Below are 115,371 nucleotides of genomic sequence, written 5' to 3'. Positions count from 1 at the left end.
ATATTGAATTTTGATTTTAAATGATTTGGAATTTTCTAGATCCATCGATTAGTTTCGAACAAAATTAACCTACATATTTAAAATTACTTTTCTCTTGCTACAATTTAAGGCATGTTAGCGGAAATTAAATTAACAAATAAAGCACGTACTATTATGGCAAAAAGTGAACTGACACTTTGAGGATCCCTCCAATATTACCCCAAGCGATATGAAAGAGAAGTACATTATGGAGGCTTTGCCCAAGCACGGTAGACTCTCTACAAGGGGATAAGGCATCTAGTGGGGCATTCTGTACCCATTGGGAATCGACCCTAAGTCCTTACTATAAGGTCACCTATGCAAGAACCAACCACATTAACCTATGGGGGCTAACAAATAAACATATACCAGAGGATACACTAATTTAACATGATTCACAATTCTTTAAAAGTGTTAGTTCACGATCTATGTACATACATATAGTCCATTATCTTTCTTCTCTTTAATAAAATATCAATGGTGAAAAAATCTTTTACAACAACAAGCAAGTGCCTATTTTGATTTTATGTGTTCTTGTATTCTTTTTGAGCCTCTTGTCCTATTTATAAGCTTCTCCACGAAATGCCTTGTTGTCACAAAGTTGTTGACATGTCAAAGTCAGAAATCAAAGTCACAATTGATTTCAATCAATAAAGGTTGATCAAATAATTCATATCCAATGCACTATAATTGTTATAAACATAAATATGAGATTACATACCATAATTGTTGTTATCATATTTATGTTGTTATAAACATAAATATGAGATTATAATTGTTATAAACATAAATTCCTATTCAAACATACCAATGACAATAATTAATCTCTGTTCGCTTAACAAAGGCAAGGAGATGACAAAAAAGGTGATAGGAAGGGAGTAGTACCCTCTAAATGTAGGATTGCTGTTGCTACAAGAAGGGTGAATAAGTGTGCATGAATTTTGAATTTATTTTCGATTTTTATTGCCTACTATCATTAGTACGGAACCCAAATAGATAAAATAATAAACATAAGTAAAAAAAAAAGACAAATCAATTTATATGGTTCAAAATTATTGATTCCTACTCCAATTACTTCTACTAATACTATTATCTTTTCTCTTCCGAACTAAAGAAATCTCTTGAAGTTTTTTGTTCTTTACAACAGATACAAGAGAACAAAAATGCAAACTAATATATTCAAATGACAATAATATAATAAATTAAATTACTAAAATAAATTATTTTTAGTGACGGTAGATCTTTATGAATTGCTTACAAAGGTCTTGGAATACAATAACACTCTCTCTAAAATCGAACAATTCAATATCTTTTGACTAGGTTATGATACATTGTTCGTCTCGCCCTGGCTCTGGATTGGACCTGAACATATTCGTTTCGCCTAGATTTGAATTTGTTCATCCACCGACTAATTTATCAGTTAATTGAATATAAACTTAATGCGATTGGATCATCTACTCACTGTATATTCTACTAACTGGATTATCAGTCTACTACTTGACTAACATTAGTTGACTGCTATACTTTCAAATCGAACCAAATCACAACTTCATGATTTTGAGTTCATCAATCTACTACTCTACTCCACCAATCGGTACTAAAAGATTCCCATATCTTTGGGACATCCTCGTCTATTTAATACATGTTAACCTCATCTATGAATTGTCTGATCATCCTTGATTGACTTAAATTTTTCATCAACTAAGTATTCGATTAATCTTGATCCACTTATCAAATGTCATATTTCAACTAATCTTAAGACCATGAGATTTATGACCATGAAATTAAAAATCATGCATTCTACTAACTATGCTAGACAAATTGTATCTCAAACAACACATATCTTTTTCAAACACAATATAATTCAATCATATTGCTCAAACATCAAAATTCTAAACCATGATTAACCTTGATCACGGTCAATTGCACCAACATGATTACCACTTGATGAAACTATAAAAAAAAAAAGATGGCATGGTCAAGGCCTATCAACTCCTTGATCTGAAACGTCTTCTCTGTGAATTATCCCATAGGTGTTATGCGTGTGTCATTCATTCTCCAATATAAGGTTTTGATTCCATATTCTTGGGTTGTCGTGTCGAGCTGAAAGTGAGTGTTTACACCACAGGAGGAAGAGTTTTCCAGGGCACCCATTTCTACCTAAGGTAAGCAATCTGAATGGTTTAATGTGTAGACTTTTAAGCAACAACAATTAGATAAATGCTGTTTACTTTATTTGATTGGTAATGTTTTTTTTTAACATAATTAAGAGAAGAAGGTGTACACATCTACTTGCTCTAGGTGCATTCCCTCTATTCATCTCTATCCCATCATTTGCAACATGCAACAACAGGTGTACAGTTATTCTAATCAAAACGTGTGAACTATAATTGAGTGCAGAATCCACATTTAATCAAAGGTTATGAGCCAATTGAAGGACAAATTATTTAAATAGCAGATGGTCTTTGTCACAAAAGACGATTCAAGACAATGGACTGAAATCAATGTTCCACAATGTTAATCAGCCATTGACAAATTGGGTGAGCATAAACAAATCAAAAAGAATTTATGATTCACTGAAGATGAAATAATATGCATGTTGAGGTGGTCTTACCCTCATTTGCTGAAAAATAATATTTGAAAGGTCTAGTATCGAAATAAATGCAAACGAATACCAAACTCAATGTTGTAGATGATGCGCGTTATGCTTGTCTAAGCCTTGAGCACCAAGGACAAGCCAACTTTAGAACTTTTCTCAATGGCCTTACTGTCAACTTCACCTGAGATTGTCAAGAAAGATTTGGGCTTCCACTCATGTTGGATAAGTGCACTAGCCATGCCATAGTTATTGAAGCGTGCTTTGACTGTGGTCATTGGGTCCAGAGCATGCTGTGTTCCGAAGGTGAGAGTGTTCTCATTGCTCGAGAAGTTATGCGTCAGCTCTCCACCCACTGCTGTGTTGGTTAAAGGTTTGATTATGTGATAATAAGAAGCACTCAAGCTATCACCCTTGTTATTCCTGTGGGCAAATGAAATCAAAGATTATCACAGATTTGCTAGACATTAGGTGAAAGCCCAGTTAAGAAGCTAACTACTTACAGATTTAAGGCAGCAATAAGATCCTGATTGGTGATGCTCAAACCAGCATTGCACTTGGTGAAATTCCCAGTCGCGGTATCAAATGCCACATCAGAACCAAGTGCAAAAGTTTTGGAGCCGATCACACCAGAAAGGTTGACCACAGGATTGGCTGTCAATCCTATACTTGCATTAACTCCGGCATAGTCATGCAGGTATTGAACCTCAAACTGCATAGCATTCAGTTAAAAATGAAATATTGAGCGATATATATGAACCAACTAAACCAATAAAAGATGCTGACCTTGCCCGACCTCTGGTCAGGGAGAACAAAGCTGAAAATTGTCTTCAATCCTGGGGTTGCAATTTCATCAACTGTAATTGTGGTTGTAACCTAGATAGACAACTGACTTGTCAGCGAAAGGATTACATTTCCACAAAAACAACCTCCTCTACCTACTAATGGTGTGTAGTTGCCTTGAGAATCCGTTTCAGCCAACATGATAGAGATTAAAGATACAGGTTTTCACGCAAGGACAACCATGTTATTTATAGTTCAATTATGAACTGTGTATCAACTATTATTCAAACATTTACTAGCAAATCAATAAGGTGGCAAGTGAAGTTGATGGGACTGCATGTGCTTAATTATTAATTAATATATAACATTGGTTAGTAATTACTAAAAATAATGAGTAATGAAAGAAATTTGTGGGACTGGCACATTAAATACTTCTACCATCCCTGATACAATATAACTAAAGTATCTTAAATTTAAATTTAGTAAGTACAGGTCCCTAGTTAAACTACACGATGCTGTGATTCAAACAAATTAAGGTCGTTAAACTGGACTGATTTACAGTGCAACAAACAAAACTTGTTAAGAGTCTAATCCTATGTTCTTGTACAACAACATTATATAAAATAGAAAACCAGATGACTCCAATTATCTCCTGGGCCCTTTTAGAGTCTTCAATTATAAATACAACTCCAGATTGTATGCGCTTTAAAATAGGCATCCAAACATAGCTAACCATATTTCTTTATATAATTAAATTTACGATACTCTTATTCCATCTATTAGAGAACCCACATATTGATTGATGGTATTGATTTTAAGACCAAAGGTTAGAGAATAAGAAATTGTTGGACATTCAAAAGAAAATAAAGTTTTGTTTGTCATGGATAAAGGCAATAAAATAGCTTTTTATCTTCACAGTTGTCTTAAGCACACCTTTCATGCATGCACAGCCAGTAACACGTTCAATGCATTATATAACAGTTGAGAAAAGAAGACTTACATTGGAATTTGAGTTTGTTTTCACATCAAAAATAATATTCTTGTTCTTTATCTGAGAATGAATCTCCCCCAAAAGTAAATCATTCTTTCTTGTACCTGAAGCCGTAATAGCCTGTGGAAGGAAAAAAGACCGAACTGGAAATTAACATTCCTACAGATAGTAATGGCCAGGTAAACAGTAATCAAGCAACCATATAATAAGAAAACTGCAACTTCCTTTCCTGTTCTTAGGTTAGCATCTTTCTTATCTAACATTTCAATAGTTCTGTGTTTCCATAGGGAGAGAGAAGCATCTTATTTCTTAGCTGCATGTAGTATTGTCTTTCATATTATGAAATCCTCTGGGAACAGAAAATGTTCATATAATTATGGGGTATTTGATTGATAGCGATTACTATTGTATTTGTTATAAATTTCATAAATATTGCAATATTTGATTATAAAGATAAATTTTAAAATTAATTTCTATAAAATTGGAATTCCCATTTCACAAAAAATAGCTATTCCTTATTATTTCAGTTCATACAGAATATCTATTCCTTATTTGATTACTCGAATAATTCTAATTCTTTATCTATTTCATCTCTCAAAGAATATATATATTCTAATTATATCTAATCTTCCAAAAGTAAATATTATAAAGAAATAGATCAATTAGGCGAATCTGGTCGGTCCTTACTTGATAGACCAATCAGGTATCAGGTTATGAACTGTGAGGGAGAGGCCAGGCAAGCTGGCCACACAAGATGAGTGACATGGGTTGGCCACATTGAATAGTGTGAGAACCATACATAGGATGAAAATATTCCATAAATTATGGAACATAATTGCATATCTAGTTTCCATAAAAATTTATTTACTTTTTAAAGATAAGTTTGTTTAGAAAAGGGGGAGTCTTGATACAGCGGCAAAATTATTGTCATGTGACCTAGAGATCACGGGTTTAAGTCTCAGAAACAACATCTTACAAAGCAGGGTAAGACTGTGTACAATAGACCTTTTCCCTGAACCCCGCATTGGCGGGAGCATTATGCACCAGGTTGCCTTTTAGATAAGTTTGTTTAGAAAAGTTAGTTTTTAGGGGTTTTATTCGAAAAGTCTATTATTGAAGAATAAGTCATGTTATCAATTCATAAAAAGGATTAGGATCTTATGTATTAGCCAAGTTTTTAATTAATATAATTTTCAATTTCCAACATGGTATCATAGCCAAAAGTTGGTGATTCAGTCTTGCTACTAGTTATCCTTTGATTCACCATCATCCTCAACACCGCCCTCATCCATGAATCATTCACGCTTCCATAGCTTCCTTCTGTCCTTATTCTTTCCTTACAAATAAGAACTAAATTCTTTCTTTTTTTATTTCATTTGTATTTTATATTTTATTCTTAATTTATCCTTTCTTTATCTTTGTGTACTCTTAATCTTATTTTTCCTTTACCATAGCTCTATTTCATTTTTGTCTATATCATTCTCTTGTCTTATTTGTCCTCTTTCTTTTTATCATCACCTCTTAACCCTAAAATATATATATATATATATATATATATATATATGTATCCTTTTCGATTAGCATGTGAAAACAAAAACAAAAAATAATAATAAAAAAGATTAAAAAAACACAAAAGTCTCAAATTTCATCTCCATCTTCGACCGGAGAAATATCCCCGACAACACAAATCCCTTACCAAAGAACTTAGCAATATCTTTTCTACCCATCAAGTTTAGAAATGATAACTATTTTCTTTGGGAAACGCACTTCCTCTCAGTGCCTTCATATCCATAATAACTTCTTTTAATCCTTTATTCTCTCATTTATATTCCTTTATCTTCTTGATCTCGGTCCTAGGACTGTTTATTTTTATTATTGTTCTTTTTTCTTTATTAACTCATTTTTTTTGTTTTGATTTTCCTATTATTGACATTTATCTTTATATTCTTTCTCTCCCACTACTTTCATCTTTTAAAATCTCTTTTCATCTCGCCTAATTCTTTGTCCTTTTTCCTCTTCTTTTATTCTAATTTTTTTTCCTTGTGACGCCTTCAATTAAAATCCTAAATCAATAATCTCATAATTCATTTTTTTCTCTTCTCCTCTCCTAATCATCATACATCATTTCCTCCACCACATTCTCTGCACACATCTATTGTCGTCTCCACCTTTCTTTAGCCTTCGTCATTAGCAATTTATCTCACTCGGCCTTCATTGCTGATTTTTCTCATATTCCTTTTACAAACCTTGATAGCTGGATTTTCCCTTTTTGCTCAACCTTCATTCCTGATTTTTTTTCCTTTTATTAGCTTGCATAGTTGTATTCCTTTTACTAGCTTTCGTGGATTTTTTCCTTCTCCTTGACCTTTATTGCCAATTTTTTCTTTTACTACCCTCATAGCCAGATTCCTTTTGCTAGGCTTTCTTCATTGTTTGGATTCCTTTTATTGACCTTCATAGATTAATTTTTCTCTTTTGTTGGCTAAGTTATTAATATAAATAATTAAAACTAATTCAAATTATTTAAAATTAGTTACAGTAATTATAATTAGTATTAAATAAATTTAAATCAGATTCCATAAGTAACATAATTAACTAAAATTAATGAAACTGAGGAAAATTGCCTTTAACAGAATTTGATTAATTTAAATTTATTTTAATCAAGTTAAAATTTATCCAAACAAAATTATATTTGTAATCAGCACTACTCGTGTTTAATCAGGTGTAAGAGGTGTTTTTAGGTTTGGTAATTATCTTTTGCTGTTTTATTAAGTAAACATTGTTATTTTTTCTATATTCTTTTATTTTATTTTTTATGTTTTTTAAACTTTTTTAAGATCCCAATCCAACCAGTCTGATACGGCCAATGCCTAGGTTTTTGAAATTTCTAATACCAATATTGATACTGCCAACAATGCTAGATGGTGAGAAATCAATTGATTTTGAACACCACCACAACATCACTGATTCCTTTCGATTCTGACCATTATCACTGATTCCCTTCAATTCTTGGTTTGAGCTTGTTGATTCATATCAAAATCTCACAAATCTTTCAGCATCCCAATGGTAATTAAATTAGCTAAGTTTGACAATTGTGGTTTTAAAAATGGTTCCAGCCTGTAGGCTAAGTGACTAGGCGCATGTCTGCTTGCTATAGTTAGGACAAATGCACATGGATCAGATCATGTTAACACTGTTGACCCCTTACCTTAGATGAGACATGTCAACCATTCACTGGGTTAGTTGGTAATTTTACCCACATCAAGATCACACCCTCTAAAATAATATTATTTAGCAGCAGCTTTATGAGGCTTTGTCACCATTAAAAGGAATTAAAGATATCATATTGCACTCATATCACATTGAAACACAAGTTTGATGAAACTAGGGAAAAGGTACTACCTATAAACCTCCATTGGGTCTACCTAGGCACCAATCATCTACAGTTTCAATCCAATTTGACACTAAAGTTTTCTCCAAAAAAAAAAACAATAGTTAAGACATTGCAGCAGTTGTGAACTATAGATGACCACAAGTTTAATTATCCAAAATTTATGAATAATAGATCTGAAATATACACATTTTTTCATAATAAGTTGAGCAGATTACATACAAATTTGGCTCTAAGAAGTGAATGGATTTGAAGTATGGATACAAACATTTGGTTGGATGAATAAAAAAAGAATCTTCTTGTCACAACTATGGGATCTTTGTCATAGATGCTTAATAACAACAATAACAACCAAGTCTTATCCCACTAGATGGGGTCGGCTATAAAAATCCTTCTACACCATTAGGCTCTATCCCCTACTATATCATCATCTATACTTAAATAAATTTTATCTTGTTTTATTGTTACTAATCAAGTTTTTTAATTTTCCTCTTCCTCGTTTGATGTGCGTATTTGTCATAATTTCACATCGCCTAACTGGAGCATTTATTAATCGTCTAAGTACATAGTCGTACCATCTTAAACATGTCTCTCAGAGTTTTCCATCAATAGATCAATAGATGCAACTTCAACTTCTCTAATGCTCTCATTTTTTATTCTATCCATCCTCGTATGTCCACACATCCATCTTAACATCTTCATCTCTGCAACTCTCATCTTCTGCTCATGTGTTCAAGTCATAGCCCAACATTTAGCATACATATAACATAGCAGGTCTAACCGCCGTTTTGTAGAACTTCCCTTTAAGTTTTAGAAGTACTTTACGATCATATAAAACACCCGACGCTCTCCTCCATTTCAACCATCCTGCTTGTATTCTATATAAGACATCTTTCTCAATCCCTTCATCGTCTTACAAAATTGATCCTAAATATTTAAAGCTTAAAGCTCTCAGTTTCAGACAACTCATCTCCTATCCTAACAATTATCATAGATGCTTATCACTTATATTTATCTTTCCATCTTTACAGAGGATGATCACTTGTTGTGAGACATCATTATCGATTTGGTTGATTTTCTTTTTCCTTTACACCCAGATTGTGATTTATCATCCAGATTTTCTAGCAGAAAAGAAGAATCAAACAGTTGTCCACCCTCATGCTCTTCATCCTACCTATACACTATGAAATTTCAAACCAAGCTTATGTTTTTGCAATATATTATTGCATATACAGTAATCATCAGAATCCGCTAGGGCTTCACAATGGAAGATGCCATTATAAACCATCAACCTTGATTCTATAATGAACTTGCTGAGATTGTTACTCTTATTTAGAAATATTTCTATCATTTTCCTGCGTAATGTCCATCCTATTTTACTGACTAACAATTGACGCTATAGTCTTGAAAAAATTCCTTCAATTGGAAACTATGTGCTTCACCAGGAGTATGAAGCAACCGTGATAAAGGTGCAATAATTAAGGACCCAACGGAGCATGGCTCACTTGTGATTTAAACTATGTTCCAATCGCATTTCATTTTTGCAATCACACCATCTAACTTTTAAAAAACAAAAAACACAACTGTTATATTATACAAAGAAATATCAGTAAGAAGTACCAATTATTTATAGCACATCCTCCAAAGGAGTAATGATCATGCCACACATCTCAAAGAAATAAATTCCCATTGGCATGCCACTTCCACTGAGTTCAAAATCACATCAACAACCCAAAGCGCATCAAACTTGAATCCTCAATGCAACAAAAATATGTAAAACCTTCATTATTCTTTTTCATATTTGACTAAACTGGAAAGCAAGGTGACCAAGCTATCGTTTCTTGAAATACTAACGAACAAAAAATTGAATCATAATACAAGATCTATTAAGCGAAAATTGAATCATAATACGATACATTCACAATAGTCCGAAATGCTTAGTATAGAATCTTCCATAAACCATGTGAATAAATACAAGATCTGAATGATCTCGACATTGACAGTGACATAACATATCCAAACAGTGAATTAACCTTTCCGTGCTTCAATCAAAAAAGAAAAACAAAACTCTGTAGAAAAATGGGGGGAAAAAGCGGGGGAAAATTAAATTAATAGTCACTCACGACTCCATTAGAGGTACAAGTGGTGACGGTAAACTTTTGGTCGGTCTGGTAGTCCTTGTAGAGAAGGTCTGCAAGTAGACCAAGGATTTTCATTTAAATTGGAAATAAAAGAACAATTCACAAAAGCAAATTATTGAGGAAAAGGTACCTCGGGCCTTCTTGCCGATCTCCAAGTAGAGACCTGGACCCATCCTTCCTCGATCAAGAACAAATGGGAGTTGTCTGGCTACAGCGGAGACGAAGAGGGAGGAGTAGAAACCACGGGGAGAGGAAGAAGACCAGACGGCGGCGGGTGGAGAGGAGACTGCAGGGCAAATAAGGGTGGAGAAAAAGCCTCCGCTACCTGTTATTTATCTTTAAATAATCTTTTTTTTTGGATCAGGTGTTTGGTGTCATGGGGTGGACAGCGGATGGATTATTTGTGGGTTACATCCACCGTCCAATTCACGCCATCCAGTTATTTGACCACTTGTCATGTTTTCTGTCCGTCAGATTAGAAGACAGAATTAGTTACTTGCATGATTTTAGTTACTTTGCATTTTTTTTATTTAGCTTATATTTTTGCATCAAAATGTATCTTTATTTAATCAAATTAGATATTTTCATTTAATTTAATCATGTGCCTTCATTTAATTTAGCTAGATGTCATGATTAATTTATATGGCGCTAGAGGATGAATTATGAATAAAACAATAAAAAATAAATTCAAATTCTCGGTAATTAACACACATAAATAATAAATGCTTTTAGATGATGTAAAAATAATAAAATGGATCCATTTGTGAGTTTAGAGAATAACATCTACTAAATTATAATCATTGATAAAAAAAAATCAAATAATTTCCACCTTTTAAAAAATTCAACCAATGGTAAAAAAACATCCATGGTTCCAACATTCCACTCAAATAAAATCATTGGATTGACAATTCAAACCACTTGTTCACGGATCCAACTCAATCCCAAACCAACTGATTCCATTTCTGACCCATTTAACCGAGTCAACGAGTAACCGACTCATTGACCCGATTATGAATTCAGATTGGATCTGATTCAAACCTAGCCCGTAGTGGGATCTACTTATAATGTGTTATTACTCTTGTTTCATAATTATCCTTAGATGTGTTATTACTCTTGTTCCATCATTACTTACCCCATTCATTTACACCCATTTGAAGCACTTTTGAACGACAATCACCATCAAATTGTGCTACAACATATTTAATGCATCAAAAATTTCAACATTTTTTAACTTGAACTTTCTATCATACTACCTTGAAATTTTCATAAATTTTTTCTGATATAGAACATTAAAATGCACTTTTCCCTCAAATTTTATATTTAAAAAAAAATATGCAGGGAATCTGCGCAAGGATTTTCAAGAGAAAAAAAAAAACACTTATAAAACAAAGCACAGGGGATCAGCCCGAGGAATATTTACAATGCAGCAAAATGAGATCAGTAACAACACCGTTAAGCAATGCCTAATGTCAGTCTAGACAGAGATTTGTCATTCGAGACATAATGGATCATGAAACCTAACGAAGGGAAAAAAAACTACATATTAGTTAGGTTTAGCCACATGAGATCTGTGTCACACAACTGCACATGATAAGACAAAACCAGATACAGAAGCAAAGTTTCATCAACATAGCTCCGTCTCGAACTTGAGACAAATTCCCATACTAAAAAGCTCCATGTACAGTAGCTTGGCACCGTAGGGCACGTTGATTCGGACAATGTTCTCTCCGGATTGGCAAAAATTGCAATATGGACCACGGATCTTCTTGCCTCCTGGCACAGGACGCAAGATAACATTGGCAGCGCGGTGGCATTTCTGGCAGATGTGCATCTGAGAGAAGTCACTGAGCATAAACAACCGCTCGTGAAGGTTGGCAGCTGCCCCATGGGCAAGCAAACAATCGCGCTCCATCTCTCCAAACTTTACTCCACCAAACCTCTTGCGGTCTGCTACAGGTTGCCTTGTCAGTGGGTGAACTGGTCCAGTATTCCTGAACTTTACCTTATCTTCAGCCATATGGATTAAACGCTGATAGAAAGTAGGACCCATGAAGATCATAGAGCGCATCATTTCACCAGTCCGACCATTTAGAACCCTTTCGGAACCCCATCTAGAGAAGCCAGACCTGAAATTTATCAGGATGCAAAATAAAAGTTGCTTAGAATGAGGAATTTCTTTGCCATGAATAGAACAAACAATTTTATCGTTGGCAAGCAAAACTTTTAACTATATATACAATCATCCTCACCCTTAATATATGGTTGGAACCATAACTAATTCCTGGGCATATTTAGATAAAAAAAAAAAAACTGTATTTCTTCTCACATCAACAGAGACATGATGAGATGAAAGATATCAAACCCATGATGGAAAGTTCAACTACTGAAAGTTCTATAAAATTTTATGAACAATATAGTACTCAGAAAGAGCAACAAACTATTAATGTTTTGCCACAATACATTGTAGAGAACAAAAATAAAATATACCATACATCTATATAGTAGATCAACTGTTGCAAGCCAAACTCAGGTGTTTGCTTCTTTCCAACCAAAGTCATAATAAAGAACTAGAATCGTGTTAATGCACTTTCACATTAGCCTAAAATAAAATAATAATTTAGATTATGTAGTCATTTGATTCCAAAATGATCTCAGAAGTCAGAAAAGTCATCTATTGGTGCTAGATTGAACACATTGTAACAATCACTCCTGTGGAATCCAATGTCACCTAAAGGAATACACTCAAGCAGTCATAAAACTAACATAAACCCAATCAATCAACCTAATCGAATTAAGATGACGAATGGACTTGCGCTTCAAGTAAATATTTAAGGATAGTTTCTTTGAATCTAAAGGGTCAAATAAGTCAAATCTACAACACCTAGTATTTCATATCATCAAAAAGTGACTAATTTTTTACTCATCAAACTAAACCAATTTTAACCTAATTTTATTCAGTATTATTTACCAAATACATGTTATGCGCAAGTCAAGATACTGAATTTAAAAGGCACAAGGTTCAATAAAAGACAACTAAGATGGTCTCCACATGTTGACTGTCAACAGGCTTCAGCTGAGATACATTAAATGAATCCCCAAAAGATATTCTTCGAGAACAGTCTTAAACTTGGTAAATAGACGGAGCAAGATCCTTAAGTTCTTGAATGTGTTACCAACCTGTGCAACTGATCTGCAATGTCATCAACTGAAGCAGTCGAGAATGGCGTAGCATATCTTGTAGAATCTCTACATGCAATTCCTTTTCCCAATGCAGCTTCAAGAAGCTGACCAGGAGTCTGCCGAGTTGGAAAAGCATGAGGGTTTATGACAATGTCTGGAACTATGCCTTCACATGTGAAAGGAAAATTCTCTTGTGTTTCCAGGAAACCAACAACACCTTTCTGACCATGCATGCTAGAAAATTTGTCCCCTAAACAAGGTGATCGAACCTGCATACAAGAGAAAGCTAAATAAAGATCTTAAAGACAAGCAATCAAGTCCCTAAACAGGAAAACCAAATGGGAAAAGTATCAATCAAACAGAAAAAGTCTAAGAGAGACTAAAGTTGGATATCATTAACTGTAAATAACTATAACTTGCCACAAAGCTGATATATGTTGGATGAAAAAAAATGGAGGCAGCCTTGTCTTAAAACTAAAAATGTTAAGTTCCATCTCATCAAGATTTTGTGGAGTTTTCTATTGACTGCCCACTATTCAAATCCATAATTAACGTGTGGTTTGTGAACTATCTCAGAAGGTTTCATTCATAATCTACACAATGATCATATAAATATATGAATGTCTCTTTCTACATCAAATTTTCAACTTGACAACATAATATCCAACTAATTATTTACGATAGTTGAACCACATTTCTAGAATCTCAGAGAAAGCAATTGTTTGAGAAACACACAAAAAGAATTTGATAGTACCATATTTTAGATTTTTATCTAGCACTTGAAGGTAAGATTCTCAAGGGGTGAGGACATAAAATATTTAATGATAAACTCAGATGACTCTAGATAAGACAGTATTAGCAAAATAAAGAAAACAACAATCTATTCCCAAGTGAATAAACATAAAGATAAAACAATACTATCTATAAATTGCTATTCATATTAAGAGATATTTTCATGAGATAGATCGTTCAATTTCCATGTAACTCTTTGGAAGGCCTTGCAATTTTATGGTTGATGTTAAAAACAGAAACATGCGAAGAGGAACTCAATAACAAACCTGTCTCAAAGTAACAACTGCAAAGTTCTTTCCTTCATCATTTGCAGAAAGCACTACTTTTTGGACCATCCCTTTTTCAGTGTGTTTTAGTTTGATACTATGGTCTTCTCCTGACTCTGCCACCTTACCAATCACAATGTCACCACTTTGTAGGCTCGCACCAACATAGGGAAAACCATCATCGTCTAGACTATCAACGCGCCCTTTTTTACTATCAATTTTACCAAAATCTACTTTTTCCTTCAGCTTTAGACGTTTAGAAAGAACCTTATTTTCAACCTCAGCTTTGTAACTCCTGAAGTGTTCAGTACGGAACATTCCACGGTCGAGAGAAGACTTATTCATGACCAATGAATCCTCTTGATTGAACCCTTGGTGAACATTGACTGCCACAATAGCATTTTGACCATTGTAATATTCCGGTCTAGCAATGGTATCTTTTCTGCCATCAGAAGAACTAGTGCTAAAAAGGCACTCAGATACTACTGTTCTAAAAAGAGGTTTCTGAGGATAATACAGTTGGTGAGAAAGAGTGTCAACTCTAATACTTGGATTTACTGTGGAGAAGCCAATTGCCTGATGAGAGTGCTTCTCAGCCTGATACAAAACTCTTCTTGCAAAGTTGTGGTTAGCAAAAGGAGTAATACTGCAACTTAAACCTAATAAGAAGGATGGATCAAGCTCACAATGGGAGTACTTCACAGAACTCCCTTCATTAGCTGCAAAAAGATACTTGATTCCCCATGCAGTTTGGCAATCTTCCTCTTCCTCGACGCCAATGAGTTCTATGATTTCCTGCTCCATGAGATATGAAAACAAGCAGGCTCCTCCTTTCAGCTCCCTAATTTTCTTTAAGTTTTTTACAATCAAAAGAGGTCTTAGAATTCTCCCAGCATCAGTAAATATACGGACTTCCTTTTGGTGTTTGTCTATTTTTATTTCAACCTGTGTAAAAGGAAGCATATCATGGGCAACATCCAAAAAAAATTGAATGATCAAGTAAAGGAATCATATCTGCAAAAACAAGATAAAACACAAGAAAAATAAGCTAAATTAGTAGATTTTCTTGGCATGTAAAATGGGATGATTTCATTGAAAAAATATAACATGGTTATAGGTACAGTGCAATCCTAGCACTAGCCATTTGAAAAAGATAAACTACATAATGCACTAGCATGATTTAGGAAGAAATAAAAACATTGTACATGCAGGATTAACAACAGAGCCAAAGTGTTGGTTTACTATATATTACCTGAAAAATTAACCAAATTAAATTACAAATTAAGAAAATGATTTATATAAGGCTGCCATCAAATAATTATAACAAATTTTATGGTGTTTTTTGCATGTTTTCCACCTTTCACTGTAGTAACTTCCTTAGAAAATTAATACCTCCAATTTTTTTCTCACAAATTAATACCTCCAATTTGAAAATTAAATTAATGCTTAAACAAATTGATAAGTTAAATTTATGTATTTCATTTCTTTCAAAATGTTTGCTTTATTCATTTTTCTCTTTTGGCTTCCCTTTAATCAATTTGTGGGACTAAGTCTTGGTTGTTTTCTAAAGGAATCGAATCGACAAAAGGTTCTTCTAAAATCCCATCAACAAGGGGTTTATCTAAGTTGTTATTCGGAACTTTTCTAAAATGACATCTAAGGCATTTCCTAGGGTCGAATCATAAAGAGGTCTTTTTCAGGACAACTCTTTTATTTTAACTAAATTTTCATTGGTTATAAGTGAATTAAAGTCTTAGATGTTGTCTATAAATTTAGTTAAGATTTTTGTGTTCCAAATTTATTAAGTAATCATATCTTAAAATATGGTGGAACATATTTTTCCACCAATTTTCACATTTTTTGCAAACCAATATGTGATGGATTCTGCTGGTATCATCTAATGGTAACACTTTGCTAAAATTCCATCATGGCTCCTATGAGCTTATTGTTGGAAAATTGTTCTCATTCAAAGAGTCAAGTTATGTTAGTCAAAATTATTTCCAATGCCATCTAATCAATCTAGAAATACAATTGGATCTAATTGTCTGTCAAAAATAAGGTTATCATGTTTCATAATAATTTGATTTTTCTCTAGATATGAGATATATGTTATTTCTAGATTTAGAAATGCATGAAGAATTTCCACTAAATTATTAAAAACGATCAAGTTTAGTTTGATGAATCTAAGCTCATCTTCCAGAGGGTAGTGAAGTTTATCTCTTATTTTTCATATATCCAATGGTAGTTATAGTATTTCCTAACACAATGTTGATCCTAAGGGATTGGTGATGACACTTATAAAGTAAATCGATGTGACAAATTAACAATAAAAGTATCACGTGATAAATGATGATCATAAAAATGTAGTTATGCTTATGTGATAAATGATTATGATAAAAATTAGCGCGCGCATAAAGTAGTTATGCTAATTATGGTATATTTTCTATGGCTGACAATCAAATTAAATAAGAAACTAGTGATACGGTGGGAATTTTAGATTTTTTTTAATGAACGATGGTATTTGAAAATTATGAGAAAAAATAATTTAAAATGCCAACTAAATAAACAAATGATAATTACTCGTCACACTTATTAAGTCTGGCATTTATTATCTATAATATATGTTGTTGATTATACATAATGTGCATCTTTATTATATTTACAACAATTCATTATCAAATATATGAAACTATTTTTTATTTTTCTAACGAATTAGGCTTCACTAATCTAGTATGACTAATATTTAAGTTTTTCTTTACCATTTGGCCCTGATCCCTATGTTGATTGTAATAATCATGGTTAAATTGTACCAACATAAATGATCAATGAGGCTATAAAAGGACAGTCCAGTGCACGAAACTCCTACCAATGCGGGGTCCCAAAGAAAAGTCGAACCACATTGGATTTATTATACGTAGTCTTACCCTGCATTGCCAGAGGTTGTTTCCGCGATTCGAATTCGTGACCACAAGGTCACACGACAACAATTTGTGCCAAAGCTCCCCTATTAAATATTGAGACTATCACTAGAAATAAATAGTGCCCCAATTAACACAAGGATTTGTTATCTTGTCGAGCAGGAACTACTTCACTACATAGCATATGTAATGAAAAACAATTCAATTACCTCAATTTTGGAACACATAACTCTCCTTACAAACCATCATGCGATAGAAACATATTGCCTCCTAAATATTTCACTCAAAATATACAAAATAACAACTGACCTGGGGATCGATTAGTTTGCCACGACGCATACATCTGAGTCTATCAGCAAATGAGCTCATGTCCAAACAAACTCCAGCCCAGTCACCATTCAGAAATACTTTACCCATTTTTCTCATTGATTCTAGAGATACTTCATCCAGTTTTTTCATTCCACATTCCATTAAGTTATCAACACTAGGTTGCAATACTTTAGAGCTAACAACAGCTGTGACAGCTAAATTTTTGACAAGCCCACAGTTCTCCCCATCTGGTGTTGATAAAAAACACAATTTCCCCCAGTACGATGGATTTCTGCAAGTAGCATGTGAAAGAATTATGCATAAGATAATTTCAAATCAAAGAAAAAGAACTAAATACCCAGAATAGAGATGAAGTTCGTAGCATCATGGCTAGATAGGAAATTAAATAGACAGCATAGATATTGCTCTGTAACTTATGTGAGCATCTTACCCACCCACCCCCCAACCCCAAAAAACACTAATGAATGATATTGAAATAAGTGATGCACATAAGTAATTATCTGGAAACTGCTAAGAATATAAGTGTATACATTGTTTCTTTCATAAAAACTTTGAGCTTTTGGGATTAGCAATGAGACTATCAAAATTAACAGTGAAAAATGCACATGCATCTAGAATAAGTTTCACCATTTTCTCCAGGAAATTATATTGCTACAATCCATACAAATGCAAATGACGAGGTATTTTCACACAACAAAATTGCAACACTGAAAAAATATTGGTATGTAATTATGCAGTATAATGTGTGTGTGCGCACAAGTATCCAATAAACTGTTAGCACAGGCTTTTGTCTTTATCATCAAACAGAAGGGACATGACAAACACCGTTCTAGCAAATCTAAGCAACAATTCATAACTACAGGTTGAACAAAATCGTCTAAAGCTAATTGGAAGAAATGAATCACCGACCACTTCACATCCAAATATCTGATAATTTGTTTAGTAATCATGATAAAAATTAGTGCTTCTTAGCAGAAAGGTCCTGTAGTTTAAAATGTATTTCCCGCTACAAAGAATAAACTATGGTCAGTTTTGCCTTCAAAGGTTCAAAATCCATTGCCTGTACCTGAACATTGGGAAAAAATCAAAATATTTATATTTCATATCAGCTAATTTCCTTTTCTTAAAGGTAAAGTCATAGTGTAATGTGAACTGCATCGAACATGTGAATACGAAGACAAACTTTCCTTGTAACCTAACTTGCAAAGAAATAATAAACAGACTGAGAGCATATTATTATATTTTTAAAAACTGTATATGTTTGTCTTGCAATGAACCATAGAAACAAACTAGTAAAAGGAAATAACAATTGTTTGGCCATGTAATCTTGCATTTTGATTCCTATAGTTTATAAAACATCAACAACTAAGCCTTTATCCCGTTAAGTGAGGTCAACTATATGATCCTCCTACGCCATTGGACATGATCCCCTATTATATCTTCTTTGATTCCTGTAATTTATACAAGAAAAAAATGAACAAGAATAAAGGACTTACGGATATCTAGCATCACCAGCCTTCCCAGCATATAAAACCTGCTGACGTGTTTTTCTCATGTCAGAAATCATTTGAAGAGGATTGGTTCTTCTAAGGGTTGCCACTATGCCAGCTGACCTCTCAGACTTTTTGTATGGATGAGTCCATGCACCAGTTGAAAAAGCCCGATTAAGACCATTAGTAATTATAGATGCATCCCAGTAGCGCTCAATTAGTTGCAAACTATTATCTCCATTTAGATCTCTCTGCATAGTTTTAACCATTCGCCTCTCAGCATGTCTAACATGTGTCCTTAACTCCCTAGCCAGAAGTTCACCAGCTAAGTGCAACCTCTTGTTCCTAAAATCATCTTTGTTGTCACATTTTCTCTTACCAACAGAAGATAGTAAGAGACATTTAACCATATATCCTAAGAAAAGAGCTTTGGACCTATGCCCAGAAATATTTGGAAAGAGATATTTAGAAAGATATTGATCGAAGGATTCAGTAGGAGGGTACTTTGCATTCTTAACCAGTGTATCTATGTGCTGGCGAGCCTTATCTATGCTACGGAAACCCTCAAATTGTTCTTCAGCATCCTTAATAGTTGCTAATATTATGTCAGTCATACCGGCCTCACATCCTTCAAGATCAATCATTTCAAAAACATCTTTATCTGACAATGCACCAAGAGCAAAAAACATAACCCAAATTGGCATTGTGGCAAAGAAGAAGTAGAAGCTAATAAGTCTGCCTCCATTGAACCCTTCAACTTTGGGAGCTTCAACAAGTTTTACATATATTCTTTTTGCTTTGACTTCTGACAAATAAGAAACTGTTGGAGCTGGTTTATCTACCACCCAGAGTCTTGATAAACATCTTTGTTCTTGTGCAATGAAAGTCTGCAAAAAGAAACATAAGTTAAAGAAATGTCAAGTTATCTCAAGGAAGCAGCGAAATGTAGCAATTTACATTTTACAAAATGCATGTAGTTGAATCAACCTAAACATTCAGATGTCACCTATAAAACTAGTCAAGCTTGGGAAATAAGTCTGGGTGCAGATTGATTAGTCAAACTTGTAAGATCGTGTAGATTCTTAAATTTAGCAGAAAATTTATGAAGAAATTTGAAGTAAAGGATCATACAAATTTAGCTGCCTAATCCTCCAAAGCATGTAAGCCTACTAACACAATTAAACCGCCCAGTTACTGGGCTCTTGAGTTGTGGCGCCTGACACGAATTGTACATATGATATGACATAGTCTCAATGTACAAAGTCAGCATGGGCAAAACATCATTGTTTAACTAGTGCTGACCAGTACAAGTATTGTGTGCAGTACAGGCCCCAAAATGTTAGATATGGGAAAGTGACTGGAAACAGCTAATAGCCATCTCTTTTGAATAACCTTCCTCCTCTTTCAGTTCCATTCAAACCCACCTATTCTCTGTTAAGCTCCTTGAATCCCCAACTCTCTTAGACCTTGTTGGTTGGACCTTGATACTTGTTTCAACTTTTGTTATAATTAAAAAAGGAAATAATTCCTAAAAATAAAATTGGCATCTATTTGAGTGAAATGAGATGTTCAAATATGAAACAATGAACAAATCGACCATAAAAAGTAATAAACAAAAAAAAAACCTAGATCTCATCTTCATTTGTACAAAAGGTGAAATGAGAGCAACAAACTTCAATATAAATGAAACTAGTATTATATGATATCATTTTATTGTTGATATATGTTAATTGCCCAAATACTTAGATTATATATATAATGTAAACTATGTAACATTATCGAATATTAAATAAACAAATTACTCCGGTTTATGTTTTAATATTAACTAAATATTGGGTAGATTTTTAGAATTCAAAAAACAAACTATTTGGTTATTAAAATTTATATTATTAATTGACCAAATAATCCATCACAATTTTCATCTCCATGAATACTAGTGCAATTTTGAAACCAAAAAAGTCTATTTCAAATTGTAGAAAAAGAGAAAATCATTTTCACTTCTCATGTTTTATAATTCAAAATAAAATTGGAAAATACATTAACAGACCAAACACATTAAGCACTTATATTAATATTTTTGACTTTGATAATTAATAATTTTGAACAATTATCATAGTCATACTTAATCTAATGCAAACCTTGGTAGAAAATATTTAGCAAAACAAGAGACATTTGAATTGGGGTTCAGTCATAACATTTCAAGCACTATAATGAAGCTAGAGTTAATAATAGTCAAATGTCAAGTTGAGATGGACTACACTGGCTTCCATTCTATGTTCCATAGTATGGATAGCATTTGATGAAGAGATACCAAGAACTATTCGAAAAAGAATAAATACAGCAATAGTTTCTTTTCACCGACAATAAATGATTAAGGTTATTTCCTGTACCACATCAGAAGAAAACAGTAAGTGATATCAAAATTAGAATATAAGAAATAAAATAGCATGAATAATAACTAGTAACAATTTTTAAATATTACCTTCTCCATCCCTTTAATCAAAAAGTAACCACCAGAATCAAAGATGCAATCACTTTTGCCAAGAGTCTTCAGCCAGCAAAGGTTTGAATTGACCATCACAGGTAACCTTCCTATGGTGATTTCCCTTTTTGTGTCATCCAATACATTTTTCTGAATATATAGGTCCTTGCCAGACTTGGCTTTGTCATTTTTCTCTTGCACATACGTCTAAAAAAATGCAATTGAAAATCCTAATTATTTTTGAAATTGGGAAAAGCAATGCGAACAATATTGAGATTTTCAATTGAGAAAAAATCTTTATAAATCTACAGAAAATAAATTAAAATAGTAGTGTTTATGCAAATAACGAAAAGTTACCAAGACTAAGTGCACATTATAAGACGTAAACCACAAAATTTTGCAGCACACCATGTTATCCAAAAGTTATCATTTTCTGGCAAGATAGAAATAATTTTCCAAATTATTTGGATGATTTGGATGATTGATGAAATTTAGCTAATACCATATAGTTCTATGCTGTCCGGCACAGACTAAACATCCCATAACACTCACTGAAAAACATGCAAAACTCTCCAAGACGAACAAAAATGAAGCAAATTTTTCGTGGTGTCGTGGACATCTCATTCCGCCCTCCTCGACCCAAGCGATAGACGTCCATGATGACTTATGCAATGTGACTTCAATGAGACTAGGGCATCTGCAATGCAACAACAGTTGTCTACACAAGATGATGTCTTCCGAGTCACAAGACAATAGCTTCAGCAATGACAACTGTCCACGAACACCACAGGGCTTCAAGTTGGTATGCAACTTCTCTACCACAGCTTCCTCCTCTCCTCTGCCTAAGATTAGCACTCAGCGTAGCCACCAGCACAGCTGGCATATATTGTTCTGACTGAGGACCGAACCCTAGCTTAGAACAGTCAAACCTTGGCTAATATATCAACTTGAAAAAAGCCACATTGCAGCATACCATTTGGTAAACAGATATTGAGGAAAGGCAGCATATGTAAGTACTGCTTCATGGATCTATAACTAATTATTTCCTGTTCTAAAAGTAAATCATGCAGTGTGAGATAACCATTGGCTTAAATCACCTAATGATGAACTGACACAGGATGGTGAATAGGTGTTTGTGCATGCATCATGATGTTGGTATCGGACCAAGATTTGGAACCTTACATGTCATCTACCTCACCTTTCATAGTAACATGAAAAATAAATCTAACATACATTACAATAGCTGACAGTTCAATGTGAAAGAAAAATGTCTCAGTAAGTCAGTGGCACATCAAATTTTCATAAAGAAACTATTAGTTCAAAATTAACACATTGATACATTGATAAAGCACAAAAATCTCATAGCTACACAATAGATAGATTAAATGGGATTCATCAAACTACATAGTTTTTTTTACTGTATGAAGAACAAAAGAGTTACAGTAGCCTGCTGAAAGGAGAAATGTCATTAGTATGGGACCCTGAAGCATAAGGGAAGCATAAAAAATGTGATGGCGCATTATTAAATCATTAGTTTCTTACAAGTTATAATGTAGTATTTATTGGTTCTTATCTTCTTTAGAGTAAATTAAGTAAGATAATTTGAACTATCAATCAATGTTCTAGTCAAAATATCAGAATCGAATATGAAGGAAAGGATGTGATATAAGACATCCCAGCTTACAATAACAAGCTAAACAAAATCTCGATAAGAACTATTTGGTAGACTGTGAAGACTTCCGGTTGTGAAGAAGCTTGACAGTCAACAAAAATCCAAGACCAACCAACAATAAAAGCAAACAGACACACCTGAACTCTGACTTCAACTTTTAGCTGAGAAGAATATGTCATGCTCTGGAGGCGAGCATGTTTAGGCAGTAATTTCAGTGAGGTCTCCTGCACATCGTTACTTTCAGGCCAAAACTCAGGCCTCTCAAACCTGACTTTCCCGAAACTGATAGCAGCATGTCTCCATCCTTCAGATCCTTTCTTGGATGGGTCATAGCCTGGTTCAACGACAACTTCTCCGATAGTGTCAAACAGATCTTGGAGGCCATGTTCGATAAAATCGTTGTAAGAATTGATCTGATGGCTAACAAGACCCCACTCTTTGAAGAAGGCCCTTGAGGCGTCTTTGCAGAATTTTTCCAAGGTCCTCGTCCACAAATCACTCTCCTTTTCCATTTCCTGCGACGGTAAAAGTAAATGAGCTAGAATGATGTATCAAGCAGCAGATAGATAAAAAGGGTAGTAATGCGGCAATTTACTTGTCTCACGGGAGACGGCAATGCCTTAAAGAACGACGCCGGAGAAGCAGAAATCTCGAAAAGGGTAGCAGGAGGAACCCAGAACCCTAGTTAGCGTGAGGGAAGCTATGCACGAAGTACCGAGGGTTTTTTGATGGCCCGAGGTTCAGATATCAAAACTGTGGTAGATTACGCTCAGATTGATCAACAAGGATTGTAAGCGGCAATCCATCAGAAGATGAAGAAATCGAGAATGCGGATGGTCGGCTTTGAGATGCGAGGTTAGGTTGTCAACAGTCACAAAATAGTTTCTCTCTCTTCTTCGGGGGTGCCGAGCAAGCAGCTCGCCGCCGGGAAGAAACCCTCAGAGTTAGGAATTGCCATCTCGGTGCGCGATGCAGAGATCGGAGAATAGCGAATCAGAGACGAATGAGAAAGGATCTCTAACCCTAAACTACCAAGAAAACGAAATCGATTTGACGCGCTGGGGGAAAACAAAAAGGGGCAGAAGGCTCGCGAGAAGCATGAGGGGTTTTTAAGTACAGAGGGGTTTAGGCAGGCTGAGGCTAAACTGGCCTGTTTTTTTTTTTATTAAGTCAGATATTTAATTTTTGAATTAATTAATTGTACTAATTTTTTTTCACAAATTTAAAAATATAAACATTTTATTATAAAGTTAAAATTCAAATCAAAATATTTGAGATCTCTTAAAGCATAATTGTCACTGTACTATTTTAATAATAAAATATAAAATTCATCATTTTAACGGTTCCATATAATATAAAATATGTCACTCCAACATCTCTATACAAAGTAGAATCCGTGATTCTAGTGGCCTTATACGGTCAGTCCCACGATCATATATGATGAGGTAAATCGATAAATTACAATTGATCATAATGGAATAGGACATTATCTCGATTTTATCGAAATTCGGTCCTTATCTATTTCAATAATTATATTTCATCATAACTAATTCAATTACATCCCAGAAGTAATTGTCACTGTACTATTACGTTGTAGATGGATGCTTGAACCGGTCAGAGTTCACCAAAGATGATCGGAGAAGCCAATAGAGTCAAAGTTAATTATGCTCAAATTTATTTATTAAACAATTTATAGAGTTTTATTTTTTCAACATTTTGGTACTCGTGAATTTTTATTAACTATCAACTGTTGTTACTGCTAACTAGTTCAAGTTTTAATTCCCACCAGATTAGTTGACAGCAATAACTATCTTCTTAAATGCACACGCGACTTAAAACTGTTCATCAATACATTTGACACATGACTCGTAAGATTTGAGGTAGAAGTATTCTAAGAATGCCATAATCTCCAGCTCAGTGTGATCAACAGGGGATGAACTCTACAGATCCTTTTCATGCTAATTAGTCTCTTCATGAAGCTCCAGTCTATTCCTGCATTTAAATGCTACATTAATTCTCTGATACCTTATCGCGGTGCGACGGTTAAATCTTTTAATGGCATGCCTAAAGAGCACAAGAGGTAGGAGATGCATTTAACTGGAACTGGTGGCAAGATTGATGGCTCTGTAGCTGTGAAAGCAAAGAACCAGCATTGAAGACAATTGAAGAAGGGGAGTTAATGGTGGCTCGTACTTATGAACATGGCCTTCCTTCTTCAATGCCAACCTCTTTACTTGAGGATCATCAGAGTCATTGCAACGCTCCTATAATGTTATATTTATTTAAAAATTTAGGATTAATCGATTTGAAGAGTTAAATTTCTAACAGCTTATTATGGGATTTCACTTGCCAGGCTTTCCATCAAAACTTCAATTTCTATGAACTCACCTCTAGGTATTGGGACTTCACTTGTCAAGAGCTCTCACATTCAAGACTAAACTCGTGAGACCTCAACTCGAGACTTTACTTAAAAAATGATAATCTCAGTAGCCATATCTCTGGGGTGGTCGGCCCGGTCCCACGGAAGTTTCCCACCGACCACGAAAGTAAATCGGGAAGCGCATACGGCGGCCAATTCAGATGCCCAGCATCCTTTGATTGCGTTCCCCATTTTGAGGAAAATTCCTGCAAATACGTCGTAGCTGGGAATCGAACCGCGAGTCTCTGAGTTACAATCCGGATGTCCTACCGTTGCACCATTGCCCCCGGGGACAACTCGAGACTTTACTTGCCCTTGCTCTTGTGAGACCACTAGACCATGATGATGAAGTGACCAATAGTTGTTGGAAATGCTAAACGAAATCAGAGGCCACTTTCTGAAGGCTAGTGGTGTTGCCTTGCCCCTTATTTCTTGGCTCAATAATCCAACTACAGTGTGTCCGAATTCAAACTAAGGTTTCCAGGAACTCAAGCTTTGTCCATTCGCCTAGCTTTATCTATATGAGTTTGATTAAAAATAAAACAAAAAGTCTAAAGATTAGGAAAATAAAATATTAAAAATAGCTATTAATTATAATCTTACTATTTGCATAATTTGGTGCAAGATATAAATATCTACGTCTCTGATGTAATATGAGTCAGATCTTGAGATCTTTTCTAATCTTGTAAAATAGTCAGCTGAATGACTTAATCGGCTTAACTCAACCTAGTCGACTTCCCTTATTGACTCAGTTGACTATGAATTTTGGAAATTTATTTTACTCAAATATATAAAATGCATGAACACACTTATTATACCATAATACATGATAGAAAAATATTTTTTTTATAAAAGTAAATGTTCTGATCAATATATCGTGGAGGATTAAATCATCAATCCACAAACTACTGACGTGCACACTCCTCAAATATATCTATCGAAAAAAATGAAGAGATTTGAAAAATACTCAAAAGAGAGTTAAAATGACATTGGAAGTGGATCCCGACAAATTACTCTGACACTCAAATTAAGATTTTGCGTGAGGAAGAACTTTAATGATTTAGAAAAATTAGGATTGAAGTGTAAATACGTGTACCCATAGGTATGAACAACTTTTTCTAGAATTGATCTCTGAAATATTAACACACATTTAGAAATATTATGAGATACCCATTCTAATTTGTTTAAAAAATTATGAATTATTCATTTAAAATAAATATTTTAAGATATTTTTTTTATTATTCAGATGAAACAGTCTTAGAATTTCTTAATATTAAAGATGAATCAATTTTATAACTTTATTCTGTATGACATGTAGAGTAATGTATTTCCATCACATCACTAAATTTTATGATTCAATATAACACAAAGGTAGAAACTTTGAAAACATTGGTATCATGAGGTCCAACTTTGCAATACTTTAAACAAAAACTATTTTCTAAGTTTTCAAAAAACATTTTGAAAATAATTTTGGATTTAAATTTTCAATCAGGGTTTTGAACTATATGCACGTGAATTGTGCACAAGTTTTTTTAAAACCGTTCCCTACGATTTATCGTTTACATAATTCATTTGCGTGAGATGTAATCGATGTAAAACGCTACTTATATTTAATAAACCAAACTTTGATAACTCCTATCAATTGATGTTATGTTTAATAAACTAGATCGATTGATCGTATATTTCAGTATATGTTATACTATACATCTAAATTTTTTTATCAGATTTTAAAAATTTAAAGATTGTACTAGGTTTATTTATTATTTTATTAATTTAGATCATATCTTTTTCTATTATTATAATTAATTATAATTTTTTAATTTATATTGGACCGCAGCGAATTCAACTACATGAATAATTAACGAATTAATAAATATTTATATTCATTTAACTTTTTTAATTGAATATTTCTGAAATTGCACAACGACGATATGCAGCGGTAAGTCGGACTGCGGTTTGCCTCCTCCTCAGACGTAACCTAATCTTTCTACCGTTTCCCGGCGCTCGCATGCCCTTTCTCCTATTTCTCTCAGGCCGCTGTCTCCCGTCCCTCTGCCTTGAGTTCGGCAAGTACTTTGAGGTAAGTTGACGTATTATGCGAATTGCCACTGTTGGTTTGTTCGAAGAGTATCAAAGTTTGGTTTTTGTGATTCTTTGGAAATACACGAAAACTTTGATCCAACACTTTCTGAGTTTCTGAAGAGATTTATGTGGATGTTTTTTTTATAATGATTTTCCCGTTATTTTGTTGTTGAGTTGAAACTGTATACTTACCGATTTCTTGCTTTCCCCGAATCGGGAAAAACAAGATAGATGATTGCCGATGGAACCCTAAAAATGTTTCATCTGGCAGGACAGATGCCTTTTACGCACTTGTCACGACGCTCCTTCTAATATGCTGGGAAAATTCCTATTGTCTAACTCTGTACCCATGTTCGTTATATAATCTTTGCTCTTTCTCCTCTGTTTCCGTGAGCCATTTTTGAGGAAGTAAGGGATTTTATCTCACATTGCCTTTGTCTTTCTGTTTTGTAGCTTATTGGTTGTTTTCCTTGCGTTTCTTGATCCTTACTGAGCCGATTTTATCCATGCGTGAAATGAGCCATTTATACTTGTGTAAGTTGGTTTCTTAATGCGATGAGCAAATTTTTCTCGTTTTGGTCATAATGCAGTGTGCGAAAACAAGAAATTTTTGTTCATTTGGTAAACATTTATATTCTACTTAGCAAGGGCGACCTACTATGTTTATTTATGTACTTTTGAATTTCCATGTTCAGGTTTCCTCCCCAGAGCTTCTGATTGATATTGATCTACAATAGAGTTTGTGATCACACTTAGTTTTGCACCCATAGAATAACATCACAATGTTTTCAAGGAGATTAAAATTTAGAATACACAAACAGGGTTCTTTAGGACAAGAATATTGGTACTTGTTCAGGTTAATAAGAAGGGATTTCTCCCATTGTTGTAATGACAGATGTAACATTTATACCTATCCACTACTGAGAGATTCTCTTGTTAGACGGTTTAGCTCAGTTTCACTTCCTGACAAAACTTCACTTTCCTCATGGAGAAGAGAGGTCAGAATAAGCAATAAGCTTAGTCCTAGCTTGTCATATACGTGCTGTAGATTTTACAGTTCTGAAGGTGATGGAAATGATGCCAGTGGGGGCAAACATGTACCTGTTAAAAGTGCCACTAGCTTTGATAAGGAAAAAGCGAGCAAGGAAGAGTCTATTTCTGATTCAAGTCGCTGTGTTGAACATGCTTGGCTTGGGGAACAGGACCAGCTTGATTGGCTTAGTTGTGAGAAAATGTCAATTGATAGTCAAATCAAAGAATCCCGTTTTCTAACTAAGCGACAGCAATTCAAGAATGAATTCGTGAGGAGGGTTGTTCCATGGGAAAATATCAAGGTGTCATGGGATAAGTTCCCATATCATATTCGGTAAGGTTTTTTGAGATTCTTTTAGGTGATATCTTTTGAGCTTTAACATATTTTATTTTATCCTACTAGGGAGCACACAAAAAATTTGTTGGTTGAATGTGCTGCTTCTCATCTGAGACACAAAAATTTTGCATCGTCTTATGGTGCTCGGCTGATTTCTTCAACTGGAAGGATACTGTTACAGGGTTTTCCAGGTTTTTTGATTTAGTAAAATAACAATCCATGCACAATTTTGCCCTTTTCTCCATCAACAACAATTTATGAATGCAGAATGATTGAAGTCTGGTTAATGCTTCCAGGAACGGAGCTCCTGAGAGAAAGAATGGTAAGAGCTCTGGCACGGGATTTGCAGGTTCCACTACTGGTGCTCGACAGCAATGTTCTCACTCCATATGTAAGAGCTGCATATATTATATATTTTCACACCATTCGACCAAGGTTTTGATGATTTATGAGAGATCCAACAACTTTTGTTTCTCATTCAGGGCTTTGGTCAAGAATTTGCTTCTGAAAGGGAAACAGATAATTGTCATGTGGAATCAGGAGAAGAATGTACATCTGAGTCTGATGCTGAAGATGAAAATGCAGAAAGCAATGATGAATGGACTAGTAGTATTGAAAACGGATCAAGTGAAAGTGATAGCGATGATATACAAGCTTCTGTTGAGGCTCTCGAGAAGCTTGAGCCATGTAGCCTTGAGGAATTCGCAAAGGTAAGTGAACCACAAAAGATTGCATGCTGTCATGCAGGATTGCTGATCCTCTGAAAAACAGAAGCTTATTTTTTTTCCTTTCTCTCTAATGAATGTTTGGATGGTAACATTTTGTAGCATTCATTTTATACTAGACTATGTAATCGCAAAATAAAAACCTTCCCAGAAGTAGAGGAAGGTTTCTGTTGTGTTTGCTGCAATATTCTTTGATAACAAATCAGTTGATGCTTTAGTAAAATGCATCTATTATCAAATTAGATGAAAAGCAACACAATTTAAAAACTGTATACTTCCTGTATAATAGAAACATTGGCTTACCAACTTATTGACCTAAACTGTGATGGTCATATCCCTAGACTGCATCATTGATTTTCAACAATGTCATATTCAAGCATCCTTTTTCCCTCCTTTATGTTGTTCTTTTCCTTGCTAAGCTTTGTGTAAGTTAATGTTTTGACTCCAACTCTATGATTCATTGAACCAAGTGGATTAAGTAAAATGGTGGGGCATACAACTACATATTGAAACACTTAAAATTCGTATAAAAATTTGATCCTTTGCTTAAATGACTGTTACTGCTGTCACTTTCCAACAATTTTTTGTTGGTGCTATAATCCATCTTCTCATTTGTGATTTTCCAACTTAGTACTTGATAAGATAAAGATAGACACAAAGTTTCTAAAGGGATTGTCAGGATTTGGTGGACTGAAGTATGAGATTTATATAATTCTTTATCTATCATTCATAGATATTTCACATGTTTTACTTCCTAAGGAATATATATGTGACTTTAGTTTCTAATTTACGAACTATCTGGCTTTACTTGATCATGGAGTACATAGTTCTAGGTGGTATCATCAAATTTTTGAGTTTAGATCTTTATCCTTTTTATTAACTGCAGAGAGTTGCTGGAGAAGTTGAGAGTGCCTCTACGTCAAAAGATTCAGATGCTGCTACACCACCTGAGAAATCAAAAAGGCCGCTTAGGAAAGGCAATAATCCTATCTTTGGCTATGTTTATTACTTCAAACCTTTTTGAAGTTTTTTAATTAGATCTCTAGCTTCATCTTTTTGTGATTTTCTTTACTGTAGTGTCCATTCTTCATATCTTATGAGTTCTGAGGCTCTAAATTTTCCTCTACAAAAGTTGTCTAATTATGTCATTTCTTGATATACTCTTCCACTTAAGAATGATGCAATAAGCAGTCATGGCTAATGTATGTCATGCTCTAGTCCTAAAACATAAAACACAAACAATAAAAAAAAATCCTCAATGGTAAAGGAAAAAACAGACTATTGCAGATAAAGACATGTGAAGGGACTTCTATTACTAAATTACCCACAAAGGAATATATTTAATAAGATATTGCAAGGTAGAAACATCATAGTTCATGTATCAATAAGAAAGATGAATTGGACAATGATCTATTGTACCGATAGTCGATTCTTGTGCTGGACAACATAATTTTGCTGCAATACAAACATAGATGATTTTATAATTGATGCCTTGTTAAACATAGAAACAAATGGATAACTGAGACAACAATGCCAATAGTAGTGATATGAGGGGTATAGAACATTAGAAGAAATCAATCAATTAGGTAATAGACTCCATCAGACTCATGATTGCGACTAATCATTAATATCAATCACAAATCTTAAAAATGCACATTTATTACTATAAAGCATGATTTTTTGATAGTATCGTAGAGTGCTGATGGATACTAAGGGAAATTAGTGACAAAAAGTGGATGAAGCCAAGTATTTTGAATTGGCCTACAAATAAAACAAGATGTTGGAGCAGGGTTAGAGGAACTTGTAGTGACATGGATTTTGTTGTAGATTGCCATCCAAAATTTTCACAATGACTGATGGTTGATGTGACCACAATGAACCATGTCCATGTCCATTTCCTTGATGCCATCCAATACTGTGAACAACTTTAGAAGTATACATGGAAGTTACATGTATACATGAAGGTTACATAAGACCATATTGCAAATGTGGCTGAATGGCATTGTGGGAATATGCAAAACCACATAAAAAATTTAAAATCTAAAACTCTTCATTTGGGTGTTTCAGATTTTTGAGAATTGTAGAGATAGGATGATTAAATGGAAAATTTATTCCACTTACCCCGAAGAGTAGCCAAATATTTTGAAAATTAGCTTACCATTCTGTATAAGTTAAAAAACTTAATGTTTCTCATCACTACAAGATAATTTTGCTCTTGGTATCACATCTATCCTGGAGCCTTCCATATCCTCTTAGGAATAGAGAGAAACATCACGGTAGCAATGTAGATATTCTACTTTATGAAAAACCATGTAAAGTTTGTACTTCATTGTGACTAAGTAGCATCGTTCTAGTTTGGAGCTAGAATTGTGAAATGACTTTCCTTTCCATGACAGGCAACATGAATCTCAGGCGTCCTTGCTTATAGGAGATAATTGGGACTATTAAGTTTGGCGTTGCTTTAGATGACGCCATTATATCCAACAATATCAAAAGAGAATGCAACAAAGATAAGGAGGTGAGAAGAAGGATTAATAACCTAAGGTTTAGTCAACATAAAGATTAAGAAGTAAGCTTACGATGAATATAAAAGAATAGTGTATGGATTAGGAATAAGAAACTTGCATGTCCAAACCTTATAAATATGAGGGGAAAATGGTTAGATAAAAAGTGAGAGGCAAATTGAATAAACACAATAAATACATACAAAATGAGTGTATCTTCTCAAATGCTCTAGAAGTGTTGAGGGGGAGGGGGCTAGAGATTGTGGGAGGATTAGGTAACTAGTACCTAGATTGAATGACATAAGAACTTGGACGAAATTGATAAAACGAAGGGCATAATCATCTCATGAAGAAAAAACACACCTCTATGTTCTCACATAGAGTATATCAAAGAAGAAATCTTATTAATCAAAACTTAAATACAGCGGGGGTTGGGCCTTTTTAAAGGTTCTAACCTAATCAAAATTGGAAATATGAATAAAAATTGGGTAAGCAATACCCACTTAATCAAACTCAACAACTTAGAAAATAGATTAAACGATATTCCTATCAAATTAAAATATATCAAACTTTTACCAAAATTGACTACAATTTAAAATTTAAAAGGAAAAACAATTCCTAGTCTGCATCAATCTTGGTCTTGTAGTTTACAAGGAACAATCTCATCCTTGTTGCCTGGGCTTTTATTTGTCTTCTGAATTCAATTCCAAAATCAAATGTCAGATTAAAGAAATAACAAACTATTATCCTATTGACTTTTGCCAATTATGACTAAATAGATATCTGTTTTATAATTGTTTTGTTCTGGCTGCTATTTGTTATCTTCCTTTATATCTACCTAACTCAGGTAACTTGAGATCTTGATTTCTAGATGCATTTCGCTAGAATTTAGTACATTGTATCTGGACTATTTACTAAACCAGGATTTATTGATAGCTTTTATTATTCTGTTAAGAATATTGGTATCTTATCCAATTTATTTAATGGGGCTTTGGGAGTAATAGATTTTTGTGCATAACTAGTCCATTTTGCTATTTTCTATTTCAGGAGATCGTGTGAAGTATGTCGGTGCTTCAGTTCAAGTTGATAGCAGGTGCTTATTATGTTTCTTAGCCTTTTTCCGTAGTACTGAAATATGTGTAAAATGCGTCTTTTCTAGTCTTAAATAGATTGTTTGAAATAATTTGGTTGTTCTTGGTTTTCATTGGATTATGCATGGACATCAATTAACTTGACATCATGGTATAAACTACTGTGCCATGCTAGTCGGTGCATGCAAAATTTTCCATCCCGCCTACCGACCAACACTATCATAACCTCGCTAGGTTGTGGAGGAAGCCATGACCTCGTAGCGCTGTGAAGGATGCCATGAGGTCGTGACATCCTTCGTTTTTAATTATTTTTATTTTTTATTTACGACATTTAATTTAAATTCTTTTCTTCTTTTTTCCTTCTTGATCTAGTCTTTTTCCTTCTTCATCGGATTTTTCCCCTTCTTCATTCGGCCATGAGGGAACATAGAAGAAAATATCTCTTTACCTCTTTAACGTGGTTATTTTTTCTCTCTTTCATCTGTCCACGAGATAAACAGGGGAAAAAATTTCTCTTAAAAGATAGTTAATTTTTTCCCTTCCATCTGTCCACGAGGTAAAAAGAGAAAAATAAACCTCTTTAAGATAGTGAGAACAAATTATTAGAAAAAATAAAAAAATTAAATATAATATAATTTTAACCTTATAAAATATACTACTATGAATTAAATTATTGTATATGTAAATTTGGTTTAATTTTAAATTAATCAAAATAAATTCAAATTAAATCCAGTTTAAACCTACTTGATCCTGCCATATTTATTTGGTGAACTTTAGCTAACTCTAAATTGACTTTTAGCATCAAACATTTCAAGAAATAATATTAAAACTTGAACACATCGTTTAACCTCCAAAGTATAGTTTAATAGTAAGCATCTATAACAATCAAATATTAGTAAAAATATTTTTTAATTAATATATTTATATTTAAAAAAGTACTGAAACTGTATCAGCACGGCATAATATGATACTGAAATCGTATCATTTCGGTCATAATTTGAAACTTTGATATTGCTTGGAATTTTAAACTTTGTATGACATTTTGTAATATGGGGATTTTTGACGCAATGGTAAAGTTGTTGTGTGACTTGGTAGTCACGACTTGCGGAAATAACTTTTTTCAATATAGGATAAGGCTGCGTATGATAAACCCTTTCTTGGGACCCCGCATTGGCAAGAGCTTTGTGCACTGAGCTTGACATTTTGTAATATGCTTTCTTATGTTGGTTTTGATAATCTTCAAACTTTAATTAACCTTACCTTTATCTAAGGAAACCAATTTTATATTAGCCGCTCATCGGATATCTGGAAAACATCTTGGTAACTTAGATGGAGAGGATATTAATGACAAAAAATTGTTTCTACTGGAGCCTGCACTGCTACTCCTGTATTGAGTTTGATTAAAACACACATTCTTTTAGAGGATATCAACTGGCATATTGTTTTAAGTTGGCCAAAGAAACTAAATCTGTTTGATGTAGGAATTTGTACAATTAGAAATTTGCTGGTTGAGATTATGAGTGAACAAATAATTGGATGGTTTCTTTTTTTTTAGCTTTGTTGATTTTATTTTTCATTTTGCTCTTGTGGTTTGTAACACTGGAATATAACTCTAAGTTTGACATGGTTTGAACCAAATACCAGTAGCATTTAATGTTAAATTCTGCAATGCGTATTGAAAATTCATATATGCATCCATAAATAGGGCAAAATTACTAGGTTTATGAATGGTTTTAATAGCCCTTTTTATTTTCCCCCCTTTATATTTGGTCCCTATGTTCATTGGCACCTTTTCCCTCAATTTACTTGTAATTGCTGTTTACACAATTTTTATTTATTAACATTTCACATTGTTTAGATAATTGTTTTTGTGCCGTTATGGTAGAGTTTTTTATAGTTGACATTTGGATGTAAGATTTTTGATTCTTTTTTTTTGACCATTGTGATCTTGTGAAAGAATGCCAGTCTGACTACTGCATTCATTGCTTAAAACGTGGACAAAGATGATGGCAATGGGAATGCCAAGAGTAACAATATATGTTGTTTGAGGTGCTAATTCATTTTCTTCTCCCATTTGATGCGATAATTATCACAATTGTCTTTGTCTCTATTAGTAATTGAATGTAGAAGATGTTACATGCATCTTTAACATCTTCATGCAAAAACCGTGGAGATGAAGTTTATTTATTTCCAGGAACAGGTAAAATCCCTTCCTTTGGTGCTGCATCAATACCAAGGGGTCTCAGCAAATTGCCTTATAGAATGTAAATAACATTCCTACGTGTTAAAAATAAAGAAGGGAAAGTGGTTCTATTTTTAGATAGAATGGTATTTAATTGTCTACATGTTTGCAATGAAATCACTTCTTCATAATTGTCTTTTGTTGACTGCCTTGTTTGCTCCTGCAAATTGAGTATGAAAATTTCAAATGCTTTTATATGGATAGAATATGTTTAATGCTAGAATATGTCTTTCTTTGGAGATATCGAAAGAACTAGTTATATGGATAGGTCCTATAACTAAATATATTCAAATTCGTATTTTCCAGCTGCAAACTCAGATCATTTAACCTCTTTTGTTTCCTAAATCATGTTTTCTTCCAACCTTCTAAATATTCATCCCACCTCAACGAGCTACATCTTTCTAAGATTCTAATCCTAGAAAAATGTTACTGGGGAATGTACCAACTTCTGATGGCTCAACAAATGCCTTTAGTTTTCTTAGTGGTGGGTCAGTGGGTATGTCTTTCCCATATAGCCTAGGTTAACTACTGGACTTAGTCTAGGTGAACCTTGTAATAGTCATATTTATACAACTATGCAACTCATGTTGCCTCCTTGTATTTTTTCCATGAATTGTTCATGGCAGAATGCTAAATATCTTTCTTTTTATCTATTATCCTCGTCCTCAATTAAACCATCAATTCTTCTTGGTCATTCCTTATTCTTATGCTGCCAAATAGTTTCCATAATTTATCATAAATTCATTGTTTAAAAATAGGATTTGAAATGAAGAGTGGACCATTAAAATGCAGTAGCACTTTTGAAGTCGTATATGATCATTATATGCCCCATAGGCTAAGAAATATCAAGGGAAAAATCTACAAGTCACTTTTATATTTCTCTATTCTTCATGGTTTTGAGTATTGAGCTATAAGTCAGTTCTATATCACTCTATTCTTCATGGTTTAGAGTATTGAACTGTTAGGAAATAACTCATACAAAAATTTAATATATCAAAGATGAGACTGCTAAGATGAACATGTATGGTTAGAAAAATAATAAATAAAAAATAGTATCTCAAAGCAAATTATGTACAGCTTGATATTACTACTACGAGTGATATTACCTTACATAGAGATGAAAGGAGGGATCAGATCCATGTTGCTGACCTCGGAATAGACACGACTTGATGATGATCATAATAGTGAGAAATTAGTTTTTTGGAAGTCTTTGATGCTTGAATTGACAATTCCCTCTCTTGTATCCGTGTCATCATGACACAAGGAAAAGTAGAAAATATTAATTTGACAAACCAAACTTGTTAATGAGCAAAGAAAGAATCTGAGGATTGGAGGGGAAGAAACGAGGAAGTAGAAAAGCAGAGGAGGAAGAAAAGAGGAACAGGTGAATGAGAAGCCTTGCTAGTCACCTTTGTTGCTGAGACTTACAAGCTACCTCTGTAGCATCTCAGTGGAAGAAGGGATAAGAGAAGTAGTGCACCTGGTTGTAGATGTTGCTGAGTCATGTAGGAGGATTTGGATAGCCAGAGGCATGGTTGGCTAGAATGTGTTAGGATCTGGTTAGTTGTTCACAGTGGTTGGGAGGGCTGGAACATTGCAGGACGATTTGGATCACAGTTCAAAAAAGGCGAGGGAGTTTGGAATCAAGCCCTCTTTGGAGAAGTAGATGAGCTAATGATAAATTAGAAGAGTTTTGGATTTCCAGCATTTAAGAATGTGTCTACCTGTGTCCTAAATTTGGACTCTTTTCAGCAGAACCACCTCTTCATTCTCACTTTGAGAAAATCACTTGTCTGAAGATTCATACCGTGTTGGATACACCTACCTAAGTTTGAGTGGTGTAGTTGGTAACTGATATTTTTAGCTTATAAGCGCCCAACTCAATCATGGCATGTTTCTTTTTCTTCCTGATTCTAAACATTGCATTAACAATATCTCATAGACAACCAAGACGAATTAGGAAAATACTGTTCACTATACATGATACCATCTCATATCGACTGATAGGTTTGTTTGTTTAACACTACATATAGTATGTCTTGAATCAATTGGCGATGTTTCACTGGATTTTGTGGTAACTGCACCACTTTTTGATGCTTATGAGGTTCTTATATATATAGGCTCCTTTGGAATGGACTCCACATCGACTGGAGATTCCCTAAAAGACATACTTATAGACATAGGATTCTTGTCTTTGGAATGGACTCCACATTGACTGGAGATTCCCTAAAAAACAATGGATAGTAGCTTTTGGCTGTAAAGTCTCAAAATTTTTTCTTCTGTTTTTAAAAGTTACCAAGGCGGTACCTAAGTATGGATGAAGAAAAGGTTGGGAACTGCCTTAACGCTCTGGCAAGTAATATATTGTTAAGAATCTTACAAGCATGATTCTTAACAGTATTTAGATCAATACAGCTGAACCATTAATTGGAACTTATGGATTGTTTGTTTGTTATGTTTTACCTTTTTTTTTTTGTTGATTTCTATCACTATTATTATTATTATTATTATTATTTTTGTAACAGTTAACAGTTTGTACCTACAAAAAATTCTGATTTTAAGTTGCAGGGTATTAATTGCTGTCTTAGGCCCAGTGTTAATACTTGACTTCTTTGTGAGCTAAGGCACAAATACTTCAACTGAAAGTCCTCTCTTGCCTTTAACAATGTATTAGGTAAGTGCCTTATCTAGGCAGCTTTTCAAAGCCCTGCTATCCCACAGTGCTTAAATTTTAAAATACCAATCTGATGTCCATCTCAATGACTTGTACCAACTGTTTTAATCATTCTGGCTCGTAGTGTGATGTCTTGTTGTTTTTGACATGTTAAAAGTGATTGCTAGATTCTATAGTCAAATTATTGAATCAATTAAAGAGTTGAGGGTGTGACTGGATTAAATGGAATTGACACGGTATTTACTTCTCTAGAAATTGGGGGAAATAAAATCAAAGTAAAAAAGCTTCTTATTTTCTTTCTAGAGGGAAAAATGCTGAAAGAAAGGAAAGGAAATTTGGACTAGTTTTCCACTGGAAGTTTTCTTCTGAAAAGTGGGTGAAAATAAATGGAACAACTTAACGGCCATCTTTCTTACTGTAAATATGCAGGTCTTCTGTTTCCACATCTAGAGCTTGCCCTTGATCTCACCATCAACCACATAGCGTAGAGTTACTGTGCTGCAGTTTCTCTGATGCTGCATAGTTCAGAATGATATGGTAGAGCTCATTCTTTGTTGCACTACTCACATGACCCTACATATCTAGCCACAACTTACAAAGCTTTTGTGAGGGAGCTCACCACAGTGGTATTTATGCTAATGTTGCATAGTTTGCCACAACTTAGCAAGGGTTGCAACAATCAAAGAGCTTGAGATGCAATGGAGAATTGACATGGTGTGGGAGGAAGGATTTAAAGTTGAAAATGATTGATTAGGTAGGATATCAAGGTATTCTAGCAAACTTATTTTCAAAGGTCTAAAATTTTGTAATGGACCCATCAGTGCAACCAAGATTCACTACTTTGAGAGATGGCTGTTGGTTGGACCACCTTTCCAGGCAATAGATCTTGTAAATGCAGTACGCTGCCCTACTACACAGTATAGGTCATTTGTCTTTTTTATTTGGCATCTTTTGTTATTTCTATTTTTGGGTACAAGTGATATGGTAAGGTACTGCAAACACAATTTTTTTATATACATATTCTTTTATCTTTCTAATACGACATGGGATAAGAAGATATCAAAGTTGAAAATAATAACCAAGAGTATACTTGGTGAGTCAAAGGGATGTGCATGACTAAGTAAAGAATCTTGGTGATGGAATGAGAAAGTACAAGAGAAAGTGAAGGAAAAATGAAGAGCCTATAAGATATTATATACTTGTAAGAACAAGAAAAACTTAAAAAAATATACAATAGTCAAGAAAGAGGGCAAAAAAGCAGTGAACGAAGCTAAGAATGAAATTTTTAAACATTTATATCGAAAATTGGATACAAAAAAGGGAAAAGAGACATTTATAGAATATCTAAAGTGAGAGAGAGGAAAATAAGAGATCTTATTCAAATAAGATGTATTAAAGATGAATGTAATAGAGTACATGATAAGGAAATAAAAGAGCGATGGAAGTAAATGAAGGTTTAGGTGACCAACTTAACTTAGGTAATTTAAGTAGGTCAAATGAGTATAAAAGTATAATTTTTTATCGTAGAATTTAAACTTCAGAAGTAGAACAAGCTTTAAATATGATGCAAAATGGAAAAACAGTTGAACTAGATGATGTTTAAATAGAGATATGGAAGTGCCTAGAGAAACAAGGTATTGAATAACTTACAAAGTTATTCAACTTGATATTAAAACTAAAAAAATGTTAGATCAGTGGAGAGTAAGTACTATAGTTCTCTTATATAAGAATAAATGATATGTACAAAATTGTGCAAACTACAGGGGTATTAAAATAATAAGTTATACTATGAAACTTTAAGAAAGAGTAATAGAAAAAAGATTAAGAAAGGTGATTACGCTAACCGAAAATCAATTTGGATTTATGTCTGGAAGATCGACAATAGAAGCTATACATCTTCTTAAACAACTAATTGAAAAGTATTGGTAATAAAAGCAAGATTTACATATGGTATTCGTTGATCTAGAAGAAGTTTATGATAGAATCTCAAGGGAATTATATTGAGAATTCTAAAAAAGGGTGGTATTAGCATATCAAATATTGAACTAATTAAAGATATGTATGAGAATGTAATGACAAGAGTGAAGACATCATGCAGATTAATCGAAATATTTCTCATAAAGATAGTGTTACATCAAGGATCAACTCTAATTCCTTATCTTTATGCACTAATCATGGATGAATTTACTAGACACATGTACCGTAGTGCATGTTATTTGCAGATGATATTGTTTTTGTGGATGAGACACATGACGGAGTAAATGTTAAATTCAAATCTTGGCAGAAAACGCTAGAAGTGAAAGATTTTAGGCTTAGTAGAGTAAAGACAATATATGAAATTTAAGCTTAATACTATTAGACGTAATGAGACAATTGTTAAGATAGGAGATAACGATTTGTTTGTAACTGAGAGTTTTAAATATTTAAGATAATTTTTTGTAAAAGGATAGAGGGATTGAAAGAGACGACTTACATAGAATACAAGTGGGACGATTGAAATGAAAGAGAACGTCACGTGTTTTTTTGTGATTGTAAAGTACTTTTAAGACTTAAAGAAAAGTTTTACAAAATGATGGTTAGACGTGCTATGTTATATGGAGTTGAATGTTGGGCTGTGACTCGAGCACATGAACAAAAGATGAAAGTTGCAGAAATGAGGGTGTTAAAGTGGATGTGTGGATATACAAGGATGAACAAGATAAGAAATGAAAATATTAAAAAGAAAATTGGAGTTACACCTATTGATGCGGGGTCCGGGGAGAAAATTCAAGGAGGATTTAAAATGGTATGAACATGTACGGTATATAACCAATAGGTGCTTCAGTTAGGCGATGTGAAACTATGACAAATGCGCACATTAAACGAGGTAGAGGAAGACAAAAAAAACTTGGTTAACAATAATAAAACAAAGTAAAATTTATTTAAATATAAATGATGATGTAGTAGGGGATAGAGCCCAATGACGTACAAAGATCCATATAGCCGACCCTACCTTGTAGGATAAGCCTTGTTGTTGTTGTTGTTATATTCCTTTTATTTTTCTATCGTTCAAAGTAAGTAAACAACACCAGAAATTGCTTTGTCATTCCTCCATTCCCTTGCAGGTTATTTTGTATCCTCATGCAAATTGTAAACCTAAAGATTTATACTATGACAGACTGTTGTTGAACTCCTTTTCTTAAAGTTTTCATCTTTAGAAGATCTTGCTTGATCTGAGATTCCTCATTTTGGTTTCTGAACATGTGCATTTACTTGGACCTTTTTCTCTTTGGTTTGTACATTGTGATTCATGCTGTTTGTTTGTTCATTGGGTGATTATTAGACAAGCTATATTAATATACATTTGTGATTTTAATTTTTATCTTAAGAATTTGACATGTATGTTAATATGAACAATGGGGTAAATCAATGCATAATTGCCAATGCAGATGGAGTAGCAATTATTAGCAAATGAATTTAGTATGAATTTGCTGTAGTTTACTAAAAATTTGAGTTGATATAATTTTTTGTAGTGCTTTTCTTTTTAAGAGGCTATGTTATTCATCCAGCAAAATTGGATAAATGGTTTTCTTTATTTAAAAGCAGCATCTTGACATTCAAGTAGTAAATGTCTATTAGGATTGATTTTTTGGTTTATTCTCAACAATTTTGTATCCTTCAATTTGATTTTAGGTTTTTTGATATTTGACTTTTGACATTTCATTTTTTTTTTTGTACATTAGGATTTTAGTTTAGGTCCCCAAGATTTCATCTTTAACTACTTTTTTTTGCAGGTCTATATCCACTGGAAATCGTGGAGAAGTGTATATGATCATTGACAACCAGGTGGCTGTTATTTTTGACAATGCTGATGGCAAAGTGGAGGAACTAAATGTTTGTGCTGCTAAGGAACAAGATGGAAAACCATCTGTTTATTGGTTCGACAGTATGTTTTATTCCACTTCAACATAAAATCTGCTTAGTGATGATTATCAATTGTTCTTGCATTGTGTATAAACTTGCATTTGTTTGATATACTTTCAAATTTTTCATCCAAATTGGACCAAAATACTTAAATGATTTCAGAGATAAAGATATCCAGATTCCACTTTATATTCCCATTTTCCTAACTGAAAATGTGACCTTATATGGCTGTGAAGACCAAGGTTGTCAGGATTAGCTTCCTTCCTAATGGCAGAAATAAGTCTATAGGTTGGAATGTAGGATTTAAGATCCATAGGTTTGGAATGTAAAGTTCTACAAATTAATTTTAATACCTTATGATTATATTTTCAATTTATATTAATATATGTATTAACTTTCAATGTAAAGTATTACTATGGACATTTTGAACTACATTACAATATCATGAAGCATAGATATCATGAAGTGTTAATTAAATTATTCATTTAATACTTAAAGTGTTACATTTGTACATAGCAAGTAACAACTTCTATAAAATGAACAAAAATGATAATTAGGAGTTAAAAGGAATCTCAATAATTGAAAACTTTCTCAAATGATGACACTAAAAAATTATTTTCTACAATAAATAACAATCTTTAAAATGGTTAATTGAATGTAAATAGACAAGGTTGTTGAAGCTTGAGATTCTAGTAGGAATTGTAAGCTGGTATAGGATGGATTGTAGGTTTTTGCGAACCTAACCTGATATAGATCCTACTTAGATCTGGATCGTTTAGGCCGTGTTTGGTTGTTGGATTATAATATCCTAAATCTTACAACCATGGTCAAAACTGAAAATTTCTTATACCTTATCCCAACTAGTTGTGACTTTATTGTTATTTTCTACTTAACTATTCATTTGTGTGTAGCAATTGTAGACTATTTGACGTTATAGTTATTCAAAATTACTACTGATCTTCCCTTGCGTTTGCAATCTCCCTAACGGTCGATCCCATTGTTGCACTCGGCCCTATTGGTCGATACCCTCCTGATCAGTCGGCCCTTACGGATGCCCTTTAGGTTGATCCCATTGTTATACTTGGCCCTCGACTCTTCTGTTCGCTGTCCGTACGAGTGATAAATATTAAAGTGGTAGGAATAGGATTTGAGGAGAGAGATGAGAGTGAAAGATCTATTTTATATGCTGTGCAGTCAAAGATACGTGATGCGTGACACATGCGAGTATGAAACAAAAGGAAACAACAGTCGCTACTTGTTCTCCCACTGTGGAGGGGCAGGCTACACCTTATGATCCGAGAGGGTCGGTAAGTGCGTGACGATGACTACCGCTTCCTTTTAGGCGTGCACATCCAATTTCAGCCGTATCTTTCTATTTATCCCATATTGATCCCCAAATTTGGACCACAAAATGCACATATGGCATTTTTAAACCCAAAAACACAAACAAATGCACAAATTGGTAGCCATCAAAGACTCAATCCTAACCCTTATTCTAACAACACTTTCAACTGATAACACACAAAAAGAAACACATCAATACCTCCTAGATGTAAAGGGGTTCTTGAACCCTTCTAAGCAATTAGAAGAGTGTGGAATTTGACTTCCTGGATCTGGGATTTTTTGTGGAATCGAGCAGAGAGAACCCTAGGCAGGCAGCAAGACACGCTAGGTGGAGTAGTCGCTCTCTCCCAGTTGACATGTCTCGTCCTTGACCCTATTCTCAGATTAGGCATTACTATTTTTGCTGTTGCATTTGAATCTTGTCAATTATTGACCACAAACTCGATCTTGCTCTTAAAGCACTGCTCTTCTTCATTCATATGATGTTTTCTTGAACTTAGTTCTTTTTGCTTTTGCCCTAAGGAACTTATGAATGTCAATTTAAGAGTGTGATTTTCCTTGTGAACAAAAGAAATTCAAGTGTACTCCAAAGATATGGGCAATGACTCTGTAACCATTTAGCAGTTTGTGTCACTTTATATTCTCTCAAAATCCTTGTAGTTTTGACTTCTATTCTCATGTATGTTCTCATCCTCCATTAAGCTTCACGTTTTAAAGTAACGGTACTATACCAATTCATGCGAAATCTTTGGACTGGTTGTATTACCAACACATGCTAGGCTCTGCACTGGTTACCCCAAGCTGACAGAGGCGCACTGCTCCCACCCATATAGTTCAACCTCACAAGGTGCAATAACCTGCAATAGTTAAAATAGTTTGAGCCTGATTAGTTACACTCAAATGAAATAATGCACAATGAACAATTAAAAAACTTGTTGGGATGCCCATTTTTGAGTGTTGATGCCCTGTATGGGAGATGTATAAAATTATAAATATTGGTCTGACAGTGAACCTGTCATGGTTGGATTGGTATACTGCCACTTGTGGATGCACCATGCTAAAGTTTAACACCACCTGGCCCTGTATCTGCCAATATAAACTGTCCTCTTCAGTCAAACCTCACAACTCATTGCCCTCTAAAACAGAATTGATTAGTTTGAGGCTAATTAAAGAGTTAAATTACGATCAAATGAAATAAGGACCAATAGAGCAGTTAGTTCAAACAATGTGTTTAAGTAGATTCTTATGTTTTCTTTACATATTAATTATTGTTAAGATGGGGAAATTATTGGCATTATCCCTTAGGTAGTCTCCTCTACCATATGAAGTAGTTTGATTGTGATTTTAAATTTACATGCACATTACTACTAGGTTCCTACACTTTGCACAGTAAGGTATGTTCGTTGCAAAGAAATGCAACGGATAGGGAAAGGAAAATAGAGGTAAAATTTATAAGAAAATAATTGTGAAATATGAAGAGAGGTAAAAAAAAATATAAGAAAAGAATTGAAAAATATATTTTGTCTAACTCTTCCCTTATGCTCTACTACTCCGAGGTGTGGATTGAAGAAGGAAAGGAATTCAAGCTTGAAAAAGATTTTTAGGGAAAAGGAAAGGAAAAGAAGGGATAGAAGAAGGAAAGGAGAGGGAAAGAAAGAAAGGGAAAAAATAATACAAATTGACGGAACCTTATGGCCTCTAGGGAGGCTTGTGGCCTTGTAGTTTCTTGTGAGTCCACTAGTGGCTCCATGGTTGCAAGGAAGGCCTCGCATCCTTGAAGCTGTAAGGGAAGCCCGCAGTCGCCTGCGACTCCTCGGCCACTCGTGACACTTGTGGTCTCATGGATGCAAGCGAGGCCTTGCGGCTACGTGACTGTGAGAACGACCTCTCGTAGCTACGCGGTCGGACTCACAACCGAGAGCTCTCTCTCGACACCACGAGTTGCCTCCAACACGCGGGGGAGATTTAAGACTAATAGAAGACAATGTTATTCTATTTGATTCAGGTGGATGGAAAAATACTAAAAAAATGATCCACGGACAGATTTATTAATTGGTCTGTCCATTATTTTACAATAGGTAAATAAGAGGAAAGGATATGTTAATTTGCCCGTAGAAGAAAGGATATGATGGATATGAAATCCATCCTTTCTTTCGTAGGCACCACCAAGTAAATAGGGGTTTGAGGGAAAGGAGAGAAGCTTAAATTTAAACAATTAAAAATAAAAAAACATAATCCAAAATAGTTTTATGAAATAATTTTGAATGTCGTAAGGTGAGATTTTAGATTAATTTCATGTGAAAATGAGTTTTCTCCTCCAAATTCAACAAAATCAATATTGTGGAAAAGTGAAAAATTAGGAATGGTTCCTCAATAATGGAGGGGAAATGTTGTTGGGAAATCTTTCTCTGTCCAAGTAAGTTTCCTTACCTTGTAGGAAACACGTCTTAATATTTTCTTGAAAATGGTTTAAAGATATTGAAAAGGCTAAACTTGTTATACCAACTTTAGGACCATGTTGGGATTGACTTAGTTAATGGATCTACGAATTGACCTTTGAAGCTTAGAATCAGCCCTTTTTCTTGACAAAATAATAATCATTTGTATATGTTTAGTCTCTCATGGATACTATGTTTGAATATTTGATAATTTGATTATCACCAAATAATTTTATTGGCTCAGTTGGAGTATGTCTCAACTCAGTCATTAATCTCTTGAAGCAGATTAAGCTTGCATGGAGCAAGAGCCATTAACTCAATGTTTGAAATACTAAACTGTGCTGCTAGAAATGGACGCTATTTATCTTTTTGACTTAGGACCGACATTGACACTGTGACCACGAGGTTGTTGTGACCTTGTGAAGTCGCCGTGAAGTCGTGGATGGTGTTGCGACTTGCGGCTGCCTCCGCGGAGTTGTAGCAGTTGCAATTTTTTTGAGTTAAAATTTTTTATTTTTGAAATATATATTTTTTAAATTATAAATAAATTGATAATTATATATAATAGTTATAATTATTAATAATAATAGTTAAATATTTTTAAAAATTAATAAAATATTTTATAAAATAAAATATTTTTAAATATATTGAAAATTGAATGTAAATTTAAAATAATCTTTTTTTAATATAATTCTTAAATATTTCAAATAAAGTTTAAAAAATTTACAAATACATTCAAAAAATAATTTAAGACCTTTAAATAATTTTATAATTATCTTTAAATCTTTCAAATGATTTTATAATTTTAGATTTAATTTTGAATTTTTAGAATTACTTATTTTTTAAAATAATTTTTATAAAAATTTAATAGGCATTATGAAAAAATATTGAAATATGAACTTAACACCTCAATATATAATATCAATAGTGAGCATATTTAATAATCAAATATTAATAAAATTAATATATTGCATATCTTAAAAATTTTTAAAAATATTGAAACTGTATGGGCATGGTACGATACGGTATAGAAATCGTATCGTTCTGGTCCTGGATTGAAACTCTAATATGGATCGAAATTTTAGACCATGCATTAACCTATATTCTAATGCCTTTGTAATTGACTTGGACACTAATTTTGCCTCGTGGCTTTTCCTGGATTATTCACGTAGATAACCTATCCATTGGAGAATCTGTCCAGTCATGATCTGTATACCATATAGTCTATATTCTGGAATGGCCACAATCTTGATATATAAGAGCTTTCAACCAATCACTTTTCATATATCATAGGATTCTCAAATCTACCTCCTAGGGATCATGACACGAAGTTGTAAAAGTTTACTAATCACACATAGAGAATTCAATGTCATGTTTGATGTGACAATGAGATACTTTAACTCCCAACTAGCCTTTGGTAGTTCAATGTGTTAAATATTAACTTTCCCTTGTTTTGGTATCAATCTAATATTAGAATCCTTCTAAGCATCAAGTGGCTTAGCTCCCTGTATACTGACTTCCTTAAGCATGTCAAATACATGTCTGCTGTGAGATTAATATCTCTCCTTCAGTGAGCAACTAGTGTGTACAAAAAGTTTTGAAGTGCTGATGAGGCTGTGCTTTTAGCTTTATGATTCTTGTACGGTGACAGAATAATAATGATATTATCCACAAACAATAAAGATGATAGGTTATCTAGAAAGAGAAGTATGGTAAAATATCAAGTGACCTGAAACTCTCATGGTCCAGATTGATGAACTGTGAAGCTGAATTCACTAAACATTATGCTAGGCAATTACTTCCTCCCATTTCCTCCCATAAAGAGACTTTTCAGTTTTGACATATGACTATCCATTGATCAATATATCTAGGACCAGGATGTTGCCACATGTATACCTTTCTTGTAAGACTCCATAAAGGAAATCATTCTAGATATTTAGTTGGTGAGGTGGCCATCAGAATATGGCTGCCAAAGTGAGGAAGAATCACACTGAAGCAATCTTAGGCACATGAAAAAAAATACAATTCAATTAACTCCATAAATTTGAGCATATCCTTTATCAATTGGGCTTCAGTCGATACACAATTCCATCAAGGGAGGTTTTCTCAAAGAATACCCACTTACATTCAATTGTGAATTTGTTAGTGGGAATAAGAACCAACTCCCAAGCGTCATCAGAATGCAACATGTCATCTGAACGCTGTCTCGAATTAGAAAGATCTTTTGTGAAAGTCGTAGGGTTGGATTGTGAATCAAAAGTAGAAAGGAAGGAAGAAAAATTAATTGACAAAGAAAGCCGAGGTATATTGAGAAAGACGATGTGGAGTAGCAAGGTTTAATATATCATTCAATGGTGGAGTTTTAGCATGCGGACATAATCATTCAGCATGCTTGGGTACACTACATGGTGTGCCAAGATCCATTTATGAATTTTAATCCTGAGTTAATCCTTTTATCTTAACTTGTATACCACCAAGGTGATCCACCAAAGCTTATTTAAGTGCTATTCAGATATCAAGAGTCCTGAGTTAGAGAATAAGATTGCTGAGACAAACTAATTTGGAAATTTTTTGTTTAACAAGTTGCATATCAGGGCTGCCAAAGAATTGCCATGTAACACGTGGCACTTCCAAATACATTTTGCATTATGCAGTTTGCTCCTTGGGTTGCATGCCATTAATACTTAATGCACCTTAGTATCAACCAAGTAAAGCACCACTTTTTTCTATTCCTTTTCAGTTCAGGATCTTGTGTGTGACCTTGATGCTCAGGCAGAAGACTGGTACATAGCTATGGAGTCACTTTGTGAGGTGTGTTATTGTTGGTTAAAACATTTTAGTTAATCTGTCCTCATTGTGTCTGTTCACAGCACATGCATGTCTTTTTGGCTGTTGTGGTTCATTTTGATTAATTGGATTTAATTTATAGCTCATGGTACCATTGTGGCCACTATATGCTCAATAAATTATTTTACCAGCTATTAACATTTTGTGATTGCCCATATTTGTTTGCAGATTTTGCCATCTCTACAACCAATTATTGTTTACTTTCCAGACTGTTCCCAGTGGTTGTCACAAGCAGTTCGTAAGTCTAACCGAAAAGAGTTTATCAAGAAGGTGGAAGAAATGCTTCAAGTAATCCCAGGTCCTGTTGTTTTCATCTGTGGTCAAAACATAATGGAATCTGGGGCTAAGGAGATGGAAAAGCTGGTATATTCACTGAGTTGTGTTCATTAAGATAGCATTTTCTTCTGCAATTTATTATAATGATCATGTCTTTGGTTATTGTGAATATTGATATGCTTAGTAACTTCTGCAGACAATGTTGCTTCCTGGTCTTGGTCGCATTGCTCAGCTGGTAATTGTTCAACTTTTACTTGCTTACATTGTTTATGTTTGAAGTTAAAACTTTCTTATTCAAGTAGGGACATTGTCAAAGTCTTAACTTTTATTAGGCAGGTTTGGCAATTATTTACGTTAATTACCCCAATCTTGCTGAGTTTGTTAGTCACTCATAAAGCTTGACGATTCTTGTTGCCCATGTCATCACAGAATGTATTACAATGCAGATATTTTATAATTAGCAGAACTGCGAAAGTAGCTCTTGAAATAATTTGTTAGAATTGCAGACATTCCAAAAGTGGAGCCATAAGATTTTTTTTTTTTTTAGAGAATCCCGCATCAGTTAGGTTAAAGAGTTAAGGACAAATGCAATAATATATTAGTTTTTGATTTCCAACAATCAAGTTCTTCGTCAAATTATTGTAGTTTTATACACTAAAGATGTAATGCTACTTAGGCTTTCAAGTCTCGTGCAGTTTAGGTTGGCATTTGTGAAACTTTGGTTTCATTGACCAACTGAAATTAGTACTACACTGGAATGGCCTTCTTGTACTGTCACCCATAGCAACATGGTACTGGCAGAGCTGAGATGATAAGGTGTGGTTTCATACAATTTGGTGCTTGACAAAATTATGAGTTTGAAGAGGAGAAGAGGGAGAAAGCATATTTGAGAGGAATCCGAGGAATGTGGTCAAAGTCGGAAAGCAGCAAGTGTTCATTGTCAGAGGGAAAGACCTTTATCTAGATAGGGTAGAAGTAGCTCCATTGCCAGGAGGGTTAGTAGGTACAAGTATTGATGAATTTGGCAGGGAGCAGGGATGTTCGATATAATATTATATATATTTTTATAAGTATTATATAACTGCTTTGTTGTCTTGAAAGAAAAAAGATAGGTGGATAGTCATCAATTCCATGGTTAAATGGTAAATATGCCTCAACCAATTAGTATACATAATATGTTATTTAATTGCATACATGCTATAGTACCCTTATGCAAGGATTAAAATCTCGTGCCGTATCGCCCGATACGCACGAAAAAATTCGTTCCGCCGCGGCACCGGCACCGGCATAGCGCCGACACATGAATTCCGGCCGGGAAACGCCTCTGGAGGCGTCGCGCGGCCTCGGCGATGCCTCCGTGGGCCTGGCGATGCTCCGCGCGGGCGCACCGATCGCGTGGCGCGCGACTTTTTTTTTTTTTTCATTTTTTTGGTTTTTAAAACTTTAGGTTTTAATTAAGTTTTAATAATTAACTCCTAGCTATAGTTCAGAGTTATAATTCGAGATAATTTAAATAGGCTTTATTAAAACCTATAAATTATCAAAAAAATTTTATTTTTTATTTTTAAATATTTAGATTAAATTTTTTATTTTAATTAATATATTTTATATTTTAAAAATACTGAAACTATACCGGCACGGTACGATACGGTACTGAAACTGTATCGTTTCGGTCTGGGACCGAAACTCCGGCACGGCTCGATATTTTAAACCTTGCCCTTATGTTTGTCTACTTGGAAGAAAGGTGGAGGGGAAGAGGAGAGGAAGGAAGGGGCACTAAAATATGTTTATTTGGAAGGAAAAAATATGAAGGAATTAGTATGAGTTTTTGACTCCTTTGTATCCTTGGATAGGAAAGGAAAGAAAGAAAGGACAAAAGCTCACTTGCCCATGTTTGATTGTTGCGGTGTTTTTATCTCGATACACAGTATCAAAGCAGTATCGTTCTAATCAAAGTTCAAAACTCTGATATGGCTCGAGGTTTTGAAGCTTAATATGTTTGTTCTTTGTGCAAGAATCAATATTTTTTGGTGATTGTTGTCTCAGGCCATTATCCTTTGTACTGATACATTATTGTTAAAATTTCCAAATGTATTTTGAAAATCAATATTTTAGAAGTAACTGAAAGAACATAGAATCTCTATATTAATAGTTATTTTATATAACAAATTTAGACATTGTAAGAAGTTCAAAATTAAATTTAATTGTATATACAACCTTAAAAATGCGGAAATAATTTAAAAATACTCAATGTCTTAACATGAATAAATCAGAAGTATGTGACAGGGTTAATTACTAGTGTTGATTACAGAGTATCGGTATATATGAATCCATAAATACTGTATTGAATGGGTGGTTTTTTGTAATGAGAAATAAAATATAATTCGAAGAATGCATTGAAGCAATTGTGCAAATATTGATTTTCATTTTCTTTTGTATCACCTTATGATGGTCTTAGTAGTTTGCATTGATTTGGTGTCAATGATATTAGCAATTGTTTTGAAATAAATTTAATGAGAATGGTACTATGAAGATTTAGGAAAATGCAAATAAGGAAAATATTTATGATCTATTTTTTAATTTGTTTATCATGTTGCCTTTCTCTTTTAATGCCTTTTGTATTTAAATTACTTTTTAGCTGACTCCAATATCTCTAATCCTTCTTGGCTGTTGGTGGTTCAGGTTCATATTTATTTGTTGCATTGTGATACCTATAATGGTTTTGATTTTGCTATCTGTGATCTAATATGATTCCTACAATTGGCAACATGGAGACAATTGCGACTATGCTATAGCTATTCTTTTAGTTGAATATTTGCTCAATTAAAGGATGTCTCATGCACTTGTTAAATACAATTTGTTTGGTTATTCCTAACAATTGTGATGGACTATTCTTCTTGCAGCCCCTTCCATTGAAGCAGGTAGCTGAGAGATTGGGAGTCAGCAAATCATTAAATGAAAAAGACATATACAAACTATTTACTAATACTCTCTACATCCATCCACCTGAGGTTTGTAGCTTTTTGTTATGCTTATGCCGTGTCTTTTATTTAACAGAATAATACACTATCCATGCTAGTGTTTCTAAGTAAATAGTTAGCTGACGAGATATGTAGTGTATATTTAAAATAGTTAAAGTCCAGCTAATTATGTTTTACATGAAAATTCATACCTATAATTGTATGATTGTTGTTAATTATTCTGATTGCCTGTAAGAATTTTGATACAAGATAGAGGATGATCTGTGCTAATGCAATACAAGCCAATGCAATTTTATGTGATTAAAATAATAGCAAACCCATGTTAATTTTAATAGTATGGTAGCTGCATTTATCTCATCTCTCCATTTTTTATGATGGGGAATTTCCTTATTTGGGCAATGATTGAAAATTGAAAGGGATGCTAGTTGTGTGTACATTTGCCTTCAATTTAGAGACATCTGATGGGATGCCACACTGGTGATAAAATTGACATCATGGCTATATGTATAAGCACACTTTCAACCATTTGTCTTGCAGAAATATGATTCAGTTCTTGTGCTTGCAGGAAGACGAACAACTTAGAATATTTAACAAACATATTGAAGAGGACCGGAGAATTATTATATCAAGGAACAATCTTATTGAACTGCATAAGGTTATATTTACTTTTAGTTTTTCTGATTAATTCGATATATCCTAAATTTGTCACTGGTCACTTGTCATTGTAATGTCATGATTGTTGTTGAAGCTTTTTATTCTATAGGTTCTAGGAGAGCATGAATTGTCATGCATGGATCTTTTGCATGTAAAGACTGATGGTGTGTTCTTAACAAAGCAGAGTAAGACTGAACATATCTAGGAAATGTGTTTTGCTATCATCCTTATAATTGATTTATTTATGATTTAATAAGATTAGTGTGTCTTTTGATGCCTTTAAACAATGCAAGAACAACCAAACTATTATTATTAGTACTTTTTTTGTCTCTACAAATAATACTCCTGCTATTCATCATTCCTATCTACTTGATCATCGATGTAAGTAAGTTTATATTTATGTTATAACTAAAAACCTTTTATGGATATGAATTTTGATCACAATTTGTATGTGTGTTGAACAGGGTTATTTCCCTAATCAGTATTCCCTTGATGCTCATACTCTTCATCTACTCCCTCTATATTGTGTCAAATACTGATATTTGAACGTTGACACTATGAACACTTAGGCCTTTGTTGATCGTGTTTAAAAATTTTTAGAATGGAATTATTAATGGACTTTAGCCATTGTCCATGTGTATATGTATTCCCGCATCCTCGTTAAACACTTATACTTAAGTCTGAGTAAAATAGGCTCCCTCTATCTATATATGATATGTCATTTATCATTTTTATATACATCCTTCTTAGTTGTATGTTTACAACTAGGCCTCATTTATGGTTTTAAAAAATTTCATATCATTTTGTTTGGCATGGACAAAATTTATCATTTCACATGCTGATTGAAATTGATAGCTAGTTGGCACGAAAGATTGGTGATACAAGTTGAGATGATGGTGGTACTTGGTACTACTTGCTTGGTACCAATTGAGATAAGAATTTTGGCTTTGAACGGGACACAAGGGAGTTTGCTTGTGCTGTTGAACCTATATGTTGGGCCAATGGGAATTGCAAGCATGAAGGAAAGGTGGGAGTTGTGTGGAAGATGGTGTGCTGTTGAGGAAGGAGACTAGTACTAGCATCGCAGGGCTTGGAGTGGAGCTGATGTACCATATTAAGGGGAAAGCAACACCATGTAAGAGAAATATGGTTGGCTATTGAGGTTTAGAAATTAGGTTTTGGCAATAAGTTATACTAAAAAAACTTGTATTAGTTATCAAGGTTATATAACTTATGAACTTTGTTCATTAAATATATTAACAACACCAACCAAGCTTTTATCCTCCTAAATGGGTTGACTATATGAATCCTTCTACGCCATAAGAGTTCATTAAATATATTAACAACACCAACCAAGCTTTTATCCTACTAAATGTGTTGACTATATGAATCCTTCTACGCCATTGGATTCAATCCTCTATTAGATCCTCGTTTATATTTAAATAAATTTTATCCTGATTTATTGTCACTAACCAAGTCTTATTTGACTTTCTTCTTCCTCAAATAACATATGTATTTGTCACAATCTCACATTGTCTAACTAATGCATTCATTGGTCACCTAAATACATGTCCATACCATCGCAAATATGTCTCTTAGAGTTTTCCCTTAATAGGTGCAATCTCGATTTTCTCTTTAATATTCTCATTTCTTACCTTGTTCATCCTCGAATGTCCACACATCCACTTTTATATCCTCATCTCTATGACTTTCATTTTCTAGACACTCTTTCATTTCAACCATTCTGTTTATATCCTATATAAAACATATCTATCAACCCTTATATCCTTTTGCAAAAATGATACTAGATATTTAAAGCTTTTGGTTATAAATAACTCGTGATCTCCTATCTTAACAATTGTTTTGCTGTTATTACTAAACTTAAATTCTATATATTATGTCTTTGCTAAACTTAAAACCTTCCAATATTTCCTACCAAGATTTGAGTTTAACAATTACTCCATGTTTCTCATTAAACAAATTAGCATAACATATTATATATTTATATGGATTAAACAATTTAATAATCCTTCCCCGGGACCCCACATTGATGGGAGCTTTGTGTACCGGACTATCCTTTTAAATAATTTAATAATATTCTTTTGTCTCAATCAATTTAGATGATACAAAATTATCGCTTACCAAGTAATTAATAGTTAAGTATATATATATATATATATATATATATATATATATATATATTATAAATTGGCAACACATAGTTGTGGTGCCTATTATATTTTGTATGTTTTGCTTCTAATAAATTTTATACCAATTGACTATCTGAATACTATAATTTTATTTTTAGTAATGGACAAGCTAAGTTAAAGGAGATTAAGGAATTAAAATAGTAAAACACTTCAAAATTTGTCTTAGCCTGCTTCAATGCGTATCGAAGGCAACCGAGTGTCACCATGGTGGGATATTGACTATATCATTCCACTAATATTGCAACATATAATGATACTTTAAGCCTTCCAGCATAAAATATATCATTCTTATTTTTTATGTACTCCTTTTGTTATTTCATGCAACAAGCTTATTTTATTATTTTTTCTTTTTTGTATATATTTTCACTTTATTTAATTTTTTCACCAGTTCTGGTATTGCTTAATCTCATTGATCCAATCTGATTAATATCTTAGTTTTTGGAATGTCCAACATTGATACCGATATCAATTTTGATAACCATGATGATAAATTTGGGTGACTCTAAGGTAGGCTACTTTTCCAACTAACCTTTGGTACCTTTATGAGTCAGGTAATAAATCATCCATACTGGAATCGATGTGGCATTAGGATGCATGAGACTTTCGACTAACTTAGTGCTGGCATCTTTGCATTCTCAAGCATATGAGTCACATATTTCTGTTATATGATAGGAATTATCTTTTCTTCAATGAAACCTCTATGTTTAGGAAGTTCATTAAGAAAACTCATGTCAGTCTAGAATAACCATTAATAAAGGTTATAAAATAGTTAAAAATCAAGTTTTGAGTAGACACGACTTTGGATCCCACATATTAGATCTGCACCAAAGAAAAGCATGCAGAAACATGTTTGTGACATTGTTAGGGAATGAAGCCCAAATATGTTTTCTAATTAACTACACTTGGGATATTGAATATTTGATAAACTAGGAACCATCTTGTATGACCTAGACAACTATGTATGTGAAGTGGAGATGATTCAGTCACAAGTGAAGATGAAGGTGAGGGCACAAACATCTAGTAGAACCTTGATTCTTGCCTTATGGCGATCACCTTTCTGGTCATCAAATCCTGAATGGAAACATAATTCTCTGTAAAAGATCAATGGTATGGTGAGTTTACCCGCTGAAATTAGATTCTAAGGAAAACACAATATATAAAATACAAAGGAAAGTGATAAAGATAGAGTGGAAACCCACCCAATGCTCTGACCAAGGAGCATTGCTATAGAGATGAACACTTTAGACTTCTAATTAGTGAGAGATGTGGGCATCAGGCCACCTGTTGTTATTTGAAAGTTATTTCTCATTGATTTTGCATTTGGCAGAGTAGATCTTCTATAAATGCATCCCTATATAGTTGTGTTTTGTTTTTCTTCTGTCTAATTGCCCCTGATTATTTGCAGACAAGTACCTTGCTGCTCAGAAATAATATATATTTCTGAGATCAATATCAGTCATATTGGCTACACCAATGCGATTCAATGGGATCCTGCATTTTATTAGGCCATGATGACTGGAATCTCTCTCTCTCTCTCTAAAATAAAAACAGTAAAATGAACACTATATAAAGTAGCTGAGGCATATGCTTTTGACTTTTTTCTCACTGAAAACATGTAATACTTTTATGCTGTATATTCCATCATTGATACTTTTTGACATTATGTATGTTGTACTTGAATTGGGTCAAGATATTAACAACGTATTATCTTCATATTGATTGACCTAAGTTCCTTCTTAATAGGTATTTTTCTGATTTTTTCTCCACTCAGTTTTTATTTTTGAATATTCTTAGAAGCTGAGAAAGTCATTGGTTGGGCTAAGAGTCACTATCTATCCTCATCTCTTCTACCCACTGTAAAAGGTGATAGGTTGATGATACCTTCTGAAAGGTAACCCCTAATGCATATGTTTATGATTCTCATTTAATTTTTCTTCAGCTTTTTTTTTATATTTTATATCTGACTTATTTCTCCTTGAGATGTAGTTTGGACATTGCAATTGCAAGATTAAAGGACGAGGAGTCAATTTTCAAAAAAAACTCTCAGAGTCTGGTGGTATACATGCTACTATCCATTCATTTTATTTCTCTGTACTTTAACCAGAACAAATAGTTTTTATTGTATTTATTTGTTCATATTGTGCATGACTTGCTTTTCACTACAAATATATTGGTTGCAGACAATTACCAAAGATGAATTTGAGAAAAATTTTGTGTCAGCATTAATTCCCCCAGATGAAATAGGCGTGAGGTTCGATGATGTTGGTGCTCTTGAAGATGTGAAGAGGACGTTGACTGAACTTGTGTCGCTGCCTATGCGGAGACCTGAACTTTTTTCTCGTGGCAATCTCTTACGGGTTATGTCCTTTCATTGACAAAATTATGTTTCTTTGTTTTCTGTACTCTGTATATCTATTTCTCCTATTTTGCATAAAGCAAGCGTGTCTTGCCTCTTTTTGCCTTGCAATCAAGTCACTATTCTTATTTATCTTTTGTTTTTGTTAAATGGTCATCTTTGAGTGTCTTACTTATGACCAATTTATAATGGTAAACTTTCAGCCTTGCAAGGGAGTCCTTCTCTTTGGCCCTCCTGGAACGGGTAAAACTCTTCTTGCAAAAGCACTGGCAACAGAGGCTGGGGCAAATTTTATCAACATAACGAGTTCATCACTTACATCAAAGGTTTTTTCTTTTTCTTTCTGTTGAGTTTCATTCATTCCAGTATTGTTTGGTTTATAAGCTATGGACCAGGTAATCCATATTTCATGAGACATGCTGATCAGTAATCATTAACTTAATTCTGCCATCAAATGTCTACTAAAGTTCTTCACAATCATGCACAGAGTATTTTTTGTTAACCTGAAAAGGAAAAGAGAAATTGTGGCACGAGTTTGGAATGTGACCCTTTAATTTTTCTATGGTTTTTGTTTTTCAGATTGCTCATATTTTATTCATTTGGATCAGAAGTCGTTTAGGCATGAGGTTCAGAAGTATTTCTTTAGTGACTTTACATTTGTATTTTTCTATTTTTTATAAATTTTTTATGGAAATTTAAATTTATTTGAGTTGATTCTTCCAAATTTTGCATTCCAATATTGATTCAAAGGTTGTGCTCGATGTCCTTCATGGTGAGATAACATGGCATCTAATTAACTGCTGATTTGCTTTTATTGTGTCTTCTATCTCTAATTTTCTTGGTTTTTTGCCTTCATTTTGTCTCAGCGTTGAGTAATTAACTTGAGACATTGATACCTAGGTCAATTGTGTTATTATGCTTCTTGATGAATCTTTATTTATCATCTTTTGTTTCTGTTATGGATCATTTTCCTCTTTTTTCAAGCTAAGCATTATGTTGTGTTGTCATGCCTACATTATCAAAATATTCTAATTTTTTTAAATTAATTTTTTGTTTTGTTTTTTGTTTTTCTCACCTTTGGATGAACATTGTCAAAAATTTTGTTGACCCTAGCTTTCCATGCTTTTCAATATGGATTTCAAAATATTAACCATTCTAGATTTTGAGGGGAAGCAACTGATGTAGTTGCAAGTTATTATCAAGTAGGGATGAGATCAACCAATTGTAATATGTGAATAGCTCTGCTCCCTAATTCTGAAATGATATCTATTTAATATTATGTGAAATAGTTGGGAAGTTAAATTCTAAAAGTTAGGGGTTTATATGATCTATGAAATCATGTTTTCATTGGGACATGAAATGGGTTTTTACATTGGATTATGGGAGTTGACGGTGCTTGAGACAGGTTTCTTATGCCTCAACTGGTGATCTCTTCGGACTTGATGTAGTGCAAGGACAAAGCTGTGTGCTAAACTCAACAATATCACGTGGTTAATCAATGATCTCACAGGAGACTTGAAAATCTTAAAATGAAATACTGTTGTTTCAATGACGAAAACAATGAAGGGAGACCTCTTTTAGAAGCACAATAATTTAGTCTCGTAGGATTGCTTGTAACAATAACTAAGTCTGATGAAAATAGAGATATAAATTGTTTTATTAGTAGAGATAAATTACATTTAGAAACTGCTAAAGTTTTATCTAATTTTTTGGGGCCAATTTATTTTAAGAGAATCTATTTGATTGCATCATTCTTCTCCACCAAAAAGAATTTGAGTTGAAGTATTATTGTCTTCGAGGAATTTACTTCATCATCTTCTTGTTTGGCACGAACTGTAGTGTGTCAACTATGCGTTTCATGTCTAAAAATGATAAAGTGTTGACGATGAGAATCTTGTTATTGAGATTGAAGAAGCACAATATAACTGAAACATGATTAATCATACGGAAAGAGAAATATGCCGCCTCAATGGATATGCCCCTATATTGACCTCCAATTCCCCTTAATATTGTCATCTGCTTCAATTGAAACAATTGCGAATTCAGTTAGACTCAGGGATTAAAATCTCGAGCCGTATCGCGTGATATCGATGAAAAATCTCGTTCCGTCAACGGATCGGCACTAGTACAGGAATTCCGACTGGGAGACGCCACCGGAGGCATCGCCCGGCCTCGGCGATGCCTCCGGAGGTGTTGCGCGGCCTCGCTGACGCCATCGGAGGCACCGCCTGGGCCCGATGACGCCACTTGAGGCGCCACCCGGGCCCGGAGACGCCACCGGAGGCGTCGTGTGGGCCCGGCGACGCCACCGGAGGTGTCGTGTGGGCCCGGCGGTGCCTGCGTGCGCGCCCCAGTCGCGCGAGTCAACAGTGGTCGCGATTTTTCGATTTTTATTTCAGTTTTAAAACTTAGGGAGATATAATCAATTCCTAACTATAGTTGAAGATAATTTAAATAGGTTTTATTAAAACCCATAAAATTATCTTATTATTTTTTAAAAAATATTATATTTTTATTTTAAATATTTAGATTAAATTTTTTATTTTAATTAATATATTTTATATTTTAAAAATACCGAAACTATATCGGCACGGTACGATACGGTACCGAAACTGTATCGTTCAGGTCCGGGACCGAAACCTCGGCACGGCTCGATAATTTAAACCTTGGTTAGATCATATAAAGATTTAGTCATAACATGGCCATCAAAAGAGTAATTACATTTGGGCACTTCAAATACAATAAATTGGTCAAAATGGAGAGAGAATTCAGGTGATACAGTAATAAACTGTGATTCTAGTGCCCTAAAATATATAAAGGGGAGAAACTATTGAGAAAGAGAATGGGTATAAGTTTGACATATATTGAGAGTGGAGAAAATGACAAAAGAAAATTAGTCCTGATGTCTATGAGAGAGAAGATAATAAATATTGTGTATCTGAATATTGCATATAAAGAAGCGTGAGGATGGAATATGAAGTATTGCGAATGGAAATGAGAGTAGCCTTCAACATCTATCTTCCACAGAAAACTATTATAACTGATCATTTACCTTCTCAGATTGCCTTGTATTATACCTTCAACGATTGCTTTCCTCTATTATGTTGTTTTATATGATTCTTTTCTTCCTGTTAAAAAAACAGCTACATATTGTGTTCAGATTACGCGCAGGTTACAACTTTTTGTCATTTTATTGACTGGACAAGCAAAACTTCAGCACTATCCTTCTGTTTTTGTTCTTAGTTATTGTAATTGCAGTTGAGTTCCTTATTCTGATAGTTTCTTTTTGTTTTCCTTTTAATGCAGTGGTTTGGTGACGCTGAGAAGCTTACTAAGGCTCTTTTCTCTTTTGCCAGCCGGCTAGCACCTGTGATCATATTCATTGATGAGGTAGGCACTGTTGGTAGGTACTTATTTTCTGTATGTTGTATTTACTATCTTTTCTATAAGTTTGAACTCAACGGTATCAGTTCCCTGGCCTGGCATGCTTGTTCTACTTGGAAATTCTTGACTTTTCTATAATAGGTTGATAGTCTACTTGGAGCTCGAGGTGGCACTTTTGAACATGAAGCAACGAGAAGAATCAGAAATGAGTTTATGGCAGCTTGGGATGGACTAAAGACTAAGGACAGCCAGAGGATCCTTGTCCTTGCTGCTACAAATCGTCCGTTTGATTTGGATGATGCAGTAATACGCCGCTTGCCAAGAAGGTAATGAGAGAGAAGCCTCAACATATTTCATTATCTTGTTTGTTTTTAGTTTTTTTTCTTCTTTCATGTCAGTAATTCATTAATGGAGGATTTGCTTGCAGGATTTATGTTGGTCTTCCTGATGCAGATAATAGGACAAAAATACTTAAGGTGCTTCTTGCTCGAGAGAATCTGGAACCTGACTTCAGATTTGATAAACTTGCCAATGCGACTGATGGGTATTCAGGAAGCGATTTGAAGGTATACTTGCAATCTTTGAAATTATTTCATCATTGCCAAACCACAACTTCATTTCTGACATCTTAAAATGCAGAATCTGTGTATAGCAGCTGCTTATAGGCCAGTTGAAGAACTTTTGGAAGCAGAAAGGGTGGTATGAATCTCCTCTTTCTTTTCTGCCCCCTCATGTATCTTTTAGCCCTTCTTGCTTCAGTCTGATTTCATGTCAAAATGGCAGTCATTTTCTTTTTCAAGGGCACGTATTGCCCCTTTCGAACTATTTGCAGTATTTTTTTCCCCTTTGATTATTCTGTTATCCATCCAAAATTTAAGAATTTCTGTCCTTTGGTTCCTTCACACTAACTTTACTGTGATCAGAGAGGTCAAAGTGTTGTGATGCCTTCTTTAAGACTGCTGCAGTTGGATGATTTTATCAAAGCAAAATCTAAGGTACTAAAACTACCATAAGTCGCTACATTTGATGCTATTTTTCATCTACTTGGAATTTCCATCACTGAACTTGTTTCGCGGATTAGGTTGGTGCCTCTATCGCTTACGATGCTACCAGTATGAATGAACTAAGGCAATGGAATGATCAATATGGAGAAGGTGGGAGCCGAGCAAGATCGCCTTTTGGATTTGGGAACACTAGTGGACGATGAAAAAAAAAAGGCTTCTAACCTCTTACACCAAAATTTTGGTTGTATAATTATCCTTAGTCTGTTGATATAACCAGCCATCCCAGTAGATTAAAGCATCCCCTATTCAACCATCCATTCTTCCATCGGTAAGATTATCGTAATGCTGGGGCAGTAGCACATCTGTAACAGTATATATTTCTTATTTAGATGGAGCTCCTTTTCTCCAACAGGCAGCAAGAAAGGATCATGTATATAGTAAAGGCTACTCTTTTAACTTTCCATTTGAAAAGGCTACAAGGAATTTAAATTCCAAGAGTCAAGTTAAAAATAAGAGGATCACTACTTCATAGCGTTGTCGGTGCGCCGCACTTGGGTGCGGTGTGACTTGGGTTTGTTTGGCCTAATTTCTTCTGTGGTAGATGGTATGGCTCTTTTTAGCATGGTTTGGAAACTAAGTTTACCTCGTCTGACTGATGCCTAGGCACATGAGCACTGCGATCGTGCTGTCTGGGTTTGCAGGTTTAAAAAATAATATGAACTTAAATCAAATTTAGCTTCTTAGTCAAGCCACGCCACGCCACGCCAAATGAAGAAACAGACAGAGCTCATTTCATTGCTGTACACAACTATTATTTTTCAACACGCCATGCCACGCCAAATGTATAGGACTGCAACAACATTCATTCATACCAAATGTAGGACAAGTGTGTTTAAGTTTCTACGATTCACCGAGACTTGTTCTTCTTCTTCTTCAGCTTACTCGCCTGCCATTCTTTGCGGTCTGCTTCAATCTTTGCACGGACGCTGGCATGGAAACCAGGATATGGCTCGTACCCCACAAGATTAAGTGCCTAGATGAAAACTAAACAATTATTAACTAGTTCAACAAGTTGGATAAGGTAATTATATTAATTACCTCGAGCAGGACGAAGAATGGAGCCATCAAGAAGGCCTGAGAAAGGTTATCGAGAAGAGCCGGTGCTCGCTTCTGTCATTATCCAAATAATAAGTATATATAGCATGAGAACGAATGATATATATGCATGGCTAATAATCAAATCTATTACTTCAGTGGCTGGAATCTACCTCAAATACTCCATGGCCTATAAATTGGAAAGTCCAGCAAAATAACTGAGCTGCCAAAACAATCTGTGCAAAATGCATACTTAAAAATGATTCAGGATTTTGTTTAGGGCTTTGGTCGAGAGAGAGAGAGAGTGATAGAGATCAATTTCATTGATGGAGAGTGATAGAAAGTACGTACGTATATATCGAATTATATATAACAAACTTAAAAAAGTTACCTTCCAGGCGAGGGAAAATCCAAGGCGAAGAGCGAGGGCATGGCTGCCGATCCAGCAGAGGAAGCAGAGGAGGGCGGCGAGGGAGCCGACCTTCCTGTCCATGAGAAGGTAGAAGAGGGCGTAGACAAGGGCGAAGACGAAGGCAAAATTAAGCGGAAGAGTCGTCTGGCCATGGGCGAAATGGAAGGGAAGGTGGAACAAGGGCGGGGTGAATTGGAAGAGAAGGAGCGAGGTGTAGAAGATGGGCCAGACGAAGAGCATGTGGATAAGGACGTTGATGGGGTCGCTGTGGTAGGCGCCATAGAAGGCGAAGTGGCGCTCGAGATCAAACAGACCTTGCTTCTTCGCCATTGCGCCTGCTGCTATTCCGCGCGCTTCCGGTAGATCGATCGATTGAAGGGGGTAGGTGGAATAATAATTCTGATAAGTAAGACAATCAGGCAGGCAGGAAGGAAGGAACGACGTAGCAGCTTAACAACTTTGACAAGGAACCTGGAAGAAGGCGAAGAAGAAGAGGAGCAGCAGCGTCGTGCGTAACGCGTACGCGCCGGCTTTTAATTTCTATTCCGATTCCAGAGGCTTATTTATTTGTTTATTTTTACGCAGAGTTAGACTTCTAGAATATCGAGATAGACTTTGTCACAGCATGTGCAATTAATGTGCGGGTGTTATTACAAAGGTATTTAAAATTATTATAAAATTTTAAAAAATTAAAAATTATTTTTATTTAATATAAAGTAAATAAAGATGAATGGATAGATAATGAAATCCATAACTAATAAAGATTAATATTAAAATGAACGTCAATGTACATTAATAAAAAAATATTAATATAATGGATATGTGATATGTGAATCATATGCTTTTTTTGAAAAGATAACATATATTATATTAATGTTTAAATCAATATGAATATCCTTAGAATTATAATAAAATATAACTATCTCAATATATATAGACTCTTATGTTTTGTTTGGGAGGAGGTGAGGAAAGGATAAGAGAAGGGTAAATAAGGATAAAGGAACTTTGAATCTTGTTTGAAAAGAGTGAGGGAAGAGGAGGGAAGGGTAAGTTTTAATTTTCCTTACTCATGTAAACAGAGATTTTCTTACACTCCAATTTGGGGTGTAAAGAAAGGGAAGATAACTCTAAATATTATGTATTCTAATTTTATCCCTATTTTAAAATATTAATTTTTAAATAATTTATTTAATCTAAAATTTTTAAATTTCTTTAATTGAGCACGATCTTTTTATTCTTTTCTTACATAAATAAATTTTTATAGAAATATATGTAAAAATACTAATTTATCTTTTATCGTACCATAGTATACAAATTTTATATTTCGTATGCTTATTGTATATTTACTCATCAATTTAATGATATATATTTTTTTACATGTAGATTTATTTTAGTAAATAAGGAGTATTTTTATAATTTTATATATTTAACCTTTATTCCTTTTTCATTTCCTCTTAAACAAAGATAATACATGTTATATTAATGAACCTTCCCTTCCTCCTAAATAAGAAGAACATAAATACTTCTCTTCCCCTTTTTTTCCTCTCTTTCCTCTCTCTTTCCCTTCCGTTAATGAATCTTTTCTCATCTCATCCAAACATAGCATTAATAAAATATTAATTTATCTTTGTGTCAAGAGGCTCTTAAATGCTTACATGACTTCATCATGCTAAGAAGTCTTTTCACTTTCAGGCCTTCCTTAGCTAGAGGTCGTTTGCTTTCGAGACTTCATGTACTTGCCGCTTTCAAGACTTCATGTAATCTCCCCTGAGCTACTAGGACTTCATCTTTGCTAAGCAACTTGATCTTGGACTTGTTCTTTCCACATGGCAAGTATATGATCTAATATGAGATCAATAATTATCTTCTTAAATTTTTCTCAAACACCAAAATCACATGGAAGCCACGCGCTTAGAGGATGATTGCACAACAGACTGGGCATTTGTTCTTGAGTTATGCGTCTCAAGACAATTCAAGTCAATTCATTGATGAACCTGTATTTTAAGGGAAATCGTTCACACATAAGCGACTTCAATTGGACGACAAAGCAAATTTTGCTTAATAAAATTTCACTGCCACAGTTCTTCCATTGGAATTCCTCGTTCAAGAGCCACCTCTCGTAATTGTCTCATCTTCATCACTGCAGTAACTGTCGCCCTTGCATTGTTCAGCGCATTTTTGCTTCCCAGTTGCTTTCCCAGAGCATTCTCTACGCCGGCCATCTCCAGCACGATTCTAACCGCTCCGCCGGCGATAACACCAGTTCCAGGCGAAGCAGGTCGCAGCATCACTTTTGCTGCTCCATAATCTCCATCCGATCTACAGCAGTGAACAATTAGAACAACAAATCAGATGCTAATTCTAAGCACAACTAAACACAATGAGCGAAAGACACGGCATAAGAACAATTAGAGATTTGACATCACAGACAGGTTTCTAACAAACATGTTCAGCTTATTTAACTTTCTCATCCAACGATAGCATACTTGCATGTTTCATGTTTTGTGTCGAACCTCTTGTTCTTGATCGAGTTGGTCATTGGCTTTGGGTTCAATATGTAAAACTGTAAGTTGAGTCTGATTTTTCTCAGATCTGATGAAGCCCGCCAAGCAACAATGTGATTGTAAGAAACAAACAAACAAACATATATGAATTAACTATAACAATCAACTTTGAATGGCCTGCATCTCATCTTTGCTGCACGAATATATGCGACGATAGCACGAGAGGATGAAGTAAAGCTGAAGTAATTATAATACTTACTTTTATTCACAGTAGATTACTGGAACTCAATAAAATCAGTAGCAAAGTATCCACTATCCTAAATCATCTCCTATTTCATCATCAGAATACTGTACTCGAGAACTTAATCATAGATTTTCCAAGGATTCATGGGTGAAAACTGATAAAAAAAATATAAGTATATTAGCTTTAGGTTTCTTTCCATGAATTATCATCTATCTATCATTTCAGAGCACTCAATTGTCATCCAAACTTTTTCATGCTTTGATACTATAACCGTAATATCAATGTGATGTTTGAACTTGAAAAATCTTTACCTAGAGATTGATATACTAGACCATGTTCATCCTAATTCAATCGATATTACTCTACATAGCCATAAAATATGTTAAGCAGCTTTAACTCACGAAAAATATTTGAATATCTCTATCATTTAACCGACAAACAATAGCATACTCGGTCTAACAGAAAATAACTCTAGAGTACAATGACAGGAAATGTTATAACGAAATGTATGCTTGAAAAAGCCTGCAAGAGGACTCCTTTCATATAATTTATATAAGCTAAGCTCTGTGAGAAAAATCCTGTTATTGCCGCAAACAACAGCAAAAAGGGTATCATATATAAGGAGAGTAATTAGAAACCTCTTTCCACAGTGCACAGTATCTCAAACCTCCAGAAGGAAGGCATAACAAAAAATACAACTAGCACCTTAGATGTGATTCCATGTCAAAGATTATGTTATAAATTGTAAAAAAAAAATGTCAGATATATGTCATTTTAATCTGACTTTTTCGGGATCACATCTGGTGTCATTCTGTGCACTCTCTTCGTTGATAGGTGATTTTCATCCAGATATTTGGGAGGAAACGTCATCCTAAAATTTCTTTGGCAGTGATTTGATCATATGACTGATATCACATGATCGCTTTGAACAGTCAAAACCTAAAATTTCTTTATTTACTTGTGTGATTCTAGCCAAATTACTGATAGATAATCTAAAACGAATTGTGCTACTGCATATGAATCATAAAAGAATCAAACAATTCAACACAGGATCTTGTCATCAATACATATAGCAATTTGCGAAAAGAATACAGAACGGAAGCAAAATAAACTTCAATCCGAACCTAAATCGAGGTTCAAAGCCATGATCTTGAAGTCGCATAATCAACTTGATGATCAAGAAGCAAGCAAACAGAACAACGAGCTTGATCAAGATACCATAGCATGAAATTACTATTTCCAACCAACAAGTATATGATTTGACTGTAATTACCTGTGGGGAAACGTCAAATACTTGGTCATTGGCACCGTCACGATGTTCCTCCGGGCGTTCACAGCGGACTTAAATATGGCGTCCACCACTTCTGTGGCCTTCCCTACCCCGACGCCAACTTGCCCTTTCTTGTCTCCGACCACTACGATGGCTCTAAAGGAGAGCTTTTTACCTCCCTTGACGACCTTGGTGACCCTTCTCACCTGGACGACCCGCTCCTCGAAGCCATCATTGGGCTTCTCCCGTTTTTTGCGGCCGAGAAGCCCGCTAGCCTTCTTGACCTTAGTGTCCATAACATAGATGTCATTCCCGAGCACGGATTCGCCGCTGTAGGCGGGACCGTAGATCTCCTCGTAGGCGGCGGCGATGGCCTCCTCGGACTCCGGGGGAAGCTCGTCGAAGGCAGGAGGAGGGACGTAGCCCTCAGGCGGGGCGGGGGGTTCGAATGTGATTTCCGCGTTCGGGTCGACGTTGTCGAAGAAGGAAGTGTCTATATCATCTCTGGGCGCGGCGGCTAATTTGAGGACGGTATGGAAGCGGATGGAGGAGGAGGAGGAGGAGGAGGAGCAGAAAAGTGGAGTATTGAAGAGATGAGAACGGCGGGAGGGAGGGTGGAGGGAGAGAGAGGAGAGAGCGGCGGAGATGGCTGCTGCAGCGGAAGCCATTGCAGGGAGAAGGCACAGGGAGGGAAGTATCTCCTTATCCTTCTTAGCGCCCCTCACAACACGTGCACGGCAAACTGTCACATGCCTAACCTTGGTATTAAATTAAAATACCTATATTCCACCCAAAACGCACGCCAACCGGAGGCCCGAGTTGATCCAGCGACCCGCCACGCGACGCCTTCATCCTTCGCCCCGTCTCCTTCACGGTATGCTCATCTATCTCTTCTCCCCCTTAATTTTGTTCTTCTGGGTGTTTTCCTCGCGGAAATGTTGGATTTTGGTCAACAGCGCTGTAATTTTATACGGTTTGTTTGTGAATTTTGCCTTTTGATTTTGATTATTCTGCCCTAAAGTTGTCTTTATGCAAAATTTTGAAGCTTTTTTTCGGGATGTAGTTTGAATTCCCCTAGTGTAATTCCCGTTGAGTTTCAAAGTCGATTGGGGATTGGGTTGCAGGAGCACTCATAAGGATTCCGAGCAAGAAGATGGGGGATCATGTGGTGTTGCACGTTGATCGGCTGAAGACGCCGCAGACAATTAATACGATGAGTGGAAGAGAGGCTTCTGCGGAGTCTAGCAAGGAGGAAGGTGAGGAAGAGGAGCCTCTGATTCAGATGGTGGACTGCCGTATATGCCAGGAGGAGGACTATGTGAAGAACTTGGAGGTCCCTTGCGCCTGCCGTGGCAGTCTGAAGGTCTCTCTTCTTTTTGCCCCTTTTCTTTGGCTGCATGAAGGTCGTCTATACCATTCTGACAAGCTTGACATGTTTTTTTTTTTTGGTCTTTTGTGATGTGAATTGGTACATTTATGGGTTGACATGGAAATTATATGCTGCCGCTGACTTTTGAAACCAATGATGTGCACTTGAATTTCAATGCCTGTTGTACTCTTCCATCTACGTTAGTCAAAATTCATGATATTGTAAAACAATTTTATTGGGTCAGACAATTCACTTCAGCAATAGGTTCCTACTTTTTTTTGTAGATTATTTAGTTTCTTCAGGTGTTAATTTCAGCACTCTTCTTGGTTATTCTAATTCTTCCTAGAATAAGCCATGATATCCGGGCATGATATGTTAATATTTCTTTGGTATCTATTGTAGGTTTTTTTTTCTCTTTTAAGTCAAGAATTTCTGTTCATTTTGTACCATAATAGGAATGCATGTGTTGATTAGTGTATCGACTGTAAAGTTTTAAAGTTATGTGCTGCTTGCTGATTTTTTAAACCAAGGATAAGCAGATGAGTTTCATAGATCTGTTGCACTCTTATATCTCTGTTAGTTAAGATTCTTGAAATAGTTACAGAATCTGATCAGCTGAATCATTTCACTCTTGTAAGAATTCTCTATTTATTTGGACTATATGGTTTATTTAGTTGACTATTTCAGCACTCGGTTGGATCGATTGTAAACTTTTGTAGAATAGGTATAACATCTTGGGATAACATGTAAGTTTCATGGTTTAAATAATTGTGGGCTCATATATTTTTTCTTATATATTTCTCCTCAATTTCCTTTTTTTTCCATACACAATAGCCATTTGTATTAATTAATATGTGGAATCAAAGTTTCTTAATTTCTATTCATTCTATATCATAATGGGGATGCTTATTGATTAGTGTATGAACTGTAAAGTTTTAATGTTATATGTTGCTTGCTGATTTTTGAACCCAAGGATATGCAGATAGGTTTCGCAGATCTGTTGCACTCTTATAGCTCTGTTAGTTGAGATTCTTGATATAGTTACAGAATCTTATCAGATGAACCATTTCACTCTGCGGGGTTGATTGTAAACTTTTGTAGAATAGGGTCTTGGCATAACATGTTACTTTCATGGTTTAAATAATTATAGGCTTATATGTCTTTTTCTTATACATTTGTCCTCAATTTCCCTTTTTTCATACACAATAGCCATTTGTATTAATTAATATTTGGAATGCAAAGTTTCTTAAATTAGCGAGCACACAATTATCATGAGAACCAGTAAGAAGGTAGAAGTAGATGATTGTTTGAAGATGGATGTAGATTTCTTCAGCATGATATGGTAAAATAAACACCAATATGAAATGCCTTCTGCCAATCTACTTCCAGGGTGATGCAATTGACTTGCGTTTAATTTACTTGGTCCACTTTAGTCTCTATGTACTGTCACTTCTGGAAATTGATTTGTCACCTCATGCATATTTGCCCTACAATCATACAATGTGACTCAAGAAAGTATGCATATTTAAATATGAACAGTATCCATTTTTAACATTTGTTTACTAAAACTTCTGTATCTCATGAATTTTTGAGTGAATTTTTTTTTGGTCTTTTGATCTTTTTTGACAATTAAACTTCCACTAGTGACTTGATTAGCTGTCATTAATTCTCTTACCAACATGTTAATGTTTAGTAATATAGCATGAATTAGCTTTCTTTCTGTAGTCATAGTGTTCCTTCAGCTCTCTGTTTGCATAATCAGAGGCAATTTGTGATGTGTTGCAGTTTGCTCATAGGGCATGTGTGCAGCGATGGTGCAATGAGAAGGGTGATATAATCTGTGAAATCTGCCATGAGGTGAGTTATTGTCTTGGCTGTGTATGGACATTCTTAAATTTGTGTTTATACTTTTTTTCTAATTAAGATATTCCTTCCTTCAAAAGAACAGATAGTTCCATTTTCTTTTTAAACAAGATTGTCTATTCGTTCAAAACACTAAAGAGATTTGATCTCCATAACCTAAATTTCCAAGCTTCATCATGTGTGCATTTCATAAGGGGAAAAGCTAGATGTCTGAGTAAGTTTGTAATACAATTTTACAAGCAATTTAAGCTGTTCATTGACATGCAAGTGTTGGAGAGAAAAAGTGGATACAAATTTTAGAACTCATGATTGATGATTATGCAGACTATATATTCATGTTATTTCTTGATGTGATACAAGCAGAGAGCTGGTTTTGGCGAACTTGAAAGTAAGTAAAATAATCTGGATTTAGCAGAATGCTATGCAGTTACCTTCAGTTTGTATTATTTGTTGGTATTCTAATTATCTTTTTCATTATTACTTCAATAGATAAGGTTACCTCTTGTCTTTTCTTAGTTCATTTAAAATCTATCTTTTTAATTCATGGTCTATGTCAACTATTTCTGTTAGTACTTAATAGCTTTATCTTGTCTAGTTCCATTATTCTTGGATATGGCTTATATCTTGAGTTTCTTATGGTAACTCCTAAACCTATCTGATTTTTACAATGTGCTTTCATATGTTTCACGCTCTTATGTAACTTCTTATCCATTTAACTTCCATGTACTCATGTGTTACAATACAAGAAGCAGTATTTTGCATCAAATTAGTATGCTAATCGTATAGCTTCAAATGTGATCACAGCAATACAAACCTGGGTATACTTGTCCACCACAAGTGCAACCTGATGAGTCCACAATTGATATCAAGTATGTTATGTTCACAAATTGTACTATCAGAGACACAGGACTTTAAGAATTCTGTTAATTTTACTTCGCCAGTAATCCTATTTGCTTAAGCTTACTTTCGTTTGCAGTGGGGGCTGGTTAATTACAGGTTCTGCTTTGGATTTGCATGACCATCAAGTGTTAGCAATGGCAGCGGCACACCATCGCCTTATTGAAGCAGAATATGATGGATACGTTTCAAATGACAGTGGCGGTGTTTTTTGCCGTTCTGTTGCTTTAATCGTAAGTCCCTGCTCTTCTTAGGTTTCACAAATGAATATTTGTATACTAGATGCCTTTTACATATACATCTTTGTTGAACACCATGAATTCCTTGCAACATATGTATATATGTCTAGTTAATGGTTTTAGTTTTGGCTAAACCATGACAGTAATAAAGCAATAAGAAAAGCTGTGGTATCCTTATAGTTAACTTATTAAGGAGGAAGGCAACCTGTCCTCCATGTCTAATCTCAAACATTAGAATTGGTTTGATGTGGGAGTTATCAATGCGTCTTCTCAATTTTTCAATCATCTGACAGTGGACCTTCATTCACCTGACTCTCCAATCTATCCATCGTACTCCATCTAGTGTCATCGTTGCTTTATGAAAATATGTAGTATACATAATAATGGTCTTTTTAATAGGTATATTAGTTATTTAGAAATACGTATGCTTTTATGTCAATAAGAATAGTATTTTGCAAATTGTCCATTAACTATCCTTTAATTACACTTTCTTTGTTTAGTTGAATTGTGGGCAACCCCAATTTTGTCATTGTTATTGTTGTACAATTTTAGGCTTTTAACTACCCTCTTTTCTTATTACTAGTGAAGTGTTGTTAAACTATTGTCTACCCTTTTATAGATAATTAGTGCAGGAATATTACATTGTTTTTCCTTTTTGAGAAATTGACTGAATTTTTTTTACTTCTGTTGGACTTTGCTAGTTAGACAGAAATTACAGGCATGCCGTAATACTTGTCATACTGTGACCATATTTACTCTTTTTTTTTTTCTTGTAGCATTAGTTCATACATTCCCCTAGTGAGTTATTTAAAATTTCACATTATCTTTGTGCTCAACACTAGTGAATGTACATAAGTGCTGCAGAAATGTTTTATCATCTGTTAATTTTGACACTTGGTGAAATGCCCCCACATAAATCACCCTCTTGGACTATTGTTGGTTTGTACAAAATTATTTCTTTGACATCGACATACTTGTATTTGTGAAATGATCAAATTTAGTCATCGGCCTAAATGGTATAAATGTATACTAAGCAGTTTCACTAAAAATTCTGTAGTTGATGGCCCTTTTGTTGTTGAGGCATGCAATGATCATCACTAGCACAGATGGTAATGAAGATGAAAGTGATGTTGAAGATGCTTCCACATACTTATCAGTGAGTGGTTTGTTGTATAGCTTTCCATTTTTATTTCTTTTCTCTCTACCTTGTTCTAAGTCTCGAAAGCATTTCAGCTTTTTCTGTTACGGGCCGTTGGATTTCTTTTACCATGCTACATTATGGCTTGGGTCATAACCATCTTACAACGTCGAAGGGAAAGACAGGTGAGCCCTGTTGCAGGCATAACTGAAATGTACTGGATGCAAGATTCGATTTTCTTCTCAATTCACTTGTTTAATATTTTACAAGTTGAAGTACTCCAAAGGCCACCCCTAGGAATTAAACCATCCATTTAGTTGGGATATAATCAATGTAGCTGACCCCAAATAGTTATAACAAACATGATTTTATAATGAAATATATCATAACAATAGGGTTCCTGCTTATCTTTTTTTTTTTTTTTTTTTAAAGTTTATTTTACGAAGCAGAGTTTACTACGCCAAATGAGTTAAGGTTTAAGTAAACTATGTAAAGAGTTCATCCGCGATGATATTCTTCACCGAGACATGGAAATCATGTGATGTCTGAAATGCTTATTCCTGTTGCTTTCATTGTCATCTATATTTATATTGACAGACATGCTATGGCTTTGAATTGAAAACACTCAGGAAGCAGCAGCTGCCTTAGAAGGAACTGGAGTGGCATTCATACTACAGTCTGACCACCCACAGAGTGGTTCACCCTTCGCACTAGCTCCAGATTCACCAGCCACTCCCCAACAAGAGCCGTAACCATAGCCTTTATTCGCAAAAACCCGTTCATTGAACTCGTGTTGGTTTGCAGATGAATTCTTCTTGTTCACTGGTGACAATCGGGCGCGATGGCTATAACTACAACAGCAATGACAAGCTAACTGGAAATGGTTCTGTTTTTTATTTCATGCTTGTGTAGTAGATCTCACTTGCAATTAATGTTCCTTCTCATTTGATGCACCTGGCCCTTCACAAGAACGCAACATGTCATCCCCTGCATTAACTGGCTTCAAATCGACCTGAAAAATTAGCCAGTTTGTCGATATCACTAGTGTGCCTTTACATATCGATCGACACATTTGAATTCTGAGGGGCTAAAAACCAAACACTTGGCAGTGAAATTTGTCTCAGGCATTTGCTTCGTGCTCATTCCCACAAATTATCTAGGTGATCTGGGGCTCAACTGGTATACTTAGTAAGGATGTTTAGTCGGATATTTCAACTGGTATACTTGACAGTTTCTGATCTTGTAATGTGGGATAGTAGTAACTTTATGCTTCTATTAACATATCCCTAGGTCGGTTGGCACTTCTGAGGCTAAGTGATAGGTGCAAGGAGATGTGTTTTTATCGATATGTCGTTATGGGTTTATTATTGTCTATCATCCAATCAATCTTGATACTTCACCACGGTCAAACGTATAATCCTCCTTGACATGTTTAGATTTTTATTATTGTCAAATGTTCAATTAATCTTAACTCACTTGAATTTTATGACTCAAGTGTTCAGTTATTCATAATTCAAGTTATACAAGCATGTATTAATTGGTTACCTTGCAATAATCTGATCCAAGCTATACAAGAGTATGACCAGCTGCTTTCCTCAGTCCCTTTTGATCCATTGACCTCCTCACCGCCTCCACACATTTCCACTTGCCTGTCGAGGCATACACATTTGAGAGCAAGACATAGTCCCCGCTTGAATCCTCATGCAGCTCAATCATCTTCTTCCTTGCATATTCTGCAAGCTCGACGTCACCATGAACTCGGCAAGCTCCAAGAAGACTCCTCCACACTATCCCACTCCCCTCGACCTTCATCGACTCAACAATCTCGAATGCTTCTGCCAAAAAACCAGCACGTCCGAGCATGTCTGCCACACATCCAAAGTGTTTGACGTTGGGTTCGATTCTGTACTCATTCCTCATCAGAGAGAAGTATCTCCGGCCATCCTCCACCATCCCGCCGTGACTGCACGCAGACAATACAGCAACGAATGTGACATCATTGGGCAACACTTCAGTCGCCCGCATCTGCTCAAACAGAGTAATTGACTGCGCTATCCGGCCATGGAAAGCTAGGCCGCCGATGACCGAGTTCCATGTCCAAACGTCCCTCTCTGTCATTCTTTCAAACATCTCTAGTGCTTTGTCTATGCGCCCGCATTTTGCATACATGCCTATCAATGCATTGTTCAGAAGCAAGCTGAGGCCATCCCTTGAGCTTGAGGATTCCAGAATGGAATGGTGTATCCTCTGTCCCAGGTCCAGCGAGCCGGAGTGGGAACACGACGACAGCAAGCTCACAATCGTTGCTTCATCCGGCCGCCATCCTTCCGCTCGCATCTCTTCATAGACCTCCATTGCATGCCCATGGAGTCCACGTTGCACGTACCCTGCAATCATCGTGTTCCAAGACACCACGTCCCGATCAGTAGCCGCGTCGAACATCTCTCTGGCTCTGTCCATCTCCCCTCGCGCCGAATATGCAGCGATCATTATGTTCCAGGAGACCACGTCCCTGCAAGGCGACTCGTCGAACAGCTGGCGGGCGACGGTGAGATCGCCTCTGGCGGCGTGGCCCCGTATGACGGCGGTTCGAGCGACGACGTCTCTTCGGGCAGGGCCGTCGAAGAGAGCCATTGCCACGGTCAAATCCCCGCAAGACGCGTGAAAATTAATGAGAGAATTCCTTACGAATGCGTCAGAATCAAAGCCGAGCTTCGCGCAGACGGCGTGGAGCTGGGCTCCTGCTGCCGCCGCAGACGACTTGGAGGAAGCCTTGAGCAAGAAGAGGAAGGTGTAGACATCAGGACTGACGTTCGCGCGAAGCATCCAGGAATAGAGGGAGAAGGCGCGCATGGGGTGGCAGCTGCGGGCGAAGCCTCGAAGCATGGTATTCCACATGAACAGGTCTGGCACAGCTATTTGAGCGAACACCTTGTTGGCGTAATCCATATTGATGTCTCGGCCCTCGGAGGAGGAGACGACGGAGAGCAGGAGATCCCTGAGCGGCTTCCGTTGGGAGTTGAAGCCTTGGACGACCATGCGGCCATGGAGACGCTCGAGATGTCGCAGGCTCCGGCGCAGAGGCCTCCGGATCGGATCATCGTCCTCCATCAATCGTTTTCGAACGCAAATCGAGGCCCTTCACGGCAGGCTTGGACCCCGACCTAATTTTACATCGACCAGTGTCAATTTTGATCGCGCAGAGGCCTCGCGGATCATCGTCCTCCATCAACGTTTTGGCTGGGAAAGCGCACTGCCGATGTGTTTCCGGCCAAATCGAGGCCCTTCACGGCAGGTTGGACCCCGATAATTTTGTCGCGCATGGAGTTATAGAGAATATCACCATTCTTTTTAAAATTAATATATTTTTGACGTCACCTTACGAACAAATAAAGAAAAGCCGCTTTTGTGTTTCGCATATACCGCGATGATGGTGGTGGCAACCGACGACGACTTCACCTTTTCTATCAATTCTTTCCCCCAATTCCTCTTCTCTTCTTCCTTCCATCTGCCTCTCCTTTCTTCCTCTTCGGCATGGAATCCTCGCGTTTTGCTTCCGGCGTTTCGATTCCCCTCCGATAGCCGTATTCTCTGCGCTCGCGGGGGAGGAGGTGGCGATGGGGCAGAGCTGCGGCTTCTGGTCATCCATCGCTAGTGGGTTTCGGGGAACTTGTGGAACGACGGAAGCCGCCGCCAGCGCATCTCCCAACGCGATCCAGCACAAGAACAGTGTGTTCTATGACGCAGGTGCTTTCTTCTCTCTCTCTGCTGAATTTCCAAGTCTAGATGGGGGTTTATTTGATTGACTGATTCCCAAGTCACCATGGTTTTGACATGAAAAGATTGAGCTCTGTAGCTATGTTTAGGTTATAGATCGGGTTCTATTTCATTCTTGATTTGTACTTTTCTTGAGCTATTCGGTTCGCTCTTCATCATTCCGATGCATAGTCAATTAAAGGGGATGAACGTTTGAAGAATATATTGGAGTCAAAAGACAGCTACGGAAGTTGAATTATATTCACTCCCCATCGCTTTTGTTAGATAATTCTTACTTAAGATTTAAGAAGCAGTAAAGGAAGGTTTAGCTGTTTTTACTCCCCATCCTTGGCACCCCAAATTTTACTTCTAAAAAAAACTTCTTTTCTACAAGCAATATGATATCCACAATCACTAAAGGAACCCCCAAGGTATTTCTTGCCAATGGAATTCTCCAATAGTTAGAAATTTATAGTGATCATTATATTATATAGTCATCACTATGTTGAAATTTAAAAAAAAAAAACAACCACCTTAAAATCCCAAGTTACCGTGTATTTGATATTATTGGGCCAACTAGACTCAACAGTAAGTTGTTGGCCCTTTATTTAGCCAAACCCAACAATCTCCTCTCGATGAGATATTGATCTATCATTCCATCTGGTACACAAAGATAATCCTATGTGCGACCATTCCATTGTACTCCAAGATAATCCACCATTGTATACACCTAAGTCATTTGGTCTTCATCTCTGACTTCATATCAATCAACCATATGTATAGCTGATCAGGTCATGATGCTATATGACCATGGAGGGAGAAACCCATCTATTTGTCATGTGCAGTTGTGTGTGATGCTACTGGGAGAAACCCATTTGAGGTAGTTGCTTTTAAGTTTTTACTCATCTTCTTTGTCATCCTTACGACACTTTTCAAGTGGTTTTCCTTCTCTACTTTCTTCTATGGGCCACATGCTATTATATGTGTTGCTTTAGGGAGAAGCCACTTTGAGAGATTTATGGGATCTCTTTTCTCCTCCTCTCTCCATTTACTATCTAGTTTAAGATTAAGGATTACTTTGCTTTTCCTGTGTGAACCTTTTAGTATCATAAAATAAGCAAACATATATAGTATCTATCCTCCAGCATGAAGAAAAGTGTTGGTGGTATTAGGTTAATATAGTTATTAGTGTAGTAAATTTAGCCTTACATTTACTGTTTTATATTTATAGTTATCCATTTAATAGCTCTATATATCATAATATCAAGGCAATTTCCTTAACTTCTACGGTAAGGAAGAGTCAAACTTAATTTGACCATATGAAAGATTGTGTCTAGATAGTTGAATTTTGCAATTAGTCAAGCTTTGAATGTGTTAGTTGAGGGAGGGATCAGGGAATATTTAACTGTAAGCACCCACTTGCAACAGATTATAGACTTGCCACAACTCAAACAAAAGAGTTACTAGTTTCTAGATATCCTTGGAACACAATACTGCCATCTGATCTATCATTGTGGAATTGGAATTCTTCTCTCTAAGAAATGACTCCAAACAAGCTTATAATAACTTAATATCATTATCATGTACAAGGTTGTATTATTCTTTTTAATTTTCTTTGATGATTTTGAGAGAGCTGAGGTATCTCTATCTTTGTTTCTTTGATTGTGATGTGAAGTGTGACCATCTAGACAGAGATTAAATGTTTCAAATTTGTTCTTGTGTGCAGCAACTGAAAAAAGATATTTAAATGGTAGCAACCGTGAACTTGCTGCTTCTCATGAGTCTGCTTTCTCGATGGAAAAAAATCAAGATACAACGTCTCAGGACAAAACATCTCATCAATTGCTTCAATTTACTTTCCAGGAGCTGAAATCTGCTACTGGTAATTTTCGACCTGATAGTATCCTTGGGGAGGGTGGATTTGGATATGTTTTCAAAGGATGGATAGAGGAGAATGGCACAACTCCTGCAAAACCAGGCACAGGTCTAACTGTTGCTGTCAAGAGTCTGAAGCCTGATGCACTCCAGGGTCACAGAGAGTGGGTTGTGAGTACTTTCTTTCCCAAAGATCTACAATAAACTAGAAAACTCTCACTGACTGAAATACATGGATGCATTGCAGGCTGAGATTAACTTCCTTGGACAATTACATCATTCTAACCTTGTAAAGCTGATAGGATATTGCATTGAAGATGATCAAAGATTACTTGTATATGAATTCATGTCTCGAGGAAGTCTTGAAAACCATCTTTTCCGGAGTGAGTAGAACTGTTGAAGTTTATCAGCTTAACTTGCTGAATTCCTTATAATATCATGTCCATTATAGTAATTTTATTAGCCTTTTTCTCTTGCCTTTTTTCTTTGTTTAGGGGGTGCACCTAAGTGTTGAAGAACACATGCACCTAAAAGTGTTGCACCTTGTACAATGATGCAGGTTATCGTATTGGTGAATAGGTGACATGGACTCGGGAATAATGTCTCATGAATCCATAACAAATTGAAGATAGAAAATTATAAAAGTCTATATCAATAAGACGGATGATAAAAGTTAAACTTAATGCTTAATAAAGTAAGAACCTAAGGTATATAAGTGATGTGTGATAACCGCAAGTGCATGGTCATCATCAAGTAATAAAATATTGTCCTATGGGACCTTGTTGTTGAAAACCAGTTTACGTGCAGAACATGCTATCTAGACGAATCTAAACGAGGATTAACTATAAAAAGGAACTAACTAATGGGTAATTCAACTAATGGTTGGAACAATCTCTTTAAATAAAGAAATGATTTTGTTCCTATCACATAGTATGTGGACCTTATTTCTCCACCTTGAATTTACTTAGTTTTTTGCCAAAGGATTTTTCATTGTTACATATGTTCATATGGCCATGCATTAGCATTAAACAAATATGGCAATTGTGAAGTAAATTTAATTTGAAAAAAGGTTTAGCTTAACTTATATGGTGAATTATTTCTAGACATTTTCTCTAATGGCTCAACTAGGGAGCAGATGTTTACTAGGATTGATTGATGGAGAGAAGGGAATTCAGAATGGTGTCCCTTGACTTCTCCTTTACACTGAAATTGATCTGTCCAAAACAAATAAATTGGAGGGAGAAGAATATAGAAGTGGTAAAAGACCATTATGCCCTCTTTTCACCATTGACTGTTCTGCCAGACCACCATTGGACTAATGCAGACCATCACTGGACCACTGCTGGCCGTCAGCCATTGCCACTGCCTTTTCAACCGAGGATGGAAGAGAGGTTAGAGTAGAGGGGAATAACTAGAATTTATTCTCTCACTGCCCCTCATCCAATTAAATAAGTTCTGATCCATTCCATCATTCACATCCATGCAAACAACTTTTGATCCCTTGTTCCCTTTTGTCCTCTTCCTGTCTTTTCCCCCTCTATCTCCTCCCTTCCTTCTTCTTTCTCTTCAATCTCCCTCTCTCTAAGTAAACATAGCACTAGTTCTGTTTATATATTATTTCTCCTTGGTTATCAATCATGGTTGACAAATATTCAGTTGTATATTTAAAATGTATTGTTATGATCTCACTGAAAACGCATACATAGATCTATCATCTTGCAGTATTAGTTGGTGGAACTAAGCTATATAAGCTCAAGGAGGTGATTTGTCATGGGTCACGGTTGAAAAATACCAAAGTTCATACTATCTTCATTTGACATATATCCACAACACAATTTTTCAGTAATTATGTTGATGATGTTCTTCTACTTAGTAATTATTGAGTAAATGATGTTAACGAGTTTCTAGAAGCCAAATTTGTCATTAAAGTGCACCTGGCATATACCATAAGTCTCTAAGATTGTATTTACTTTATTATTACTATCAGGGGCTCTTCCTTTGCCTTGGTCAAGTAGGATGAAAATTGCACTTGGGGCTGCTAAAGGACTAGCTTTCCTCCATAGTGGTTCTGATCCAGTTATTTATAGGGATTTTAAGACATCTAATGTTCTTCTAGATGCGGTATGTAATTGATGTTTAATTTTGATTTCAAGTTTCATAAGTTCCTTGATCTGATAATTTGGATCCTTCCATTCCAGGAGTACAATGCAAAGCTATCAGATTTTGGGTTGGCAAAAGCTGGGCCTCAAGGTGATAAGACTCATGTTTCCACCCGTGTTGTTGGTACTTATGGTTATGCTGCTCCAGAATATGTGATGACAGGTATGCTACAAACTCTAATAGCCTCCATGACTCAAGTGATTCTACTGCTATATACAACTTAGATGTTTTTTAAATAAATTGATTATTATACTTGCTATTTTCCGTAGAGGCTACCCTAAGATAAACTTGATAAGCCTATGGGAATATCGACCCACATATACAAACTGTTGAAATGATGTTCAAATAATTGTAGCAAAAGGTGATTACGTTCACTTTGTTCCACCCTGTTTGCCTACTTAGCCTCCACATCCTTGCTGATAGCCTCCACCACCTACATGAAACCCTCTTATGTATAGCTGAACCACAATAGCTTAGTATTTGCAACACTTGTTTAGTGTTTCGGTTGTCCTTGATCCATAAACCACATTTTGACAACAACCCAAGAGAAAGTAGTTTTCTCAATTTAGTTTATTTGTTGTTATAGTTTTCAAGTTTGAGAAATTTAGGAGGGCCATGGACATCTTGGTGTGGAAGGAAATTCACATTGCAATTGAAAACCAAATGATGAGAGCCCAGCGGATACAGTGGAATTGCTCAAGGAATAAAGAGAAATTACAAGAAAGCTTATGTTCGACAATAAGAGCGCTTAGTGAATGCTGTAAGGATGCTGCACAGGATTGAGCTTGGTGGATACAGAACAAATTTACTGGAATGAAGAAATATGCAACAGAGATTAGAAACAGAAATCATATGAAAAAGGAGAAATCTACCCCTATTGATGAAAGAATTTGCTAGAAGAAATCGTCAGTTGCAAGATTCATCGAGGATTGTAGAACTCAAGGGAAGAAATCAACTTTATTTGCTGGTACACTGTGACTGCCAGTTACTATTAGCTGCTGTCACCAGATGGTAGGACATGTATAAAACAAAGTAAGACCTGACTACATATGGATGCACTCGATTATGACAGGAAAGGGGAACATAGAAATTGTACCTTATGTAACACCATGATAATGGCCACAATGTTCTCCTAGTGCAAGAGAAGCATTGTAGTACTATAAGATTTTAGTATTGAGGTCCCATGATGAAGCAATGAGTAGAGCTGAATGTCACACCAAGAGCATCTAGCGTCTCTGACACCATGCAGTGGAGAAAATCATTATGGTGTATTACCTTCATCTTTCCTTTCTTTGTATTTGTATTACTTTATTACTATTTTCCGTGTTCAGCCTCAACCTATGTATCTGTATATTTTAAGTGGGTCCCCAACAATATGCTTAGATGGTCAAGCTACTAATAACTTGTACTTAGTGCTGTGGTCCTGTGGTTGAGCTTGGCAACTTAATGAATTAGTTTTCCTCCTCTTGATAGGTCGTGATAATTAGTGTCAAAGCAGGACCTAATCCTAAATAGAGTGAGGTATTTGAAAGGGGTACTTGTTGGCGAAGCCACCATTTAGCCTCTTATCTCTCTGATTAAGATGATACTGACCTTTGGATCAAGTTTTTAAGTAGGGGGGATTGAGATGCCTTATTTTAGCTCCATATGAAGAATTATTAATAAAGAAGGTTAATAAGCTGATACAGGTGAACTATTATTAAATTGGGTTGAGGTATTTGGAATTGTGGGATCTGTGGTTGAGCATGGCAATAACTGTTATTATCCTGTTGGGTTGTGATATAGAAAGATGTAGTGCCGTCAAATACTAGCATAACATTAGGATACCAAGTCTTTAAGTAGGGGGGATTGACCTTATTTTAGCTCCATATGAAGAATTATTAATAAAGAAGGTTAATAAGCTGATACAGGTGAACTATTATTAAATTGGGTTGAAGTATTTGGAATTGTGGGATCTGTGGTTGAGCATGGCAATAACTGTTCTTATCCTGTTGGGTTGTGATATACAAAGATGTAGTGCCTTCAAATACTAGCATAACATTGCATCGTGCTGCTTTTACCTTTCACAGTTTTAAACTTACATAAAGCTCGACTGTAGAACTTGTAAACTTGAATTTTTTGGAATCTAAGATATAGTATCTATCTGGAATCAGTAACTCTAGGTGTTTGTTAAATCATGTTGACGTCTAAAATTGTGCATAAGCTGATTATTCATCAAATCTATTGTTTAGTCAACTAAACACTGATTAATGTGGGTTTCATGCAATTTAAACACAGGACACTTGACATCAAAGAGTGATGTGTATAGTTTTGGAGTTGTATTGCTTGAAATTTTAACTGGTCGAAGATCAGTGGACAAGAAACGGCCTAGTGGGGAGCAAAATCTAGTGGCGTGGGCAAGATCATATTTAGGTGGTAGGCGAAGGCTTTATCAGATCATAGACCCTCGTTTGGAGTTCAACTACTCAATTAAAGGAGTGCAGAAGGTTGCCAAGATAGCTTACTATTGCCTCAGCAAGGATTCCAAACTTCGCCCTTCAATGGAAGAAGTTGTAAAGGATCTCATCCCACTCCAAGACCTCAAAGACATGGCTTCGTTATACTTTCGCTCTCAACCATCACGAGGTAACTAACATTGCAAATTTGACACCCCCCTCCCCACCCACCCACCCATAAAGATGAGATCACTGACAATTTTTGTGTGCAGGTAAGCATTCTCATTGACAATTATTTTGCTATAATACTGGGAGGCCAAATATGTTCTGGTTGCATTTCAGCCAAATAATATTTGTGGGTCATAAGCACCATGCCTACCTGGAAACTTCTGACAGTCAAGATGATCCATAAATGTTTGAGCCCTTGTGTCAGTCATTGTATTCATTGAAAGGACTCATATGCTAGTCTTATAGATAGAAATTCTCATGTATGTAAACCATAATGACTCTAGATTAGATACGAGCAATCACTCATCATTCCTGTTCCTGTTTGTCATTTCTTATATATGTTGAGTTTGAATTTATATTTCATGTATGCGGATGTACATCTTCTTAGAAACTTTGTTGTCGAGTTTATCCCCATAGTTTGATGGTTACAGAATTTGGTTTGGCATGTTCAGTATCTTGCTAGTCTTCACCACCACCATAGAGATACTCTCTTTGCTTCGAGGCTTGACAAAGCTATTCTACTAAATTAGTGTTTTGATTCATAGATATTTTGGAGTTATTATTATGGACATGCATTTTTAAAATAACTTTGGATGTTGCTTGCCCTAACTTGTGTGGTATGGGAGAAGCGAGGCTTGTTAGCTGTTGCGAGCTGTACCACGACTTGCAGAAGGGAGGAGATGTTTTCCGTCCGATTCGGGCAGAGTAAAATATTGTCAAAAAGTAATCCGCTGATGGATTGGTAAATCCGTCTTCTCTATATTGCCTGTTAAGTAAACGGAGGAAAGGCATATAATTCATTTTTTTATGACGTAAATAGAGGACAGTTTTTCACGATGGAAATCTTTCCGTAGTTTGTATTTCCCTCCTTCCAAATATATTTGTGGTTTCAATCAATTATACGCTCGCAAATTGTTGGCAAAGTATAGAACAATTATCTGAAGAAAAAATTTAGCGTAGCATTGTTGTGAAATAGTCGTTGAACTTAATTTACTAAATGCATCTTTCAGCAGCTAAATTGTCTGTTTCATCGTCATTAGCTTTTATTTCAAAAAAATAGTCATTTATATGAACAAGTATCGAATAATAATTTCAATAATATTCAACTATTATATATTTATATATATTTATATATATATATATAATTATATAGTTTTAAGCTAAATAAATTGCTAGAAACTCAGTAAATTATTCCTCATTTTCAATTTTTTGCCATTAACTCAAATCACTGTAGGTAGACAAATAACAGTGCAGTTCGCGAGTTCAATTTTTTTTCATGTAATAATTAATCTAAGAAATTACACCTTTTTAAAATTAGAAAAAAAATTAAATATTATACAATGTATAAGCTTCCTGAGAAAATTTAAATTTAAATTATATGTAAATAATTATATTTAATATATTTTAAATCATGCACCGCCGCCTTTGCAAAATTTTCAAATTGCTCCGCAGAGTTTAGAAATGGCTAAAGGTTACACTTCTTTGGCCTTCTAATCTAAAATCAAGCCCTGATTGATGATCCCGCTTCAATCCTCTTTAATTTCTCTGTACAGTTCTATTATGTTGATATTCTTTAATTTCTCTTTACAGTTCTATTATGTTGATATTGATTAGTTGATTGAATTCACATGGGTCATTAAGCTGTTGTTGTTCTGCCTTATCATATCAACAACTATCTCTTCCTTTTCCTCTATATCATCAATCAATTGCTGCAAATAAGTTGATTGTCTATTTGACTCATCCACAAGCACAATACATTTTATTTACTAATTGATTAGCTTGAATCGACTATCATCAACTCAACCATTATCAATCCACTATAATTCTTCATCAGTCGACTACTGTTTAATAGTAATATTTTATTCATTGGTTGATGCACTTGAATCAACTCAGATCACTAGAATTCATCATCATATATTTTTCACAATATGCATATATCTATTTTTCAGGCGACGATGCACTTCTGCGCATGGAACAAACATGATGTGCCCCTGTGTATGTATCTTTGGATATCCGAGCTGAAACCAAAGCAATGTTCTCCTCCAGCCAGCAATCTGAAGCCGGCAAGCAGAAACTCCATTCTTAAACAACCCAAGGTAGGTAGGAGATGCTTCTGCTTCTCTAAACGGGCATTCGAATGCTCTCCGGATGGTAGCCAGTACCATAGTCGGATATATAAGGATGAAGATCCTTTTGGATCAAACTCTGGCGCACAACCCTTGCACTTGACATGATTTATAAGGTGGAGGCAACAATGTTTTGTCAAAAAATGCACCTTCCTCCTCCGGTTGGATCATGGGGAGGGTTGAATCCAACACACTATCAGGAATTGCATCTAATGTTTCTTCAAGAAACGACTTGATTGTCTGCATAAATTTCAAGTATATATTATTGAAACATTTACATAGATGATAAAAGGATACAAGTAACATGGAATAAAGCAAGGTTTAATAAATTTTAACTCTAGTAAAAAATATGCAAAATGTAATGGAACTTCTAATACCCATCATCTAAAAATCTATTGAGAATGAAAGATTCCTATGTTCGATTGTAATAATGAAATTTCCCCCTATTCATAAAAAAAATAATTGTTCCTTATCAATGTACTAAAAGGTGTTTTCAAGTGGTCGCTGGTAGGCACTTGACCCACAACTATATCCTTGATTAATCAAAACAAATTTATATCCAAAAAAGAACATGATTAGTTATAATTAGTGTCATGCTACAATATTAAAGTGTATATAAAATAACAATGTCAAATGAACCTACAACTTATAAAAAAATCAAGTTTTTCTTAAGATCCTTCTAGAGCAATGTCATTTGAAAGGGACACCTAAGGGCAGCTCAGTAACTAGGCAAAGTGGTCTCTTAGCAAAACCATCACCTGGACCACCTCCAAGACAATGTTTCTTAAGGGCAGCTCGGTGCACAAAGCTCCGGTCCCAAAGAAAGGTCGGACTATATTGGATCCATTGTATGCAGCCTTAGTGCAAGAAGTTGTTTTACGACTCGAATTTGTGACCACAAGGTCATATGACAACAACTTGACCATTACATTAAGGCTCTCCTTCTTCCTTATTCTATATCTATTATATTTTTCAATTCTATTCAACCCTCAAAAATCATGAATAAGCAAAGCTACTATAACAAAGCAAGCGGACAAACATGGGCCAAATCTCTTTAGTTCGAGTTTGCTGACATCAACTCTTGATCCTCATTTGCACCTGACTTGCACTAATAAGAGCTTCTCCTCCGCTAATGTTCATATTTTGCATCTTCCACAACAAACCAACCTTAAGTCCACCAGATTTGTGTAACATTTTTGTCAAATTTGGCGTATTTGTCATCCCTACTGCCCTCTCCATCTGCTCTTGGCGCCGGAAAAAAGTGCTGACCACAAGCACCTCACCTCTACCTCCTCTGACCTCTCACCAAGAGACTCTTTTCACAACTACACAAAGATCTCATGGTACCAAGAGAGATCAACAACAGGAAGTTCCATCATCGACCTAGCCTCCACTACAGTAGTTTAGATCCAGCTCCTACATGCACTCTTCGCCCTTTTGTGCCTATGTTCTCCTCTACCTTAAGCATGTTTCCTGAAAAAGAAAAAACAAAGAAAACTAGGAACCAGAAAGGTAGGTGAAGAAAACTCATAGGAAAAGAATTATGACTGTTTCCATGAGGTTAGAAAAAAAGGGAGGGAAAAATTTTAAAAATTTATTTATTAAAATTATTAATCAAAAATATATTTGAAAAGAAGAAATTGTTTTATTTTTCTTTTTTAAGTTCAGATTTAAACTTCATTGCATGCAAAAGTGAGCTTTTCGTCTAAACTTTCATCCAAATGAAACGAAAACAATATAGAGGAAAATTGGAGAAAGTCAAAAGTCATTGCATGAAAGGGAAACAAGCTCAACATATGTAAAAAAATGAAAAATTGTGAAGTCAGAAGCCATTGTATGAGACCAAACAATCATCTACAGATACTTTCAAAACTTTACTGTTGTACTTCTGGTGTGGTTTGGCCATTAGATCTCTTACTGAAATGTGTGTACGTAACGATAAGGCATTTTATACAAAACGGCCTAGTTTGACAATGTCAGCATAGAACATGATGAAACACAATAAACACGTAAATTTAGTTTCCAATTTGAGTACATTTGTTGGAAAGTAGTGAATCTAATATAAGTCAAGTTTAAAGAAGTTTTGCTGGAAATGTACCTACACTGTTCAGTAAAAACATGAGAAGAGCAAGTAGCCAGCCTTAATCATTCTTAGACCTATTCCTTTCTAATAGCAAAATAGAATGAGACAAAGGAGAGTATGGAGAAAGATATTATTTGTTATTTTGGCAATTCAGAACAATCTACCATTTAGCCAGGAGGGTACAGGAAAAAAAACTTGAAACTTATTGGAAGTCGTTCTGTAAAAATCATATGACTGCTACCTTATAAAACAATCATTCAATATTTTAGTTACAAGTGGCAGCTAGGCTCATCTGTGGCTTGACACAACACGCACATAATAGGTCATCTCTGACAGCCCATAAGCAAACGGATTGCATCATAGAGGTCTATGCTCAATACAAAGGCTTGTGGGACATGGACTAAGTCCAGCTCGCCATTTTTATGTAAAAAATTATGTTAATTACCAATACTGAATATTTTATATAAAATTATCATTTTAATAGCATTTATTCTAGTTTTTAGATTTTTATTAATTTTTTAGTAACTTTAAAAAATAATTTTAAATAGTAAAAAAATCAAATTTGGAGGGACACCACCTAAGCCAGGGCTTGAGTTGGGTCTAGCCTAACACAAGTCTTCTAGGGTTGGCATGGTCAGCCTGTTGACACCACTAACTTTAATCTATGATGACAAGGGAGGAAAGGAAAAAAAAACAAAAGAAAATAGGAAATGATATAGTATGGAGCTAAATAGATATTTCTCGACCAGACTTTTATGCTATTGTATGAGAAAAGGGCAAAAGAAAAGGATGCATGAAATTACATGGTCGAAGAAACAAGAGAATAAAGGGCAAAAGAATAGAGGAAAAAATATATATAAGACATCTAATAAGAGTACTATCTGAGATATCTGATATTTTAGTAAGGATAAGTGAAAATCTAGGGAAAAAGTAATGTTACATTATCAGTTATCCAAGCAAATCAACTTTTTCACTCAAAAATATAGATATAAATCATGCATCATTTCCTCAAGTAATAAAAATAAAGATACTTTTTGAAAGGATATGAGTTTGAGTTATAAAATTTAATATTAATTGCAAATTCTCGTGAAAATTTGTTCTCAAAACTAGATGGGCAAATAAAGCAATTATTTGCATACATCTTGGGACATAAGAGTTCTCCACTTACAATGCAATGCCGCATAGCATTATCAGCTTTACGTTTCCAAAGACCATTTCCAGGTTCAGAGTGGAACAAGTGTAGTAATGGCTGAACAATTGTCACCAAGAAACATGATTAGAATTGGCATTAGTGACTGAAAGATGCAAACATGAATAGCATGCCTTAGTAGATAAAGTAAGAGTTTTAGTAAAGAAAACATGTCAAAAATGTTGTTCTAAGATGTTTGATAATTAGATTAATTATTAGTATTTCAAAAATTAAAAAAAAATCTAGCATAGAAATACCTGAAAAACACTCAATTATCTAATATCAAATAGTAGCAAAAAATATTTAGTAGAATTTAGCTCATTAAACATATTTAATATACTATAAAGAAAAGCACCGGTAGTTATATAACATATTATTTTTCAATGTTATTATTGATTAATAGCATTTAAAAAAATAGTCTCTTGCAATGTAGGATAAGGCTATGTATAATAGACTTAATGTGATCCGACCCTCCCCTTCCCCGAGACCTGTATTCGTGCACCTGGCTGCCCTTTTTAGCATTTAAAAAAAAAACTTCATTATACTTCATCCATTTTAAGAGTGTATGTTAATAAAAAACAATCATTGAATTCTACTGCTGGTTTCATGTTCAAGTGAAACAAAGGAACGGGAATGGTCATTCAACTTCAAATTCATCATAGCATGTTCGTCTCAACTGGGTTATCCCTCCACTGAGCTTTATACAAGCATATATCATTAGCTCCATTCCAAATTCATTTTCCAAAATGCAATTCATCCTATGAACTTGATGTCCATTCACTAAAAATTGAGTAATAAGTCTTTGGATACAATACCATATCTTCATCTTAACCTCCCATTTCAGGCACTATCAGTGCCTACTTTTTAAGAAGCCTATAGCAGGCGGAGCTGGACCTTATCATTGTGCTGATCAAGCAAGAAGCACAAGACAAAGCAGGACGACAAGGAGAAAACAGAACACAGATGAATTGATACAGCAATTTAGGTCTTCACTGAACAAGGAAAAACATTGGATTTTATAACTATGTCAATTACATAATAGCATTAATGAAGAATGGGGTAGCATTGGCACAGAACTGTGACGTCAGAGGAGCAAAATTTTGACTTGACAAGAATGATCCAATCACTTAATGGAAAAGTAATGATTGAGCTGGAAATAACATTGTTGTCCATCTAGAAATGTGATCCAGCTAAACTGAATCAGTTGTTGAACCAGCCAGTTAAATCAGAGTGGCATTGATCCTTAACAAGCAACTAAAATTCGAGCTAACTTCCAACTTATGGAATTCTGAACTTCAAATAGAATTTAACTACCAAGGAATTGGCATTTGACCATTTTCTAGTAACAATGTATATTTATCAGAAACTTCAAAATTTCATTACTATTCAACACCAGAAACACGCTTCTCATTCAAGACCCTAAACAACATCATATTGGATTTAATGCAGTTAGCACCAGAAGGCCAAAACTTTCTAATATAGAGAAACCAAATTATCAAGGAAATGCATTGCCTTAGTTAAATGGAAATTATCACAAAAAATTAGTTTCTTTCCCTTATATTGGGCATCCAAATTATCATCCTGTCACCATCGTTAAAAAGACCAAAGATGCTCTGATCCCTCTTCCTGCTGCACAAAATTCAACTCTAGTGACATCTGACCATCTGCTACATATTTGTAGATCGGATTGGAGTACAGGTATGGCCAATAATCTAATTAGGATATTGTTTATTTGAATTGAACTTAAATGAAATTTATTTAATTATGGTCTGATTGGATTTGTATGGGGTCGGTTTGGCATGATGACGATCAAAGATAGGAGGCAACAATGTTTAGCTCAAGCAACTTGGAGATCAATATGGGATCAAATCAGAGGCATTTTGTTTCTCCTTAACGTAAGATTAATCATATTAAGGTGTATACCTGAGGATGGTGAGTGATAGCAGGTATGGGTTAACTATACCTCTCAGAGAATTTCAGGTGAATCAACTTGTGTCAAAGAATTGTGATTGCAGGTAGGACCTATGACTCCTCTTCTTGATCTCAGGGTTATAGTGTTGATTTGGTACTGTGAGGATTGTGTGTGCTGAACTTACCAATTTGGGATTTCAAGCAACAACTGACATTGGTTATACTTGTAAGTGTGTGTATTAATATGTTGATAACTTTGGGGGAAATTATTTGGGTTAGTTTCCTTGTAGTCCTTTCTGCCTATATATATTAAGTTATTGTCATTTTACATAAACATCCTTGTAAGTAAATATATTCATAAATAGTCACATCTTTCCTTTGACGAAATGGCAATCAATCTCTATATTCAACCTGAGTTACATAGAGCTGTCATTTCAATTGATGCAGCATTCTTTAAGTCCGCTCTCTTTTTTCTTTAACCCACCTACCATACCCAATGCAACAGTTCAAGTGCTTCTCACACCTACTTCATTATCTATTCCACCATCTTTTAAATGCATAAACATGTGTCAATCAGCAATTCGAGATTTTTAAATAATTGTATGTTGGAATACTACAAGGTTAAGGTGCTATTAGAAGAATATGCAAATGCCTGGTAAATAAATAGGTCAAGCAACATGGAAACATTATGACTATTTAACAACAAAGATACAAGGAATCAGAATCATCAAATGATAAGACAAGCAACTAAAGAAATTCATTCACCAAGCTAGAGAAACACAATACTAGGTTGTCCTAATTCCAAATGGGTTGATTGGCATCAATCTGCAAGATCAACTAAACGATTAAATTCTCACTAATTCAGATCCAGAATGACAGAAATGTGTCACCTTTTGGTTTTCAGTTAATTTACTCTTCAGCTATAGTTTTTGCCTTGACATAATCTTCAATAGATGATTAGCATGCAAATATAAGTTCACCAGTACTATACAAAGTGTTATATCTATAACTTGCAAGCTGAAAACAAGCTGCTGAACAAAGTTTACCAACCTTTACTATTTGTCTAATATTTGGCTTGTTTGGTCCATATTTACCAAGTTCAGAATCCCCATATATTTGATATTTTTCAAGTACCTAAATCCATAAATCTGTGAGAAGCAAATAAGTATAAACTAACTACAGAGTTGTACTGAAGCAAATTTCAATACACACTGAATAAAGCAACATTTCTTACCTGACGACGGGAAAAATGTATTCTTGAAGCACTGTATATTTCACTATCAACTTGTCCCAAGGTATTCCATGGACTTAAAACATGCAATCGGACAGAATAAATTGTCAAAGATGAGATGAAAATAAGAAAATGATAATGAACTACATAGAAAGAAAGAGATGTAGTGCTGAGTATTGGTAATGAGAATAGGTTTAATTAATCTAGTTGTAGATTACATAGTCTTACATTTACCTTGTATGTCCTATCTTTTTAGGGTAGTTGAATAATTTTTATATCAATAAATGACTTGTAAATTCCTTCTGGTAATAATAGAAAAAACACAAATTTTCCTCCTCACTTGGTATCCACTTATAAGGGTATTAGGACTTGATTAATCGAAGCTCACCAATGTGCTTAGCATTTGAAAGTCCAAAGGGAAAAATTCACACAGCCTATTCTATCTTAAAGGCAGTTTTCCACCTAATTTGATAATCTCCACCACGTAAGTCAATCTTGGAAAACCTTTGCACCTCTACTATTAAGCATGTCATCTAGTCTAGGTACAAAAACCTATAATGGATGTTGATCCTGCTAATGGCACAATTATCAATATATATACTCCCAAAGTCATCCTTTTGGGGGTTCAATAATGCAGGGCCAACAAAAGGACTCATACTCTCCCTAATAAACTCTTTTTTAAGAGCTATTTGACTTCTCTATTTAGCTCAACACGTTTTTAATATTTCACGTCACAGTATAGATTTGGTTACTATGAACCTGGAACAAAGTCTATAACCATGCACAAGGGTGGTAGATCCTTAAGCAATTCTTCTATGGTTATGTCATGGAATTCACTTAAAATTTTCTTAACCTTAAAAGTAATCCTCTAGTGGACTACTGGTGCAACCTTAATGCCCTACCTTATTACAGCCAACATCACTTTTTAAATTGTAATTGAGTAAGAAGAAGGAATTGACTCCACAGTGTAGGTTTTGGTCCGATCTTGATTAGGTTAGGCCAGGTTGAACTTGACACATACTGGACTTGCAGAGGCACCAATTGAGGATAATATAAAAAGCGAACATGCACTATATTTTTGATGTTGAAACCTACTTCAATAGGAACCAGACACCTCTCAATGTCACAAAGAGATGTTTGGCACCTCTCATGGTCACGAAGATGTTTGGTCTACACATGGTTTAAAATTTCGAGCCATATCGGAGTTTCATTTATAACCAGAACAACACAATTTCGATACCGTATTGTGTCATACCAATATGGTTTCAATATTTTTTAAATTAAAATATATTAATTTAAAATATTTTTTAAAAAATTTTAACCTAAATATTAAAAAATACAAATAAATAATAAATAAATAAAAGAATTTGAAAAAAGAAAAGAAAAACTATGGGATCACGGCGCCCCCGCGATCTGTAGGATTGTGGCGCCCCATAGTGCCGGTGCTGCGGATCGCAGCAACCTGCAATACTCATGGTACTGATATCGGGCAATGGGCAGAACAACAAATTCTGCCCATGCCGCTCGGCACGGTTACAAAATTTTAAACTATGAGTCTACTTATGTAACCTTATAAGGTCTTAGTGTGGTTCTGGTGTGAATTATATCCAAGTATGGACCTTGATGTAAACAACATTCATGCAACCACTAATATCTAGGATGATTTACATGTATGCCATATTTTATGAAGATATTGAAAATTAGTGTGCTTCCACATGTTATAAGAGTTACGACAAGATACATCCGCACTGTGTAGTGCTCCAAACTCTATGTCACTTCCCAGAAGCTTAGAATACACTTTCTCTTGTCAATGAAATGTTCAATTAATATATAGCCAAGACTCCATGTGAACATTTCAACTCTTAGGTCTCTTACAACAACAATTACAGAATATCAAGGTTAGATTGATGGTTAGGCTACTCTAGTCTCCTAGATACCTATGGTTATTTTATACTCATTGGATGGCAGTTCTAGAACAAGTTATACTAGTTGACTTCACAAGTGTATGTGTCCTATACACCCATCAAATGGCTTGATTGCTTGAATATAAGAGAGTTCAGAAACTGCTCGATTTAAACATTCTTATGGTTGAGCTCTCCTATCAACATAGGGGTGAACAACTTGGCATGCAAGATTTCCTCAAGGTCTGGTTAGGGAATGCAATGCATGTGGATGTCTTCAAACTTACTTTGATACTCAATCACATTTAGCAATGCCTATTTAAAATTTAGCCACCTACTATAATAGATTACCAAGTTTAAATTAACACTCTAACTTAGGGTATCAATCCTTAACCAAAACAATATTGATGTCATGAATGATGTGCAAATATACAATGAAGTAGATAGTCTAGGAGGAGGAGAAAACAAAAAGAAAAGAAGAGGCAAGTAGTAGCTTATTTGAATGAGTCAAGTGTTATCCCAATATATCTAGGGAGAAGAAAGCTAAACCAGAAAAAGCTTTCGGTTTGACAACATTCTCACCTCTCATTATCGAAATCCTTATTGAAACCTCACCTTCTCAAGAAAGCTTCATGTGTGCCTAGCCTCCTTGGTAGATATTTTCAATCAGAATTCTCCAACTCACTCCTCGCCACACCTCAAAAGAACTGGGCTCATTCCCAAACAATCAACACAACAATATTTTAATAGTGGTGGTGTACACATATATCAAGTTGTCTACATGATTTAACATAGGAAAGATGTGTTGATCTTTTATGTTATAATGATATTTTCTACGAAGACAGTCCAACTACAGGTTGAATAAACAATGCCTTCAAGTCGTCGATCCTTGCACAAACTCAAACAAATACAATCATTAGTTAGAATGAGTGTACTCATGTGAGACCAATTTGGTCATGTCAAGATTAACACGTATTGGAAATGAAAGAAAACTAAACAAGACATTACTACAAAGATATTATATGGTTTAAAGACTCCACTGCTACACCATTACATATGATGCATTTGGTGTGTTACCCCGAAAGATCCCACTAATTTGCACCGTCACAAGGGGTAATAGGGTAAACCTCTACAAATAAGGATACCTCCTTGACCAAACTAATGGGATTTCACAAATGACCTTATATAAGTTATATATGCACTTATCCCAATAATAAGAACTTCACATCTCCATAAAGATGAGAATGAAGGCTAGGAGAGTAGATTAGCAAGGCTTTAACAAAGATGAAGCCTTCAAAGTTGTTTAAGCTGTTGGAGACTTTTGAGCACCTTAAGCCCAAGAAATCTGTCTTTTTGTGTCCAAAAGTTTTTCAAGAACTTATAAACAAAGGCTCAATTATGGATGCCTTCAGTCAATTGACATGTCAAAATATAGTCGTTGGATGCCAATGGTTTTCTATCCAATCAATTGAATCACAAACAAAAAAAAATTCTGTTTGCCAATAAATCACATCTAGTCGTTTGACCAATTGATTAGCACCTAACACCTTTATTTGTGCACCTACACAATGGTTTGGACTTAGCATAGTGACAAAATACGACTTGGGAGACCATCTCCCAGCCAAAGGTTTTATAACCATCAAGCTCTAGGTAGCTCACCACTATCTAGACAATCATAACACCATACATGCATAAGGATAAAAAACCAAAAGATTATATGCACTTTGCAATCTCTCATGACCTCAAGTGTCCAGTAATCCCCTAACCAAGTCCAGTGTGATAACTTGATTCAAAGCAATACCTCAATCTAAGCCTATAGCTCTCAAGTCTACTGAACTCCTCTCCAAGTCATGATAACAACCTAATCCAAACCAGCTCCAAGGCAAACAAGCTCCATGAGTTCCACAATCACACCTCAATTAACTCTCCATGCTTGGAGTCCTTCAAGTTCCTTCGAAGCTCCACCATTTGATTCAAGCTATTGAGTCATCAAGCATACTATCCCCAAGATTACAACACCAAACACTCAATCTAAGTTTCATGCCCTCGATTCTTCGGAGCTCCTTTAGAACTCCATCACCACTCGATCTAAGCTGTCAAGCCATCAAGCACATGATCTCTACGATCATCAAATCCACAACTCAATCCTATTGAGTCTTGCACACTTGATGCACATATCTAAACACAGACAACATCTAATCTAAATCATATTACAACATATCAAAATGTGATTAAGACCAACCACAAAAAAAACATAGCCCAATATTTTATCTATTATCTAAATAGAAAAGTTCAAATTACAACCCATCCATGATATTATAATATGAGGAAAGCATGCATCAATCCATATTAACTGTTGCCATCAAATATTATTGCTCAAACAAAGTTCAAATACACTTAATCTGCTTTTCCATTTATTAACTTGTCAGTAGTTTATTTACTTATAGTTCCTGTGCACCACAGGGAACTTGTGGTTTGCATCAATATTGGGTTAATTGATTGTGAAATATGAACTGGTCAAGTATTATTTAGAACCTGCACAACCAGTTAAAATTCAATTTACATGCTAAAAACAATATAGAATTTGTAAGATAATTATGAACCTCATCAAGACAATATAAAACAATCAGCAAACTACGACTACTAGTAACAAAAAGAAACGTCTTTGAAAATTAATCAAGTTAAAGGTATTAATCTGATATTAACAGATTCATAACACCAGATGCTCGCATAAACCGATACATGACCAAATCGCATACAACAGATCTGTATATCAAAAAAGAAGAAAAAGGATTTACACAAGCTTGTCTGTAGAAACAATAAATAAATAAACCAAAGAAGTATTGGCAGTGAAACGGGATAAAACATACTTGTTGTATGCAGCACGGCCAACCATCACACTGTGAGCTCCTTCTCTTAAAGATGCTTTAGCCTGTCATTAAAATAAAGGTCTTCAATAAAACATGTGGTTTTATATTTCTTGCACTTAATTGTATTACAAACTTATCATGAGCTTGTGCAATTAAACTTGTGTCCTAAAAAGAGTGATTGGAATGGTAAAATCTCGAAGATCCAATCTGATTGAGAAATGATAATAAGTTTATAACAACTTAATTTGTACCTTGTAAAGAAAAAGGATCAAATGCATCAGATTTACCTGGTTGATGCAAGTAATGCCACCATTTATAGTGAACCGAATTTCAGGGAAGTCACGCAACAAGGCAAAATAGTACTCATATCTGTAAAAAAAATGTACAGGTATATAGAGTTGAAAATGATAAAAATATTATTTCATTCTAAAAGAGACAAATCATACTCATATATAGGACTCCAACGTAATTCTCTTGCTTGCTATTAGTAGGAGCAAGGAAATGAACTGAATTAACCCAATCAACTGAATAATCAAGCCCAGGCTTACTCAGTCAACAAACTAATCAGATTAGGTTGACCCAACCAATTGAACCAAGTTGACCTGACTAACTCAACTGATGAAAAAAAACTGGGTTTATTAATCGCTTAACAGAATGAAAGCGTGTTGATCGAATTGAACTAATCCCCACAAGCTTCATCAGTCGAAACAAGTTGATCAATCAGCTTGCTAGTTAAACAAGATTAATATCATCGTTTAGATTAAATAAAATAGGTTTACTCTCCTTTCCCCATTAACTAAAAGGCTAACCATCAACCCCAAAGAGCTAACTTAATTAACCAATTAGCCCCCTATGATTGATTGAGCTAACTGAATCAACCTGGATGGTCATACAAAACAAACTAAATGATCCTAGCCAGTTGAATTGAGCTGACTGTTCAATCATCCAGATTAATCCAAGCTGACTTGATTTCCCAGCAAATTAAAGTGAATTGGTTGGCCACTATATTGACAAAACCTTTAGAACTATGTCCGCTCATTTGACTCAACTAATCAAACTGAGTTGATCCCATCAAGATGACTAGTTAACCTAGGTATATTGACCTGATTAGTGGAACCAAGTTGACATGATCAATCTTGAAAAGATACCACAAGAATAGTCATAGGTTAGTAACAAACACAAGCTGGACTTTTAAAAATACATTTAAATTCATTTTTGAGTTCTAGCAAATGCTTTATCTTCAACTTTGTTATTGTTCATCCAAATTAGTTTTCACGAGTGAAAACAAAAACAAAATATCTACCTTCAAGCTCCAAGTAGTTGAGAGTAAGATAGCTTGACATGTAACTTTTAGTTTAAGAGTTAAGTGAGATTCCGCAAGACACATAAAGAGTGACATATGCTACTGGCTACCAAATGTCAATTTAAATAGCAAGAAATGGAGACGAATAATTAAAAAAAGTTTGAAGCATATGAAACATTAAAAGGCAAAATATAACACAGTTGACCTATGGATATATTATGCTTATCACCAATCCACATTATTCTTAACATACTTCAGAGGGGGAACCTTCCGATTCTCAGCAGGACTGAGACCACTTAGCAATGCTTTCCTTGCATGTATTATAAAATGTGTAGTAGGAGATTGAGAGACAACAGTATGTATGAAATCACCTGGATAAAAGAAATAATATGCTTTGTGAATAAGGAACATCTGCATGCATATTGACAAGAGGAAAATATATAAAATTATCAAGAATGTCATGCCAATAAGTGAGAAAATTGCCCAAGATAGATTTGTGTTATAAACAACAACAGTTTTCACAGAACAATAAGCAAGAGATAAGTGAAGCACTAAGTCTAATGAGTCGCAGATCAAAAGTGATGACAAGGTTCAACAATCCTTCAAGTAAATCTTAACAAGTGACAAGAACTTAATATAAATATATTTTAACTGTTTCTTCAAATATCTATTTTATCCAACTTCTTAGACAATGTATACGATATGCCAAATATCTCAAGAAGGATTACATTGGCCCTTGTCAATAGTGACCCAACTTGAGAGATGCTATCAGCATCAACTATGATACTGTTTTTGGCAATCATGTTGGACATGAAATTTAACCCTACAGTCACTTGTTGCACTTAATTTGTTTACTTACAAAAATAACATTATAGGAATTAGATAATCAATTTAATTAGAATTTTGCCAAAACAAACTAAAAAAATAACTTAAATTCATTAATCATTATTACGAGTTCATAAGTATGCCAAAGTATGGTAGGTGTTGCACAACAATGTAATAATTCCCACAATTAGCATAGATAGCACGAGATTATTTGTATCAGCTAGTATCGAATATCGATAATTTACCGTAAGGCAAATATGGATCATGTGATCCAACATAGTGCGAGATTTAGGACAATGAGGGCGAGAGTAAGCAATCCATTAATTTGTAGTAATTCAAGCAATATAAATATTCTACTACAAAAATACATCTATGGCTAAAGAATCTTAAGATGATACAATATGTAGTTCAATTGCAGACAGCCATACAATGATGCCCAACAGGAAAATGTTTGACATTGGCATGCATACACTGTCTATGATGACAAAACAAAGCATTTCCTGTATTGCTAAATGTAAGGCATGACTATAAAAAATAAATGAATATCAAAATTTAAGCATTTTGACTTGATTAAGTAGAGAGATAACATATTTTCAAAGAAAATGGAAATCAATAAATGCCTTACAAAGCTCATTGTATGAATCACGATCATCAACTCCTATTCTGCATTTGACACTGACAGGAACATCACAATTGGAAGCAATGGCTGACATAGCATCTCCCACAAACTGTATAACTTTTAAAAAAAAACAGAATTAGAAAGAGAAGAAAGTCTGAATATACTGCAAACTAGAACTACTCAACATCACAAAAAAAATATCAAATTATTATAGTTTCCTTAGGAATAGATTATCAAACCTTTGGATCATACATCAGTCGTGCACCAAAGCAACCATGGCCCGCAACTTTTCCACTAGGGCATCCACAACTAAGAGAATTTCAACAATAATATTTGGGAGGGGTGAAAAGACTGTCAATAAAGAAAACAATTTAACTAAAGAGAAGATGATACGAACTTGAGATTAATTTCATCATATGAGTAAGCATTTGCAAGCTCAGTTGCCTTTGCTAAGTTCTTCAAATTGCTCCCACCAATTTGTAGAACGATTGGGTGTTGTATGGGAGAAAATGCCAAGAACCTATCCTAAAACAATTGAAGATGAATAATTTAAGACCAATAGAATCATTGAATAGTGCTCAAGAAGAAAATCTGTGGTGTTTGAGGGAATATATAAAAATTTGATTCTTAAACCAAGATGAATTAAGACCAACATTTAAATATGAATGAGTATTAAATAGCCTGAGAATTGGACATCTTCTATGAATCCTATGCTTGTCCAGCTCTTTCTGATTCTATTAGGAAGAAACTCTAAAAAAATTTATTTTGCATAAAGAATAGAAATATAAATATCAAAATCTATCTCTAATGATTTTGTCAAATTTAAACAAGTAAATCAATTTCATTTTTTTACCAAGTTATCCTTTTGATGAACAATTGTTTCTGCAACAACCATTTCTGTGTAAAGCCATGCATGTGTTGATATCAACCGAGCAAGTGTCCTATAATGATTGTCTGTCCAGTCCATCATGGGTGCAACACTACAACCAAGGATGGATATGAACTCAGGTATCACAAAGCATCTAAAATAAAATTCAAGAAATATCATTTCTCTTTTTTGGAGCCACACTGCATACCTGAACAACTGTGGAAGAACTTCTCCATTAACGTTTGTGTTGGAATGAGCAAGATGTTTTCCCATAGAAGACTTAAACCTCTTAAATTGATGAGAAAATCCATTCCGTATGATAAAGGATTTTTTTTCATAGGCACAAGTAAGGATGCTATGAGTGAAGAATGCTGCACGAAGATTATTTACCGCAGAGTTCATCACCCAAGAGAAAATTCACAAGCAAATTCCTTGAGGACTGCACAAATCATAGCCAAAGAAAACTTAAGGGATAAAGTATTTAAACAACCCCAGTCTTGACATGTCCTTCAATTTTCCTTATAAAAAACAAGGGAGAATAGCCAGCAAATATCAACTCCTTTAAGTGACAATGAATAAGCTTTAAAGCACACTAGGAACCATTTAAAAAATTATTCAAGCAGAGCACAAACTATAGGACAAGTCAGAAAAAAAAGGACATTTTGATTGTGTCCTAAACTAAAAGATGGGATAGAGTGTAATCACTTGTTATGTTGCCATACCAGCACGGTCCGAGCCAAACCCTACTGGATAAGTTCAAGAACCAGTTTGCGAGCGACTGGCGACGGTGGGAGGAATTGATGGAGTCAATTGCCATTGTTTGTGGTATAGAGGGAGGAAGGAGAGATTTTAGGTGTAAACCGTAGCATAGTCCAAGAATAAGACGGAGGTAAGCAAGAAGTGAAGAGAAGAGAACGAGTTGCGGGGTTAACGAGTAGTTGTCGTGAGGAACGGAAGGACGGGAAGGGAAGAAGAGAAGTAGGTTTTTAAAAAATGAAGAAGAAGAAGAAGAAGAACGCTAATAACTTACTGGTATCCGCTCCGCCGCACTGTCCGTCGGAGCTCCGGCGAGGGAAGGAAGAAATGAAGATTGGGCAAAAATCAAGAGCCCTTTGATTATTAAAAATATTTCAGCAATTTACTATACCGCATTCAAAGTTTCGAAATATCTAAATCACAAATAAATTTTAAAATTATCCCTCCGAAAAAAAGTTTTTTTTATTTTGTAACAATCGATTAAAAATAAATTAATTAAAAATTCTTTTATAATTAAAAAATTATTACTCTGTATTAAATTAATATTTAAGTATAAAAATACATTTAGGATAATTGTCTAAAAAGATGATATATTTAAAAAAAAATTGAACAAAATCAATAAGATAAACATGAGCCATTTAGAAAATTAAAAATTTTATATTTTTAGAAAGAGAAAAGTTCAAGTAACATATTTGTGATATCATCATTAGTTATAATGAGCTTTTGATATTATTTTTTATGTTCAATTCATATTCAAAACATTATTGCTTTTAATATTGCATATCACATTGATATTTAAAGATATGAATATATTCAAGAGCATTTGAGTACATAAATATTTATTATATGTTATTGTGAGGTCTATAAGTTTATCACTTTTAAATGAAATCGAATAATAGATCTTAATCATTTATAAATTTTAAAAATCAAAAATTTATATTGGCATTTATTTGTTTTTCTTATTAAATGAATTGATGAGACCAAGGGCAGAGCGACGTTTGATTCTAACTGGGCTTTAGCCCGGAGGTCAAATGGGTTGAAAGAAGCATTAGCATTTAAATTTACTATAGAAAAAAATAAAAAATATATGTGACAAAGGAAGAATCAAAATTTTATATTGGCATTTATTTGTTTTTCTGGCTCCACTATTGGATGAGACAATTGGTTGGATTCAACTTTAAATTTTGATTTTATGTAAAAGGTTTAAGTTAAGTCTTATTTCTTATACTATATGTGTGTTAAAGTAATGCAAGAACATGGCAGCACACACAAAGCTTACTTTTTTTTTTTTTAAAAAAAAGTGGAATTCATAACCGTAGCAGCCTCCTGATCATCTGTACAAAAATAAATCGAGGATATTACCTGACGAAGTCAGGATTCGAAGCTTTGTCTCACGACTCTACAAGAACGAGTGATGATTATGATTTAGCAGGAATAAGCCAAAAAATGGATCAGAGTTGCGGTCAATCAAAAAGTGCTTTTGGATGACTGGAGACTTGCCGCAGCCGCAACTTCGCGACAGCAAAGCACTTTGTGGAGGAAGCCAACTGGAGAAATCAGAGTCGCGCGATTAAGAGCAAAGTGCTTCCGATCGATCGAAACTTTGACAAAAAGTAAATATCATTCTTCTTCTTATTCAAGCTTTGAGTATTTCACTTCTTTGATTACATATTTGTTGTTGTAAGCGAGGAGAAAAATAATGGATTTGGAATGTATAAGATCATGAACTACTGGAATCACGATGAATTGTCGGTTTTTAATTTAGTATTATTATTATTATTTTTTGATTCTGTCACGCATCCTTGGCGACACATCCATATTGCCAAATTAGGGCAGCACTCGAAGTAAGCCCGTCTGCGCCACCACATCTTCACCCTCCGCCCCGTACTCGTCTTCCTCTTCGCCGCTGCGAAGCCATGGGTGCCGATTTCGACACTATTCCCATCATAGGTACGCGGCACGCTTCTCCCATCTCATTTCCTCGATGCTAATTAACTCTTTTTTATGCGAATATATCTTCTCTCTTCTTCGGTGTCAGAACGTACGTGACTTTGATTTCTTTCTCTTGGAATATGTTTATCGTGTAGGATATGTGATGGTAAATGGCAATCGTTTCGAAATTTTCGTCCTTTTTCGTCCTTTTACCCCTTGGGAAGGGAGTTCTGCACCTTTTAGAGGGATTTTCTCTGGCAATTATAAGCATTTTACTCGCTAATGAATCCATACAACCACAAAGGAAATCGTAATGAATCAATAAAACGATGAAAATAAATCAACTTGATTTTGTTTGCGGTGCACAGACAAGAATCTAGTGAACAAAACAGTGTACGATTTGAAGTGTAGTGCATGTGGTATCGGGAGAGAAATGGTTCATTTGTAAGAAGAAATTCTAACCGTGCGGTTGGAATGATCGAATGGAATGAAATGTTCTCCTTTTGTCTTCGTTAAATAAACATCTCTTTACAAATACCTTTTTTTCCTTCTTCTCTTTTTGAAAACTTCTTGGGCAAAAGAAAGTTAATGTGGGCTATTATCAAATCAACACTTTAGACAGAAGAAAGTCTTGATTTTGTTAGGTTCAACCCACACAAATTATGCCCTTGTGTACTTCTAGTTGTAATCCACTATCCTGCCATCATACCTAAGTTATTGCTACTTCAGGCCTCTATTTCATCAATTTTGTGCATAAAAGTTGCCACAAACTTTTGATTCTATGCTCATTTCTGGTCATGTCTTGATCCATTAAATCCTTGAGCAATGACTCCATAAATATATACACATATGTCGATGATACCTAACCAAGAATATTTTTTCTAATTATTAATAATGTACCATAAATTTCAAGGGTTTTTGGTAGGATTGTATGATTCTATGATCCGATCTTGACCCCAAATCGATCCTGCGTAGGATCACAATCCTGAGGATCACAATCCTACGAACTATGGTGTCAACCATGGCCTGAGTGGAGCTGGGCTAGGCATGACTCATTGAAATGCCTCATTCAACATTTTGACATTTACCATACGAGGAAATAATGCATTGTGTACATATTTTGTTGGATTGTGTTTTCTGTGTATCCAATGCTTTCTTTTAGCTTATTGTTTTCTTTCTCTTTATTTGTATAACAGTATCATTCCCTTTGTTTTTTTTTTTGTGTTTGTTTCTCATTATATACACATCAATTTAGATATTAGTGGTTACTTGGAAAAGATTGATGATCCAGCAATGGTTGATGACAAAGAACTACAAGATGTTGTAAGGCAATTGGATAAGGCATGTAAAGAGGCAGGGTTCTTCTATGTGGTAACTTTTCACCTTCTTTCACTTTCTTTCTATTGATAACGAGAGCAATGAACACTAACTTTGTCCCCTGTTCTGCGCATTATTTCTGAGCCATGTTGGTTAAATTTGTAAGATCAATAACTTGGCTGTCGAAAGAGTTCATATTGGGTCATATCTCTAAACAAATCTATTATCTAATATATGTTCTTTTTCTATTTTCTCTTCCTACTATTTGTATTTGTAGCGCATTATGGTGAATTTCTTATAATTCATCTCCACAGTGTTTGATTGAGATCACAATTGAAGATTTTATATATTCATAGTAATGTCTGTTTACAACCAGGCACTGTTTGTTTCATGTAAAGTAGTTTCTAGAAGATGTATTTGGAGAGTAAAATTTTCAAAGAAAATATCCTTTTCTAAAAAAAATTGTTGTGCTTGTAGAAATGAATTGAATATTATTTGTTGACGTTTGACTATTCATATTAAAGTAAAATCAACATGAACACTTGGATAGAGCATGGCCAGATTTGACTCCAGTCAGACCCCTTCTATTATAGTTTTGGAGTTACTAAATTTTTTAACATTGTTTATAATCATAATGTTTTTATAAATTTTGTTAGTTATATAATCAAGAATCAAATGACCAAATCCTTCAAATTTCAGTTTGCAAAATATTGATGGTCTGTTTCTTGGCTTATGAAGACTTCTTCTCAAATTGGAAGTCACTATCCCCACATCTAAACAATGATTTTGACTAAAAGCATGCTTAATTGGCTAAAGACTTGTTTTTACAATGCATCCAAAAGTACAAAAATCATTTTCCTGAAAACTGTCTGATCAACAACAAAGCATAAATCTTTTTATATTTGATTACTTAATGAAAGCTAATTTGCTCATTCTATACAATTTTCTCCATTTTTTTAAAATTTCTGTTTGTTACTGTATTCTTCAGATTATCTGGAAATCCCAATTTTCTGGGTGGTTTATGATTATCACGATTTGATTATTTTTTAGTTATTTCTAGGATTAGATATCTCAACCAGATTTGAACCTTACACATTTTCAAATTTAGGTATGTCTTTTTCTGTTTCACCATTCTGTCCGTAAACAAACCTTTGTGTCCATATTGGGTTTCAAAAGAATTTGATTTATGCATGGGATTTTAGCCTATCAACTCTTATATTTTTATTTTGCAGAAAAATCATGGTATTCCAGACTCACTGGTGAAAGGAGTTAAGGATGTAACACGCACATTTTTTAATCTTCCTTATGAGGACAAACAAAAGATTAAGCTGACAGCCCAAAGTGGATACAGGTGAGCCTACTAGTTTCTTTATTTTTTTTAGTTATCAATTTTATTGTCACAAATTCTTCAACAGCTCAACCGATTTATGCTTGTTTTAATTATTACCAGAGGTTATCAAAGGGTTGGTGAGAATATTACAAAGGGAAAGCCTGATATGCATGAAGCCATCGATGTAAGTTCGTATTTTCATTAGGCATTCAGAATTACAATGATATATCAATTTCAATATATAGCTGCTTTTTTGTATTAATCATCCAGTCACTGAAGTATGACAAAAATATCGCTCAGTGCTACAGGGAAATGAAACCTGGAGAGTATGGTTCTCTTGGTCAACCTTTAGAGGGATCCAATTTATGGTACATGTACCCCTTTGCTAAACTCACTAATTTCATATGGCAGTTTAATGGTTTTGTTGTTATTGTTAGACCTTTACATTTGGACTTTATATTGTTTTGTATTCTGTTTCTGTCATTATTCTTTTTTCTATTGATTTGACTGTGGATATTTCTCCACTAAAAAAGAGTGACGACAGGAAATGATTTGACTATGGTTTAAACATCATGGAATGTTCTTGTTGTTATGAACTTGTTAGATTATTTCCTGCAAAAGGGACATCGCACCAAGAGCTGTCAGAATATGATGGTCATGGTGATCTTACCACCAAATATTCAGACCTATGATGTTGTTCACTAACTATGACACTTTGAATCATGAGGCATAGCGTAATAATCTATTAAATTATGAAATTCAATTTAAGATTGTTATTGAAAACCATATTCATCTCTACATATTTTTTATTATAATTTTTTAAAAGGTAATCATCTATTCAAATGGTACAAATAATTATGTCACTTGAACAATAGTTATCAGAAACAAAGTTATGAGGTATTTTATTATCATCATGAAACAAAGTTATGACTTCCCTGTTTTAACCAATGTTTTTTAGAGTTAAGGTTATGTCTTTGCCTCCTCACATTATCCCTCAATCTATGCTAGTTTGTTACAAGAAAGATAAATGGAATTGCAAGAAGGCATATTTAGTATATTCATGAAAGATTGTATTGACTGTAGTTATTTGTCAAACTAGCTACTTCCACCAATGTTATTTTTCTCCTTTGGTTCTGCCACAATCACTCATTCTGGTGTCTCTTGACTATTAGACACTAATGATTCCTCTCACATGTATGGTAGTAAGGAGATATTAAGAGACGTAAATAGTCTTTATTGTGTTTGCTTTATTCTATAATTTGGATAAGTTATCACTTTATGTTTAGCATATTTTTTTTTCAATACTCATATAGGATTGAAGATGGCCTAGCTAGAGTGAGGTCAATAGAAGGTTTGCAATTCTTGCAAAATATTACTCAAAATCTAATATTAGATACATGTGTGCATGCGTGATCAACCAATATATCAAACATATAGTGAAAATGCATACAACAACAATCAAGTCTTATCCTATTGGGCTCTGTCCCATATTATATCATCATCTATATTTAAATAAGTTTTATCCTTTTTTATTGTTGTTAATTAAGTCTTTTTTAGTCTTCCTCTTGTTTGATGTACATATTTCTCATAGTTTCATATCACCTAACTGGTGCATTTATTTGTCGTCTAAGTATATGTTCGTGCTATCTTAAATGTGTCTTTCAAATTTTTTCCTTAATAGGAGTAACCCTGACCTTTTCTTTAATGTTTTCATTTCTTATCTATCCATCCTCGTAGGTCCGCACATTCACCTTAACATCCTCATTTTTATAACTGTCATCTTTTGCTCATGTGCTCGAGTTATAGTCTAAAATTCAGTTCCATATAATATAGTAAGTCTAACCGCTATTCTGTAGAATTTTCCTTTAAGTTTTAGAGGTATTTTACGATCACAAATAATACCTGACGCTCCCCTCCATCTATCCTATTGCAAAAATGATCTTAAATACTTAAAGCTCTCAATTACAGAAAATTTATTATCTCCTATCTTAACAATTGCCTTATTATATCTAATATTGCTGAATTTAAATTCTATATATTCTATTATTACTTTACTAAACTTAAAACCTTTCACTTTCAGTGTTTCCTGCTAAGATTCGAGCTTAGCATTCACTTGTCTCTTCCAGTGTGACTAAGGATATGATGCAATTTGAAAGCTCTATTTCTATGCCCAAAACCCTTTTCTAATCTAGTGACATCCCAAAACAACTATAAGCTCCTTGATATGATGCAACAAAGCCAACCTCGACAATAATAGTAAACATAGGTGGACCTCCTCGCAACCAACGACAAACACTCCGTGAAAACACCCTCGACTAGATTCCCTCCTAGTCGAGTCAACTATTGATCTAGATTCTTTCTGCTAGACTCCATTTAAGTGAGGAAACACTTAGTTCTTGCTCACTTAGTTGTACCAAGCGAGCTTCAATTATTGCTAGAGACCTTCTAGTAAACAAGACAAGACTATCCAATTGTTTCTAGATTGCTTTAAAAGCAATATCTCTCTAAAAAGATAGTAAATGATGACAATGGGAGAAAATAACTTCTACCTCACCCTATTAGATAAGAATTAATCCTAGGTGAAAAAGAATGATATCAAGCGAGCTTTTAGAAATAAGGATGAGACCTTGATTGTTGCTACCCAAGCCAAGCTCCTTGGTGTCCTTTTGCACTTGAGTAAGATGAAGGATAATTAGAGATGTTTTTGAGTTTGTTCTCGTGCCAAAAAAACCATTGAAATAGCTTTGAAATGAATCCTTGATGGTCACTTTTAGCTGTTTTGTTGAATTGTACAAAAGTTTTGAGTTGGCCAAATTTTGTAAATACAATTGTTGAATTCTCAACGCTTGAAAGCTTAGGTCACCTCAGAATTTTTGGTTGACTCACCAAAAAATGTTTGGTCAACCCAATTTTTTAAAAAGGAAAAAAAATCAATAGACCAATAAAATTTTAGAGTTGACCCACATTCAATGGTAGGTAGATTTAGGATTATCTCAGTTTGGCCTACAAAAAATGTTCAGTGTCGACTCCAAAGCCTAAGACAAACTTTCAAACAACTTTGAGGCTCCTAATCCCCTAGGATGAAGCTCCCTAATAAAAATCTCTGCTTTGAAAAGGCTACCATTACATTCATTTCTACCTGAAAAAAAAGTCAAAAGATTACAATTCAAACATAAGCGTCTTTGGTTCTTTCTCTAAGGTTAATGACAATTCATGAGTTCGAAGCTCCACAGAGCTTCATGCTCGACCTATCAAGTACATCATCCAATTTTAATGCCTCAATTTTCGAATCTTATAATAAGTTCTGCACACTTGATGCACATGAAGTGATTGGTCACATGTGAGGTTACCATTGCTCAAGAGTGACACATGTTACTTGTGTAAGGAATAGAGGGGAATCACATGGGAAGAGATGTGGGAGGTGTGAGGCAAGTAATACAGAGAGATGAGAGAGTGTTGGCTCTGATACTAAGTTTCTTTTTATTTCAAAGAGGATTGCAACTCATGTATGCATAGCATTTATGCCTAGGAAATTTCTCAGAAAAATTATTCAAGATTAGGTCAACTGTGTCTTATTTCAAACATTTTTTAACAAGAATTTTCTTTATCAAACTAAAGAGGATAAATACAACTGTTCTCTCTGCGTTCAGTTTGAGATGATTGTGCCATTTTCTTCTTTATCCTCCCATATTGAACTTACAGATAGACAAAAAAACCTTATTATCTTTTTCACTTTTCTTTTTTTCTCTCATTAACTTTTGACCTAATTATCCATCTTTGCATCTGATACTATACAATTATGCATAAACAAATCATACCATATGGGTTGCTAATAAGGCTGAGTCTAGGAATTCTTTAGCAAGGATAAAAAGTCTTTTCTTTTCTTTTTACTATAACAAGGAAGCTAGTATTCTGAACATGAGTAGAAGTAAAGCAGTTGATAAAACCTATAAATGAAGAACTTATTCTTTTTAACAATATTATTATAGCAAATATTGTAAAAATTATGTTGTTGGATAAATATTTGTTGCCTGATTTATTATGTTCCTGAGCCTCACATAATTTCAAATAGGGAGAGAAAAATCCAACTGGCCATAATTAAGTGCCTATTCACTGAGTAATGAGTTTGATGTGAACTAATCCCATAATTTGGGGGCTCTCATATTTTGTATCATACTATTGTTATATGCTTAAAGATCCTGCTACTATGTTTCAGTTTAGTATTTTCAAGAGATGTAGCTTACAAGAATAATGATATATCCTAACCTGCCCTTACTCTCTTGTTACAGGCCATGTTATCCTCCAAATTTGAAAGTCCTAATGGAAGAGTATATTTGCCTTCTCAGAGGTATAGTTGCTTGCTCATTCATGGCAGCATGCTCTGCTATTATTTTGGCAGCATCTCATTATTTATTAATCGCAGACCTTTCAAGGAAGATAATGCGTGGAATTGCACTAGCACTTGGAGGACCACCTGATGCTTTCGAAAGAGAAAAGGCAGGTGATTCCTTTTGGGTAATGCGGTTAATTGGATATCCCATTTCATCTGATATCCCAGAGATTCAACGCACTGATACAGGATGGTAGGCAATTTTGGTGTTCAATCATTTCTTTTTCACATTTCTCAATTGTTGTAGTTCTTATGTTTTGCATATATTTTTGCCTTGTGTGACTGTTTATGCAGCGGAGCTCACACGGATTATGGTAAGACAGTTACAATTTGGATGCTTGATAAATTGTTATTTTTTGTCTATTAATAGATTATACAGTTTTTGACAAAACCATTCACCATGAAATTAACTATAATCTAAAACTCAAATTAAAACATAAAAATTTCTAAATCTCCAAACAGAACATTATTAAGAACTACTAAACATCACTTCTGGTGGACTTCTGCCCACAGATTGCTCTGGTTAATTTCCATTTTCTCAATATCCTACATACCACAGGTATTTGTTCATGTGAAATTGTCAGTTCTCATTTTTTTTCTTTTGATAGTATAACATGCCCTGAATAAATTATTCTTATCATTCTCTAGCTAATCAATTGGTTAAGTAGTATTATTGCAATCCGACCTACTACAAAATTTAAAGACCTGTGTGATAACCATAGCTAGATTTATGCATTCCTAATTCATAGCTTACTTGTAGGCTTGTTGACATTGGTTAACCAAGATGTCGAAATAAATGCCCTTCAGGTATGATTTTCTTATATGCTAAAGTGTCTTATTACTACTTGTTTAATTAGATAAATTGTATTTTGACATGTAAATTTATCCCCAAATGTTACCTAAAACATGTGCGTAGTACTAAATAAAAGTAAGATTGTACAATAGGATAAGCAAGTTTTGTGTTCCATAATTTAGTTGTCTTGCTTGTCAACATCACACCAAGATGACACCAATGTATGCTAAAGTTGACAAATAAGTTAAAAGACAACCTCAATTTACAATATTAAGAACTCTTGAAGATAACTTTCATTGATTGCTAATGCCAAAATAAATTATAGTCTAGAACATGTAAATGAGCATCTTTGTTCAAAATTTATCAAACGAATTAAGAACCATTAAACACTAGTCAAAAGGGCGTTTCAAATTATGCAAATCGTAAAAAGGGTGTTTCTTTTTCAAAAAAGTCAAAAGGGTGTCTTTTCAAATGTTTTATCCCGAGAATACCCTTACTTCCTTCGCTATTATAACAGTTACAACCAGCTGCTACAACATGTAGAAGCTACTTTGCAGCTGTTATAATGTGTATCACCTAATACAATACTATTGTAACATTTACTTAGTAGCTTCTACAATTATGTAGTTGCTACTTAGGTAACTGCTATAATTGTTTTAAAATGATTTTGACTAATTTAAAGTGATTTTGATAAAATTTAAATAATTTTGACCAAATTGATAAAAATTATTTTGATATAATAGTGTTCAAAGTTTTAGATTTTGGGTTTAAGGTTTTAGATTTTAGGATTTGGCTACAACTGTGTAGTAGCTATCTAAGTAGTTTTAAAGTGATTTGGACCATGAATTTTAAGCAATTTAACTAAGTTGGTAAATAGCATTTTGATATAATAGTGTTTTGCGTATAATAATTTTGATTGAAGTGAAATAGTCAATTTTTCACGTTCTAGCAGCTGCTACATATTGTAACAACTATTGGTGGTAGCTAAACCCTAAACCTTAAAACTTTTGAACTCTAAATCCTAACCTCTGAATATTATTTTATCAAAATACTAGTTACCAAATTGGTCAAAATCACTTTAAATTGGTCAAAATAACTTAAAAGAGTTGTAGAAGCTACTTAAATAATTGTTACACAGTTGTAGAATCTACTAAGTAGCTGCTACAATACTATAATAGTATTGTATTAGGCATTACACGTTGTAGCAACTATAAAGTATCTTCTATATATTGTAGCAACTAATCATAGCTGCTATAATAACTCTGAAAGTAAGAAACAACGTTGTACCGGTTACCGAGTAGTTGCTACAACAATGCTAGAATAATTGCTCCAATAAAACATTTGATGGGGTGTCTTTTTGATGATTTACATAATTTGGAACGTCCTTTTGATTTTTGCCCAATTTAAAATGATGTTTCATCATAGCATGTACTTAACTTTTATTAATATCCAAATCATGCACCATATTTTTATATTTATCAAATCATGTATCTCTTTCCTAAAATATCCCTCCCTTTATACATGCACTTATGTGACACACTTAAGCTACTGAAGTACATTTAAAATTTTATAAAAAATGAATCACGTTGTAGTGGGTTTTAAAAATAATATTTCTTTCTAAAAAAAGTTTTAAAAATTTTAAAACCTCACAACGGGCTAAATATGAGGTGGAATCAAGATTTTGGAGGGCATGGTTACACTCAGGAGAGTCCCAAGAATATAATGGTCTTGATTTGGATCAAATCTAATAAGTATAAGACTATCAGTGAATTTTGGTCAAAGCTCACTCATGACCTTAAACACATCCGAATCAATCCAAACCAAATAACACTATATTTTTATATTTACCAAATCACGCATCTCTTTTCTAAAATATCACTCCCTTTATACACTTGCTTATCTAACACACTGGAGCTACTAAACACATTTAAAATCTTAAAAAATAGATCACATTGTAGTAGGTTTTAAAAATAATATTTCTCTCTAAAAAAGCTAAATTTTTTAAAACCTCACAACGAGCTAAATATGAGATGAAATCAAGATTAGAGGCCACGGTTACACTTAGGAGAGTCCCAAGAATATAATGGTCTTGATTTGGATCAAATCTGATAAGTCTAAGGCTATTAATGAGTTTTGGCCAAAACTCATAGATGACCTTAAAAACATCCAAATCAATCCAAACCAAGACCAATGCACTCCTAAGAGCCTCTAAGTCTTAACATGCCCTCAAACTTTTAATTTCTCAACTTAGATAACATGTTATAGGGTTTTGAAATTTAGACAAGTTAGTGTGATTTTGACACAATTCATTATTAGACTTAGGTCTATCATATTCACTCAACAACGACACTAATGTGTTCCTGAGACTCTCGACTCTGACGGTCCAAAATTTTAAAATCTGGATACTATACGACCATAGTGAGTTTGGGCCAAAACTCATTGATGGTCTTAGACACACTAGAATCAACTCAAATTAGGACCAATGTACTCCTAGAGGCCTCTTGAATCTTATTGTGCCCTCAAACAATAATTTCATAACTTAGATATCATGTTGTGAGTTTTTAAAATTTAGACAGTTTTATATAATTTTGACATAATAAAGGGAGCCATAGCGCAACAGTAAAGTTGCTGCCATGTGATCTGGAGGTCATGGATTTAAGTCACGAAAATAGCCTCTTACAAAGCAGGGTAAGACTGCGTACAATAGACCCTTCCTCGAGACCCTGCATTGGCGGGAGTTTCATACACTAGGTTGCCCTTTATGTAATTTTGACATAAACTCATTGTTGGACTTAGGTATATCATATTCACTTAACAATAACACCAATGTGTTCTTGGAACTTTTCCGACTCTATCATGTCTAAAATTTTAAAATCTGGACATTGTACGACCATTGGTGAGTTTAGGCCAAAACTTACTGATTACCTTAGCCACATCAAAATCAACCCATAGCAGGACCAAGGAGTCCAAGTCTCATTATGCTTTTAAACTTTAATTGCATAACATGCTTAGATAATATGTTGTGGGTTTCTAAAATTTAGATAGTTTTATGTAATTTTGGCACAAAATTACTATTGAACTTAGGCATATCATAGCCATTCAATAACACCACCAGTGTGTTCTTCAAACTCTCCTGACTCTCACACCTAAAATTTTAAAATATGGACATTAATGACCCACTCTTCATTGTGTATTCAGGTGCTTTTTGCTTCTTCTTTTTTTAAATTGAATTTTTGAAATGATACTCGAAGCCTTCAAGGATAATTCTTTATCTTTGAAAAGAATAACTGTCTTAGTGTTTTGATTTTAATTCCAAATTGTAGGTCCAGAACAAAAATGGTGAATGGATCTCCGCACCTCCTATTCCTGGTACATTTGTTTGCAATATCGGCGACATGCTTAAGGTTGTCTTCTCTCTCTATCCAAATTCTTGACTCATTCAAATAATTAAAGGAAAAAGAATGCAATGTCTCTAAAAAGGGGGAAGATGCATTGTCTTAAAGCATGATTTGGTTCTTGATTTCCTCTGAAAGTGATGAAAACCAGTGTAATTGTTTATAATATTTCCTTCCAACAAAATGGCCTTCATTTTCATTTTTTGTGACTTCCAAACATAAATGAAAAGGCCAACTTAGGTCAACCTATCTACTGTTGATAACTCACACCATACTTCATGCTGCAAATTGTTTTCCTTGAAACTATTTGAGTGAATGCATTGTGGAATTCCAGATTTGGTCCAACGGATTATACGAATCAACTCTTCATAGAGTGATCAACAACTCCTCAAAATATCGTGTATCTATAGCTTTCTTTTACGAGGTATGCTCATCTGAATTTCAACATAATAAGTTTTCTGTTACCTCATCATTTTTATTTCTTTATTTCATGAGCAGCCAAACTTTGACGCTTCTATTGAGCCCTTTGAGTTTTGCAAGCAAAAAACTGGAGGGATCGCAAAGTTTGACAAGGCTGTTTATGGAGAACATTTAGTTAACAAGGTTCTCACCAATTTCGTGTATTAGCTAACACAACCTTCATTATTTCCCTCGAATAAATAAATAAATAAATAAGATAAGCGAACACTAATATTGTCATCCTTCAGCTGATCACTTTAAGATCACCCAACTATGGACTCTTCCTTGTTAATTTCTTCTGCTGAATGATGTTTCTTTTCCAGTGTTTATTTGTTTTCTATATTGTGTTGGTAGTGTATGGACTGTGTATTTATTCGGTATTCACAGACTTCAGAACAAAGTCTTCCACTTCCTAGCAGCTTTTAAGTCGACTGGTTGACTCAACTATGAATTAATTTAAAGACACTCTTCAATTGACTTAATCGTCAATTATAACTATCCTAGTGATCTTCACTAAGAGGAAAATTACTTATTCTCAAGAGTCATTTCATTTTTTAGATTTATTTAATGGTTGAAATGTGAAGTCAAATTGTCTATTTTAAAATTGGTCGATATAAATTAGATACCTTTATAATTGAATGACGTATACAAAATCCCATTTTGTCATTATGATTTAGTTCTATTTCTTGAAGAAATGCTTTCCAAGCTTTCTTTTTAAGTTTTTTCTCTTTCATTTTTTTTTCTTTTCTTTTTCCTTCTTCATTTTTGCACATTGATCTCTCATGTATCCTTGTTCTTGCCAATTAAAGCATTGGACTTAGAATCCTCTTCATGTCATTCCTACTTATATTGGCTAACCCATTTATTAATTCTTTGTATTTAGGAGCTAGCGTAAGAGATCATCGCGTTTATCGAAATTAGTTCTCGTAGTTCGGTCGTTTAGGTTCGCCAACTTGTACCAAAGACCTTTGGCACATAAGTAGGCTCCGATTCTATTTATTTCTCATATTGAAAGGGTATTCCATAGAAGGTGTT

General features: G+C 34.7%; 10 protein-coding genes across 12 annotated transcripts; 4 read left to right on the top strand and 6 right to left on the bottom strand.

Annotated features, from left to right (window-relative positions):
- Positions 1-2,559: 2,559 nt before the first annotated feature.
- On the bottom strand, positions 2,560-10,224 carry LOC141820553 (mitochondrial outer membrane protein porin 1-like). The gene is made up of 6 exons (XM_074707881.1): positions 10,051-10,224; positions 9,903-9,970; positions 4,398-4,508; positions 3,401-3,490; positions 3,118-3,326; positions 2,560-3,037 (listed from the first exon to the last, which is right to left on the bottom strand). The coding sequence occupies exons 1-6, from the start codon at positions 10,091-10,093 to the stop codon at positions 2,731-2,733; spliced, it is 828 nt and encodes a 275-aa protein (XP_074563982.1). The 5' UTR covers positions 10,094-10,224; the 3' UTR covers positions 2,560-2,730.
- A 1,092-nt stretch (positions 10,225-11,316) lies between these two features.
- LOC141820552 (DNA-directed RNA polymerases IV and V subunit 2-like) lies at positions 11,317-24,097 on the bottom strand. Its single transcript, XM_074707880.1, has 8 exons — positions 23,646-24,097; positions 23,188-23,565; positions 21,379-21,585; positions 18,903-19,783; positions 17,386-17,677; positions 14,159-15,103; positions 13,098-13,369; positions 11,317-12,046 (listed from the first exon to the last, which is right to left on the bottom strand). The coding sequence occupies exons 2-8, from the start codon at positions 23,560-23,562 to the stop codon at positions 11,545-11,547; spliced, it is 3,474 nt and encodes a 1,157-aa protein (XP_074563981.1). The 5' UTR covers positions 23,563-23,565; positions 23,646-24,097; the 3' UTR covers positions 11,317-11,544.
- Positions 24,098-27,443: 3,346 nt separating this feature from the next.
- LOC141820584 (uncharacterized) lies at positions 27,444-62,061 on the top strand. Its single transcript, XM_074707917.1, has 24 exons — positions 27,444-27,549; positions 28,247-28,917; positions 28,987-29,111; positions 29,217-29,311; positions 29,403-29,630; positions 30,532-30,622; positions 33,197-33,242; positions 41,930-42,081; positions 48,582-48,652; positions 48,857-49,051; positions 49,161-49,199; positions 51,868-51,975; positions 52,511-52,600; positions 52,709-52,784; positions 56,604-56,700; positions 56,796-56,865; positions 56,990-57,166; positions 57,369-57,491; positions 60,472-60,555; positions 60,691-60,875; positions 60,977-61,115; positions 61,189-61,248; positions 61,473-61,544; positions 61,631-62,061. Exons 2-24 carry the CDS (start codon positions 28,334-28,336, stop codon positions 61,754-61,756), a joined length of 3,033 nt encoding a protein of 1,010 aa, XP_074564018.1. The 5' UTR covers positions 27,444-27,549; positions 28,247-28,333; the 3' UTR covers positions 61,757-62,061.
- Positions 62,062-62,322: 261 nt separating this feature from the next.
- Positions 62,323-63,578, bottom strand: LOC141820610 (2-hydroxy-palmitic acid dioxygenase MPO1-like). The gene is made up of 4 exons (XM_074707953.1): positions 63,040-63,578; positions 62,822-62,884; positions 62,652-62,723; positions 62,323-62,586 (listed from the first exon to the last, which is right to left on the bottom strand). The coding sequence occupies exons 1-4, from the start codon at positions 63,388-63,390 to the stop codon at positions 62,461-62,463; spliced, it is 612 nt and encodes a 203-aa protein (XP_074564054.1). The 5' UTR covers positions 63,391-63,578; the 3' UTR covers positions 62,323-62,460.
- Positions 63,579-64,969: 1,391 nt separating this feature from the next.
- Positions 64,970-67,830, bottom strand: LOC141820608 (small ribosomal subunit protein uS5c-like). The gene is made up of 2 exons (XM_074707950.1): positions 67,082-67,830; positions 64,970-65,379 (listed from the first exon to the last, which is right to left on the bottom strand). Exons 1-2 carry the CDS (start codon positions 67,744-67,746, stop codon positions 65,130-65,132), a joined length of 915 nt encoding a protein of 304 aa, XP_074564051.1. The 5' UTR covers positions 67,747-67,830; the 3' UTR covers positions 64,970-65,129.
- Positions 67,831-67,873: 43 nt separating this feature from the next.
- Positions 67,874-73,537, top strand: LOC141820609 (uncharacterized). Its single transcript, XM_074707951.1, has 8 exons — positions 67,874-67,952; positions 68,203-68,441; positions 70,233-70,304; positions 71,115-71,179; positions 71,287-71,440; positions 72,504-72,602; positions 72,680-72,769; positions 73,214-73,537. Exons 2-8 carry the CDS (start codon positions 68,232-68,234, stop codon positions 73,334-73,336), a joined length of 813 nt encoding a protein of 270 aa, XP_074564052.1. The 5' UTR covers positions 67,874-67,952; positions 68,203-68,231; the 3' UTR covers positions 73,337-73,537.
- LOC141820604 (pentatricopeptide repeat-containing protein At5g15300-like) lies at positions 73,518-75,643 on the bottom strand. Its single transcript, XM_074707947.1, has 2 exons — positions 74,130-75,643; positions 73,518-73,596 (listed from the first exon to the last, which is right to left on the bottom strand). The coding sequence occupies exon 1, from the start codon at positions 75,621-75,623 to the stop codon at positions 74,151-74,153; it is 1,473 nt and encodes a 490-aa protein (XP_074564048.1). The 5' UTR covers positions 75,624-75,643; the 3' UTR covers positions 73,518-73,596; positions 74,130-74,150.
- Positions 75,644-76,027: 384 nt separating this feature from the next.
- On the top strand, positions 76,028-83,501 carry LOC141820607 (serine/threonine-protein kinase PBL34-like). The gene is made up of 7 exons (XM_074707949.1): positions 76,028-76,331; positions 78,067-78,386; positions 78,463-78,598; positions 80,203-80,336; positions 80,414-80,537; positions 82,653-83,000; positions 83,083-83,501. The coding sequence occupies exons 1-7, from the start codon at positions 76,202-76,204 to the stop codon at positions 83,097-83,099; spliced, it is 1,209 nt and encodes a 402-aa protein (XP_074564050.1). The 5' UTR covers positions 76,028-76,201; the 3' UTR covers positions 83,100-83,501.
- A 1,280-nt stretch (positions 83,502-84,781) lies between these two features.
- LOC141820605 (uncharacterized) lies at positions 84,782-100,366 on the bottom strand. Its single transcript, XM_074707948.1, has 12 exons — positions 100,173-100,366; positions 99,950-100,076; positions 99,494-99,621; positions 99,336-99,405; positions 99,103-99,205; positions 97,906-98,023; positions 96,637-96,718; positions 96,350-96,411; positions 91,582-91,654; positions 91,398-91,481; positions 88,416-88,496; positions 84,782-85,404 (listed from the first exon to the last, which is right to left on the bottom strand). Exons 1-12 carry the CDS (start codon positions 100,364-100,366, stop codon positions 85,237-85,239), a joined length of 1,290 nt encoding a protein of 429 aa, XP_074564049.1. The 3' UTR covers positions 84,782-85,236.
- Positions 100,367-102,049: 1,683 nt separating this feature from the next.
- Positions 102,050-114,676, top strand: LOC141820593 (homoarginine-6-hydroxylase 2-ODD-233). 3 transcript variants are annotated; one of them, XM_074707930.1, is made up of 13 exons: positions 102,050-102,333; positions 102,557-102,670; positions 103,908-104,023; positions 105,202-105,320; positions 105,420-105,483; positions 105,570-105,667; positions 109,589-109,647; positions 109,723-109,882; positions 109,984-110,003; positions 110,450-110,496; positions 113,806-113,886; positions 114,212-114,301; positions 114,376-114,676. In XM_074707930.1, exons 2-13 carry the CDS (start codon positions 102,637-102,639, stop codon positions 114,502-114,504), a joined length of 1,017 nt encoding a protein of 338 aa, XP_074564031.1. In that variant the 5' UTR covers positions 102,050-102,333; positions 102,557-102,636; the 3' UTR covers positions 114,505-114,676. The 3 variants fall into 3 exon arrangements, with proteins under 3 accessions (XP_074564031.1, XP_074564030.1, XP_074564032.1); XM_074707929.1 differs by having other exon boundaries at positions 102,552-102,670; XM_074707931.1 differs by having other exon boundaries at positions 102,053-102,333; positions 102,552-102,670; positions 105,600-105,667.
- The last annotated feature ends 695 nt before the right edge of the window (positions 114,677-115,371 follow it).

Source organism: Curcuma longa, unplaced genomic scaffold (genome assembly GCF_044706935.1).
Source record: "Curcuma longa cultivar G26 ecotype Majalengka, Jawa Barat unplaced genomic scaffold, ITB_CL_G26_1.1 utg509_np1212_2302976_RagTag, whole genome shotgun sequence".
Taxonomy (NCBI): domain Eukaryota; kingdom Viridiplantae; phylum Streptophyta; class Magnoliopsida; order Zingiberales; family Zingiberaceae; genus Curcuma; species Curcuma longa.
The sequence above is the reverse complement of the archived record's forward strand: the minus strand, read 5'-3'. Positions and strand labels throughout refer to the sequence as shown.

Bases quoted from the DNA above. Each gene is read 5' to 3' on its own strand.
- LOC141820593 (XM_074707930.1), top strand. From the start codon at position 102,637: ATGGGTGCCGATTTCGACACTATTCCCATCATAG. The intron at 105,321-105,419 runs GTGAGCCTACTA...AATTATTACCAG, and splicing joins ACAGCCCAAAGTGGATACAG to AGGTTATCAAAGGGTTGGTG. The intron at 113,887-114,211 runs GTTGTCTTCTCT...GTGGAATTCCAG, and splicing joins ATATCGGCGACATGCTTAAG to ATTTGGTCCAACGGATTATA.
- LOC141820607 (XM_074707949.1), top strand. From the start codon at position 76,202: ATGGGGCAGAGCTGCGGCTTCTGGTCATCCATCGCTAGTGGGTTTCGG. The intron at 80,337-80,413 runs GTATGTAATTGA...CTTCCATTCCAG, and splicing joins CTAATGTTCTTCTAGATGCG to GAGTACAATGCAAAGCTATC. The intron at 80,538-82,652 runs GTATGCTACAAA...ATTTAAACACAG, and splicing joins TCCAGAATATGTGATGACAG to GACACTTGACATCAAAGAGT.
- LOC141820552 (XM_074707880.1), bottom strand. From the start codon at position 23,562: ATGGAAAAGGAGAGTGATTTGTGGACGAGGACCTTGGAAAAATTCTGC. The intron at 15,104-17,385 runs GTCAGTTGTTAT...CCTTTTACACAG, and splicing joins GCAAACTAATCGATCCCCAG to GTTGAAATAAAAATAGACAA. The intron at 13,370-14,158 runs GTTTGTTATTGA...TCTTGTATGCAG, and splicing joins CAGTTGTTACTTTGAGACAG to GTTCGATCACCTTGTTTAGG.
- LOC141820610 (XM_074707953.1), bottom strand. From the start codon at position 63,390: ATGGCGAAGAAGCAAGGTCTGTTTGATCTCGAGCGCCACTTCGCCTTC. The intron at 62,724-62,821 runs GTAGATTCCAGC...GGATAATGACAG, and splicing joins TAGGCCATGGAGTATTTGAG to AAGCGAGCACCGGCTCTTCT. The intron at 62,587-62,651 runs GTAATTAATATA...GTTTTCATCTAG, and splicing joins CATTCTTCGTCCTGCTCGAG to GCACTTAATCTTGTGGGGTA.
- LOC141820553 (XM_074707881.1), bottom strand. From the start codon at position 10,093: ATGGGTCCAGGTCTCTACTTGGAGATCGGCAAGAAGGCCCGAG. The intron at 3,491-4,397 runs GTAAGTCTTCTT...TTGTCTATCTAG, and splicing joins AAACAAACTCAAATTCCAAT to GTTACAACCACAATTACAGT. The intron at 3,327-3,400 runs GTCAGCATCTTT...AATGCTATGCAG, and splicing joins CTGACCAGAGGTCGGGCAAG to TTTGAGGTTCAATACCTGCA.
- LOC141820605 (XM_074707948.1), bottom strand. From the start codon at position 100,366: ATGAACTCTGCGGTAAATAATCTTCGTGCAGCATTCTTCACTCATAGC. The intron at 99,622-99,949 runs GTAAAAAAATGA...CAATTGTTTTAG, and splicing joins TTCATCAAAAGGATAACTTG to GATAGGTTCTTGGCATTTTC. The intron at 91,655-96,349 runs GTATGTTTTATC...GCATGTTTTAAG, and splicing joins GGCCGTGCTGCATACAACAA to TCCATGGAATACCTTGGGAC.
- LOC141820609 (XM_074707951.1), top strand. From the start codon at position 68,232: ATGGGGGATCATGTGGTGTTGCACGTTGATCGGCTGAAGACGCCGCAG. The intron at 68,442-70,232 runs GTCTCTCTTCTT...GATGTGTTGCAG, and splicing joins CCTGCCGTGGCAGTCTGAAG to TTTGCTCATAGGGCATGTGT. The intron at 72,603-72,679 runs GTGAGTGGTTTG...AAAGCATTTCAG, and splicing joins ATGCTTCCACATACTTATCA to CTTTTTCTGTTACGGGCCGT.
- LOC141820584 (XM_074707917.1), top strand. From the start codon at position 28,334: ATGTTTTCAAGGAGATTAAAATTTAGAATACACAAACAGGGTTCTTTA. The intron at 49,200-51,867 runs GTAATTGTTCAA...TTCTTCTTGCAG, and splicing joins TTGGTCGCATTGCTCAGCTG to CCCCTTCCATTGAAGCAGGT. The intron at 56,866-56,989 runs GTATACATGCTA...TATTGGTTGCAG, and splicing joins AAAACTCTCAGAGTCTGGTG to ACAATTACCAAAGATGAATT.
- LOC141820604 (XM_074707947.1), bottom strand. From the start codon at position 75,623: ATGGTCGTCCAAGGCTTCAACTCCCAACGGAAGCCGCTCAGGGATCTC.
- LOC141820608 (XM_074707950.1), bottom strand. From the start codon at position 67,746: ATGGCTTCCGCTGCAGCAGCCATCTCCGCCGCTCTCTCCTCTCTCTCC. The intron at 65,380-67,081 runs GTAATTACAGTC...TCACTGCTGTAG, and splicing joins TATTTGACGTTTCCCCACAG to ATCGGATGGAGATTATGGAG.